Source organism: Globicephala melas, chromosome 12 (assembly GCF_963455315.2).
Source record: "Globicephala melas chromosome 12, mGloMel1.2, whole genome shotgun sequence".
Taxonomy (NCBI): Eukaryota; Metazoa; Chordata; class Mammalia; order Artiodactyla; family Delphinidae; genus Globicephala; species Globicephala melas.
The window spans coordinates 14,797,818-14,937,730 of NC_083325.1; the positions used below are offsets into that span (position 1 = coordinate 14,797,818).

The following is a 139,913-nucleotide window of genomic DNA, read 5'->3' on the forward strand; positions in this document are numbered from 1 at the left end:
AAGTGAGAATCTTGGGGCAAGCATCCCACCTCCTCCAGCTCTAAACCCAGAAGGCCTGTGGCTCAGGGAGTGGCCCAAGGAGTCCACGAGGTCACATCCAGAGCTCCCACCAGGTGGCAGGTGGAGTGAGAGCCGCCCCTTCCAGGAGGAGATTCCCTAACATCCTCAGAGCTGGGAATGGGGCTGGGGGGGTGGTGGTGGTGGTGGTGTTGCAAGCCCTCAGGCCTTAATGCTGTCCCTGTGGCAGGCCGTGGGGATGTGCATGACCCCGATCAGTCCTCTCCAGTGGGTCCACAGACCCGACTTCTGATGAGAAGTCAACGCCATGCCAGGTGAGTCCAGGCCCCCAGCTGACGGGAGTGTGGGCAGGTCCTCCTCCCATCAGGAGGGGAGCCCCTCTGTCCCCAAGCAGGAAAGGACAGCCACTGATTCTGCCTGCTCCCTCCTCCTCTTCACAGGACAAACTCGAGGCTCCTGAGGGCCCCTGGCAGCACCTTCACCAGAAGGACCTCTCTCGAACCTGCTCACCCCTCTGCCCAGAATCCCTGTGGCGCTCAGTGCCAGGCGCAGCTCCCAGCTCCCTCGCCCTGGCCCAGCCCTCAGGGGAGCTTCCGTGCCTGCCTGAGGCTTCCCCCTAACAGCTCACCCTCTGCACTCTTCAGTCTTGGATGTGTTTAGACCAAGGCCAGCCTTTCCTGAAACTCAGGGGAAATCAGACTTTGCTGCCCGAAGATGACACCCCCTCAGAGGCCAGGAACTCCGCCCTCACCTGTCTCCCCACTCCTGAGACACATCCCTCTCTCCCTCCCTGTCATTCGGTCAGAGGTCTGCACCTTAGGACGGAGGGGTGGGTCAGATGCAGCCTCTGTTGCCAGGTGCCTCCGGGCAGGGAAGTGCCCCTGAGAGCAAACCTGGTCAACTTTACAATTCTCCCCAGAGCAAGACCCCAACACAAAGGTCATTTATTCATTTCTTCACTCATTTTTAAAAAATGCAGTGAGTGCCTGTGGCCAGGCCACATTCTAGGGGCAAGGGCCAGAGCTGTGAATAAAGGAGTGAGCCCGCTGCCCTCCTGCAGCTCACACCCCGGGGCCAGCCTCTTCCATCTGCAGGTCAGGGGGAAGCCCGGCCTGCTCCCCAAATCCTCAGCCTGGTCTGTTCTATCTCTAACCACAGCCTGCAACCAGAGCCACTTCCGTCCACTCTGGGTGTGAGGCACGGCCAAGGCTGCATCTTCTGGAGAGGGTCTGCAGAGGGGGTTTCCAGGCCGGGGCCACCTTCACACACTACCTGAGCCCGCCTCACTCTCACAGGGTAGAGATGTCCCCAGGGCTGGGCCGAGGGGATCTCATTGTGGGCCCCAGCGCTTCTCCAAGTCCTGGCTGCAAGAGGACAGCAGGGGAAAAGCTGGGCCCTGCCTCACTCCGATCTCCACGTGCACAAGATCCTAGCTTTTCTAATTATTCTGCTAACACTTTCACAAAATTCAAGATTCAGAAGAATAAAAAATGGGAACATGAAGTACCAGAAAAGATAGACATGTGAAATCCTTAAACTTTCTTTAAACATCAGGAAGTCCCTGGTGTGGTCAAAGGTGAGCACAGCAGTGCTCAAGCCTGGTGGAAGGTGATTGGGCATTTTCAGTATTTGAACATTTTCCTGCTTAAGAGCTGTTGTTGCTTTTTGTAAGGTTGAACTCCCAATTTTTGTTTGAAATGCCAGGGTGACTCGATTCCTGCTGTGATTTACCTCCTCAAAGCTCACTTGGGGCTGGTCCCGCTGGGGATCAGTTCCCAGGTAATACAGCAACCATAGGGATGTTAACAAAGTGCTATCTCCTTGTCCTAAAAGAAGACACTGCCCTTTAAGATGCTGCAGAAGCTGCAGCCTTACCCTCCTTCATGATGGAGAAATACATGCCTATGTCACCCCTCCCTCCTGTAACTGTTTCCAGGCTGGCCCCACCTGTTACCCTCCCCCCTCCCAAAGAGCCCACCCACTGTGATGAAGTGAGGTTGTTAGGGTACCCCAAACCCAAAATATACAAAAAAAAAAAAAAAAACCCACCAAATTAATTAACCTTTAGCATTAAAGACCTAAATGCCTGGAAGTGTCCCTTCACTTAATAAAAGAACTTTTATTATGTTTCCTATTATAAAAGAAATACATGTTTATTGTAGAAAATTCAGAAATTGCAGACCAAAACACAGTTGAAATTACCCACAATCCTACCAATCCCAGGAGAGCTATAGTGGATGTAGACTTTGACCCTGAACTACAGACTTTTTCAATCCATTTGCCCACCCTTTGGCTCCACCCTGAATGGCTCCACCATTCGAGCACCAGGAAGAGCTTTTTTTTTCTTTTTGCGGTACGCGGGCCTCTCACTGTTGTGGCCTCTCCCGTTGCGGAGCACAGGCTCCGGATGCGCAGGCTCAGCGGCCATGAGCGGGCCCAGCCGCTCCGCGGCATGTCGGATCTTCCCGGACCGGGGCACGAACCCGTGTCCCCTGCATCGGCAGGCGGACTCTCAACCACTGCGCCACCAGGGAAGCCCAGGAAGAGCTTTTTATACAGCCTGCACTTGGGGTAGGGAAGATTGACACAAACCCTTGGCCTCTGAATTTGAACTTTTAAGTAAATCTTTTTGTAAATCTATAGCAGACTATTGTCTTGAAAGCCATTATTTCAATTACAAGACTAAGGTCCCTGAGAGAAAAGAGTGTTTTAAATTTTGCAAAAAAGCTTGGTTGGGAAGATGAAGGGTGACAGCCTGAAGGACGGGAGGCACTAACAGTGTATCCCAAAAGCAAGTGTGGGAATGAGCTCCTGATAATGGAAGAGGAGGCTTCACTCAAAAGGTCAGGAGTCAACCATCTATGGGAGGAGAGAAGTGGCTACAGCTGAGACTCAGGGTGGGGGGCCCTGAGACATTCCCAGCACCCTGCACCCCAGAGGAAGGTAAGAAGGAAAAGCCCCAAGAGGGGTTTGTGTCCCATAGCAGTAGAGGGGCTCGTTCTTCAGTTGCCAGGGTGCAGCCTGAGGAGGACACATCAGAAAGAGTGAAGAGAATGGCCTCAGGGAGGGGCCTGGGCAGACAGGCCTGGGGGCTGCCTCAGGGGGAGCCCACCCACATGATGCAAGACAGCAAGCACACCTCACAGCCCAGAGGCCATCAGGATGGGCTCTGGACAAGATGGTGGGCCCACAAGAGCCCATGGTTGGCAACAAAGCTGTGACAGTTTCATGGACCTTGAGAGGATGAGAAGTCAGACATGTGTAGCCAACACAAGACGGTGAAGATCAGATAAGATGAGTGACGCTTGGGTGGAGACCTGGAGTGCCCAGGACAGCACAGTCACCGACATCTCTCCTCACAACAGGGTAATGTGTAGATCAATCCCAGGGGTAAGGGAAGGAGGGTTCAGTGGTTAGTTGCCCAAGATGGGCTGGCTGTGCATTAAATGAGAAGGGACTGAGTTTTTTTCAAATGGAAATATTAAGTATGGGGGGCTTATGAGCCAAAATGAGTTCAGTTATAGACAAATACAATTATATTTATGTCCCGCAATTAATGACTGAAGTTTTAAATCCACTACACAATCAATATAACATTTATAACATATATAACATTATTCCAAACCTTCCTCTGCACATGTACAAAAATAGATATAACAGATTTACAAAAATGGGAACACCCTATACATGCTGCTTTGTAAACTGCTTTGTTCATTTAAAATAATCTTTCCTATAAAATAGATAAACAACAAGAACCTACTGTATAGCACAGGGAACTACACTCAATATCTTGTACTAACCTATAACGGAAAAGAAACTGAAAAAGAATACTTATATATATATATAAATAACTAAAAGAATACTTATATATGGGGAGGGTGGAAGGGAGGGAGATGCAAGAGGGAGGACATATGGGAACATATGTTTATGTATTACTGATTCACTTTGTTATAAAGCAGAAACTAACACACCATTGTAAAGCAATTATACCCCAATAAAGATGTTAAAAAAAAAAAGAATACTTATATATATATAAATAACTATTTATATATATAACTATATATATTTATATATGTAAATAACTATATATATTTATATATGTATATAACTGAATCACTTTGCTGTACACCTGAAACTAACACAACATTGTAAATCAACTATACATCAATCAATCAAGGAAAGTAAAAAATTTTTTAAAATTTTGTTTAACTTTTCCATGTCAATAAATACAGATACCTATCATCACTGCTAATTGCTGCATGCTTTTTTTCTTGATAAAAACTCTTTACTTTTTTTTTTTTAATATTGACTGATGGATTGATTGATTTTGGCTGCACTGGGTCCTAGTTGTGGCACGCGGGATCTTTGTTGCAGCATGTGGGATCTTTTAGTTGCAGCATGCAGACTCCTAGTTGCGTCATGTGAACTCTTAGGTGCAGCATGCGTGTGAGATCTAGTTCCCCGACCAGGGATCGAACCCAGGCCCCCTGCATTGGGAGCATGGAGTCTTATGCACTGACAACCAGGGAAGTCCCAAAACTCTTTACTTTTTAAAACAACTATTATCAACAATGTGGTGAAGAATAAAAATCCTGGCAGTAACATCTTTGCTTACTAGTCTGATTATTTCCTTAGAATCAATTCTAAGACATGAAATTTTGGGGACAAAAACCATGTACATCTTTACTTCTAACATAGTCTGTATTATCAAACTGGTCCTTTACCAGCCGTACCATTTCTATCTCAATAGTAAACAAGTGCCTCTTTTTCACTCTCTCCAACCCTGGATATTAGCAATCTTTCAAATCTTTGCTGAACTATAAAATGACCTCCGGTTATTCTAATTTGCATTTCTTTGGTTACTAAGTAAACTTTTTTTAACATGTTTATTGGCCATTTATATTTCATCTTTCGTGAAATGCCTATTTGGGTTTTTTGCCTGATTTTCTGCTGGGGTGTTCTTTTTATTGTCTTACCAGTAAAAATATATCAGGTATATTTATTTATTTACTGTCCTATATGGTGCAGATTTTCCTCTAGCATAAGTCTCTCAAATTTAGGATATGTTTTCCACATATCTATCTTTTCCTTTGTGACATCCAGCTGAGAAAGCATAAATTTCACTTTTTTCCCATCTGTGATTCAGACAGCCAGAGCCTGAGGTCTCCAAAGAGGAAGCATATGCTGGAATCACAGCTATAAAGGCACGTGGGCCAGGCCCCCAGCTCAGACAGCAGTGGTGGAAGCCACCCACATGTCACCCACAAAGGACCTCAAGCTACACACACAGGACATGACAGTCAGCCTGAGCAGTGGTCCCCAACCTTTCAGGCAACTGCATCTATCGTCAACACCTCGGGAGGGTGTAAGGAGACAAAATCATCTCTGCAAAAGAAGGACACAGAGAACACAGACTCGGCACTATGCCATCAATTAGACCAATGCGTGGTACTGACTGAGCAGATACGAGAGTCAGAGAGGCGAAAGAGGAGCAAGTTAAAGAAACAGAGCAGCCCAAGAAAAGGAAGTGGGTGGCAGCAAGGCCTGGGGCCTGCTGGCATATGTGAGCAACAGAATAGGAGTCTGGGAATCAGGATCAGGAGAAACATCCCGAGAGGTGAGACTAGAGACGCTAATTTCAGGCTTGATTCTAAGAGCCAATGAAGGGTCTTAAGTGGGAGATCAGGGTGTGGGGGAGAAATGATTTGGTTAGACTTGTGCCTCAAAAGATTACTCTGGCTGGGACTTCCTTGGTGGTCCAGGGGTTAAGACTATGCCCTCCCACCTCCCATCAGGAAGCTTGCACAAGCCTCTTAGATAGCCTCACCCACCAGCAAGAACTACAGTTCTGCAGCCTGTGGAAGGAAAACCACATTCACAGAAAGATAGACAAAATGAAAAGGCAGAGGACTCTGTACCAGATGAAGGAACAAGATAAAACCCCTGAAAAACAACTAAATGAAGTGGAGATAGGCAACCTTCCAGAAAAAAATTCAGAATAATGATAGTGAGGATGATCCAGGACCTCGGAAAAAGAATGCAGGCAAAGATAGAGAAGATGCAAGAAATGTTTAACTAAGACCTAGAAGAATTAAAGAACAAACAGGGATGAACAATAAAATAACTGAAATGAAAACTACACTAGAAGGAATCAATAGCAGAATAACTGAGGCAGAAGAACTGATAAGTGACCTGGAAGACAGAATGGTGGAATTCACTGCCACCAAACAGAATAAAGAAAAAAGAATGAAAAGAAATGAAGATAGCCTAAGAGACCTCTGGGACAACATCAAAAACAACAACATTTGCATTATACGGGTCTCAGAAGGAGAAGAGAGATAGGACCCGAGAAAATATTTGAAGAGATTATAGTTGAAAACTTCCCTAACATGGGAAAGGAAATAGCCACCCAAGTCCAGGAAGCACAGAGAGTCCCAGGCAGGATAAACCAAAGGAGAGACACGCCAAGACACACAGTAATCAAATTGACAAAAATTAAAGACAAAGAAAAATTATGAAAGCAGCAAGGGAAAAATGACAAATAACATACAAGGGAACTCCCATAAGGTTAACAGCTGATTTCTCAGCAGAAACTCTACAAGCCAGAAGGGAGTGGCACGATATACTTAAAGTGATGAAAGGGAAGAACCTACAACCAAGATTACTCTAGCCGGCAAGGATCTCATTCAGATTTGATGGAGAAATCAAAAGCTTTACAGACAAGCAAAAGCTAAGAGAATTCAGCACCACCAAACTAGCTCTACAACAAATGCTAAAGGAACTTCTCTAAGTGGGAAACACAAGAGAAGAAAAGGACCTACGAAAACAAACCCCAAACAATTAAGAAAATGGTAAAAGGAACATACATATGGATAATTACCTTAAACGTGAATGGATTAAATGCTCCAACCAAAAGACACAGGCTGGCTGAATGGATACTAAAACAAGACCCATATATAAGCTGTCTACAAGAAACCCACTTCAGACCTAGGGACACATACAGACTGAAAGTGAGGGGATGGAAAAAGATATCCCAAGCTAATGGAAATCAAAAGAAAGCTGGAGTAGCAATACTCATAGCAGATAAAATAGACTTTAAAATAATGTTACAAGAGACAAGGAAGGACACTACATAATGATCAAGGGATCAATCCAAGAAGAAGATATAACAATTATAAATATATATATGCACCCAACATAGGAGCACCTCAATACATAAGGCAACTGCTAACAGCTATAAAAGAGGAAATCGACAGTAACACAATAACAGTGGGGGACTTTAACACCTCACTTAACACCAATGGACAGATCATCCAGACAGAAAATTAATAAGGAAACACAAGCTTTAAATGACACAATAGACCAGATAGATTTAACTGATATTTACAGGACATTCCATCCAAAAACAGCAGATTATACTTTCTTCTCAAGTGCACATTGAACATTGCTAGGATAGGTCACATCTTGGGTCACAAATCAAGGCTCAGTAAACTTAAGAAAACTGAAATCATATCAAGCATCTTTTCCGACCACAACACTATGAGATTAGAAATCAATTACAGGGAAAAAAATGTAGAAAACACAAACACATGGAGTCTAAACAATACATTACTAAATAACCAAGAGATCTCCGAAGAAATCAAAAAATACCTAGAGACAAATTACAATGAAAACACAATGATCCAAAACCTATGGGATGCAGCAAAAGCAGGTCTAAGAGGGAAGTTTATAGCAATACAAGCCTACCTCAAGAAACAAGAAAAATCTCAAATAAACGATCTAAACTTACACCTAAATGAACTAGAGAAAGAAGAACAAAAAAAACCCAAGGTTGGTAGAAGGAAAGAAATCATAAAGACTAGAGCAGAAATAAATGAAATGGAAACAAAGAAAACAATGGCAAAGATCAATAAATACTAAAAGCTGGTTCTTTGAGAAGATAAACAAAATTGATAAACCTTTAGCCAGACTCATCAAGGAAAAGAGGGAGAGGGCTCAAATCAATAAAATTAGAAATGAAAAAGGAGAAGTTACAACAGACACAACAGAAATACAAAGCATAAGACACTACTACAAGCAACTCTATGCCAATAAAATGGACAACGTGGAAGAAATGGACAAATTCTTAGAAAGGTATAACCTTCCAAGACTGAAAGAGAAAGAAATAGAAAATATGAACAGACCAATCACAGAGTAATGAAATTGAAACTGTGATTAAAAATCTTCCAACAGGGCTTCCCTGGTGGCGCACTGGTTGCGAGTCTGCCTGCCAGTGCAGGGGACACAGGTTTGAGCCCTGGTCTGGGAAGATCCCACATGCCGTGGAGCAACTAGGCCCGTGAGCCACCACTGCTGAGCCAGCGCATCTGGAGCTTGTGCTCCGCAACAAGAGAGGCCGCGAGAGTGAGAGGCCTGCGCACCGCGATGAAGAGTGGCCCCCACTCGCCGCAACTAGAGAAAGCCCACGCACAGAAACGAAGACCCAACACAGCCATAAATAAATAAATAAATAAATAAATTTTTAAAATCACCTATAATTAAAAAAAAAAAATCTTCTAACAAACGAAAATCCAGGACCAGATGGCTTCACAGGTGAATTCTATCAAACATTTAGAGAAGCGCTAACACCTGTCCTTCTCAAACTCTTCCAAAAAACTGCAGAGGATGGAACATTCCCAAACTCATTCTATGAGGCCACCATCACCCTGGTACCCAAACCAGACAAATATACTACAAAAAAAGAAAATTACAGACCAATATCACTGATGAATATACATACAAAAATCTTCAACAAAATGCTAGCAAACAGAATCCAACAGCACATTAAAAGGATCATACACCATGATCAAGTGGGGTTTACCCCAGGGATGCAAGGATTCTTCCATATATGCAAATCAATCAATGTGATACACCATATTAACAAATAGAAGAATAAAAACCCTATGATCATCTCAATAGATGCAGAAAAAGCTTTAGACAAAATTCAACATCCATTTATGATAAAAACTCTCCAGAAAGTGGGCATACAGGGAAACTACCTCAACATAATAAAGGCCATATATGACAAACCCACAGCAAACATCATTCTCAATGGTGAAAAACTGACAGCATTTCCTCTAAGATCAGGAGCAAGACAAGGATGTCCACTCTCACCACTATTATTCAACATAGTTTTGGAAGTCCTAGCCATGGCAATCAGAGAAGAAAAAGAAATAAAAGGAACCCAAATTGGAAAAGAAGAAGTAAAACTGTCACTGTTTGCAGATGACATGATACTATACATAGAGAATCCTAAAGATGCCACCAGAAAACTACTAGAGCTAATCAATGAATTCGCTAAAGTTGCAGGATACAAAATGAATGCACAGAAATCTCTTGCATTCCTATACACTAACAACGAAAGATCAGAAAGAGAAATTAAGGAAACAATCCCATTCACCATTGCAACAAAAAGAATAAAATACCTAGGAATAAACCTACCTAGGGAGACAAAAGACCTGTATGCAGAAAACCATAAGACACTGATGAAAGAAATCAAAGATGTCACAAACAGATGGAGAGATGTACCATGTTCTTGGATTGGAAGAATCAATATTGTGAAAATGACTATACTACCCAAAGCAATCTACAGATTCAATGCAATCCCTATCAAATTACCAGTGGCATTTTTTACAGAACTAGAACAAAAAATCTTAAAATTTGTATGGAGACACAAAAGATCTCGAATAGCCAAAGCAATCTTGAGGGGGAAAAAAACAGAGCTGGAGGAATCAGACTCCCTGACTTCAGACTATACTACAAAGCTACAGTAATCAAGACAATATGGTACTGGCACAAAAACAGAAATATAGATCAATGGAACAGGATAGAAAGCCCAGAGATAAACCCACGCACCTATGGTCAACTAATCTATGACAAAGGAGGCAAGGATATATAATGGAGAAAAGACAGTCTCTTCAATAAGTGGTGCTGGGAAAACTGGACAGCTACATATAAAAGAATGAAATTAGAACACTCCCTAACACCACACACAAAAATAAACTGAAAATATATTAGAGACCTAAATGTAAGACTAGACACTATAAAACTCTTAGAGGAAAACATAGGAAGAGCCCTCTTTGACATAAATCACAGCAAGATCTTTTTTGATCCACCTCCTAGAGTAATGGAAATAAAAACAAAAATAAACAAATGGGACCTAATGAAACTTAAAGCTTTTGCAAAGCAAAGGAAACTACAAACAAGATGAAAAGACAACCCTCAGAATGGGAAAAAATATTTGCAAATGAATCAACGGACAAAGGATTAATCTCCAAAATATATAAACAGCTCATGCAGCTCAATATTAAAAAAACAAACAACCCAATCAAAAAATGGGCAGAAGTCCTAAATAGACATTTCGCTAAAGAAGACATACAGATGGCCAAGAAGCACATGAAAAGCTGCTCAACATCACTAATTATTAGAGAAATGCAAATCAAAACTACAATGAGGTATCACCTCACACCAGTTAGAATGGGCATCATCAGAAAATCTACAAACAAATGCTGGAAAGTGTGTGGAGAAAAGGGAACCCTCTTGCACTGTTGATGGGAATGTAAATTGATACAGCCACTATGGAGAACAGTATGGAGGTTCCTTAAAAAACTAAAAATCTAATTACCATATGACCCAGGAATCCCACTACTGGGCATATACCCAGAGAAAACCATAATTCAAAAAGACACATGCACCCCAATGTTCATTACAACACTATTTACAATAGCCAGGTCATGGAAGCAACCTAAATGCCCATCAACAAACGAATGGATAAAGAAGACGTGGTACATATGTACAATGGAATAGTACTCAACCATAAAAAGGAACGAAATTGGGTCAATCGTAGAGACGTGGATGGATCTAGAGACTGTCATACAGAGTGAAGGAAGTCAGAAAGAGAAAAACAAATATATATTAATGCATATACGTGGAACGTAGAAGAATGGTACAGAAGAACCGGTTTGCAGGGCAGAAATAGAGACACAGATGTAGAGAACAAACTTATGGACACCAAGGGGGGAAAGTGGCGGGGGGAGTGGTGGTGGTGTGATGAATTGGGAGATTGGGATTGACATGTATACACTGATGTGTATAAAACTGATGACTAATAAGGACCTGCTGTATAAAAAACTAAATAAAATAAAATTCAAAAAAAAGACTCTGCCCTCCCAATGCAGGGGGCCCACGTTCAATCCCTGGTCAGGGAACTAGATCCTGCATGTCGCAACTAAAAGACCCTGCACATCACAACAAAGATCTCGCACGCAGCAACGAAGATCCCACGTGCTGCAACAAAGACAGCCAAATAAATAAATATTAAAAAAAAAAAAAAAAAAAAAGGGCTTCCCTGGTGGCGCAGTGGTTGAGAGTCCACCTGCTGATGCAGGGGACACGGGTTCGTGCCCCAGTCCGGGAAGATCCCACATGCCGCGGAGCAGCTGGGCCCGTGAGCCATGGCCGCTGAGCCTGTGCGTACGGAGCCTATGCTCCGCAACGGGAGAGGCCACAACAGTGAGAGGTCCGCGTACCACAAAAAGAAAAACAAACGAGATTACTCTGGCTAAAGTGTGAATGAATTGGGGGGAGGGAACAAGGGAATGTGGGGATAAACTGTCAGTAGCAGTAGACTAGAATGACAGTGGCAGAGGGCCTGTGCAGAAGTCACATGGATCTTGGAGAGTGACTTCAGACAGTCATAAGCTTAGATGCTGACTCTGATGGAAGCTGTTGTCCCAGTCGTAGCATCTTTACTGATACAGCACAGCCTCTGGCACTTTGCATGCCTCGTTCTCCATGCCAATTTATAAACGTCACCAGAAGTCGTTTGCTTTTACCTGGCAGGGCCAACAGTATACCTTCACATTTTTGCATGAAGACAACGTCAATTCTTCCACTCTCTACTGTCACAGTCCACAGCCATCTTGATCATCTTGACATTCCACAAAACATAACAGTAGTCCTCTGTATTGATGACATTGGATGTCATCAATGTCCAATAAGCAGGAAGTACCAAGTATTTTAAATGTCTTAGTAAGACATACACAAACGAGAGGGTGGGATTTAACCCCAATACAATCCAGGGACCAGTCACCTCAGTGAAGTTTCTCGGGTCAATGGTCGAAAGTATGTCAAAACATTACCACCAAGTTGCTGTACCTCATGTCACCACACACACACACACACACACACACACACACACACACACAGGCAGTACAATGTTTAGTAGGCTTTTTTGACTTTTGAAGACAACATAGATCACATTTGAGTGTGCTATTTTTTTTTTTTGCAGTATGTGGGCCTCTCACTGCCGTGGCCTCCCCCACCGCGGAGCATAGGCTCCGGACGCGCAGGCTCAGCGGCCATGGCTCACGGGCCCAGCCGCTCCACGGCATGCGGGATCTTCCCGGACCGGGGCACGAACCCGTGTCCCCTGCATCGGCAGGCGGACTCCCCAACCACCGCGCCACCAGGGAAGCCCCGAGTGTGCTATTTTTAACCTATCTAGAGAGTCACTTACAGCTGTATAACTACTAGTTTCATGGAGACCAGAATAAGAGAAGATTCTGCAGCGAGTTTAGGTTGCACAACGGACTGTTCTACTACTTGGACCTTATGATCCGGGTGAGCCAACGATATTTCGAAGTGACCCGGGCAAACAGGAATGCTGTATGCAGCCTCCAGGAAGGACCAGTGGGAGAATCACAGTGCAGAACCCCAGGATTTGGGAGCAAGGCTATGCCCTCTTCTGCAAATACCTATTCTCCTTTTGAGAAACAGCTTCTGGCTAGCTATGGGGCCATGGCAGGGACAGAGCACCTGACAATGGGACATCAGGTGATCATGCAGCCTGATCCTCCTGTCATGAACTGGTTGTCGTCTGACACCTTGCCATGCTGGGCAGGTACAGCTGCAACCTGCCATTAAATGGAATGCCAAGCTCAGGCAGGTCCAAAAGGCACGTTTCCATGAGCAGATTCCTTTGACACAACTCCTGTTGCATTGCCTCCTGGGGTGTTCCTTCAGACCAGCTGACCAAAAAAGACAAAACTCAAGCCCAGTTTATAGATGGGTTTGTATAATATGCTGGCACAACCAGTAAGTGGACAGTTGCACTTCATCCCCACTCAGGGTGACACTGAAAGACAGAAGTAAAGGAAAATCCTCTAGTGGCCATAGCTTCAAGCAGTATATTTGGTTGTTCACCATTTGGAGTGTGAGATGGCCAGAACTACAGATCTAGACTAATTCAGGGGCAGTTGCCAATGATTGACTGGATGGTTAGGGATTCAGAAGGAACAGGATTGTAACACTGGTGAAAAAGAAGTTTGGGGAAGAGGTATATGGGTGGACAACTTGAATAAGACTATACTATGAAAATAGTTGTGCTCCGCAAGAATGCCCACCAAAAGGTATCCACCGCGTTAGAGACTCTTAACAGTCAGGGCAAATGACATGCTCTGTGGATGCAGTAAGCAGCCTCTTCCTCCAGCCTCCCCCAGCACTTGCTCAATGAGCTCATGAGCCGTGGTGGCAGGGATGGAGGTTATGCGTGGGCTCAACAACAGACTTCCCCTGACCTGAGTAGTACTTCTGCTGAGTTATCTAATTTGCCAACGCAGGGATTTACATTGAGTCCCCAGTATGGACACGATTACTTGTGGGGATTGGCCAGCCACCTAGTGCCAGGCTGATTACTTTCTTCTATTATGGAAGGAGCGCAGATCCAACCTCAGAGGACTAGAAACGTGTTCTGGATATGGATTTGCCTTCCCTGCCCACAATGTTTCTACCAGCACCACCATCCGTGGACTCTCAGAATGCCTTATCAATCATCACAACATTCCACACAGCGTTGCATCTGATCAAGGAATTCTTCACAGCAAAGCAAGGGCAGCAGTGGGCTCATGCCCATAGGATTAACTGGACTTACCACGTACACACACCATCATCTGGAAGTGGGTAGCCTAACGGAAAGGTGGAATGGCTTACTGAAAACACAGTTACAGGGAAGTCCCTGGCAGTCCAGTGGTTAGGACTCGGCGCTTTCACTGCCGAGGGCCTGGGTTCAATCCCTGGTCAGGGACCTAAGATCCCGCAAGCCGTGCAGCACAGCCAATTATAAATAAATAAGCACATATGTCTTAAAACAAACAAACAGTTGCCATACCATTTGGTGCTCTTGTTTTACAGGATGTAGTACATGCTTTGAATCAGAGACCACTGTATGGTGCTCTCTTCAAAATATATGGGTCTAGAAAACAGGTGGATGGCAGAGTGACTACCCTATTACTAACAGATTTCTCGCAGAATTTTTGCTTCCCGTCCCAGCAATTTTAAGCCCTGCTGGTTTGGAGATTTTAGTTCCCAAAGAAGGAATGCTTCCACCAAAAGACACAACAATGGTTCCGCTAAATTGTAAGATGAGACGTGGCCACCTGGACATTTGGGGCTCCTTATGCTAGTGAACCAGCAGGTGTGGAGGAGGGCAGTATGGCGGAGGGGTGTCATCTATTATACTTGCCTGAGTGACTGACCCTGATTACCAAAGGCCAATTGGGTTGCTTCTACACAACGGAGGCAAGTGTGTCCAACAGCAAAGGTTAATGAAAAACCACAGCAGCCAAAAAAGTGGGGGGTGGGGGCAGGATGATTAAGGAGCCAGGGTCTTAGATACTGAAGATTTGGGTCACTGTACCCGGTGAAGAACCCCGAATGGCTGTGGTTTGAGCTGAGGGCAGAGAACACAGGGAGGGGTAGGGAAATGGAAGAAAGAAGCACAGGTTATCAATCACAGTATGGTGGCCAGTTACAGAAACGAGGACTCTAAGTAGCTCTGCTCATGTTTTCTACTGGCTTGTTACATGTACGTGATAACTTGCCTATGCTAACCATTTTTTCTTCTTCCCATTTTTAGGTTAACTTGTGGGCAGTTAACCTTGCAACCCAGTCTTTTTAGGTAACAGAATATTCAGTGTGTCTATGACTGGATTTGAGGAGTAATACATATAACTATCAGTGGATACGTGACTCTTGGGACTGCATCTCATTTTGAGAAAGGATGAAAACTTGTTCTCTCATAGGAAGGGCAGCTGTTTCCGTTAGGCGTAAGGAGCTGTCTTCTTCGTTGTGGTGGCTGCTGGATGGGAGTCTGTGTGTGTGAAAGAGCACATAGGGCATGGGATTTCCCTGGCAGGCCAGCGGTTAAGACTCCACCTTCCAATGCAGGGGGTGAGGGTCCCATCCCTGGTCGGCGGAGCTAAGATCCCACATGCCTCTTGGCCAAAAAACCAAAACATAAAACAAAAGCAATATTGTAACAAATTCAAAAGACTTTGGAAAAAAAAAAAAAGAGCACACAGGGCAGCTGAGTCATCAAAGGGGTGGACTGGGCAGGTTATCAATTTAGTGCCCCTCAGCTCCAAATTCACCCCTTCTGCCTGTTCTCTGAATGGATTGGAACCCTTTAGATTTTTCCTGCCAGCTGCCACTGAGGCTTGGCAGAAGAGGGTGCTGGAGACACACCACAGGGAGAAAGGGCTTTGCTTCCCGGTTCCCGTGGGCTCCCTCGAAGGCAACGTGTGCAGCTTTCTCAGCATCAGGCTCTTGCCGCGCCCGAAGATTCTGCAGTGCACAGCCTCCAGCAGCAGCCAGCAGCTTCACCAGGCACCTCCCTCCTCCCCACACAGTTTGGTAGCAGAGTGAGAAGCCTTCCTGTAAACAGCTTTCCTTAGTGCACTAGAGAGCAGATTTCTGACGGGTTCCAGCGGGACAGATTTTCAGCAAGGTCTAGACTTCAGCCTTGGACACTCTATGTCACCCCAAGGAGCAGTGGCTGTTCCTTCTATCTGCTATTCTTACCTTCTCTTATTACTAGCCATTTCCTCGTTGCTCCAGCCCCATTATAGCTATTAATTCCTGAAGTTAAACTTTCCCCGATCATATTTTTGTATGGTTTCTCTCTCCTGATTGGACCTGGATTAAGCTGGCACTAGCGTAGACTAGACAGTGGCAGAGAACAAAAGGAAGTGGGGAGATTCAAAAGACACAAAGTAAAAGACAGGACTTGGTATTAGATTAGACAAGGGAAGTAGGGGTGAGGGGAAGATGACACCTGGAAAACTACCCACCCTATATAACTAGATGAATAAGGGAACCCTTCACCTACACAGAAACTTCCAGAAAGGGGTGACGATTGAGGAGAAAACTCACAAGCTCAGTTTTGAACAATGTTGAGCTTGAGTTGACTTTAAGACACCCAAAACATATCGAGTGGGCAGCTGGCTCTAAAGTTCAAGAATTTAGAGGAGTCTGGGATTAAGACTGGAGTCATCTCCCTTAAACTGGTAAGTAAAGCCATAGGCATAGTTGAAATGGCCTAGGGAAAAAGTAAACAGTGGGAAGAAAGTGCCTGGCAGAGTCTTGAGGGATCCCAACTCTTAATGGCTCGATAGAGGAAGATGAGCCCACAAAGGAATGCTGAAGCTGTAAGAGAGGCAGAGGAAAATAAGGACAGTACGGTCGGCCCTCCACATCTGCAGGTTTTGTAGCCACAGATTCAACCAACCTCAGATTGAAAATATTCTGGAAAAAAAATTCCAGAAAATTCCAAAAAGCAAAACTTGAATTTGCCACATGCCTGGCGACTACTTACATAGCGTTTACATTGTATTAGGCATCGTAAGTAATCTAGAGATGATTTAAAGTATACGCGAGGATGTGTGTAGGTTACATGCAAACACTGTGCCATTTTATATAAGGGACTTGAGCCTCCTCAGAATTTGGTGTCCACGGGGGTCCTGGAACCAATCCCCTGAGGATACCGAGGGGTGACTCTATTGTGTCCCAGAAGCAAAGGGTGGCAGCCAGAGGTGCATGGCTCCTACCTCCCATTAAGAGAACTTGCTTCAGCTGACTGACGGCCACCAACGGCTGTATCTTCAGATCTCCCACATCTTCAGGTCTGCCACAGTGTCCAGGCCAAGGCCACCCTTCCTCCAGGCAGCTCCTAATCAATGAGCTTGCCGAAAACCACTTCTGCTCGATTCTTCCGTGCTCCAGGCTTCCCACCGGCCTGGCTGAGAGGTTCAGAATTGCACTACAGTCAGATGCTCTTCCTACCTCCTTCCCTCCCTCTTTCCTCACACAGCCCTGCACTGCACGTTGAAACCACCCACCTCCAGACTTCTAGTTAAGCCCAATAATAATTTATCTCTTTCAGTCAGATATTTTGTTACTTAGAGATAAATGCATCCTAAACTGACACACCACCCACAGGCTGACAGGAAGAGACAAGCATGATGTCCACCAGATAACAGACTACAGGGTAGACAGTTTGTGAGGATTTTTTTTTTTTTAAATCCTCCCCTTAGGTAGCAGTCTAAGGGAAGGATATGAAACAAGAGGCTGGTTTAAAAACAGGAAAATATTTAATCCATTCCAAAACACAAAGAAATGAAGAGAACTACAGGAAAACTATCTACCTATGATGGAAGAAGGGTGTTACTGGTTTCAAGCTCTAATTCCTAAAATCTTGAGGCTTTGATGCATAGAAGAAAACTATCTTGTCCTTCAGCTACTCCCAGCTATTCAGAAATAAATTACATACATCTGTAAAAGAGTCCTGGCCTGCTAGAAGGGAGACAGACAGGAAGGAGAAAGGAGGATCCATCTACAATCAATTGATCAAAGACCAGCTGAGTGACAGCACAGAGCCATCCTAGGCAGAAGGACCGGGGATGCTCTGGTGTGAACGAGGACACATAAAACCTGGGCTGGCTCAGGGGCTGGGCCATCAGCCTGTGCTCAGTATTCGTATTTCCATCTTCAGCCAAAGCCCCCTGGGAGCAAAGCTCTAGATGCCTCCTTCAAGCCCCCTGCTGGTTGGTTTCATCGTTATCTCGCCTCTTCCAAATCTGTAAGAAATGAATACAATAGATATTTAGGAGCTGGCATTCAATCCACAAATATTTATCAAGTACCTAAATCTGCGCTAGGCAATGGACAATATCACCCCACTTGTGTATTTGTTAAGTCCCCTGAAACTAACTCATAATCTTTCAGAAAATTCCTTCATTCAACTATCACTTTTCTACCCATCCTTCTCTTCCCATTCCAAACTCCTTTTCTAAAAAGTGACTCATAGTCAGACCTGCCACTTTAGACAAAGTCACCAAGGAAAGAGTTATCTCTGGAATGAGCAGCGTCTCCCTCCTTTTTTACAAAGCTATAGCATCTTCTTAGCCTCAGTCTTCCTTCTCTGCATGTACTAGGACAGTTAGAAAAAGAAGACAGAGATACTCTACTCCATGACCTCCCGACCCAGTGGAGAGGACAGTTACACTAGTCCAGCTGGTGCTCCACGAAGACAGGACGGTGCGGTGGGGTCATGAAGAGTGCTGAATTTGCCCGGGGGACTGGGGAAGCTTCAGAGACAACTCCTAGCTGGCAGCCCGGATGGTTCTGGGCTCTTCCTCCTTGAAACCAGACCACACACTCGCAAAACTAACCTGGCTCACCGTAAGCAGAACCTCCTTGCTCACTCATCACTCTTACCTGCTTCTCCACCCTTCTCTTCCCTGAAGGTCACTCCTGGGCTTCAAGGGCCATATAATCTGGTCCCACCACACTCCCCGGTGCATGTCAAAAGGCACCCAACCTAACTCAATCCCATTCCATGCCTTCACCTACATCACTGCTCTCACTGGACCCACGCTCCATCTCCTCGGTGCTCGTTGGAGTCTGCGGCCAACCCACCTGAATGTAAGCCTCCGACAGAGTGATCATCTGGGGAAGGATGTCAGTCACCTGGAGGTCTTGTAATTCATACCATTTGCCTGTCCCCTGCAGAGAGTACGAAGGGCTGGGTTAGTCTGCTCTCTGAAACTGAAAGGGTATGAGAGGGAAGGGATCACAGCTGAAAGCTAGAAAAATCAGAATAGTCACTAGACCATCACCCAGCAAGAGCTGTACGTAAAAGGGTGCACGGCCTCTGCCTGGCATCATTCAATTTTAAGACTTTTTAGGGTGTTCATCTTGGCAAACTCAATTCCTGCTGAGGACTCCTTGAAGTACAATGGAGTCTCAAACACTGTACGCCTTTTAAGGACAATAAAGAGAAAGAAGAGGAAGCCCTCTACTCCTCACCTAAGATGTCTCCCTGCTGCTCAGAAGTGACGGAATAGACACACTGACTTAGGAGGTGCAGTGTTAACCCAAAGTGGACATTCCCACCCCCGTCCCAGAGGACACAGCAAGTTGGTCAAGAAAAAGTGTCCTTGGTGGACACTGTCCACCGTACTAACCTGTTTCCTTTGGCCTAAAAAAACAGTGCTGCAAATACAGCAAAATCTACTTTCCTTCATGCTTCCATAAACAAGGGGGAAAAGAGGGTTCTGGATTATGGCAGAGGCACCTCTGGAAGCTCACCAGCCCCACCCATCCCAACTTCTAAGAAACGCCAAAGACAGATACACTCCAGGAATTCTGGGTATTCCAGTAGTTCAGAACAGGAGACACAACAAAAGCTCAGGATCACATAATCAAGTCCCTATTCCCGGTAAAACCAAATATCTAGGTTCAAATCCCAATTCTACTGACTTCAGATAAATTATTCAAACTCTGAGCCTAGGTTCCTCACTTGTAAAAAGACGGCATTAACACCTATCTTGAAAGTGTGTTTTAAGGATATAAACGAGATGAACATACATGAGCACGTGGCATACTGTCTAGCACACAGCAAAGCGCTTGATGGACAGAGCTAGTTATTATTAAACCCACGGCCCCAGAAGACTAATCAAATTAGAACAATCTGTGCTAGTAATCTGTGTGATACCAAATATATCTTGAGCGCGTTTCAGCCATTTTCAGCAAATTCACAAAATTTTTTTAGCTGAAAGGGAACCTACACACCAGTGCTTTGTAAACTTTAATTTCATACCAATCAGAGGGTCTTGTTAACATGTAGACTGTGATTCAGGAGGTGTGGGAGGGGTCTGAGACTCTGCGATTTGTAACGAGTTCTTATATGATGTCAGTGCTGCTGGTAAGGATTCCACTCTAGGTGGTAAGGCTCTAGTCTAGGACAGTGCTTGTCAATCTTGGCTGCACACTGGAAATCTCCTGGGAACTTTAAAACATCATGATGCCTGGTTCCCACCTCCAGATAATCTAACGCAGTCTTAACTCTGACACTTTGGGCCAGAAAATTCTTTGCTGCGCAGGCAGCCTGTGCACTGTAAGATTATTTAGCAGCATCCCTGGCCTCTGCCCAGTTGAAAACCAACAGGCACAAATTATGTTGTTCTCGCGTAACTGGCCTGGGGTGGCCCAGGTGTCAGGAGTCTAAAATCTGCCCACAGGGGAGTCCCATGTGCAGCCAAAATTGAGAACCGTTGCCTTAAACTGACCACTGTCACCTCTATTACTTGCAGAATCCCAAGGTCAAGGATAAGAAAGAGCAAACTGAAAGGAGCGCCCTCTGAAGTGCCAAAGGAACACCACCTGCTCCTGCCACGGCCACCATGAGAAGTCAGCCCCACTCACATGATGAAGCACATGAATCCGGTAGGAGCCCTCAGAGGGCTTGCCGTCGTGTACAATGTTGGCGATGAGGTCGTAGGTGGTATTCTTGTGCACCGCCTGTACTTCTTCAGACAAGTACTCTCTCAGATCCACATTTCTGATGATGATGAAAATAAAGTGAAGATCAGACAAAGCCTACTAGGTTAGCCCTGTAGAGGTTAACTGTCTTACCCAAATGGACCATGAAGCTCTGGAACCCTATTTCAGGACCCTGTATCTAGGTGGGCTTGAAGAGCCATGGGAGCCCAGGTTTGTGGAAATTCATATAATCTGCCATAAAAATGAGTCAAACTGGGAAGACTGGCTCTATGGGAAAAGCACACTTTAAAAGCATGCTTAGGACAGGGAGATCAGCTCAGTGCTTTGTGACCACCTAGAAGGGTGGGATAGGGAGGGTGGGAGGGAGATGCAAAAGGGAGGAGATATGCGGATATATGTATGCGTATAGCTGATTCACTTTGTTGTAAGGCAGAAACTAACACACCATTGTAAAGCAATTATACTCCGACAAAGATGTTAAAAAAATAAATAAATAAAAAGTAAAAAATAAAAGCATGCTTAGGAACTTCTCTGGTGGTCCAATGGGTAAGACTCCACGCTCCCAATGCAGGGGGTCCAGGTTCGATCCCTGGTTGGGGAGCTAGATCCTACATGCGTGCTGCAACTAAGAGTCCACGTGCCGCAACAAAGATCCCATGTGCCGCAATTAAGACCCGGTGCAGCCAAAATAAATAAATAAACCAATCAATAAATAATAAATTTTTTTTAAAATCTAAAAAAAAAAGCCTAGCAGTCAAAAGTGCAGGGCCTGGAGTCATTCAGATCCGATCTGGAATCGGGGCTCTGCCACCTCAGAGCTGTGTTTGAGTTTAAGCAGGTGACGTAACCTAGGGCTCCTCTGTGAGAATGAGTGCCACCTTCTCCTCTGAGATGAGAACACGTGTAACCGCCCCACCCTCTGCCCTATCTGGGAATCAGCTGCAGCTGCAGTGTCAAGGGGACACCTGGTCTCTGGCCTTAGGCTATGAAAGGCTGATCATGTGGGTTGTCACTGTATATAATCACTGTAACAATTTCAATATGGCAAACCAGGCAGATCAATCCGACTTATTTTTTTCTTTGATCTTCTGGAACCTTATTTGTTTTTCTTTTAGTTAAATAAGCAAAAGGTTACAAGTAACAAAAATCCACCCTAGGTAGTTTAAGCACAAAAGGGGTATTTATTCAAGGGTTTCAGACTAGGAAATGCAGCTGAAACCAAGCACTGGAGAGGCAGCAAGATCCGAGAGGCACCTGCCCTCTTTTCTGCTTTGAGATCAGCTTTACTCTTTTCCCACCCAGCTTTCTTTCCTTTATGGAACCCACACTGGCTACCCCACAGCTTCCAAATTTCTCAGTTCTGGTTGCCAAAAGAGACTACTGACTAGGTTCCTTCAACTGGGACTTAGAAATATAAAATTTATTTTTGATACCTGAACATTCATTTTTTAAAATATAGAGAAGCATTCTTGATGTACTTAGAATAAAACCTGCTTTTGTGTTTTATTTGTTGAATTCTGTCAGCTGAAGTATATACATGTACACCGGTTATTACGAAGTCAAGAGCTATAATAAATGCTTACTGTGAAGACTCCGATGACAATTACTAAGATCTCTCGAATAGCTAAATAGGGAAGTAGATTGACCGTTAACATGAATATTAAGAGAATGCTAACTACACTATTTTCAGGAAAAATATAACCTTCTGTAGCCTACAAATATTTATAAAAATTTAAATACAATGTAGAATAAGAGAGATTATATCCTATTTCTAATCGCTGTAGAACTGGCTGATGTGCTACCACTCAAAACACAAAACACAGTAATGTCATCTCTGGAAGGATTTACAATAAATGCTAATAGCAGTCACATCCAGTGGTCACTTCCAGATATGTATCTCCTTTTGAACTTTAGACTATGAATATATTATCTCTCCAAAAATACAAAAAGTTTTCAATGCAAACCATGTATTAATAAACATCTTTGTCCTAACTATACTATGTACCTTTCTATGTGTTCATGATAGCTATTTATTTCTACAGACTGACAGTGTCCCATATAGATCAAAGAGTCGTTGCTGCTTTTTGTTGGGTGTTTTGTTTTGTTTTGGCCCCTCAGCTTGCGGGATGCTGGTTCCCCCACCAAGGGTCAAACCCGGGCCCCGGCAGTGAGAGCGCTGAGTCCTAACCACTGGACTACCACGGAATTCCCTAAACAATCACTGGTAAAATAAAATTTAGATATGAGTCTGAGGAAACCCATGTGAGCTCTAGAAATGCCTCCCGGCTGCCAAAAACTGACTTCTTGTATGGTTTTCTCAGCTTTAACAACAGCTGTTCAGACTTCTCTGAATGAGTCCTAGAGAAATCTTCAGAAGTATTTATACTCAAGTTTCCATGACTGAAACGAAATTGTTTAAGTGACAAAAGGGAATAAATACATGTTAAATCATTTGTTTTAGAAAACAGTCAACAGAGCAAACCATACTCATCCGCCAATCAGAACTGTCCAATTTTGAGACCACCTAAGTAGCTGGAAGTGAAACTTGAAACCTGTGCTCCAGAAACCCTACCTCCAAATGAGCAGAGGGTCCTAATCCCTGCAAGTCTGAATCAATCTCTGGTAAAAAGAAGATGTGTTATGAGTAAAACACAGGAGAAGAATTAGGTCTGATAAGGGTCCTCTTCAAGAAGCGGGGACCTTGGCTAACCTAGAACCATATTAGTCTAAAAGTAATGACAGTGCACAAAGTAATTACAGTACAGGTTTCCAGAATCAATCACACAGTTTGATGTTCTCTAAAAGGCTGACTGGTTGAGAAGTAACCTTTTTCTCAACTTCTCCAAAGCTTTCTGAAAGACAAACTACTGAAGTCAGTTACCAAAAATCCAAATGCAACTGGTGGCAAAATAAACATACTACAGGTCCAATATAAAAGAACTGCCGGAGTAAGGAAATTTCTGTGGTGACTGAGCAGGAACTACCACCAACACATAGTCCTTCCTCTGGGGCTGCCCTGGAGTCAAGAGCGCTCCTTCCTTCCAGGAACAAACTGGTGACTGTGGCAATTCACAGAAGCCCAGTTCTGAACTAAAACCCTGATACACAGACTTTCAAGGAAAGCCCCTCTGTGGTCCTACGCAAGTTGGCAGAGAGCTGACCTTCATGTGCCCCAATTTCATTCTACTTGTCACATAAACACAATACTAGAGAAGAACAGGATGAAAAGTGTGTGAAAAGAGAAAAAGAAGTTCTCCTGTAATCCTAACTACAAAGGTTTTCTCTCCTCAACCCCCACTGTTAAGAGTCCTGGTGATGATGGAACCAGAAACAATAAAATGTTACACCTGGGGCTTCCCTGGTGGCGCAGTGGTTGAGAGTCCGCCTGCCGATGCAGGGGACACGGGTTCGTGCCCTGGTCTGGGAAGATTCCACATGCCGCGGAGCGTCTGGGCCTGTGAGCCATGGCCGCTGAGCCTGCGGAGCCTGTGCTCCGCAACGGGAGAGGCCACAACAGTGAGAAGCCCGCGTACCACACACACACACACACACACACAAAATGTTACACTTGGAAGGACCCCTAGGGCTCATCTAGTCCAAGCTTCTCATTTAATCCAGGAGAGAATATGCAAATGACCTGCCCAAGGCCACATGGCTAGGATGGCACAGAACTCTGACTTCTTTAATATTAGTTACTACCCTCTTAAACACTACACAGAATTAAGAACCAGTACTGGGACTTCGCTGGTGGAGCAATGGTTAAGAATCCACCTGCCAATACAGGGGACACGGGTTCGATCCCTGGTCCGGGAAGATGCCACATGCCGCGGAGCAACTAAGCCCAAGCACCACAACTACTGAAACCTGCGCGCCTAGAGCCCGTGCTCCACAACAAGAGAAGCCACCGCAATGAGAAGCCCGCGACCGCAAAGAAGAGTAGCCCCCGCTCGCTGCAACTGGAGAAAGCCTGCGTGCAGCAACGAAGACCTAACGCAGCCAAAAATAAATAAATAAAATAAATAAATTTATTTAAAAAAAAAAACCGGTACTATTTTCAAAGGAGAACACTGGCAGTCCTGGAGCAGTCTGGACATCTGGAAAATGGAAGCAATGGAGGTAGAAGGACAAGAGAAGAAGATGAACATTTGCCCCTTACAGCTCCCAACTACTTTCTAAGGTTTAAAAACACCACACTTCTGAGCTATTACAGCACGGTAATCCTATCATCCATCCATCCAAATCGTTCTCAGTAAGAAACCACCTTAGGGCTCCGCTCTTACCTTATCTAAAAGCCCACACACAGACCCACATTTCTTCCTGCCAGCCCCGCCACCAGGCTTCTCCATGTTCTCAGAGAGATCATCTTCAGAGTGGGAAAAACCATGTCTCTTGAGAACTGGAAACCAACTGTCTACCTCCAAAAGGGTCTTGCAGGAGCCTTCTGCGACTCCTCCAAATGTCCCATTAGAACACTCATAAATGTCTGCAAAAAGACAACTACATGGTCAATTAAAAATAAGACTATACATCAAAATGTATAACATCCTCATCAATAGGGAGAAACTGAACACATTTCAGACTTTATCCTCTAGGGAAGAAATAAGGTAGTAGGGCCCCAAGAAAGCAAGACAAATCTAGAGTCATCCCCACTGTCCATCCTTAACTATAGCATACGAGATGCAATGACCAGAAAACAGATGGACAGACTAACTGCTCAGGATTATCTTCAAAGCCAGGAGAATCCTACCTGTCCTACCCTACTTTTACCAACTGTTTTTCCCTTTACTGAAAGACTACAATTCCCAGCAAGCAACAGGAGAGAAGAAAAAGGAGGAACTGCCTGCAGGGAAATATCCATCTTTGAGGCCCCTAAAATATCTCTATCCTTCCAATAAAAACCCTTAACTTATGTAGTGTAGGTAGGTGCCTTGCAATCTCCAACTAAGACAGTCCAAAACTAAGAGTGGCACAAAGATATAAAAAGAAATTCAAGCTCATGCCCCCTAAGAGGAAGTGAAGGAGGGGAACACTCACGTAATAGGGAAGTTGACAATAGTCGGATTCTTCTCCACAAAGAAATTGTTCTTAGTGAATCTCTTAATACAAAAGATTAAATATGGAGGCAGCTTGGTGAGCTGGAAGCGCTTTAGAAAGTTCTCCTTGTATGTCTTATATTCCTAGAGAGAGAAAAAAAATTATCAAATTAGAGCAGGGACATGAGTTTTGTTCTGGCTTGTTTGAGTTTTTTTTGTTGTTGTTGTTGTTTTTTAATTTATTTTTTGTGATACGCGGGCCTCTCACTGTTGTGGCCTCTCCCGTTGTGGAGCACAGGCTCCGGCCACGCAGGCTCAGCGGCCATGGCTCACGGGCGCAGCTCCTCCACGGCATGTGCGATCTTCCCGGTCCGGGGCATGAACCCGCGTCCCCTGCATCAGCAGGCGGACTCTCAACCACTGCGCCACCAGGGAAGCCCTTGTTTGGGGTTTTTTAATATAATTTTGCCTTACATGTAGAATTCAGAAGACACCTGATCCCAGAAACCACCTACAAGGCTGAGGAGTAGCTGTTTAGCTACGGCTAAAATACCTCAACTGTGGGCTGCATTTCAGCCAGCACACAATCATACTGTTGAACTCCAACCACAGTATGGATATTCCTTTCTATAAGGAAAACAAAAATGTCAAGTGAAAAAGAGGATTTGTTAAAAGCTCAGCATTTAAAAACCATGAGAGTCTCACTTAATTCAAAATAAAGAAGAGCTTCCTGACCACTAGACACATGCACGGTGCAACAGGCACTTAGGAGGCAGCGAGGAGCCCCTCATCACTGAGGGTTTTCCAGCAGAGCTGTCAACTGACATCCCACGTTCCTTCCTCCTCAAAGGCCCCGAGACTGGTGGGTCAAGTGCAATCTGTTGGGCAACACTCACTGAGGCCTCACTCAGCACGTTTGAGGGGATGGAGTGGTGGGGGCCCAGGACATTCTCCTCAGCCCAAGAGGCTTAAAAACTAGTGAACATATATTTACTTTTCCTTAACACAAACACAATGTAGTACAGTAAAAACTAAGAGATAGGAATGAAAAACTAATCATAATCAGAGAGGAAATACCAATGAGACCATCACTCTCTAGAGAGTCACATCACAAGAAAAGACAACTACAGATCAATATTTCTATGAACATGGACGCCAAAATCCTCAACAAAATACTAGCAAACCAATTCCAACATAAACAACAACAAAGACTTATACACCAATTATACATGACCAAGTATGACTTATCCAGGAATACAAAGGTAGCTTAACATCCAAAAATCAATTAATGTAATGTACCATTTCATATTAATAAAATAATAAGGCAATAAATAGGAATAACCGAAAACCATACAATCATCCCATTAGACACAAAAAAGCATTTGACAAAATCCAACACCTTATCATGAGAAAAACACTCAATAAACTACAGATAGGAAGAACTTCCTCAACCTGATAAAGGGTATCTATGAAAAATCCACAGCTAACATACTTACTGGTGAAAGCCTGGATGCGCTCCCTTAAGATCAGGTACGACATAAGGATGTCTGCATTTACCACTTCTATTCAACACTGTACTAGAGGTTCCAGCCACAGCAATTAGGCAATAAAACGTGAATAAGTAAATAAGAAGCATCCAGATTGGAAAGGAAGAAATAAAACTATCTCTGTTTGCAGATGACATGATCTTGTATGTGGAAAATCCTAAGAAATCCACTTTAAAAGTCTGGCAAGGTTGCAGGATACAAAATCAATATACAAAAATCAACTGTATTTCTACACACATGCAATTAACAAGCCAAAACTGAACTTAAGAAAGCAACTCCATTTATAATGGCATCAAAAAGAATAAAATATTTAGGAATAAACTCAAAAGAAGTTCAAAACATACTCTGAAAACTATAAAACATTGTTGAAAGAAATTAAAGAAGATAAATAAATAGAAAAACACCCCATGTTTATGAATCAGAAGACTTCTATTATTAAGACGGCAATAATTGTCAAACTAATCTACAGATTCAACACAATCCCTGTCAGAATGCCAGCTAGCTTCTTTGTAGAAATCCACAAGCTGAGCCTCAAATCTGAATGTGCAAGGAATTGTAAGGAACCCAAAACAGCCAGAACTATCTTGAAAAAGAACAAAGTCAGAGGATTCACAGTTTCTGATTTCAAAACTAACTACAAAGCAGTAATAACCAAGACTCTGGTCCTGACATATACGTCAACGGAATAAAATTGAGAGTCCGGAAATAAACCCATGTGTCTATGGTCAAATGATTTTTCAACAAGGGTGCCAAGACCATTCAATGCGAAAAGAATAGTCTTTTCAACAAATAGTACTAGGACAACTAGACAGTCAGTCATATGCAAAAGAATAAAGTTGGACCTTGTACTTTATACCATATACTAAACTTTAAAATGAATTAAAGCCCTGAAATGTTAAGAGCTAAACTACAAAAGTCTTAGATGAAAACACAAGAGTAAATCTTCATGACCTGGGATTTAACAATGGATTCTTACATATGACAACAAAAGCACACACTATAAAAGAAAAACTAGACGGTATTTCAACAAAATTAAAACTGTTATGCCTCAAATGATACTATCAAGAGGGTGAAAATGCAAGCCACAGAATGGGAGAAAATATTTGCAAATCATACATTTGATAAGGGACTGGTATCTAGATCATATACAGAATTCTTACAACTCAATAATAAAAAATAGATAAATAACCTAATTTTTAAAATGCACAAAGGATCTAAATAAACATTTCCCCAAAGATGATATGCAAATGTCCAATGAGCACATGAAAAAATGGTTAACATCATTAGTCATCAGGGAAATACAAATCAAAACCATAATGAGATACCACTTCACACCTACTAGGATGCCTATAATCTAGAAGATGAACAATAACAAACATTGGTGAAGATGTAGAGAAACCGGAACACTCACACACTGGTGGTAGGAACATAACATAGTGCAGCCACTTTGGAAGACAGTCTGGCAGTTCTTCAAATGGCTAACCATAAAAGTTACCATATGACTCAGCAATTCCACTCCCCAATACCCACCCAACAGAAATGAAAACATGTCCACACAAAAACCTGTAGACTGGTATTTATAGTAGCATTATTCATAACAGCAGAAAGGTGAAAACAACTCCAGATGTCCATCAGCTGATGAATGAATAAACAAAATGTGGTGTATTCATACAATGGGATGTTATTTGGCTGCAAAAAGGAATGAAGTACTGATAGATGCTACAACATGAATGAACCCTGAAAACGCTGTATACTAGGTGAAAGAAGCAAATCACAAAAGACCACATATTATATGAAATCTCTAGAAGAGGCAAATCTACAGAGGTAGAAAGTAGATTAGTAGTTGTCTAGGGCTGGGGGAGACAAGGGGGTTGGAATGATAACTAAAGGGCGATAAAAAACAGCAATGATGAAAATGTTCTAAAGCTGACTCTGGTGGTGGTTGCAAAGATCTGTGAATGTAGGAAAAAACCACTGAACTGTAAACTTTAAATCACTTAATTATATGGTGCTGTAAATTGTATCTCCATAGAACTGCTACTTTTTAAAAAACTAAGTTCCCTTGCCACATGATGAGTAACCTGACAGCGCTGGAGAAATAAAAACTTTCCCGCTCTAGCACACATACCACAGCCACACCTTCTTTTAAGTAAATTTCTGATCATCTAAGGGTATAAGCACTACTGGAAAAAACGTCTTTTTGGTGATATGAAGTAACTCATCTCTGCGTGACTGAAATAAAATACTGTACTAAAAGCAAAGAAAAATTTTTAATCAAGTAAATGCCAAGAGATTTCACTGCCCACATCTGTGTCTATGAACAAGCTGACATCAAGAAGCCCTAGTTTTAATTATCTCAGAGTAGTGAAGGATAGACAGATTTAACACCTAAATGATGTCATAGCCTAACTTGAAAAGGTTTCTCTGGAATTTATGAGAAAATACGGGGGGGAAGGATTTCACCCTGGACATCAGTACCACATTCACACAGCAAGGTGTTAGCTAAACTCACATTACAAGAGCACTATTAACCAATTTTATTGGGTTCAAAGTTTTGTTTGTGTAAGTTTGTTATAATTTAATACGTGCTTAAAAGCTGTAGGTATAAAAGGCTTATACCAACATTGATGTTTATACTATTTTAAGTAATATTATAATAACAATAAATTTAAATCAATCCTGAGGGTCCACGGGAATCTTAATATTACTTAAGTTTGAACAAACAGTAATAACAGGGACCATGTGGCACAGTTGAAAAAGTCAGATGAAAATATCCCCAGCTCTGTCATTTAAAACCAATATATAGGGGTGAAACAGGAATAAAGACACAGACTTACTAGAGAATGGACTTGAGGCTATGGGGAGGGGGAAGGGTAAACGGTGACAAAGCAATAAAGAGGCATGGACATGTATACACTACCAAACGTAAGGTAGATAGCTAGTGGGAAGCAGCCGCATAGCACAGGGAGATCAGCTCGGTGCTGTGTGACCGCCTGGAGGGGTGGGATAGGGAGGGTGGGAGGGAGGGTGATGCAAGCGGGAAGAGATATGGGAACATATGTATATATATAACTGATTCACTTTGTTGTGAAGCTGAAACTAACATACCATTGTAAAGCAATTATGCTCCAATAAAGATGTTTAAAAAAAATAAAAATAAAAAAAAAATAAAACCAATATAAACTAAAACCAAATAAAATAAACTGAACTAGATGAGCCCCAAGGTCTTTTGCCTCCCCAAAATGAAATGAGCCTAAGAAACAGGCTAGATACTTTAGGTTACCTATCTCTATGCGTGTGTGTGTGCGTGTGTGAGAGAGAGCAAGAGAAGGGGATGGGGGTGGTGGGGAGAAATGGGCATTTACTATCTGAAAACCAATGAACCTTAGCTAAAAAAGAGAGCAGAAAGGGTTTGGAATGAGGCATCAAGTTAAAAAAAAAGAACCAAAGTTAAAAAGTTTAAAAGAATCAAAAAGGATTAAATTTGTCTAGGATGAAGAAGGGAATTAAACCGAGAAACGGTTAACTCAGCAGATAAAAAGAAACCTTTAATTTGATGCAGAGCAATGGTAGAACAAGAATAAATTTTTTCATTGTATTTTAGTTTTGTTTTTTTTTCCACTTTAATACTGATGTCATGTTTTTTAAAAGACGGGAGCCTTTCGTACTTTTGTGAGTTCCTACTATCCTAAATACCCCCTTCCTTTCTCCATACTACCCAGAGGCACTGTAACTCAAGTTAAGAGTTGGGGGTGAAACATCAGGAAGTCTGGGAGGCTCAATAAACACAATATACTTTAATAAACGCATTACATAGACATGTGGCAATTTCCAAGTATAAAAAGAAAAATGTCAAGAGAGAGAACGGGGTATCAGCAGGGCAGGTGTGCTAATGGGCTACCTTCTCAGTGATGCCGTTGAACTTGGCCAAGATGTTGAAGAGCGGCACCTGGGGGATAATGAGCTGCTCCTTCTCGTCCTTGTAGAGGGGGGCAGTAGGAAGGTCCAGCGTCAGGTACATAAACGTGGACTCCACCATCGTCTCTTGGTACTCATCATTGTGGAGCAGCTGCTCTTTTTCTTCTGCTGGCTAGCAGTGAGGGAGAAGCAAAAGGAGGGAAGGAGTGTGAGCAGAGTGGAGAACACCACAGATGGAAAGAAACGATGTTTCTGTTACATTTACTTCATTTAATATTGAAGTGAACCAAGAGGGGTGCCCAAGAGACTGGGCAGTTTCACGTGCAGTTGTACCTGTTTAGATTAATGCAAAAACCGGGCTTCCATCTTCAGAGAGATTTTATTTAAATACCAGACTCTTTTAAAAGTTTTTAGATGATCTAGAAAGCTTATCTGAGCTTTCTGGAAAAAACACGCCAGCACCACCCAGTGGCCAGAACACTGAAATCAGTCATCCCTCGGTATCTATGGTTGGTTCCAGGAGCTGCCTTGGATACCAAAATCCACAGATGCTCAAATCCTATAGTTGGCCCTCCATATCCACAGATTCCGCATCCTCGGATTCAACCAACTGCTAAACGTAAACGTAGTAGTTTTATGTATTAAAAAAAAATCCATGTATAAGTGAACCAGTGCAGTTCAAACCTGTGTTGTTCAAAGGTCAACTGTTATATCCAACCACTACCTCCCAAACTAAAGCACACTGGTGCAACAGGAACCTAGAGGAAGTGCCACTTGGCAGGTGTACTGTAGAACCTCTTCCTGGAGCAAAAGGCTGTACCGGGGCTTCCCTGGTGGCGCAGTGGTTGGGAGTCCATCTGCCGATGCGGGGGACACGGGTTCGTGCCCTGGTCTGGGAGGATCCCACGTGCCGCGGAGCGGCTGGGCTTGTGAGCCATGGCCGCTGGGCCTGCACGTCCGGAGCCTGTGCTCCGCGGCGGGAGAGGCCACAGCGGTGAGAGGCCCGCGTACCACAAAAAAAAAAAAAAAAAGGCTGTACCAGTTATCTAAGCATCTCTCTGTCAACCCTAAATCCCCTCAGGCGATATAAATCGGTCCAAAACTCGGTTCAAACCACTCACCAAATCAGGATGAGGAAGCTTTTTAGTGAAGATCCTCATGGACCCCTGGAAAACATCAGTCACAATAGCTGTACAAACAGAAATCAAAATGCAAATTCTGTCAGCTTGGAAAGCATTTCCAAAATACAGTCCTAACTCCTAAATTTCTGAAATAAACCAGCATCTTCCAGCAGAAGACCCAAAGCTCTCACTAAGCAGAGAAGAACCTTTGTAACATATACAACTAAATTATACCTTTATAAGTATTTGTGTAAATAATTATTTTATGTCTATCTTCTTCCCAAGAGAGATGGGGCACACAGGCTGAAGATACCTGAAGAGGTGGCAGGGCTATGTGACAGAAAAAGAATGAGGCCACAATCCCACATGAAGAAACCAACACCATCAGAACACAGAAAGAAGAAAACTGCATTAGGTCTCCAAAATTATTCACCTGGTTCAGCGGTCTCTAAGCTAAGAGTTATTTTTGGCATTCATGAAAAATGTCTAGCTACTGCTAAGCCAACCTGGATGCTAAGAAACACAGGGACTCAAGGTCTGAGAATGAAAAGAGCGGCCAGCCTCATCTCCCCAAGTACATGCTCAGGGAGAGGCACGAGCTTTTAGTTTGTTCCACCAAATTACAAGCCAGGCAACCCGCCCACCAAGCCCTCACTCTGGCACCACTAGCATGTCTACAGCATGCTGCCCAGCCCCCCAGCTTGAAAATGGGTCAGGACTTCTAGAGCACAATTATATACCCATTTCCACTTATTAAAAATGCCATTAGATATAACCATATTCTAATAAAGAAAAATGGAGAGGAAACCATTCAGGAACAAGATTTAGCCCATATATACAGAGACACTACCCTAACACAAAAAGATAAACAGGTAAGAAGAAAAGGATGGGAAGCTGCAGAGCGTTTTTTAAAAGAAGCAACAAAACAAAAAAGGTCTCCCTTTCACAAAATAACATGACTTACTTTTTTTTTTCTTCTTTGTGCCCCCCAGAGCTGAGTGTAGAGCATTCAAAAACCAGGAGAGAAAGTCGACTCCATCCCCTGGAAAAGAAAGAAAGATGGTATGTCGAAGCTGGGAGACAGTACGATATTCCAAACCCCCTGCGGGTTGGCATTTCTCAGTGTTTCTCCTTCCTCTCCGGCCACGCCATCCCGTCCCCTGGGCATCCTCCTCTACCTGGCCACTACACGCTGGCACTCCTGAAGGACAAACTCTCAAGTCTTCTGATCTTTACTCTCTCCCTTGGCTCTCTGGTTCAACCAAAATCTTCGATTATCTCCTCTATTCCAAACCTGAGTCTCATCACCCATCAAGAGCCGTTACTGGGAGTTCCCCGGTAGTCTAGTGCAGGGGTCCCCAACCCCTGGGCCGAGGACCGCTGTTCGAAACCGGGCCGCACCGCAGGAGGTGAGCGGCAGGCTAGCGAGGGAAGCTTCATCTGCTGCTCCCCATCGCTCCCATTACCGCCTGAACCCTCCCACACCACCCTCCCGCCCCCCCACCCCCAGTCCGGGGAAAAACTGTCTTCCACGAAACCATTCCCTGGTGCCAAAAAGGTTGGGGACTGCTGGTCTAGTGGTTAGGACTTGATGCTTTCACTGCTGTGGCCCAGGTTCAATCCCTGGTCGGGTAACTGAGATCCCGCAAGCCATGCGGCATGGCCAAATATTTAAAAACAAAAAAATTAAATTAAATTAAAATAAAAATTTAAAAAGCCATTACTGGTTTTCCCTGGTGGCACAGTGGTTGAGAGTCCGCCTGCCGATGCAGGGGATATGGGTTCGTGCCCTGGTCCGGGAGGATCCCACGTGCCGCGGAGCGGCTGGGCCCGTGAGCCATGGCCGCTGAGCCTGCGCGTCCGGAGCCTGTGCTCCGCAACGGGAGAGGCCACAACAGGGAGAGGCCCACGTACCGTTAAAAAAAAAAAAAAAAAAGGCCATTACTGAACTTCCCTTCTAAGTCACTCCTCAGCCAGAATGTTTTCAAAACAAAGATGTGAAGGCACATCTTTACTTAAAAGCATTCGTTCACTGACTCCCCACCGTTATCAGGATGTAATCCAGCCTCCTTAGAGTGGCATATAAACCCAACACCTGGTCCACCTCGGCTCTCATCGTTGGATCCAAGGGTCCAGCCACATGCAGTCTTCTCTCTGCACCAGGCAGCTCCATGCTCCTGTCCGGTGTCCTATCTACCTGGAATGCCCAACCCCACCCTGTCTCCCCGCTACCTAAAACTTAGGTGTCTCTTCCTTCACTCTGACCCCCAGCCCACCTCCCATGTGCTCGACAGGCGTCCTTACTCTGTGCTCCCTCCCATAGCATGTTGTGCTTCCTCTATCACAGCACTTAACACCCTGTAATCATCTTTCTACATAACTATCTTCCCCACTAGAATAGGAGCCCCTGGAAGAAAAAACTGTGTTTCTTATCCTGGTAGCATTAAAACCTACTAGCACCATGAGTGAATGGTGAATCAACTGACCTGGATGCTAGAGAATATCATATCAGATACAGGTACTAAGAGCTACTCATGTGGCAATAACTAATTGAGTTTGGAGAGATAAAAATAGTCAAAATAAAATATTCTAGTCTGCAACATGGCAAAATGAGAACCAAAAGTGGCAGGCGCTTAATAAGGGATGGTGCCTTTCCCAGCCTCCTGGTTTTCCTGAGTCGTAGAGTTTAGTTCACCAAAGCAGACAGACTTTCTATCCAGCTAAAATCGCTTGGGACCCTGGGCAGGGCAGGCTGAGGAAGGAAGAGTGAGGAACCTAACCACAGTATGCACTGGACACTCGCTCCGGCTACTGTAAGGTTCACAGCAAAGTGGAAGTAAATGTGCTCATCAAACTAGTTGTGTTGCCCTAAAGTCAGAAAACATGAATTACTCCTTCCTTACCTTGCTTGGTGATCTGAAAAGTCTTCTTGCTGCAAAGGACGACAGCTTGAAGCATCTCATGGGGAGACACATGTGCCTTGAAATTTCGAGGGTTCCAGAGCTTTCTCATCAGCTCTCCAAAACGCTGGACCAACAGGAACATGATATCCCCAGGAGGACGCTTGATGTTCTTATAATTGTCTTCTTCCAGGAAGTAGTTTCGGAGAGGAGGAACGTTAGACAGAGCCTGGAAATCAAACAAACACTCCAATTAATCCACAGCCTTTCTTCAGGACCCCTGGGAGCCAAGCTTGTCCACCTAAAGTTCTTCTAATAGAACTGTGCCTATGATGCCTTAAAGAATCAGAAGCAACTGCACTCCCAGAGAATCCCCCCCAGAGTTCACTAGAGAAACATCCTTTATAGCAAGTTTCACAGAAAGTTCAGTTCTGCAGACACTCTGCTAACGTGGGTATAACAAAGGAGTTTTAAAATAAAGGTGTTCGGGCTTCCCTGGTGGCGCAGTGGTTTAGAGTCCGCCTGCCGATGCAGGGCATGTGGGTTCGTGCCCCGGCCCAGGAAGATCCCACATGCCACGGAGCAGCTGGGGCCATGAGCCATGGCCGCTGAGCCTGCGCGTCCGGAGCCTGTGCTCCGCAACGGGAGAGGCCACAACAGTGAGAGGCCTGCGTACCGCAAAAAAAAAAAAAAAAAGGTATTCAAATCCCTATCTGCTGACCAACTTAATTAAAAATTTCCTTTGTTTACTCTAATTAGACCTGTGACTATGTTTGGATTCACAGGAACTGAAGGCTAGAAACCCAGATATTCTTTCTTCACCATGTATTTGGCTGGGGCAGAGAGAACTATCTGGAGACCACAGTTCCCCCATCTCTCAACTGTATATTAAAACAATATGAAAAACATCTTAGTAAAACCTGGTGTCTTCCCCAAATGTGGTATTGAGAGGGTGGTAATAAAATGATACAGGGACTTCCCTGGTGGTCCAGTGGTTAAGACTCAGCACTTCCACTGTAGGGGGCACAGGTTTGATCCCTGGTTGGGAAACTAAGATCCCACATGTTGTGTGGCATGGCCAAAACCAAAACCAAACCAAACCAAACCAAACGATACAACTGTATATAAAAATGAATGTACTCTGTTATGATGGAAAATAGTTAAAAGGTTTAAGAGAACAAAAATTAATTTTATCTCATTAAGCAAAAAGATAAAGACCAGCCATGTTAGTTCAAGAAGAAACACATGCTTATTAGTGTGAGTTATGAAACTGGGAAGGAGACCACGGTACAGACCCTAAATAAATGCATAGTCTCCCCACAGGTCCCTCCTGATGGGTTCATGAATCCTCGTCAGTGCTATGCTTACCATGAGCACAACTTTCTTTGACAAGGTAATTCTTTCAGCAAGGATAGAAGGATGCTGTTAAACACAATTAAACCCAGGTGTCTCTGGGGAAGACAACTCAGGATACAACTCAGGGTAACGATAGAGGTGATCAGGAAAGCCCCTACAAGCTTAGCTCAGCTGAAGAAACAAGGATTTCCTGCTTAGAGTTACTCTCAAAAAAGGAGAAGCATATGGATAGTTTATACTAATTCTTGCTTATCCATGCTGTGGAGAGAGGTTGCTCCCTGGTTTCAGCAACAATACAAGCAGTAGGTGTCCTCGGAGAGAAATTATTCAGCCTCCAGGTGGAGTACTTGGTCCATTCAATCCCATTTTAGTGGAAACATCACAAAGGATTTGTTCATCTCCTTGTTTGTATAAATAGAAGTCCAATGCACTATTCATCGCGCTACAGAGCCAGGTGATCTACTTATTTGTATAAATAAAGAGAACTTCCTGTGGGGACTGAAACCCATCACAAAGCCAAAACTAACTGCCCTGCCCATATCCAAATCCTATCTGTCCATCCTGTAACAGTCTTCACAAAGCCACGAGAGGCTGTAAGAGGAACAGTCCACAAAGTCTCTCTCCACCTAAGAATCTGACCTCTCCAGGGACCAGGCATGACACCAATGGCAGACACCAAAATTCACAGATATACTTTTACAATTTTTTACCAAATTCTTCATGCAAAAATATCACGAACAAAGTTTAAAGGCCAAAAAAGAACTAGAACGAAATATGTGCAACATATGCAAAAAAAAAGGCCAATATATATATGTCTACTTTTTTTTTTAAGTTTGAACATCTGATTTTTTTTAACACCTTTATTGGAGTATAATTGCTTTACAATGGTGTGTTAGTTTCTGCTTTGTAACAAAGTGAGTCAGTTATACATATACACATGTTCCCATATCTCTTCCCTCTTGCGTCTCCCTCCCTCCCACCCTCCCTATCCCACCCCTCTAGGTGGTCACAAATCACTGAGCTGATCTCCCTGTGCTATGCGGCTGCTTCCCACTAGCTATCTATTTTACGTTTGGTAGTGTATATATGTCCATGCCACTCTCTCACTTTGTCACAGCTTACCTTTCCCCCTCCCCATATCCTCAAGTCCATTCTCTAGTAGGTCTGTGTCTTTATTCCCATCTTACCCCTAGGTTCTTCATGACCTTTTTTTTCCTTAGATTCCATACATATGTGTTAGCATACGGTGTTTTTCTTTTTCTGACTTACTTCACTCTGTATGACAGACTCTAGGTCTATCCACCTCACTACAAATATCTCAATTTCATTTCTTTTTATGTCTGAGTAATATTCCATTGTATATATGTGCCACATCTTCTTTATCTATTCATCCGATGATGGACACTTAGGTTGCTTCCATGTCCTGGCTATTATAAATAGAGCTGCAATGAACATTTTGGTACATGACTCTTTGAATTATGGTTTTCTCAGGGTATATGCCCAGTATTGGGATTGCTGGGTCGTATGGTAATTCTATTTTTAGTTTTTTAAGGAAACTCCATACTATTCTCCATAGTGGCTGTAACAATTTACATTCCCACCAACAGTGCAAGAGTGTTCCCTTTTCTCCACACCCTCTCCAGCATACTTTTAATCCTCAATAAAATGGACCACTAATAGAAAAATGAGCACATAAGGCCCAACAACTCATGAAAAAATATAATAACTTTAGAAGTGAATTCTTAAAAAGTAAATTAAAATGGAGATACCTATCAAAATGGAAAAAGTTGGGCTTCCCTGCTGGTGCAGTGGTTAAGAAACTGCCTGCCAATGCAGGGGACATGGGTTCAAGCCCTGGTCCGGGAGGATCCCACATGCCGCAGAGCAACTAAGCCCGCGCGCCACAACTACTGAGCCTGTGCTCTAGAGCCCACGAGCCACAACTACTGAGCCCGCGTGCCACAACTACTGAAACCCACGCGCCTAGAGCCCATGCTCCGCAACAAGAGAAGCCACCACAATGAGAAGCCCACGCACCACAACGAAGAGTAGCTCCCACTCGCCGCAACTAGAGAAAGTCCGCACACAGCAACCAAGACCCAATACAGCCAAAAATCAATAAATGAAATACGTTAAAAAAAAATGGAAAAAGTTGTTTTCAATGCTAACAGTGACAATGCAAGATGAAGAACACCCTTTTGGGAACCCTCCTACACTGTTGGTAGGAATGTAAATTGGTGCAGTCACTATGGAGAACAGTATGGCGGTTCCTTAAAAAGCTAAAAACAGAGCTACAGTATGATCCAGCAATCCCACTCCTAAGCATATATCCGGAGATAACTATAATTCGAAAAAACACATGCACCCCAATATTCATAGAAGCACTATTTACAACAGCCAAGACACGGAAACAAGCTAAATGTCCATCAACAGATGAATGGATAAAGAAGATGTGATACACACACACACACACACACACACACACTGGAATGTTACTCAGCCACAAAAAGAATGAAATAATGCCTTTTACAGAAACATGGATGGACCTAAAGATTATCATACTAAGTGAAGCCAGAAAGAGAAAGACAAATACCGTATGATATCACTTACATGTGGAATCTAAAACACGACACAAATGAACTTATCCATGAAACACAAACAGACTCACTGACATAGAAAACTTACGGTTACCAAAGGGAAAAGGGTGGGGGAGGGGATAAATTAGGAGTTTGGGATTAGCAGATACAAACCACTACATATAAAATAGATAAATAAGGTCCTACTGTATAGCACAGGGAACTATATTCAATATCCTGTAATAAACCATGATGTAAAAGAGTATGAAAAAGAATATATATATATATGTATGCATAACCGAATCACCTTGCTGTACACCAGAAACTAACACAACACTGTAAATCAGCTATACTTCAATTAAAAAAAAAAGAAAAAGAAAAACACCCTTTTGTGTTGCTGGTGGGTTTGTAAATTGCTACAAACCCCCTACAGCCTAGAATCTAGGCCCAAGGTGCATTAATACAAGAAGAAAAGAAGGTTAAATAAATTAAATTCAACAAAATGGACTGACATGTAAACATTAAGGATGCTGCACAAGAATATTTACTGATTTCATAATATGCTTTTAGCTTAAAATACATACAAAGATACATACTACATTACTTTATAGATAAAAAATACAAATATTTTTCAAGTCTAGAAAAGAAATATAACAAAATGTAACAGTGTCACAAGAAGAACAAGACTATATATATATAGAAGAAAACTCACTGCAACACTGGTAACAGAAATAAAAATGTGAGACAAGTGAAATTTTATGTATCAATTGGGAAATAACAAAATAAACCATAATATTGCCACATGACAGGATATAATGCATTTGTGTACCTGCGTTTAGAATAAAGTTCTGGAGGTCTCTATACTGCTAACTACCCCAGGACAGAGTACTAGGGAAAGAAAGGAATGAAGCTTTTGTTTTATACTTTCTACATCTTCCCCCTACACAAGTACTTGTTTATAGTTTTTTTTAACCAGTTTTTTTTTTGAGTGAAGTAGGATGATTATTTTCTTATGCTTACCAACGTTTTCTAATTTTTCTACAATATGCGCACATTACTTGTGTAATTTTTTTTAAAAAGCAAAACAATTGCAACAGGACAACTTTGGCTTTCTGCCTTTCTCACTGCAGGACTTCAGCACAGGGGCAGGACAGAGACATAACAGAGCCAACACAATGAACATCTACACCATGAAAAGAAAAAGCATCATCTAGCTCACGTGTCTCTTACTTGGTACTGCAGGCCCCGCGCAGCTCCATCCCCCATTCCCTGGAAGCTCCAGAGGCTGGAACTGGTCCACCATTTGGCGGCAGCCCCTCAGGCAGACGGGAATGTTCTGCTTGGGGCAGAACAAACACCCAAGAAGAGTCCTTGGCAAGGTTCGGGGTCTGAGGACCACCGGACTGCACTCCACCAGAAGGCAGCTGTTTCTTAGCCAAGCTTCACAGTGTTCCCGGGTTGCCCCCTCCCTCATGGTTCCCGCCTCCAACCTACCTGAAGGACGGCATTGGCGTAGTCGTTGGCCTTTATGTTATTCAGGCCCACGATACCGGGCAGGTAAGTGGTACCATCATATGCCCGGGACAACTTGGCTTGCTTGTCCAAGTTAGCGATCTGCTGCTTTGTGAAAGTGGGCTTCAACACATACTGAAAAGCAAAAGAAAATCCTAGGCTGTTTTAGGGCAGTCTACAGAGTTCACAAGACATATCCGCAACAGCAATTTCTGCCAAAAGAAAAGATACTTTGGTCGTGAACGTCTCACCACTCACCCAAAGGGCTCCCAACAGTAGGTCTAAGGACTGAGGTAACATGCAATGGGCCCCGCCCCACGTTGCTCATCTAGAAGGTGATCTCTGTGTTTAACCCAAAGTCACTGAATCCCAGGCCTGTCCTCAGACCGCAGGTTCAGCCAAACCCGTGACAAACAACAGGGAGAAGCTGCAGGACACTCAAGTCTGCAGGAGGCAGGAGTCTGAGTCCCAGGTGGGACCTCACACAGAGCCAGCACACAGGCCCGGTGCAGGAACAGGAGTGTCACCTCCTATCTGTGCAGGACTGAGATCTCAGGACTCCCTGTGGCTGGAGGGGCAGGATCAGAACCTTCCCTGTCCTAGACCTATGAGGGTCATCATGTCACACACTGGTCAGAGGTTGCCACTAACTCACTTTGAAAGCTTGAATTCCTTTCAGTTTCTCCATCTATAAATACTGTCCTTAACCACTTTAACTTCAACGTTAATAGACTGTTATAAAACATATGGAAGTGGAGTAAGTAGTGTTTCAAACACTCTGAAAACCAAGCTTTCCTTAATAAATAGAGCATTCAACTCTATTGAACATGCAGCCGCTGCTGAAAAGGAAAGCAATAACCAACAGTTCCAACAGTAATCAAAGCCCAACAGGACTTTCCACACTCCTCACTCAAGTGCAGTGACTCTTGGCACAGGGCACAAACCAGAGCCCACAGATGGACATGTTGGCCATTCTGGCTGCATCATGTCAAAAGTAGCCGGAAGCTGGTATACCTCTTGGCATCCACTGTCCTACAGCAGGCCCAATTCACATCCCTACTCCAAAATATGGAAGGATAATTTATTTCACAAAAATGCTTTCACCCTAATTGAAAAGTAGCAATATTCCTTCAGTCCTAACCCTCAACATTAAAAGCAGAAATCAGAGCTAGGCTGTAGACCATGGGCCAAAATTACGGACTGTGACCTCCTTACTCTGTTTCTCTGGTTCCTGCCAAGGCGAAAGGAGCCTCTCGAAGCCCAAGGGACTGAGACTCTTCCCTGACCTTGGGTGGGGCAGATCCTCAGGAGCCCTGGGGTGGCTCCCAGGATAACTGGTTCCAAACCAACCCTCTTGGACACGCACCGTGATATCCTCCAGCGAGGAATCGATGATCTCATAGTTGTCTGGGAGGCAGTAAAACTTGAGGGTGTGGAGGTTGAGGAAGACATGGTGACTAAACTGGACACTGTGAATGTAGGCATGAGACTTCAAACCCCGGCCTGTAGGGAAGAGTGAAAGGCTATGAGAGAAGGGCAGACTCCATAAGCACACAGATGAGGGGTAATTTTCCTTTCATTATTTTGTACCAGAACATGTTAGTATCAGCAAAAACAAAGTACTACACCATCCACGAAAGGAATCTCCCACATGAACTCTTCTCATCACAAAAATTAGCAAGAAAGAAGAGCGCATTAGCTTTATTCCCTAGATGGCACAAGACATAAGGGAACTAATTTCATATACATGAACAGAGAAAATATGTGTGGGTGTATTTGTGCGTGTGTGTGTACATGTATGTGTGTGTGTGCATATATGTATGTGTTTATGTATATGAGCTAGTTTCATGTATTAGAAACTAGGAATATCCATATATATATCACATACACGTACGTACATGCATACACTGATTTGCACACACACACGTACATATCTGTGACAGCCCATCATCACTTAGTCCTGAGTTTTCAACTGTCCACATTCACGACAATCCTGTACCCACATACTTTTGTTCACGTTGCCACTCCTTTCTAGAGCATCTCACCCTTAACCTATTCAAACTCTATGTCCTGCATAGAGTACAAGTTCCACCTCCTCCATGAACTCTACACAAACACTCCAGCTAACAATGATCTTTGCATATTTCAACTTTGCATATTTCAATTCCTATCATCCTTTGCATATTTTTGCATATTTCAACTCCTATCATCCTTATTTATACTCAGCGCCACACAGTCCAGCAGTAATCTTTATGGTCTTAAGAGAGTCTGCTGATTGTTTTACGTGTTAACCTTGACAGTTTATAAGATCCTTATTAGAGCAAAGAATGCAGTTTATAATTCTTTTGAATCCTCCACTATACTGTGTACAAAGCATTTGCTTGCTCTGAATGAACTGAAATAATAAATTTCCAGAAAAGAACAGAATGAAAAAGTCCTTAGAGTAAAAGGATTCTCAGAAAAAGACATAAGTATAGAAAACATCAGAGATTCAAAAACCCAGAGTCTCTGATACTTCCTACGTAGTCTCTCATATGGCTAGTTCTTTCTTCCTTTCACATGTATTCAGGTTCTGACCAATCAGAGAACCTCCTGTGGATTTTCTAAGAGTATTCCACCTTCCTGGGAACAAAGATAGGGCTTACTAGACATGATTCCTAACAGCAGCTTACTTACTTAAAAAAAAAAAATCCCTGAATAGAGCTGTGGCTAGTGCTGAAAATGTGATGCAAAACATTTATTTACCCTGAAAGTACTTGCCACACACCAGACAGGCATACGCATTGATATGCGAGAGGGAGATGGAACACAGTTTCTCAAAGTCAAAGTCCAGCACACTCCTAAGAGAACCAAAACAAAACAGAAACAATTAATAGGGATGGTTGCCTAGGTGAGCACCTGAGCAAAGCAGTGTCCCTGGCTTCCTGTCCTGCAGTCACACAGCTGCCTTCAGAGAACAGTTCAACAATCACATACAAACCGTGGGGAACATTAACTCTTCCTTACCTAGGCATTTAATATAGCACCGCCACCCACCAAGCCCCAAAGCAGTGCAAAGGTATCTCTACCAACGACCCTCTTTCTTTTGAGTGTTCACAACCAGTTGAGAATCTTCCATTACTTTCTCTGGAGGAAAAGCCACAAGTAGGACTGAAGTAACAGGGCCCCAACAGCATTCCAAATTAAAAGACATTAAAGGAAGGACATAAAAAGAGTGAATAAACCCTTTCATAAAAGAAAATTTTATTTTTGTCCATAAAAATAAATGGGAAGCCTGAAGAACTTTAGGGGAATACCTACAAACAGATCTATCTATTCAAGTGCAAAGTAATGGTATATGAGTACTGGGCGGGTTAAGTGATAAAAGAAAATTTACCTCCACTGAATTCACAGGTGGCAAGAGGGTTCATTCTCAAGCATTAACTCTGATTAATTGGTAATGGTCCCAGGAAAGCTGCACTGTCAGTTAAAGGGGCCACTAGCCACACACAGCTACTGGTGTTTAAAAGTAAAATAATTAAAATTAAATAAAATTTAAAATTCAGTTCCTCAAGCCACATTTCAAGTGCTCAATATCCACAAGTAGCCCGTGCCTACCACAATGCACAGCCCTTAAAGAGCAATTCCATTGTTGCAGAAAAGTCTATTAGACAGTGCCACCCTACGGCATAAATGAAAAACCATCCTAAAATGCATCTGGGATCAAAGAATACCAAGATGGGGTAAACACCTCTGCTTTAGGATATATTTTTGTCTGATTTTCCTCTGCTGAATCCCAGGCACCTAGAGTAGTACCTAGCACACAGTCAGTGCTCAATAGTATTTAAATTTGCTATTGTCATCGACACCACATATCCCTTTATTTCCTCATACAAATTCAAAATGAGCTAAAAGCTCTTTCTGCATATGCCCACCCTAAAACAACATGCTCTCTGACACTTTAAATTGAAGGGCAAAGGTTAAAAAACAAGGCAAGAGGCACAGTTTTCTGGGCAGAAAGCTTTAAAAGAGCTAAAGTTTTGGAACGTATTTTTAACGTACAGTCCAAAGAACTTTCTGCAGAGACTCCATTGTTCTTTTGCTGCCCTAGGCATTCCTGTGCTACCGACCTGTTAATGGTGTCCAGGTAGGGGCAGTGGCGGCTCCTCCGATCCTCAGAATCCATGCGGCCATTTTTTGCTGAAAGGAAAAGCATCAAAAGCTCTGAAAATGGGAAACCCACACTCAGGGTCAACTACCAGTACAAACAAACACAAAAATGGGAAAAATTAATCAGGATGAGCTCCTGTACAGGCAGCCTGACAACACCAAAGAAGCCCACTTAACGGAACAGGCCACAAACTGAGAGGATATTCTTGAAACATATAACCAACAAAGGAATTGCTTGCAATTACATAAAGAAATCTGGTGGAGATTAAAAAAAAAAAAAAAAGACAACCCAAAAGGAAATGAGGAAGACAGCCCTCAAACTTATGAAAAAATGCTGGGAATTCCCTGGCTGTCCAATGGTTAGGACTCTTGTGCTTCCACTGCAGGGGGCTGGGGTTCGTCCCTAGTTGGGGAACTAAGATCCTGCAAGCTTCACAGCATGGCCAAAAAGAAAAAGAAAGAAAGAAAAGATGCTCAACCTCACCAGTAATCAAGAACATGCAAATTTCCTTGCACAATGATATACCACTTCACACCTACCAGAGAGGAAAAAATAAAATCAGGCAATTCCGAGTGTTGGCAAATATGAAGAACAGTGAGAATGCTCATGTAACTGCTGGTGGGAGTATAAACTGTTACAACCTCTTAGAAAATAGTACAGCAAGATCAAAGCTGAAAATACACAGACCTTTTGGCCCAGCAATCTCTCTTCTACTTATATACCCTAGAGAACTTTTGCACATGTGCCATCAGGAATGCTTTACTAAAGAATATTTATAGCAGCAATATTTGAAAGAGACCAAACTGGAAACAACCCAAATGTCTACAACATATAAAAATGGGAGGAATACGTTTTGGTATATCATCAATAGAACACTGTGTTGCCATGAACATCTACCCGGATAAACCTCAACAATATGGCTAGCGGAAAAAAAAAAAGAGGCAAAACAGAAGACAACATATAGTATGATTCCATTTATAACAAATACAAAATAAAATACAGCTCTACTCAGGGACGTATATGTGAGGTAAAACTGTAAATAATAAAATAATAAAAGTAGAAATGATTAGAAAAAATTCAGTGATTACCCAAGCAAGCAAGGAAGGCAGATGCAACTGGGAAGGGGCCTATGGGAGCTTCTAAGGTACTGGTTAAGTACCACTTCTTAAGCTGAACAGCATCCGGAGGCAACTCTCCGTGGGTCTCTCGAACTTCTGCACATATTGTGACCAGAGGCACTGACTGCCTCCAGACTATCTTGTCAAAGTTGTTTGTATAGTGAAGTTTGTTTCTATAGATTTGGAAGTAGGAGACAGTGTGTCCCTACAGAGCAAAGGGGAGGCAAGCTCACAGCCCATTATAGAAGATTTGGGCTCTCTAAGCTCAGAGTTCTTGTCCTGTGAGGCCACCCACTGCGTGTATGGGTTCTCATCGTGTTGCGCTGTGGGAACTGACTCAGGGAAGTGACAATGCTATATTCTGGCTACTGTTATTGCTGCAATAAGCTGTCTCAAGCCCAATAGCTCCATGTCTTCCATCAGCATCCATGAAACCACGGCAGGCTAACTTGGTAGTGTACAAAAAGGGTAAAATCTCAGACCCTTCACAATTCTCGACAAGTGGTAGATTTAAGGATACATATCCACACTCTTCTTTAAACTATACATGTGCTTGACATTTAGCTCATCTTAGTACCTATAATCTATTTCATGAAAAAAATAAAAGGGAAAAAAGAAAACAGCAGTAACCTCAACTGGGATCCTAGTGTGTCCCAGAGAAAACAATCTCCTTACCGTAAGTATACAAAATATCTAAGAAACAATTTCTCTTCCAAAGAAAGGGAAACATGAGGCTGACAGAATATTTAAGTAAAGGAAATCAAAGAATACCCTGAAATTATTAACTAGATTATTCAAAGAACATTTATCAAGCACTTTCCACGAGCAAGGTGCTAATCTGGACCCTGAGGGTAATATAAAAATATGTCAAACACAGGACTCTGAGCTAGAAATTTAAGAGTTAACATAAGAGTATAATTTTTTATAGATAACCAGGTGCAGAGACAGAATTATAAAATCCTGGAGAATGAAGACCACCCCCCCCATGAACACTGCCCCTAACATGTAGCCTTGTGATATGTTCACCTGCTAACTCACCAGAAAACAAGTACATAGGAACATGTTCAATGCAGAAGTTCCAAGTTCAGAGAAGGAAAAGATGTAATTGAGGTAAAAGGAAAAGCTTCAGAAATGATAGAAACCTACTTAATGATTGGTAAGATATCAACAAGTTGGAAAAGAGTGTACACACTACAGAGTACCATGGCTTGGCCAAGAAGTCTCCAGAAATTACTAAGAGAAGCAGAACGAGTCCAGCAGGAAAAGGCAGAGGGTACAGTCATAGATGGGAACTGACAGACTCACTGGCTTATTAGGGCTCCCAAAGGTCATGGGTTCCAGGACTCCTTCCGTTAACCTAGAGAGGGACAGACACGTGAAAATCACTTTCCCAAACCACCGTGACTCAGTCTCAGACGCAGGACTAGAATCCATATCTCCTGGCTGCTACAGCCCTGGATAACAGGGCAGTGTGGTCCAAGTGCACAGCGTTCAGGCTCTCCGCTCAGAAATTACAGCAAGACTCACTCCTCAGGTATTTTGTAAAAAACTAAAAAGAAGGGACACCTGTAAAACAATTAGCACAGCGCCTGGCCCGCATTAGACATCCGATAAAGGAAAGCTACCTGTTCTTATTACTGTTAGAAACGCTATAGCTACGATCCTGATCAAGACTAGTACTATCCTCATTAAAACGAAGTCGGGTCGCGAGTGGAGTGTGACTTCCCCGTGGGGAGAGAAGGCTGGAAAAAGAAAAAGATGAACGCGACAGTGGAACCCGCGCCCGGCCCCGCGCACCTCGCACCTCCCGCTCAGGCTCCGAGTCCTCGTCGGCCTCGCGCTCCCGCTTCACCCGCACCGCCGGGATCACGGGCGCCAGGGCCTCGCGCGCGCTCGCCGGCTCGACCTCCCGCTTCACGCGCACCGGACTGCCCCGGGAGCTCGGAGCCTCTGTCTCCCGCTCCCGCTCTCGCTCCCGTCTGACACGAGCCGAGCTGCTCCGCGACTCGGACTCGCGCTTCCCGCGGGTGGATCCACGGGACTCCCGCTTAGACCGGCCGGACATCGCCACTACCGGCCGAGTCGCCCGGCGCAGACTCCAAGGAAGACCAAGCACGCGGCAAGCGGCCAATCAGGAGCGGCGCTGTTATCAAGCCCAAGGTTTTCTACGAGTCGCCGATGGGGACAAATCAAGCCGCAGAGAACTTCTGGGAAGTACTACGCCTCTGGGGGGGGGGGGGCGGGTCTTTGCGGGTGCGCGCGCACCTGAGGCCGATAGGCGGGCCTACTGCCACTTTACTCAGTATTACCCGTTTAAAGAGGCAGGAACCTTTCACTGGCTGCGGAAATTCTGGATTAAAAAAAGTTGTCATTGGGCCCCAGGTGTCTTCAAGATACTCTGTGTCCCCAAACCAGAATTGGCAGGTCGTCTCCAGTCTCCGAGCCTCGGAGACCGACGGCCCTGCACAGAACTAGGCGACATCCCCAAGTCATCGCCTTCGTGGAGCAATCCGACGGCTCTAATTCCACATTTAGAGGATTGTTCTTGGTATCACAGAAAAATGCAAACGACGAGCAGAAGACTAGTGACGCTACTGAAGCTCAAGCTTCAGGGTCTGTGACTTTCACGACCCCTTCCACAGCCCTGAACTATTCAATACTTTGTACAGTTCTACTGAGGTGTGATTGACATACAATAAAATTCACGTTTAGGGCTTCCCTGGTGGCGCAGTGGTTGAGAGTCCGCCTGCCGATGCAGGGGACACGGGTTCGTGCCCCGGTCCGGGAGGATCCCGCGTGCCACGGAGCGGCTGGGCCCGTGAGCCATGGCCGCCGAGCCTGCGCGTCCGGAGCCTGTGCTCCGCAACGGGAGAGGCCGCAACGGTGAGAGGCCTGCGTACCGAAAAAAAAAAAAAAAAAAATTCACGTTTAAAGTGTGCAATTTGCTGAATACTGATAGAGGTATGTATACACTCTGAAACCACCACCACGATCAAGATAATGAACCTAACCACCATCCACCAAGTGTTCCCCTGCCCCGACCATTGATCTGCTTTCTGTCGCTAGAGATCAGTGTCACTTGTTAGAGTCTTATATAAATAGAAGCACCCAGAGAGTCCTCTTTTTATCCCCGGCTTCTTTCACTCGGCGTGTTTGTTTTGAGATTCATCCAAGTTGTTGAGTGCTCGTTCCTTTTGATTGCTCAGCGGCATCCCACTGTGCGGATGTACCAGTCTGTCCCTGTTCTAATCACGGATTCCTACTTTTATCTCTTTTTAAAGAGGATTCAAAAATGGCACAGTCTCAGACGCCTGAAAGGCCCTGGGTCCTCCCACGCCGAGAGTTAAGACATCGGTCCGGTGGGCGCCGAGACGAGCTGGGTAGCGGGAAAGTCCGCAGAGCTCTGGTGCTGCGCTGGCTGGAAGGAGCGTCCCCGCCGGCGGCGGCGCGGAGCCCCGGGCGGGCGCGGGCTGGGCTGGGCGGCCGGGGCGCCGCTGTGTGCCCTGCCCTGGCACTCGCCTCCTCACGACGTCTTTGGAGGTAGGTGATATCAGTGACCTCATTTACAAATGAGTAAACTGAGACACAGCGGGGTGCAACAGTCAGCCAAGGTCACGCAGCTGGTGATGGAGTTTCACAGCATCCAAGCACAGGAAAAAGGATGGGAAGGCTCCACACCGAACGCTGAGTGGTGTGATGGGTGCTTTGTGTTTTTCTGGATTTTCTGATGTAGCAGCACTAAACCTAAATCCTGGTTTCCTACTGATAAGGTCACAACGAAAGAAAAGCCCCGCCCCGGAGTGGAAGTTGCGCATGCCCCATTGCCCCCCGCCCCGCCCGCTCCAGGAACTCCGCGCGCTGGGACATTCGGCCCGGCTGGCCAGTTCCCGGCCGACGTCAGGGCGCAGGGTCGAAAGTCGAGTGGAGAGGGGCGCGGAGCTCTCGGGGGCAGGAGGGTGGCAGTTGGGGCCGTTGAGGAGGCGGCGGCGGCGGCGGTGGCGGCGGCTCCGCGCACAGGGTCTCCAGATGGAAGCGGCGCCGGGGCCCGGACCCGGGCTCTGCTGCAAGCCTGGCGGGCGGCTGGACATGAGCCACGGCTTCGTGCACCACATCCGACGGAACCAGCTCGCCCGGTACCGCCCCGCCCCGCGCCACGGCTGCCAGTCCCAGCCTGGCCTGGCTCGGCCGTCCCTGACTCCCGCTCGGCTCCCCGCAGGGACGACTACGACAAGAAGGTGAAGCAGGCGGCCAAGGAGAAAGCGAGGAGGCGGCACACGCCCGCGCCCACTCGGCCCCGAAAGCCCGACCTGCAGGTGTACCTGCCGCGACATCGAGGTGAGGCCGCTCGCCCCGCGCGCTCTTCTGCCCCCGGGCCCTCTGCCTCCACGCGCTCTTCTTTTGTGTCTGGGAAAAAACTATGTCCTACCTCCCAAGGCTCATTTCATCTCCAACGTCTATCTCGACGCTCCCCAATCGCCGCTCAGTGATTCTGCCCGCAGCACAGGGAGGGCTCAAGGCCCGCAGTTAAGCATCACTATTACCGGACGTCCCTGAGAGTCGGCAAGTTGTCCGCCGCTTTGCCCCCAGCGTACTATATTTTCGCACTCCCACCAGCTAACAGGAAAAAAGTTTGGCACAGGTCTAGGCGACGAGGACATAATTGTGGAATGAAGCCCAGACCCAGTTAATGGGTTTTTTTCTCCAGCTTACTTGTGATCTAGAGATTACAGTAGTTAATGTGCGATGCTAAATTTTTTGAGCTTCTCTTATGAGTGTTTTTAGAGGTTATGTGCAGTCATTCATTTAGCTTTCAGAGGACCCGGTAAGATGGGAACTATTATCATTTCTGATTCACAGTCAGGGAAACAGGCAGAGAAAGGTTTCGTAACTTGTTGGAGATATCAGAGAAGTAAATGGCAGAGCCTGAATTTGAACCCAGGCAGAGCCCTATTCATCTCTCCACTACCTTACAACCGTGTAGACGGATGTGCACTGTATACCGACTGCGTGGTAGGACTGTGCTGGTCCTGGGGCAGGGATACAAAGGTGAATAAAATTCCTGATAGGCAGCTGATTTCACACACACACACACACACACACACACACACACAGGTACATTCTGGGTCCATGAGAAGATTGGGGCTTTACAATATGTTTTCCTGTATCATCTTTGGGCAGGGGTTCCAGCAGCCTTCCTCCCTTCCCTCTCACTCTGGTTCATCCTTCCAGATGGCTCTACCCACCCAAGCAACCCAGGCTGTGAGGAGTCTGGTGAAAGCAGCAGTAGTGGCAGCTCTGAGCCAGAGCTCCCTGGCCATCAGCTCTTCTGCTTAGAATATGAGGCGGACAGCGGAGACGTCACTTCAGTTATCGTGTATCAGGTACGCCCGATGGAAACAGCTGCAGCCTGAAGGTCCTGGGCCGTGATGGAAATCACTGCCGGACCTGGAGCCACTGTTTTCCTCAGGGCCAGTGGGAAGTGTTTGTTCCACATGAGAGCACAGACTGCTGGGCGATGCTTTTGAGCACAAGTCACTCCCGTCACACAGTGATTCTCAGCGGGCAACAGGGAGGGCTCATGGCCCCCAGTTGAGAGTCACTATTACAGGGACACCTGGGAAATGACAGGCATTGGCAAGAAGTTGTGAGTCAAACAGAGTTCTCTGAGAGTGTTGTCTAGGGACAGGGCAGGTCGCCTTTTCAGAAGAGGCCAGGCCCTGAGCTTCCCGACCCTTCCTCCACGTAGGATGATGATCCAGGAAGGGTGAGCGAGGAGGTGTCAGCACACACGCCTCTGGAGCCACCCATGCGAGAGGCCCTCAAGTTGCGCATCCAGGAGGAGATTGCAAAGCGCCAGAACCGACACTGACCAGACTGGAGTCGCTGTCCAGGGAGCCGCCCCTAGTTTGGGGGTGCCAGGACCAGTCTGAGCCGATCTTGAGGACCAGCCCCCCCCCCCACCCCAGAGCTGCCACATCCACAGGAAAAGGGTGTCACAGGGACTACGCCTGGCCACCTCCCTTGTAGCCATTCTTCCTCGTATATTGGCTCATTTGACCAGCCTAATGTTCTGGACGTTTTCGAGAATTTTGTTTGGTTAGCTTGGTGTTCTGGAAGCAAAGATTCCGGGGAGAGATGAGGCTTATGAGACCTTCTGCCAACGTGCTGCTTTCTCACCAAGGTCACATGCGCCAGGGCATCTGACCACGCTGCTCCATAAGCCCCGTTTGTTATTTTATGGTTCCTTTCTTCTGTGTTTCTGTTCACTTCCATCCGTGCTTTCCTAGATCATCTTTTCAGCTCTGTTTCTTTGTTCTTTTCTTTCCTTCATCTTTTTTGTCTCCCAATCCATCAGTTCCACCCCGCCCCCCACCTCCCAGTGTGACTGCTCAGCTACGGATGCTCAGGACTTTGGAGATGGGGTACTGGGGTCTACCTTCCTGACAGGCTCTCCCAGTAATTCTGATACCAGTCGAGGGAGATGATCTTCTTTGACGCCTACTTGTGAGGATGTCTTCCTCCCCTTCCGTGGTCTTTGCAGGTTTCTCCCATGCTCCACCGCTTCACACAGTCTAGGTAAGGAGATCTAGAAAGATGATGCCAGGATTAAACTGTGAGGATTTCTTGCAGCAAAACCTGCCAGGGTTCGGACTACAGAATTCCAGCTTCCAGCCTCATCCCTAGCTGTGAACAGACCATCCTCTGTTCAGGCTAAAAGGGAATTATCAAAACAAGCCTGAAACCGTGTTTCCAAATGTGATTTAACAGCCTTGAATGTACATACAAAGGGAAATTCAACATTAGCAATAATTGTCTGTTTCAAGCCCTAGTTGGGAAAAAGAAAAAAAAAAAAAAGCCTGAAGAGAGCCCTAGAGGGAGCGAAACAAACCTCCTTCATCTGCCCTTCCCCTGCTCTGTGCTTTCTCCTTTCCTACCTCCCAGGAGTATAGAGTATATAAAACTCCCAGTAGATCCTGAGAATAAAGATCCCAGGAATATCACTGCTTTCACCTAAGTGAACATTTTTCCTAATGCAGGGTTGGGCTACAGTCTGAGAAATCCACAAGCGATCCCACGCACTGCAGTTCCAAGCCACTTCAGTTTTCCAGCAAATGGGCCTAACCTCAGTGACTTGAAGTATGGGGTTTAAGTGAGCCCGTGAGCACTGAGACTTCTTCAAACCAAAGCCCCCTGCCCCACAGGTCTTTCCTCATCAGGGTCTCAAGATCAGTCTGGCTGGTCCCTCTCAGCAGCTTTTCTCTTAAAGGACACCTGAGAGCACTTCTGGTTCATGCCCTATACACCCCTGCAAATCTACCCCCTCTGAAATGGGGCAAGGCAGCTACTTCGACTCCATCGTTAAAATGCAGCAAGTCGCAGCTCGCGGGGAAGGTGAGTGAGGTGGGTAAATTAGAAGGACCTGGTTGTGAAGGCAGCCAGGGACCAGCACACTCTCGACACCCAGGGCTGGCCCAAGGTTAAATGCCTTAAACTTGCCAGTCCTGGGCTCAGTTCTGCTTTCGAAGGAGAAAGTCTGTCCTCATTCAGCCAGGCTGCAAGTGCCTTTTGACTTTTAACGTTAACTACCCTCCAGAGCCTCCCGGGTCGAGGAGACTATGCCATGTTCTATCCCCAATCTTCCTGCAGCTCAGCGCCAGTCATTTTAGTCTTCCAGCTCTTCAGCTGATCTTCTGACTTGGACATAGGATTTCACTGGAACTTTTAGGCTTCCTAGTCTGGAAATATTTTGAGGTTCGTCTTCTCACGGCTGGATGGCCCGTTTCCTGGATTTATTATAGAATTTAGAAACAAGTCCAGAAGAGGAGGTTGGGGGCATGGCACCTGAAATTTTAGCCTCCATTCCTGTGAGAATTGTGTACCTATCCTGTCCTTCTGTGTGTTTATCGTGTAATCCTAACACTCTCAGGTAAGAGAATGATGGTAATATCTTGCTTGCAAGCGTTTTCTTGAGGCCCTTTGCTTTATATCAAGTGCATATCAAATATTTTCCACTCAAGAAAACATTCTAATTTGTAGCTAATTTGTGCCACGAGACTATATAAAGCGCTAAGCCTGGTACTTAAATGAGGCATTGTCCTTCAGAGCAGGCCTGTTGGTGGTGATGGTGTCCTCACTGCAGGTGTGCCTGAGATGCTTCTTTGGTGATGGCCCTCAGCCCACTGACAGCCTTACAGCTTCGCTCGTTGCTTCTGCCACACCTCATCCCAGTCCAAGGTAGTACTATCCAGTATGGTTACCGGACTTGCCTCTCGATGTCTTCCAGCTGTTTTCAAATATCAGTGCTTTGCCATCAAGGAGCATGTTCCAGAGCATTTCCCAGAGGCTCTAGAGATGTCCCAAAGAGGACTGTCCTGTGCTGTTTGGTGCGGTGGCAACAGCATTAGACTAGCTGGGGCTTTCCGGCAGACTGCTTCAGAATCAACACTCATTTAACTAGATATATTCTCAGCCGCCTTAAAAAACACAGTCTTGTAGCCTGACAAGCATATCTGACGTTCATCCAAAATGAAGTGATCTTCACTTACTAAGGCTAAGCCTTGGATTTTAAGGCTTTGTGTTTCCTGGGCCACAGTGGGTGATTACTAATAGAAGGAAGCTGGGGCCTGCAGGGGCTTTGGGCTGTGCGAGAGTAAACACTAAAGCTTGAGTTCCAGCCAGCTGGCAAGTGTGGAAGTCTTTGAAGAAGGTAACGCAAGAAGGGAAAAGGAGAATGCAAAGCTTTTTGTACTGAGTGAGAGTAGGAGCCCGGCCAGCCGGTAGGACCAACGTGGGCAATAAGAAATGCTTGTTCCTGGACTTCGCTGGCAGTCCAGTGGTTAAGACTCTGCGCTTCCAATGCAGGGGATGCAGGTTCGATTGCTGGTCGGGGAACTAAGATCCCACATGCCTCACGACGTGGCCAAAAAAAATGCTTCTCCCTGTGGATGAGCGTCTGAAAGGGACATTCCGTCTCCATTGTTCCACTCTGAGGGGCACTGCCATCTAGAGATTAGCCCACGAAACTGGAAGAAACCCTTTGGGGTGGGGGGTATCCAGTTTGCTGTGCATCTGACAGGATCTGTGGATGGTAAGGTAGGGATCCCCCAGCTGGTCACAAATATAAATGGGGCATATAGAAAGAAAACTAAGGACAGATTACTTTCCTACCTCTGAGCCTTCTTTGGGAAGAAGAACCATGGAATGGTGACAATTATCTGAAACGTTTTAAGCTCCCTCCTTGAACTCCTGTCCCTGAGGAATCAAATGACCAAGCCACCCCAGATTTCCCCAGGAGGTGGAGTGATGCCAGAAGGGAAGAGAGTGAATGGCCCCTCTGCCTTCCCAGAGCCACCAGAATGAGACTGGTTGCACTGGCTGTGTCGTGTTAAGTGTGTAAAAAGCTATACATTCTTCTCTTTTCTCATTTCGTTTCTGCGTTTGGATGAATAAAGTGACATGGAAATTATTTGAAAATCCTGGAAGGAAGGTACTTTTCAAATACAGTATTTTTTTCAGCCAATAAACTTACTATTTTTATAGCACTGTTTTTGCCAAGAGTTGTGAAATCACTTGTGTACATAAGGAAATGAAGATTACATGCTGCCCTAAAGTCATTCAGCAGCGCAGAATCAGCACTTGAAATCTCATCTCTTGTTCTGCCTATTTTAAGAACTGTCCTGGTTGGAGCATAACAAGTAGACTCACGTGGCATTAGAGCTGGAAAGGCCTTTTAAAGACATCTGGTCCTACTTTTTACCTGATACGCAACTCCTCCCTACCGACTACCCATGAAGAGCCCTTCTGTCTTGGGCTAATTCTCTGTTTTAGGGATGACTCTGATTGTCACGTTAAACCCAAATCTGCCTCCTTGTCAAGGTTCTGGGGTGCTTGCCTTACCCCTACTTTAGGATAGAACGGCCAGTTTAGAACCTGAGTAGCCTTCTCAGGCCTTCCCCATGATCGTGGTGGGAGAGGAACTGAAACCCAGCTCAACAGGTGATAGTAAATGTTGATTAAGAATTGCAAAGCTTCCAGGGGCCTTCTCTGGTGGTCCAGTGGTTAAGACTTCGCCTTCCAATGCAGGGGGTGCAGGTTCCATTCCTGGTCAGGGATCTAAGATCCCACATGCTTCCCCGCCAAAAAACCAAAGCATAAAAAACAGAAGCAATATTGTAACAAATTCAATAAAGACTTTACAAATGGGCCACATCAAAAAAAGAAAATATATATTTTTTTTAAATTGCAAAGCTTCCAAAGCAGTAGGAAATGCTGAGCGTTCAGGGCACCATTGGGCAGATGAGAAAAAGGTGTCTGCTCCAAGGACAACACTCCTGGGCAGGAAGTTGGTGCTTCTTGGTAAATTAGAAAGAGGCACTCCCTTGTCCTGGGGCACAGCATGGCCAGCAGACGGACTGGATTTTCCACCCCCCGGTCCTTCAGCCAGGTTTCTTGTACGGTGATCGCTGTGCACTGCCATACTTTTTGACCCTGATTTAACTGCTTGTGCTGATGCAATTTGGAAGAGGGCCCTCCAACAGGTTTCCTGTTTGCGTTTTTACCTTCCACTAGGTCCAGAAAGGTTTCTCCTTCCTCAAGCTGTCGTCCAGTTAGTTTATCTTCTCCATTTCCCCCATGGTACAGGGCCCTGTTTCTGCCTATTACATTTGCTTCACCAGTGCTGCCGAACTTAAGCTCCCTGGTTCCCAGCAGCCTGGGCCCATGCTCCCTTCAAGTAAACGTCTGTCAGCCCCAGTGTTGTCTCACAAGGGCTCCAACAGATATGCTGGGCTGCCGTTTAGAGTGCCAGTTACACTTCCAGTGTGTGAAAGGAAGACCTCCTGCTCTTTTAATCATGAAAAGAATGTCTAGGAGGGCACCCTTGGCCTGTTAAGTGTGGACGAAGAATGTCTCCTGCCATGTCAGGAAAAAAGATGTGACCATCAAGCCTGCGGCCATCCCCTGCTGTGCACCCTGAGGGGATTCAGGGTGGAGAAAAGCAGGATACTGGCATAGATAGTTAAGGTGCGTATCAAAGGAATGATTTCAATGAGCCCAGACTCTTGTATCTTCCCATACATAGAAAAGCGCTAATTCTTTAACTTGAGGTGTCTGTTTACTGGTCTTTAATTAACAGTAAGCTTTTGATATTACAAATACCTGGGTTTTGCAAAAACTCCCATCCTGGCTTCTCCCCTGCTTCTTTGGAGCAGTCCCTCAGGTATCCGAGAGGCTTCCTCCAGGGCTTGAGTCCTCAGAAAGTCTACCGAATAAAACAATTCTCAACTTTTAGGTTGTGCATTTTTTTCATTCAACATAAATTTTGGTGAAGCTGTTGGGTAATTTATCCTCACAGTTGTTTGCTTTTTCCCAGATTGCTCTGGGTCTCCTGCCTTCCTCTCCTCTCCTTTGCCTCCCAACACCTGGCCAAGTGTGTCTACTTTGGATATTGTTTCAAGTGAGTGTTCAGCAGTCAGGAAACACATTTTGGACACTGACTTCTGGACAGTACACTGTGTACTAGTACCCCGGAAAATAAAATGTATCTGATGAAAGTAGCCCTCCTCCAGAGTTTGCTGAGCCGAGGGAAGCAAAAGCCAAATCCAGAGCGCTGGTTTCCTAAGGAACAGCCAAGGCTTTGTGCTTGCTTCTCTGCAGACCCACCTCGCCTTGGACAGCGGCAGGCACGGGGTGCCACATGGAGGGAGGCTGCCCGAAGTCACTGTCGGCCAGTCCAGGCTGCAAAATGTGCGCGGCGGCTGAGGGAGGATTCCTCCAGCCACGTGCGCGGTGACAATCACGTGCAGCGGGAAGGCAGTGCACACCCGGAGCTCCCCGCCTCCCGAAGCTTCCCCCGCCGGTGCAGGTAGACGGGACTATCCTTTTCGCATCGGTGTCAGAGCCTCCGCTGGGGTCCCAGGCCACCGCCCTCGGCGTCCAGGTCCCCAGAAGTCGGGGTACCGCCCACCCTTCCAGCGTGACGCGGGCGCGGGGGCTCGGGAGTTGTAGTTCCCGGCTGGGCGCGAGCGCCAGGGCTGGGGCGGCGCGGACTCCACGTCCCGGCGGGCGGCGCGGCTCGGTCCGGGGCGCCGGGGGAGGGGCTGCTCGACCCTTTAAACCATTCAGGGCAGCTCCGAGGGCCGCAGCCGGGGACGGCGCCACGCGGGGGCCGAGCAGACACGGTGGCGGCGGCGGCGGGGCGCTCCGGGGAGGTGCGTACTGGGCCCCTTCGTCCCCCGGACCTGCGGAGGCGCGGGTCCCCGGATCCCGGGGCCTAGCGGACCGTGGGCTCCGGGCGCCCACGCGGGCGGGAGCGGGCCGGGCTGAGCTTCCCGCGTGAACCCGCCCTTTCCCCGCGGCGCTGGTGGTCAGGTGGCTGCCTGCCCCCGGCCGCCTCTCCACCCAGCCCCGGATCCCCTCCCAGGCTTTCCTTGGCTTGGCCCCCTGGACTGTCCTGACTCCAGCCCCTCTCCCAGCCCGGGACCCTCAGGCCAGGGAGAGTGGCCCCCTTTCCAGATGTTAGGGCCCCGCGGCGTTTCTGAACATCTGGGTGGAACGCGGAGGCCCCCGGTGGCTGCCGGAGGGTGTCCACGTTGCGGCGGGGGCTCAGCCCGAAGTGTGGGCGCTCAGAGCCGCAGCGGGAGCCCTGCATCTGGTGTTGACCACCTTCCTCTCCCCCGCACCGGCTTTGGCCAGTCACTAGACCCTGGACTTTGACCTGTCTCTCTCCACCAGGCCCGGGCAGCTGATGGTTTTGGCGAAGTACCTTAAGGTAGCTGGGTCCACACCCTCTTCCCCACCTACCTCTTGTCCTCCCCCCACACCACCACCACCCTGGCTCCCCTCCCTCATGACCGCCTGGATCCTCCTTCCTGTCAGCCTGTCAGCATTCTCCATCACTGGCCTATGGACTGTGTGAGTAAAGAGGGGGATGGGGGGAGGCAACTAGGGGACAAAATGGACCCCGGCTGAGGAGGGACAGGACCCAACAGGAGCCTGATGGCACACACAAAGTCCCTTGTCCTGTTGCAGTCTCCAGGGTGGTACCCAGGGCCACTCTGGCTGTCTGCAAAGCCTGGCCTGGTGCCTGGGCACACAGCCCCTTGGGACAAGCTGGCACCACTGCTGTCCAGCAGGGTGGCCCTGACAGACACACTTCTAGCCAGGGCAACTTCCAGAGGTCCTCTAGTTTGGGACTAGGCTGTGGGTTCTAGAGTAGCATCAAGCCCCAGGGCCACCCCAAGTTGAGTCCCCGGAAAGGACGATAAGGCTGAATGGGGGCAGAATCAAAGGAAAAGAGTCAGTGGGAGAAGGCTGGGTGCATCATGGGGCAGGGTGACAGTTGTGCTCCCGCAGGTATGCCATGGCCGTGATGAACCACCACGTGTGCCCCGTGGAGAACTGGTATGGCGCACTCTGCAGACAGCCTCACTCTAAAGCTCCCTTCATCTCTGTTCCCTCTGGGGCCGGGGCTGCCTCGAGCCAGATGGAGACACTGGGCCTCACTGCTCTTCTCTGACATTGGCAGCGCCTGCCCCTCCCCAGGCATGGCTTCGTGCCCACCTACCTGCTTCCCACCGTCATTCGCCCCTTTGGCTTCTGTCTCAGGGGGGCCCTGGGAAGTGGGCTCTTCTGCCCCTGCCAAGGGAGGTCTGGGAGGGTGGTCTCTGAGAGGCCTGAGGCTACAGGCCGAGGGCCTGGGGGAACCCCTTTCCCCCAGGCTACTCTCTGTCCTGCCTGCTAGGTCCTACAACGAATCCTGCTCTCCTGACCCCACTGAGCAAGGGGGCCCCAAGACCTGCTGCACCCTGGACGATGTCCCCCTCATCAGGTAAGGCCTAGAAACCACGCAGGTCACAGAGACCCAAGGCCCTGCTAGACTCCCGACTAAGCCCCCCCAGCAAAGGCCTGTCCTTGGGTCTCAGGAATAATAATTCCATTAAGAGCACTTAATTACAATATTACTTACCAATTACTATGTACCGGACCCTGTGCTGAATGCTTTACATGCGTAGCGGCATTTAATTCTCCTAGCACTAAGGCAGCTGTTGTTTTCACCATTTTATAGGCAAGGAAAGTGAGACAGAGCTATGTCATCCATCCAGGTCCCTCAGCTAGTAAGTGGAGGCACCTGGATTTAAGTTCAAGTTCTCCGTTTGCCCAGCCCAAGTTCTGGCTTAAGGGAAGCCAGACCCCCTGCAGGCCTTGACGGTCTCAGGGAGTCCAAGAGCCTCGGGGTCTGCCGAGCAATCCTGGGCACTGCCTACCCCAGCACGCACACCAGCTCTGCCTTGGGGGGAGGTGCGGCCAGCCTAGGGCCAAATGTTTGTGAGGGACCCTGGCCCTTCTCATCAGTCGGGCTTGCCTGCCAAGGAACAGGCACAGATAAGGCAAGGGAGAGCAGGCGGGCCAGAACGGGGCCTTCCGGTGCTCCTGCCCCCACCTCACTCTGTCCTCGCCCCCTCCTCTCAGCAAGTGCGGCACATACCCCCCAGAGAGCTGCCTCTTCAGCCTCATTGGCAACGTGGGTGCTTTCATGGGTGAGTTGTGCCCTCGGCCCGACCACCAACCCGCTCAGTCCTGCCCGCCCTCACACCTGCTCCCCAAAGAGGCCCAGGAAGCCCTGGCCTCGCGCCGCCTACCCCGCCACGAGCTAAGGCCAGCGGGGCCACTTCTCTTCCGTTCCTTGAAGGCCCAAGGCTAACTTGCACACGGCCACGCTGGTAGGGCACACCACCCGCCTGTCCGTTCCCTTCCTGCCCTCAGAGTATCTGGGGAAAGCTGGTGGGCTCGCTGGACTGGGCCAGGGCCAGAGCCGGCCCCACCTGTGCTCTCCTCCCCCAGTGGCCCTGATCTGCCTCCTGCGCTACGGGCAGCTCCTGGAGCAGAGCCGTCGTTCCTGGGTCAACACCACGACGCTCATCACAGGCTGCACCAACGCTGCGGGCCTGGTGGTGGTGGGCAACTTCCAGGTGCGCCCGCCCGCCCACCTCTTGCACTTCCCGAAGGGAGCCAGGCTTTCGGCAGGGGCCCTCAGTTTCCCGAGGGTTGCCCCTCAGGGTTGGGGGTGGGAAGAACAGGGCCCGGGAGGGGAAAAGCCCGGGAGGGAGGGACGGAGCGGGGTGGAGGGAGCTGCTTCACGGGTCGGCCCCTCTCTCCGGGCCCAGGTGGATCACGCTAAGTCTCTGCACTACGTCGGAACCGGCGTGGCCTTCACTGCCGGGCTGCTCTTTGTCTGCCTGCACTGTGCCCTCTCCTACCACGGGGCCACTGCCCCCCACGACCTGGCTGTGGCCTACCTGCGGATCGTGCTGGCAGCCATCGCCTTTGTCTCTCTGATCCTCAGTATCCTTCCAGGACAGGGCGGCCAGGAGCTCCTCCTGTAGCCCAGGCCCTCTCCCACCCAAGATGGGGATCCGCCCCCACCCAGGGTGGTCTTCTGCCCCCCTCTCCCGGGAGGTGAGGCCTGGTCCTCGGCCCCAGCCTAGCCGCATATCCGGGAAGGCAGAAAGGGTGTCGCCAGGCTGCCGCCCATCCCACTGAACATTTCCTTAGCCCCATCCCAGGCGGGGTCTTCTTCATCCACGAGAGCTCTCAGCTGCAGCACGGGGCAGCCCTATGCGAGTGGGTGTTTGTCATCGACATCCTCATCTTCTACGGCACCTTCAGCTATGAGTTCGGGGCAGTCTCCTCGGAGACACTGGTGGCCACACTGCAGCCCGCCCCCGGCCGGGCCTGCAAGTCGTCCGGAAGCAGCAGCACCTCCACACACCTCAACTGTGCCCCTGAGAGCGTCGCCATGATCTGAGGTCTGGGGAGGGTGGCTGGCCCGGCCTCCGCAGCTCCCCACCCCGTTATCTCCTTCGCATTTATTTTGTACCAAAAAACGATTTTGAGAAAGTATTCTGTTGGGACAGAGGCTTCCTCGCTCCTGGAGGAGTGGCCATCCCACACCCACCTGTGCCATACAGGAGCGGGCCCTGGCGGCTGCCCAAGCTGCGCACAGCCTGCTCCCCACACCGCAGTGTTATTTTTATGTTTTAAAGGTCACGTATCCTCATTCACCCAGCCAGCCCTTCAGGTGCCTTCTACTCCCCCAGTGCCACTGGGGTTTCCTGCTGCAGGAATTGGGGGCTGGGAACAGCAAGAGGGACAGCAGTCTGGGGGCGGGGGTGAGCACTCCTTAGTCTGTGGGAAGGCCCACTTCTGGGCCCACTGAGCTGCACTGGGATTCTTCACTCTGTCCCTTTCTTTAGGGCAAATAACACAGCAGAACCACGTGGGTATTTTAGTACTTTTTTTTATATATATATCTATTAAAAGAATTCTAATTTGCATGTCTGTAGTCTGTTCTGGAGAGTCGGAGAGGGCCTGATCCTGGCTTTCCCTAGGCAAAGGATGGGAGAAAGCCTCTGCCTCCAGGGAGGGTCCCGAGTGCCCGCTGCTCTTTGAGAAAAACGAGGGATGCCAAGTGCTATCCAAATACCCGGCAAGGGCTTGAAGCCCTTTCTGGGCCTTTAAACAGTCTAAAGAGCCGACTCCATCCTTTCACCCTTCCTGTCCTGCTCAGAGTCTGGTTTGAAGCTTGATTCCACACTAAGGGATAGGAGGAAGGGAGGATACAGAGAATAACTTGGAAATGTTTGTTAGAAGCAGTCTTTGCAGTGACGCTAAAGAAAGCCCCTGGGATTCTAAGGTTGACTAAAGATTGCAGGGGGAGGGAGAGAGATGGGCTAGTTTTTCTTTACCGTTTTTAAGTAATTACTGGCTGCCAGACCCTGACACATTTTGCTTTCCAACTGCAGACACAGAGGCCGAAGCCCTGGCTGGTCTGGTCGGTGGCCAAGTGCTTGACCTGGGCCCTACTGCCCTGAGGCCAGCAGGCTTGGCAGCCTGGTACCTTCTACGGTTCAGGACCACCTTCCCCCATAGCAGTAGAGACCCACTGGAGAGTACAGAGTCCCTGCCCAGGCCTGTGAGCAATGGAGCGGCAGGATGGGTAAAGAAACTTTTAATGAGAATCCGAGGCAGACGAGGAAGGTGTTGTGGAGGACTGGTGTGCCGTCCCAGCCACCTCATGTGTACATGGCTCCATGGAGGTTCTCGAGTCGGTGCTTCTGCTGCTGCTTGCGAGCCTGAAGGAAAGAGGGTGCACTGGGCAGGGGCCGTACCCCGAGGCCTGTGGGTGAAGGGACAGGGCAGCCACCGTGGGACTGGCTCACTGTTCTCAGGCCCTGGGCACCTGCGATGCCAAGGCTCTTGCCCCTCACTAAAATCACTGGAAAGGCCGCCAGAGTCAGGGACCATGAGGCCTACTCAGGCTTGCTGAGGTGGGGAACGAGAGCATCAAGGACGGACTCAGGGAGCCCCGTCACCACCCACTCCACTTACCCAGCCCCCTACCTTATCTCGTCTATACTCCTCATAAGTGTCATCATCAGTGGGCAGCTCGTGGCGGCACAGGGGACAGGAATTTGTCTGGGAAAAGCAGTGCAGTGTACGAGCCCAGGTCTGGTCTTGATAAGCTAAAAACCGTCTCCAGCTCCCAAATCCCACCCCTATCCCTCTCCCGTCTCTGATCCCCCCAGTAGTCCACAAACAGAAAGCGGCTTGAGAACTGGGCCCAGGGCAGGGTGAGGGCTGGGAAAAAGGAAGCAGTACCTTGCTCAGCCAGGGCAGAATGCAGTTGGAGTGGAAGAGGTGATGGCAAGGCATCTCAATGGCAGTCTCCTCCTCCTCAAATTCCAAAAGACACACGGGGCACTTGAGCTCTTGAGGAGGGAGTGCTAATCAGGAGAGCTGCTATAGGCCCTACCTCCCAGCTCCCATTCCTGAAGGACACTTCTTGCCCCAACCTGGCCTGGAAAACTAAAGGGCCAGACCATAGTCTGGCTTCCAGAGGGGGTGGGTCTGGCAGACCTGACCCAAATAGTGGAAAGAATTAGTGTTCTCACCAGCCTGAGAGCCCCTGATGACTGTCCTGGGGAGGTTCTCAACTGCAGTCTTGGCAGCAGGTGGAGGCAGGTGGTGATCCCAATCTACTACCAACCCCAAGTCTTCGAAGTCCATCCTATTGAAAAGGGACCTGGGAAGAAGAATCCAAAGTCAGAACCAAAGAAAAATCATACTTTTGGGGCTTCCCTGGTGGTCCAGTGGTTAAGGATCCACCTGCCAATGCAGGGGACACGGGTTTGATCCCTGGTCCAGGAAGATCCCACATGCTGAAGGGGAACTAAGCCCGTGCACCACAACTACTGAGCCCGCGCTCTAGAGCCCACGAGCTGCAACTACTGAGCCTGTGTGCCACAACTACTGAAGCCTGTGCGCTCTAGAGCCCGCGTGCTGCAACTAGTAAGCGCACGTGCCGCAACTACTGAGCCCGCGTGCTGCAACTACTGAAGCCCTTGCGCCTAGAGCCCATGCTCTGCAACAAGAGACGCCACCGCAATGAGAAGCCCGCGCACCGCAACGAAGAGTAGCCCACGCTCGCTACAACTAGAGAAAGCCCGTGTGAAGCAACGAAGACCCAGCATAGCCAAAACACAAAAAACAAAAAAACCCATACTTTCTCATTGCCCCCGCAGTCCACTAAGCATTAACAGATAAGTACTCTGCCCAGCTACTAGTACTAATAGCTACGCCTCAGTAGTGCTCACTACGTAAAAAGCACAGCGGGAAATGGCTTACAGCTGCCATCAGACAACCCCAAGCACGCAGGCTGTTTATTCCCATTTTACACATGAGACAACAGCTCAGAGAAGTTACCCAGGCCACGCAGGAATGACCTGGTAAAGCCAGATTCCAAGTGGCAGTGTGGCTTCCATGCTTGGAGTTCCTAACGAATATGCCCACTCACAGCCACACAGCCCCTACCCCGCCCCCATGACCCGCCTATTCCAGAATCTCCTAGAGCCCCACTGCCCTGCGGCCCCGACTCCCCCGACTCGCCAGCTCGTCTTTTCCAGAACCCCCTTGCCCGGGCCCCTCCAAGGACGATCCAAATGATCGACTTCCCCCGAATCTCACTGTGGAACTAACTCTCCAGATTATTTATCCGTCCTCCTCTGAATCTACTGCCCCAGATAATCCGCCTTCTCCAGCTAGCTTCAGCCCAGTAACCTGCTGCGTGAGCCCTACCTCCCAGCCCCGCGCACCCACCTGGCGAGCTCCAGCAGCATGTTGGTCCGGGCATCCTGCTCGGAGTGCAACGGCTCGCAGTCGTGTTCATCGAAATAAGACGCCATGGCAGCGGGCCTGACACTGCCCTCAGACCCCGCTGCACCTCAGCCTCGCGGTGCTGGCCAATAAACTGGCGAGTTGAGGGAGGGTGACCAATCATAGCATCTGAAAGGCGGGCACAGTGGCTCTTTCGCCTCAGGGAAAGCGGAAGTATTAATTTTCTCACCTTTCATTGGCTCAATTAAGTCAGGTGGCCAAAGGCTGAAACCAATGGCAGGGGCCGGGGCTGGTCAGAAAATTTTCGTCTTGCAGTCCCAGCCTAGAGTAGGTTCGTGGGAGGGACGTGTGGCTCGCGTCCTTAGAGCCCTGAAAAACCAAGGCTCTGGGCTGTAGGGGTCCTTCATCCGCTCTGCGGCTCAGAGAGTCTCAGCAGGACAGATGTCAGAGGTCTCTCAGAGACGGAGGGAGGCCCTGGCCCAGGGATCATGGTTCTGCGAGCCTAGGGAGGCCTGGTGTCAGGGTGCTTCCCGCTGCTCTGTCGCGGCCTCGCCGGGCACTTCTGCATCTAATTTGTTCAGGACTTGGCGCTTCACTCCTCCACGACTCCCGCAAAACAAACAAAAATTCCCTGCTCATTTCTTCTGTGTTAGGCACAATAATAAAGGGTGGGGCAGCCTCCCCAACCGAGAGGAGGACGATCCCTGCAGGGGAATCTAGGGCCTTACCAGCTCATGGAACTGTGTGACCTTTAGCCCATTGCTCAACTTCTCCCCCAGCTTCTGTAAAACCAGTGGCTTGAACTGAACAAGTGGTTTGCATCCCTGGCTACCCATGAATCTCCTGGAGAGAGAAGAGGCGGGGTTGCAGCTTTAGGGAAAAAAACAAAAAAAACCGTGTCTGATACTTAGCCTCAAAGATTCTGATTTAACTGATCTAGGCCTGGGAGTGGTATTTTTTTAATAAGCTCTACCGGTGATTCTGATGTGAGGCAAGGTTGAGAATGACTGCACTAAATGATTTGGACAATAGTTAGCATTTAGTTGGCATCTAGAACCATTACATTGAGAGATACTGTACATAGGGTATAAATACTCCTCAGGGTCATTATCCCTTGTTACATATGTAAAACCCAAGTCCACATTCACAGGGCCTCTTAGTAGTGTTGCACACCTAAGTGCAGCACCGGGTGCTTGCCTCCATCTTCCCGGGGAAAGGCAGATGGTGGTGAGCCTAGCGAAAGTAACACGCTCTGTGCGGGTACAGCTCCACACAACTCGATGGTTTGTTCATGTTTCTCCGTCAGTAGCCCTCACTCCACCTAACAAGGAACTGTTTCTGTTGCACACTTGACCCTGAATTCCCCTTCCCACCCGCTCTTGAGTTTGACATGCAGTTAAGGAGTTCAGGCAGTGGCTGCCCTGTTTCCCAGGTCTTGGTAGGGCCTTTCCTTCTTCCCCGGCCTTTACCCAACGATCCTACTTGGTGCCCTGAAGGCACTGCCTCCCTGGCCCTTTGAAAAGCCCCAAGTCTTTCCCACAGGGCAAACTTTGTGACTCTGCATTACAGCACCATAGAAGGAAGCCCTTTCCCTTTCCTGCCACCTACCCCACCTGTGATCTGCTGTAAAGCTTGAGGGAGAAATTGGAGCAGAGGTGCTCAAGGGGAAAAGTCTCTCTGAAGGTGAGAGCCTTGTGATATAAAGATCTGGAAGTGCTTTCCTCTTTGTCATCCTATCTGGAGTCCCATGGGTCCTCTGAACATCCCAAGACTCAGAAAAATAACAGATTTCATTCTCAGGGAAACAGACTTGGAGGGCACTGGTTGAAGGGTCTGGTTTGGGGGCTGTTGTGTCTTTACACATGCACCCCAGAAGGATCTGTCTGTAGGGTTGGATCAAGCTGAGAAGGGAGAAGGGCCATCTCCCAAGGCTGGAGTCCTTTGGGACTTTCTGTTTTCCAAGCAGCCCCAGGGGTGGAGGCAGGGCAGGATGAACCAATCTGAAGACCTTCAAACACACACATACACACATACACCAGTTTGTAACCAAACAGCAGCTTTTAACCCAACAGCAGCTTTTACTAAGCTCCAGGTGGGGCTGCCCTGGCATGGCCAGCGCATCAGGTTGCCCTCAAGGGCCAGTCTCTGGTGTAATAGGAAGTAACAAAGGTGCACAAATTGCTGCTGCCCTTCCACGCTCACTGGGGTGGCTCAGAAGGGAGCAAACTCCAGGGTTCTCTGAAGACCAGAACAGACCAGTGTGGCTATTCGGCCTCTTTTCCAGGCCCAGCTGTGTCATTCCCCAGGCCCTGAGGCAGCACCTGCATCCTGGGCCTGTGGGGCACTGCTGCCCTTGCTGCTTTGTGGGAGAAACATGGCCAACAACACAATCAGGAGGATGAGCACACCAGCGCCTACTACCAGCCCCAAGTAGATCCGGCAACGGACATTCTCCCAGCGCTTCTTCTGGGCCAGAGTCTTGGTTGTCTTGCTGAAGGCGGAGCTCTGTGGACACCCCCAGACACAGGGTAGGAGTTAGTGGTTTCCCCAGAGCCCTGGACCAGCTCCTTCCAACCCAACCCCGACAAGGCCTAGTCTCCTCCCGCAGCCTCCCCAACCTGTCAGCTCCCTTTCTCTACGCAGCCTGCCCTGGGACCCTCCCAGCCTGACTCCTGGTCTCCCACACTGGTGTAGCCCTTGACTCACAGGCCTACAGGCTCCCCCCAGTTAACAATGCCAGTCTTCAACCTTTAGGAAGATCCACAGCTTCAAACCAAGGCCTTCGTACTTCATGAGAGCTCCCCACCCACTGCACAGCTAGGCTAGGGATGCCTCAAGAAACCCACAGTCCCCACACCGGCCCTTGGGTGAGCCTCAGGCCCTACCAACAGCCAGCCGGGAGACCCTGAGCACAGCCTGAGAGCTCCCTCTGAGGGCCCCTCCTAGCCTCTCCCTCCCCCTCCCTGCTTCTCCAGGCCTCACACCATGTCCAGGAGTTGGTCTGAACGCTGTTCCAGCTCCGCCAGCTTCCCGTCGCGCTCCAGGACCTTGTCGAAGTTGTTGAGCATGATTTCTGTCACCTCATCCGCCTGCCGCTGGCACCGCTCCAACTCTTTCCCTGCCTGGACACCAAGCCCAAAGTCAGGGCTACATGAGGCCCCTGCCTGGCCCTCATCTGGTCCTGAGACCTAGTGGCCTCCTTGCCCCACTGGGCAAGCACGCGCGCGCGTGCTTGCGCAGTGTATGAGTAAGGGGAACAGCGCCTTTCATGTAAAGGTCTGATATGTGCAGAGGGAAGGGCTGGCCTCTTGGGTGTGTACGGCTCACATTTGGCTCCTCCCCTTGCCCATCAAGGCAGGTCCTAGGTCTGCCTTGACTTCCAGCATCTTCGCTTCCTCTAAGTTGCCTGAGGATGGGACCTTCCCAGGACCCACCCTCCCAAAAAGCAGACACTTGGCTCACCTGCTCTAGGACGGCCTCAACCTACTGCGCACCTGCCCTGTGGCTTCCCACTGGCCTAAGGAGGCAGCAAAGAACACAGAACCAAGCTACTTGGCCAGAGCCAGACAGGGAGGAGATCCAGCCCACTGAGCTAGACAGATAATTTTGGATCACCACACGTTATAGCCTCTGCCTAACCCCACAGACACACACACACACACACACACACACACACACAAACTGAGATCAGATTTCGCTCCCCTCCCTCCTCCAGCCTCTGACTGGTCAAGCCAGTTCTGCCTCCTGGCCTGACCCTGCTCCCACATCAATGCTCAAAGTCGATTCATTCACTGTCTGCCTGGGAGCCTCGGCCTTCCTGGCCTCTGGCCTCCAGCTTTCCAGCTAGCCAGGATCTTCACTGGGATCCAACTCACACAGGAGAGACCAGCTCTTGGATTTCCCAGCCTGGGCAGCAGCCTCACCTGACAAAAGAACCCAGCTCATTTCAGAGGACTGGGAAGGGAGATGCAGGGTCCAAGCTGGGGGAGAGGCCAGGAAGAGGAAGAACACATGGATCACAAGCAAGAAAGAAGCTGGGCTTTGGATACATGCAACTGGGAGAGACCCAGGGCACGAGGCCCTGGTGAGAGCTGGAGGTCCAGGGACACGTCGGGAGATGAATCCCAGGGGACTAACAAACCACAGGAACTCCCTCCTCCAGCCCTGTCCCCCAGAGCCCAACCCTGTTCTCATCTCCTCCCCACAGAGCATGGGCCAGGCTCCCTTTCCTGCCAGACTATATTGCCCATTGTCTGCGGCAAGACATTTTGGCACTTGACTGAATTCCACTTAAAACCAGAGAAAGGGAAGGGATCTGGTGGTCACAGAGGGCCACCTCCTACTCAGTGAAGAATCCCCGTTCAGGATCCCTGCAGCTGCCTTGCATGTAACCTCCAAGCATTCCCAGTATATGAATCCTATCTCCCCAACTGGACCACAAGCTCCCAGGGGGAGGGCAGGGGCCAGTGCCCTGCCTTTGTCTGCCACCAGCCTGGAGGCCCAGGAGGCCAGCACAATGCTGACCATCTACAAGGACTCAATGAGTGAGCCAATTGCATTATAACTTATCCAAATGCAACTGTCATTCTCAAGTTTGTTATCCCAGTGTGTTTATCTAGCCCAGCAGGAGTTTCGAGGGGCAGGCATCTGAAACCCAAGTAGGTCAATATTTACTCATGAGCTAGAAAAGCAACCCATTTTGAGAGGGGGCCGGCAAACCACGACAGAGCGGTACACTCATGGGCTGGGGGAAGCAGTAGCTGGGGAACAAGGAAGCATTATGAAGAAAGCAGGGAAGTTGTACTCATCTCTTGAGTTTTCCTGAGTCAACCACCATCACCACTATTATTATGACTAAATTACTCAACAAGTCTCCATTACTTGGAGTCTCTCACATTCAAATAGTCCAAGGCAAAAACCTGGGAATGGACCAAGATTCAAAAATGAGAATCAGGGCTTCCCTGGTGGTGCAGTGGTTCAGAGTCCGCCTGCCAATGTGGGGGACACGGGTTCGTGCCCCGGTCCGGCAAGATCCCACATGCCGCGGAGCGGCTGGGCCCGTGAGCCATGGCCGCTGAGCCTGCGCGTCCGGAGCCTGTGCTCCACAACGGGAGAGGCCACGACAGTGAGAGGCCCGCGTACCGCAAAAAAAAAAAAAAAAAAAAAAAAATGAGAATCACTGCTAGAGACTGGTGGGATGTTACATATCATTTTTTTCTAATCTAAATGCTACAGCTGTTGTCATCTTATTCTCCAACATGGGGTGATGTTGGGTCACATTCTTCAGGAGAGCTGGCTGTGCTCCCACTGCAAGCTGTAGCCTCCTTCCGCCACTGAGAAGCCAGGCCTGTCCGGAGCCCAGATGGGCCCAGGCCTAAAGGAACACATTCGCTCCAGGGAACACAGAGGCCTGAGGCTCAAGTCTCTAGCCCTCCTCGGCCCCCCTCAACCAGAGGAAAAAGGACACTGTATGCACGGGTCTCTGCTGGCACGGTGATTCAAATAAAGAGCTGCGGGGTGTGGAAGGAGGTAAGAGACCGGAGGACGGCCACGCTGCATCCTGCCACATAGAACTCAGCATAGCGCCTGGCACACCGTGGATGCGTGGAAAATATTTTCAGAATGAGTTGGGCCGGTTCTTGAAAAGATCGCTATAGGCTGGGGGAAAGAAGTGTGTATGATACAGTTAGAGAAGAGTAATGAGTTTACCCCATGAGATACAAATAGCGAGTGTGGAGCCGCCCACAGACAGGTGATTCCTGAGAACAAGAGGGACCGGGGATGGGGGCGGGGGGCACGTGGTAGAGACTACTGCCACAGGCAAACAGAGACACACTCTGGACAGCGGCGGATCTGGCAGAGGGTAAAAGTCAAGATGAGGAAGCTTCCATGGAGGGAGGGATGGATCAAGAGCTTATGTAGGTTTCTGAGCCTGGAGGGGCGTCAGGAGACTTTCTCTGTTGGTGGTAGACTGGCATGAACGAAAGTGAGATAACTCAGGCCAGAGGCCACCAGAAGGCATGTAGAAATGCTACCTGCAAGGGTATGTGGAGAGGTCCCCAGGCTGGGGGGCCGGGAGGAACGGAGGGCAAGAGAGGAAGGGTGGGTGAGAGAGGAAGGGAGGGTGAGAGGCACTTCCAAGCTTGGGTAGGGGCAGCATTGTTGGCAGACGGAGGATGGTAGTTACACAGGAAATCGACAGACTGTTACCCGGTGTGCAGAATATCCCTCCTTCAGTTCTCAAATCTCTCCTCGGGTTTTTCCAGGCCAAATACAGCTGGTTTCTCTGAAAAGAAAGCTCTTAAAAACCTCCCTGTCCAAACTCTCCTGTCTCCCCTTTTTCCTGATTAGTGCCTACGAAACCCTACCCCAGCTGTCACTGTTGTCATCTTCAGAGGGACCCGGGCAGCGACCTGGTGTATCACCTCCTTCCTGGGTCAGCGCTCGCCTGAGCTCAGAGCCTAAGAGCCGGGCTCTGCATTACAGCCCTGGGTTCCTTCAAATCCTGCCTCTGCCACTCACCAGCTGAGTGACTAAAGACTGGGGATATGACCTTTCTGACCCCTCTGCTTCCTCATCTATAAAGTGGTGACAATAATATCTCCCATAACATTAGCTAAGGCATGTGGCATGTTATAAATAAAGTGCTTAGCACAAGTCCTGACACATACTAAATGCTCAATAAATAATAGCTATTATTGCGGTAGCCCAAGTTTCCTTAGGTTTTTTTTTTAGCTGTCAGATCCCAGGAACCACACCTGTGGTCAATAAAACCTCTTAAATATTTTTACAAAATACACAGCCAAGCAAGCTCTTCCCTGTTGCCACCTTGTGCACTTAATCGTTTCTAACCTAAATATAAAACTTGACATGGGCCTTTGATAACCTATATCTATTTTATTTCCATCAGGCGCTACAGGCTGTTGAGAAGGTTTTACCTCTTGACAGTAATAACAGCTCCCACTCGATGAGCACGTATTCTGAGCTGAGAACTGTGCTGCTAGCTCTTTGTTCACTTTATCTCATTTAAGCCTCACAACAATCCACTGAGGAAAGTACTCTCACCCCAGTTTTATACGAAACTGAGGCTCGGAGGGGTTAAATCACCCATCCAAGGTCACGGAGCCAGTGAGTAGAAGATCTGCGAGTTGAATACACTTAGTCTCCAAGGATCACATTCTTAACCCCTGTGTTAAACTGGATGCGGGTAAAGGGAGGTCAAATGCTTTAGCTGGCTGGCTAAAGACTCATCAAGTTTGATGCTGCCAACTCAACTTGTGTGCAAATGAGGGAGGCCTGTGGCTCAAAACCCAAATGCTTGGCACAGAGCATGAGTGAGGACCATCTACAGGATGAATGAATTCATTACCCATTCAGTTTCTATTTTTCCCATCACTATTTTGTTCCTACTCTATCCCCTATACCAGTCCCCATGACTGCCACAAAGGAAATGCCCAAGAAACACTTGTTAACTGAATGAATCAGAAAAGAGGAGAAAAGAAGGGAAAGCAAGAAGGACCAGGTAGGGAAGGCGGATGGGAAGAAGGAAGGGAGAGTGCTGGGGGTGGACAAAGGGGCAGGAATAAGAGAAAAAACAGAGGAAAGGGGCTAGGAGATGGTTGGGAGAGAGAGATCAGTCCCCAGGCTCAGATCCACTATTTGCCTCAGATGAACCTGTGAGAGTCCCAGAGTTTCCCAGTAACCCCCAGTAAATTATCACAGCCTCAGCCTTCATTTCAAGAGTTTCCTCTTCTCAACAAGTGCTAAGGCCCAGCCGCAAGCCCATCCTAACCCTGCCTGATTCCTTGCTCTGCACGCTGGGAAGTGGGCTCTGGGCTCCGTCCCATTCCCTGGGCCTCCCTCAGTTTCCTGGCCTGGCCTTAGAGCTCAGTGCTACCTTCCTGCCCCGCTTCCTCTTCCTGCCTCCAGTTCCCTGGAGATGAGGCCATCCAGGCATCTCGACCCCCAGCCAGGCCACATCCACATCCATCACACCTCTGCTGCCTTCTCCATGTCGGAATCTTTTTTTTTTTTATGGCAGTATCTTTTTTTTTTTTTTTTTCTTTTTGGCCGTGCCATGTGGGATCTTAGTTCCCTGACCAAGGATCGAACCTGCGCCCCCTGCATTGGGAGGGCAGAGTTTTAACCACTGGATCCCCAGGAAAGTCCCTCCATGGCAGAATCTTAAAGCACCAAGCCTGCTTCCTGCCGGGCACAACTTCCCCAGGAATTCCAGGGGAGGGGAGAAGTGACTGGCACCAACTGCTCCTGACACCTTTGCCTGGAAATGACAAGTGGGGACAGAGGCCAGAGTCTACAGCAGGAGCGGGGGATGACTCAACTCAGAATGTGTCCCTAGGTACGGCTTAGAAGGGAGTCAGGCTATGCCACACTCTGATAACTTCAGTGGAACTTTTATAGTAAACATCTTACTTACTCTGTCCCCAGGGGAAGGAGTTTGCCCTCCAACACCCTGCCACAGGACTGGCTTCAACCACCCCATCGGCTCAGGTTTCCAACCCCTGGGCCAGACTTGTGTCCTCACAGCACCAGGAAGGGCTGAAGAGGTCACCATATTACCCACCACTTCTCAGGAGCAGGTTCTGAGGGCCAGGCAGGTCTCTGCCATTGCACCTCCTCTAACCCACTAAGGACCCAGCAAGGCGGGTATCGCTGACCCCACTTCACGATGCGGAAAAAGAGGCTCAGGGAAGCTAAGTGACTTGCCCGGGGTCACAGAGCGGGTAAGTGGCCACCACCAGGATCTCAGCCCGGAGTCTGACTCCGAAGCTGGTGCTCGTAACCGCTTGGCCCCGGCAAGTGGGAAGCCGGAGTCCAGCTCGCTCGGCGCTGGGCAGTCGGGACCCTCGCACGCCGCCCTTTCCCTCCCGCGATGCGCGCGACGAGCTGAGGGTCCGGCCCCGGTCCTGCTTCCGGGCGCCGTCCCGAAGGACGCCCCCACCCCTTGGACTTCGGACTCATGCCTCGCACCCCTCCACGCTCGCCCTCTGCCCCGGCCCCGGGCCCTCACCATCGCCGCCGCCGCTGCCTCGCCGCTCCGGCTCCTCTGCCCGAGCGGCCGCAGTGCCAGGGATCTGGGAGGAAGCGGAGGGCGGGGCGGGGCCTGCCTGGCGGGGGCGGGGGGCGAGCCTTCTGGGAGCGGCGACCGAAACCAAGTCAAATCAGTCAAATCGGAAGCGGCCGGCGATGGCTCCCGGGGTCCCGGTTCGGCACCTCTCCCCGAGCCGCCGGCGCCCGGCTCGGGATGACTCCCCAGCCTGGTGAAGTGGGGCCTCCGCCCAATCAGCGTGGTGCCTGGTCTACAGCTCGGGACCCCAGTCTATGAAATGGTCCCAGTGGAGTGGGTTCTGGAACGGGCTCAGGGAATCCTCTCTGGAACTGCATCCCAGCTCAGGTAGACCGGGTTGATCTGGGGAGGAGTCATTTATTCATTCAACAAGCACCTGTAGGAGCGCCATTGTCCTGCACTGTGCTAGGCGCAGGAAACGCAGTGAACAGCTGGACAGGGTCTTTGCCACCTTGGTGAGTGCAACTCACCCATAACCAGAAACCGACCACGCCAAAGTTTTGAAACTAAATAAAGTTTATTCACAATAAATATCATGAGTGCACTACCTGCCACTGGAGGGTACATTTTAAAACGGTCAATTGTATGTTTTGCGAATTTCACCTCAATTAAAAGAGAAAACAGGGCTTCCCTGGTGGCACAGTGGTTGAGAATCTGCCTGCCAATGCAGGGGACACAGGTTCGTGCCCCGGTCCGGGAAGATCCCACATGCTGTGGAGCGGCTAGGCCCGTGCCGTGGCCACTGAGCCTGCGCGTCCGGAGCCTGTGCTCCGCAACGGGAGAGGCCACAACAGTGAGAGGCCCGCGTACCTCCCCCCAAAAAGAGAAAACAGACCCCCATGGAGAAGATGCTAGCTCTAGCTTTTTCTTTCTTTCCCCTTCACCACGTGGGCAAGTGCAGCCCTGTCCTGATATGACCCCCTTCCTCAGCTGGAGGATGAGGGAGGCTGGTGTGTCTAACCTGTCCAGAGCCTTCCTGAGCTGAGTCTATCCATCCTCAGCCTGCCCTTTCACTGCTGCAGAGAAGCCGCCAGCCACCTGTTCTCTATCCCAGCACATACCATCCCAACATCTCAAAGGTGGCCCCTCTTGAGGAAGGGGGTTGGGGGCTTCCCTCTCCCACGTTGAGCCCCATGTGAGCACAGACCCCACCCCCGGCCTGGACAGACTAGGTCCCAATCACCCCAGTTGCTTGGACCTCGAGTCCAGGAGTGGACTGAGAAGAGAGAGGATGGACAGGGTCCTGACAAAGTCTGCCCCCAGGGTCTCTTCTGTGCTTTCCTGCCTTCCTAGTTTTCGGGGCATGATTCTATTTTTTTTTTTTTTTTTTTTTGGCTGCACTGTGTGGCATGTGGGATCCTAATTCCCCAACCAGGGATCAAACCCACGCCCCCTGCACTGGAAGTGTGGAGTCTTAACCACTGGACCGCCAGGGAAGTCCCCGGAGCATGATTCTAGAACCTGACTTGCCAGTACTAGTCCCCAGTCCTGTTTCCCCACCCCGCCCCTTCCAGATTCCCTCCCCAAATCAGGTTCTTTTCAATTCTGGAAAGCCTATGGGGGAAATAGGGACAGAGATGACATAAACCCTTCCCCCAAACCAAGGCGCACTGGGCACTGGAAAGAGTGACAATGATGGTGGAACCTGGTGGAGAGGAGGGAGGCCCAAAGACAGAGAGGTCCATTGTCCATGGAGGGGAAGGAAGGCCATAGGCCCTGTCCTGTGACACTGACTGTGCCCAGCCACGAGACACGGGTGAGAGATGCTCACCCCCTCAGGACAGCTGAGACCCAGAGGCCCTGCTAAGTTCCAGAAGGACAGGGGCAGACAAAAGACAAATAGAACTCGCAGAACCACAAGAGAAGGAAAAGCAGTTCAGTTCCTCTAACCCCCTCACTCTAAGACTACAACAGGGCCACCAAAGAGAAATGGCAATGATGGGAGGGGTGGGAGGCCCTTAACCAGATTCCTAAATGCTCTGCCCAGGTAGGCTTCATGTCTCGGCTAACACTTCCAGCAGAAAACTAATAAAGGAAATGGCAAGTCCCAGAGGGGACACTTAAAAGTCTTACATACTACCCTAAAATGCTGGGAAGGTTTTGAATTTTCCATGCACCAAGACCTCCAGAAAATTCCTGTTCTTGAGACCAGTGACAATGATGGAACAAGGGGAGATAAAGAAAGACAGAGAGTTTCCATCTTTCTTCTCCAAACATATGCTCTCCACTCCTCCAACAGCTTGGGCCTCCAATGGGAGGATCTCTGCCAGAGGGCGTCCTTGGGGAGAAAAGAAATGGAAGGGCCAAAGGCAAAATGGAAAGGGAGAAAGTACCTCACATGCATAGGGATACTGAAAGGTCTTTATTGCCCACTGGCCACCCTCAGTTCCATCAGTTTCCCAGCCATGTGCTGGCCCTTCTGGGTCTCTCCAACCAACTCTGAGGACCCCTAAAACACAGCCACAGTCCAGCTCTCTCCTTCTGGGGACCAAGGTGCTCCCTGGGTCAGACAGTGTGGTAGAGGGGCCCCAGAATGAGGGGCGGGAGGATGGAGCATCATTCCCTGTGGAGAAGGACAGGCGAGAGGGCGCCTCTTGGCACCCACTATGGAAGGCTGCCCCCCAAGAAGAGGGCAGGGTGGGAGGGGTTCCCTAAGTTACTTAAGGGATGGCACCCGTGGCAAAGAGCACGATGAAGAGGACGATGATAAAAACAATCACGCAGATGAGGACGATCATCTTCACATTCTTCCACCAGAACTTCCGAGCCACCTTCTGCGATGTGGTCTTGAAGTGCTCGGACTGTTGGGAATAAGGCAGAATCACCCAGTGCCTCCCGCCGCTGGGATGAGCACACCGAGACCCACACGCCATACATCTAAACACTTAAGTGCTACGTTGAGGCAACAGACTGCTAAATAAAATAGTTAGTTCTGTCCTCCTACCTTGACAAATGTACCTTCACAACCATCTGGTGAACCAATTCAAATTCAGAATCCTTGGGCTCCCTCTGGTCCCCTGCCTGCCCCCTTCTCTTCTTACCCCCGCACTGCCATGCACACTGAGGGGCCTCTGATGCATGCTCACACCCAGGGTTGTGACACTGGCAGCACAACCCACCCTTGGGAGGGCAGACACTGGGGCTGAGGGGTGCAGGCTCCAGGTGGACACATCTCCCTGGTTCCATAACTTCTGGCCACATGAGGACCGCTGAAGCTGGAGGAGGGACCAGGGCAGTCCAGGGGGTGGAACTGAGGGAAAATGCTCTTCCTCTCCCAACTTGAATTGCAGAAATTGTTTCCCTGGGCCATGCTTCCCAGCCTGGGCTGTGGAAAGAAAACACTAAGTCCCAGGGAGTCAAATGAGCTATGCTCAAGATTACACACAGGACTCAGAAAGCCATGGCCAGTCTCTCTCCGTGGACACGGAATCTTAAGTCTCCAGCCCTCTGTTGAACTTTAGAGTTACTCCCTCCCTGAGCAGCTGGCTTCAGCCTCTGGCTGGAGGGAGAGAAGAATGAGATCTAGCAAGATGTGTGGGAGATATTATTCCAGCCTTCAGCCAGCAGAGGATCCTGGGATCAAAGACTTTTACTCCTCTTCCCAGCTTCTTTTTAAAGCTGGCTCAGCAAAACTCTAACAGTTTTCCACCCCCTGCCTAATAACTCCTGGGGAAGGCCAAAGGCCCTGAGAGGATTTTCTGGAGCCAATATTTTTGTCCTGGGGAGGCCAGGTCCAAATGATTGTCAAGGGCAGCCTTCAAAGTGAAAGTCGATTTCATAGGAGAGAAGCCTAAGACAGCACAGGCTGACTGAGCCATCCATCAGTCTCACAAAATGTCTCCATGGGTCCACCCCCGCATCCCCAGCCCCAGTCCTTGAACCCATTCCCTGGATCCCAGTACCAATCAGTGGAGTAGAGCAGAATCAGAAGTGGGGATTCAGCTCACATCAATTCCCAACACAGGTAAAAAGGCAGACTTCCCTCCTGATCATTCTGTCACCAAGACCACCAAGCCTCAAGCCCCCAATAATCCTCCTCCCCCCTCTTCCCCTGGCCCCCACTGGGCTCCCCATCATCTCACTGTGGCTTCCAGATCCTCTGTCTTGTTACGGAGATGATCCAAGTTTTCTCCCCGGGCCAGGATCCGCTCCACATTCTGGGTCATAATATTCTTGACTCCCTCCACTTCGCTCTGCAGGTTTCGCACACGGTCATCTCCTCCACCACCGCTGGCCTCCTCCTGGGCAGCCACACAGGGGTTAATTAGGCCGAGTGCCGGAGGGACTGAGACTCAGCCTCAGAGGCCGGAGGAGACGGAGGTCTAAGGTGGACTTAGCTTTTTGTAATGCTTGAACTGTTTGCAGAGAGAATGTTTTCCTTATAGTACTTGTGTAATCAAAAACAAATGCATTTTTAAGCCCCAGATGGTGAGAGCCATGCTAGGAGACAGACTGGATCCAACTTCTTTGTGGGTTTTCAGGGCATGTGAGACGACAAGAAGCACACCCCCAAAGCCCTCTCCACTGCTTCCTTGTTCCTCGGAGAGGGTCAGAGGAGACCGCTGAGCCAGCAGCTCACAAGGCACAGCCCCACCATTACCTGTGAATTCCCAGATCCCACCGGTCCTCATTAAAAATGCCTGTGCCCCTCCCCCCACAGACCACCCTCCCCTAGCCTAACCCGCCCTCTCTTCAAGACAGCAGCTGGAGAGCTGCTCCGGCCTCCTGGGCAGCCTGAGCCACGGCAACCAGGCTCCAAGTCCCTCACAAGGCCCCGCGAGAGACAGCCGTTGGGCCACAAACTTCTGCTTTCCCCACCACTAAGGTCCTCGCGTAGGCACCATGCCATTGCCTACTTAAGCAAGTATGAAACATACAGACAGCAACCTGGGTGTTGGGGGAAATGGAGGGCAAGTCCTCCCTGGCTGATGCCTCATCCTCAGGCTTTCTGATAAGGTTTTTGAACAGGGAGGGAAAAACACTACTAAGCTCCTCCCTCCCTGACCCACTAGACTTCCAGACACAAGCCAGGGGCGTGGGTCCAAACTAGATTATTACAGAGAACCAACTTCTGTCTTTTTTTTTTTTTTTTTTTACAAACCATCAGCTCTCTTCCTCATGTTTATGGAGAGGGGGCAGTTTCCTTGGACTCGACGGAGAGACAAATTCTTTGGGTTTCTGTACAGGGATAAAGTGAGGGGCAGAGCGGGATTCCTGCCGCTGGGCTGGAATCTGCGCTGGGAACAGCAGAGGCACTGCCCAGGAATGTCACAACACCCGAAGGCCAAAGGCCGGAGGGCTGGAGGAGGAGATGAATTAGGAGCTCACACTCCCACCGAAGCTCCACTCCGGGCCAGCTCAGGGCTCAGGGGAGGGAGGGGGCAGAGAAGAGCAGGAACACCCGCCCAGGCAGCTCAGACCTATTTGCAGCCCAGCTGTCAAAGAAGAGAGGTCACAGTCAGCGCTGGCCCAGCCCTCAGATTTTGCCACCAGCTTTCCTTTGCTGCTCCCCAGCCCCCAGCCCCCTCTGGCTGCTCGTGAAATCAGCCCCTTCTTAGTTTCCCGCTCTCTCACCATGTTTCCGAGCGGCTCGGGCCTGTCGGCAGCAGGACTCTCGCCTAGCTTGTTTCCTCTCGGGCAGCCGTCGGTTCACTTCCTGGTTGTCCAACTTTCAGCCTGCCCCCGCCCACCTCGCCTCCAGAGCCTCTCCGGCCACACCTCGCTCAGGTTCCCCAGGTAGGCGGGCACTCCACTGCCCTCCCAAGTCTCCTGGGAAACCAGGGCTTAGGCTTAAAGCGACAGGGCTCCCCCGCACCACATTTCTAACTTGTCAGGAACAAGTAAAGAAAGATCAAGCAGTCCTCCTAGGTTTCCTGGTATAGAAAGGGCAGCCGTCTCCTTTTTTTATTTTTATTATTTTTTGGCTGCACCACGCGGCATGCCGGGGATCTTAGTTCCCTGACCAGAGATGGAACCCGTGGCCCCTGCAGTGGAAGAGCGGAGACTTAACCACTGGACCGCCAGGGAAGTCCCCCATCTCCTTTTTTTATGTGCTGAGTATCTCACCCCCAATCCTTAGAGACTGAAATCAACCCTAAGCACCCTGCCAGACCTTGTTCGCATGGAAACAGAACACAGATATGAACATTTCTTGCTGGACAACCCTTGTTCCCATGTCCGTCTTATTGCAGAAAGCATTGAAACCCCCAGAGTCTGGAACGCTGTAATCCTGGGCTCTGGTGTCGGAAAGCTGCACACTCAGTGAACCTTTTCACCTGCCTGGGTTTTGCAAGTGCTGATGCTTAACCTCATAGGGTGGTGGTGAGGAGTAAAAGGATAGCACATGCCATGTGCCTAGTACAGTGCCTGGAACAAAGGGCTGCCCACTGCTCAAATCAGGGAATGATGGCTCACCAACCCTCCTTTCCTTCCAGAGTTCAACAGTCCTGCACGTCCCTTCCGAGGCCACCACGTCGGTTGGTGAGCCCCATCAGAAAGGGTCATGCGACTGCCCTATGGACAAGAGAGAGGGCCCAGGGCAAAGGATTTTTCCACCAACCTGGCTCCAGGCCAGAGAAAATCCACTTTTCCTGGACAGTGTTTATGGAGATAAAAGAACAATAACAGGGACCTGCAGAAAGGAACAAACATTCCTGTCCCATCCCAGAAGAAGTACCAGTTCCAAGAGGGAAATGTCAGCTTCTCTGACAAATGCTTTTTTAAAGAGTCTAATAAATTTTGGACCTCTGTAGCATTTGGAGACCCTTTATTCTCATTTATAATGAAATCTTACTCCCAATTAGATCAGATTATTATCTTTTTCAGACCTGAATTTTGGGGGACAGGATCAGTCTGCTTTCACAGAGAACGTGGCTGCCCCACTCCTCACCATCCTTAGAAAGGCGACAATGAAGCCAAGCGGAGGTGGCTCAGAACCCTTGATCTATACTTTCATTGTTCAATACAGTAGCCACTGACCACAAATGGCTGTTGAACATGTGATATGTGGCTAGTCTAAACTGAGATGAGATGTAAGAGTAAAACACACAGCAGATTTCAAAGACTTACTATGAGAGAAAGACTATAAATATCTCTTTGGTAATTTTATATATTGATGACATGTTGGAATAATGTTTTGGATCTTTTTTTTCCCTTTTAAAAAAAATCTGTAACGTGCTTCATTTTATTTATTTATTTTTTTGGCCACACGGCATGCGGGATCTTAGTTCCCCCACCAGGGATCGAATCCGTGCCCCCTGCAGTGGAAGCGCGGAGCCCTAATCACTGGACTGCCAGGGAATTCCCAAGTGCCTTATTTTTTTATTGAGTTATAGTTGATGTACAATATTATATAAGTTACAGGTGTACACTATAGTGATTCACAATTTTTAAAGGTTATACTCCATTTATAGCTATTATAAAGGCTCTATTATAAAAAAGCTACTATAAAATATAGCTATTATAAAATATAGCTATTATATTATAAAAAATAGCTATTTATAAAATATTATAAAATGTATTATAAAATACATTTATAGCTATTATAAAATACATAGTAGCTTGCACCTCTTAATCCCCTACCCCTAAATTGCCACTCCCCCTCGCTCTCCCCACTGGTAACCACTAGTCTGTCCTCTATATCTGTGAGTCTGCTTCTTTTTTGTTATATTCAGTAGTTTGTTGTATTTTTTAGATTCCACATGTAAGTGATATCATACAGCAGGGGTCCCCAGCCTTTTTGGCACCAGGGATGGGTTTCGTGGAAGACAATTTTTCCACGGAAGGGGTGTGGAGGGGTGGGAGGGATGGTTCAGGCAGTAATGCAAGCGATGGGGAGCGATGGGGAGCAGTGGGAGCAATGGGGAGCGATGGGGAGCGGTGGGGAGCAATGGGGAGCGGTGGGGAGCTATGGGGAGTGGTGGGGAGCGATGGGGAGCGGTGGGGGGCAGTGGGGAGCGATGGGGAGTGGTGGGAGTGGTGGGGAGCGATGGGAGCGGTGGGGAGCGGTGGGAGTGGTAGGGAGCAGCAGATGAAGCTTCACTCACTTGTCTGCCGCTTACCTCCTGCTGTGCAGCCCGGTTCCTAACAGGATGTGGACTGGTACCAGTCCAAGGACCGGGGGTTGGGGACCCCTGTCAGACAGTATTTGTCTTCCTCTGTCTGACTTATTTCGCTAGGCATAATACCCTTGAGGTCCGCTCATGTTGTTGCAAAAGGCAAAATTTCACTCTATTTTATGGCTGAGTAGTATTCCATTGTATATATATACCACATCTTCTTTATCCATTGGTCTGTTGATAGACACTTAGGATATATTGTTAAATAAAAAAATATTGATAAAATTAATTTCACCTGTTTCTTTTCTCTTTTAATTTGGCTAATAGAAAATTCTAATTACCAATGTGGCTCAAATTACATTTCTATTAGATATGCTGATCTGTACCTTAATATTTATGTGACGTTGGACAGATTTATGTAACATCTCTAAGCCTCAGTTACCTCCATTGTCTATGCCTGGTACTTTAAAAACCCTCAGTAAATGGTGGCTTTTGTGATTACTATTACTAAGAATTCCAGATGCTAAGTGAATTGGTGGTTAAGAGAACATGAGGGGTGCCAAGAAACAAAGGGTCAGAGTAGGAAGTTTGTGGGGAGCAGGAGGAAATGACAGAGGATTCCCAGGGAGGGAAGGAGAGTTCCAACAGCTGAGGAGTTACTGGGGTCTGTTATGCCACTGCAAGCCTTGGACATACACGGGTGTCCCTGAGGGAGATGACCCTTGGCCTAGACCCAGCAACCATCAGGGAGATTCCGAAGTGCCCACAGTTGGGCCTGTGACCTGTCTGTCCTCATCTTCACCATAGAGAATTGCCACAGGCTTGGCCTCACCTGTACAAACATTACAATGTTACCCTTTGTCAGAAGACCATCTGGGAAGTTCCCTGTTGGCCTAGTGGTTAGGATTCTGGGCTTTCACTACTGTGGCCCAGGTTCAAACCCTGGTTAGGGAACAGAGATCCCACAAGCCGCAAGCCATGGCCAAAAAAAAGAAGAAAATGAAGAAGGAAAAAAGACCATCTGGCTAACACCCTCACAAGGTGAGACATTCAGTAAGGCACCAAACAATACTCTATGAGCAGAAATGGTGCTGTGGTCAGGGAACAAGAGAACAAAAGTCACTGATTCCTTTACAGTCAAGGAAGGCTCTGTCCCAGGAGAAGGGGAGTGTCAGTCACTTTGTAAGGAAAAGATGCTACATGGTAGGAGTTGCAACCAAAGAAGCAATTGGGGTGTGATGAAGAGTGTTTTCAGTCCCTGCGTGATCAGAAGATTTGGGCATCAGCTCTATGGCTCCCTGGTTGTGCTGTCTTAGGCAAGGTTCCCTCTGGGAGTTTTGGTTTCCTCATCTGCAAAATGGGAATAAGAATGAAAGCTATTTTGCGGGGTTATTATCAGGATTAAATGGTATGGGTATATATTTCTGCTAAAGCACATTACAAATGAAAAAGGAGACTAATAGAACAAATGGAATGAGAAAATAGGGGAAAAGGAATATGAACATCCTGCAAAGCAACCAGGCAAACTTTGTGGTACACTGGCATATATCCCAGTCTCATTTATGGCCCAAGGGGGCAGTTGACTCCTGTACCTCTCAGGGAAAAGGCTAGCGAACAAGAAGAAAGCACGTTCGGGAGGCTCAGTTGGAATTGCTCCCTGAAAGATCATAAAGCTCTCCCCACTGCCTAGGCCTCTTTTGTCTCCAAAACCCTCTTTATAGACTGTTACACCACTGGCCACCCCATCTGTGACACAGTCACCCCCATCTTTCCCAGTGTGCTCTTCCTTTCTTACCGTGACCTTAGAACCCAAAGGTTCTGCCCTTGGCCATCTTTTGACTCCGCACTCTCTCCTAGAGCAATCGGTTCTCTGTGGGGTTGATTTTGCCCTCCAGGGGATATTTGACAATGTCTGGAGATATTTTTGTTTGACACAACTGGTGGCGGAGGTGTGCTACTGGCATCTAGTGGGTAGAGGCCAAAGATGCTAAACTTCCTACAATGCCAAGAACAGCCCCTCCCCCCACCTCACCCATCCCCCCAACGACAAAGAATATGCAGACCAAATGTCAATACTGCCAAGGTTGAGAAACCCCGCTCTCCCTCTGGAAGTGCAATCAATGCCTTTACGGTTTCAACAGCCATTTATGGATGATCCCCAAATCTGTACATCTCTGTCAATTGCCACGGCTTCCTCTCCAATACCCTGGTCAGTCCACAGACACATCCGACAGCCAACCCAAACCCTTTATTTTCTCCCCATGTTCCTCCTCCTGGATAGTACTCCCATTCTATCAGTGTCCCAAGTTAGGAACCGCTAAGCCATCCTACACACACAACGGGACATCACTAAGTCTTGGTCATGTCTCTCAAATCCACCCCCTCCTTTCCATATCAGCTTGTGCTTCCTAGGTAATGCCGGGCATTATCTCTTCTCTGAACAATTCCAGCCACCTCCAAACTGACCTTTCTTTTCCCATCCATTCCTCCTGGGGTTACTTGTTATCTTCCCAAAACACTGACTCGAGTATGCTGCACCTCCAGAGTAGAGCCCAAACTCCTTAGCATTCCAAGATTGCTGTCAACCTGCTTTTTGAAGCTTATCTCTCATGAGACTCACCTCCCAGCCCCCCAGTCATACTAAATTACCTGCCCTTCCCGTAACACATCATTCCCTTTTATACCTTTGCTCGAGTGGACTTGTCTCATGATGAGTGACTATCCTCCTTCATTCATCACTGCCTATGGCAAGTCTATTCATATTTGAGACATTGCTTCCATGAAGTCTTCCAGATTTCCCCACTGAAGTTAAAGTCTTCCTCTTCTGATCGCCATCACACTGTATCTTTTACAGAGCCTATAATATGCTTTGCCATTAACTACGTACACATTTGACTCCTCTGAGACTCTAAGCTCTGTGAAGGAAGGGGCTGTGTTTTTACTTTGGTACCCCTCGTAGAAAATAACATATATCCTGCACGTAGTAGGCAGTCACTAAATGTTTAGGGTATTGAATTGAGAGATCTGAAAGAGGGCTTCTTTCTCCACAGTGCAGACAGAAAGAGAATTTTTATTAGAAAAGAACCATGAAGAAATTCCTTTTGTAAATTTTGGACTATTTTATGGATAAATGAATGTCTGATGCCATGAGTCTCTGTATGTTGGTCCTGAAAGGATAAACTGGAAATCAACGCCTTGAACAAAAACAAGTTAAAATCATGGGATGGAAAGGTGAAGAGTTAGCACAGCTCATTTACTAGCTGTAGTTCTCTTACACAGAATGCTCTCAGTTCACCCAAGACTATTGAGAACTTTTGATTTCCCTCTCTCCTCTCAAAATTTTACTCATCCTTTAAGGCCCAAGTTTTCAAAAAAACTTTCCTGATTTCTCCAGTCATAATTCATTTCTTCCTCAGTGCTCCCGTAGCACTTTGAACCTCACTTAATACTTATGACTTCCTACATTCTATTATTATTTTATTATTTCTATATATTTTTATTATTATACTTCTATAGGACAGAGGCCACAACTTAATCATTTCTGTTTCCTCCTCTGTAACTGGTCCAGTTCTTGGCACGTAACAGACCATCAACACTGAACTTAATGGAACCATCTAATTTTGAGTGATCCTGGAAGATCTAGCCCAAACTTCCCAACCCACACTGTATTCATTTGGACTGGGATCTGACAGTGGATTAAGAGATCCATCCCCTAAATAGATCTATGGCTTCCAAAGTGACTTGGTCCCCCTTGCCTATTAGGATGACCTAGAAGTGGGCCAGACCCTCAACAGCAGGAACACTTGTTAGCCCAGTAATTCCACCTGCCAAACACAACTGTGCCCAATAACCTCTACTTTTACATCTACCCCTGCCGCCTTTTCCCTTTAGGATAGTGGTTGTCAGCACATGGTCCATGAACCCCTGGAGTCCTTAGGGACAAAACTACTATAATAATACTGAGATGTTATTTGCCTTTTTAACTGTGTTGACATTTGCACTGATGATGCAAAAAGCAATGGTGGCAAAACGGCTGGCAACTTAGCGGGAGTGAGACGGTGGCACCAAATTGCAGGAGTAGTCATTGCATTCCTTCCTGCCATGCGTTTGCAATTTTAAAAAAATGCCAGTGTGCAGCCTAAAAAGAAAGTAAAAATAGAAAATAAAATGCCAGTGTCAATTAAGAACATCCTTAATGAAGAAGTACAAATTAATAATTTTATAAACTCTTGACACTGGAATACAGATCTTTTTACTATTTTGTGTGAAGAAATGGGAAATATGCATACAATGCTTCTGCATATACCCAAATACGACGCTTCATAGTTTCTAAGAAAAAGCACTTGTGCAATTAAACTGTGAGCTCAAATCACCTTTGTTTGTTTTCAAATTAATAGACTTTATTTTTTTGAGTAGTACGGACAGTTCCCATACATCCCTCATGCTCTCCCTGTTTCTCCTATTACTAACATCTTGTATTAGTGCAGTATATTTGTTACAACTGATAAGCTAATAGTGATATTATAACTATCAACTATATAGTTATATTAATAACCATATATTATAACTATAATCATGGTTCACATTAGGGTTCATTCTTTATATTATACATTCTATGGGTTTTGACAAATATATAATGACATGAACTCACCACGACACCATTAGAGTATCATACAGAACAGTTTCACCCTTCTAAAAATCCTCTGCGCTACATTCTTCTCTCCCTTCCTCCCCCCCAATGCCTGGCAACCACCAATCTTTTTGCTACTTCCATAGTTTTGCCTTTTCCAGGTTATCACACAGTATGTAGCCATTTCAGATTGGTTTCTTTCAGTTAGCAATATGCACTTAAACTTCCTTCATGTCTTTTTGTGGCTTAATAGCTCATTTCATTTTATCACTGAATATTCCATCATATGGATGTGCTAGTTTATTTTACCCATTCACCTATTGAAGGACATTTTGGTTGCTTTCAAGTTTGGGCAATTATAAATAATGCTGCTGTACATTCACGTGCAGGTTTTGTGTGGGCATCAGTTTTCAACTCATTTGGGTAAATAACCAAGGAGCACAATTGCTGGATCATATGGTAAGAGTGTGTGGAGTCTTGTAAGAAAATGCCAAAACTGTCTTCCAATGTGGCTGTACCATTTTGCAGTCCCACGAGTAATGGAAGCAGAGTTCCTGTTGCTCCACGTTAAGAGGCTCTGCATTTAAAAGAGCTGTGTAACTCAGTGAAGCAATGTTTTCCAAATGACCATGCATATTTTACAAAATCATGCGTGAGTAAAAGGTCCATTCAAAGCGCAAGATATACCAATGATTTTAATGTAATAGAGCATAAAGTTCATTATATGATTTTCAATTTCACATCTGACTAACCTTTAAAAAACGACTACTTGTAAGTTTGGGTGTGGTACAAAAGAATATCCAGTTATCTAAACAGGCTATTAAAACGCTTCTCTTGGGCTTCCCTGGTGGCGCAGTGGTTGAGAGTCCGCCTGCTGATGCAGAGGACGCGGGTTCGTGCCCCGGTCCGGGAAGATCCCACATGCCGTGGAGCGGCCGGGCCCGTGAGCCATGGCTGCTGAGCCTGCGCGTCCGGAGCCTGTGCTCCGCGACGGGAGAGGCCACAACAGTGAGAGGCCCGCGTACCGCAAAAATTAATAATAATAATAATAAAATGCTTCTCTTTTCTCCAACTAAGTATCGGTAAGGCCAGGTTTCCTTCACATACTTCAATCAACACCATTTCACAACAGATGGAATGCAGAAGCAGATACGAGAATCCAGCTTTCTTCAATGAAGCCAAACATCAAAGAGATTTGCATGTAAAAGAATACTATTCTCATGTATTTTCTTGGTATGGAAAATATACTTTTTCTTAAAAAGGTTATTTATATAAACATGTAATGGGTTTATTACTTTTTTCTTTTAGTGAATCAATACATATTTTAAACATTTCTCAGTGTAAATTTCCAATACGGTAAATATGGGAAAATATAACCCATTATAAACGAAAGCTCTTTAGGGTTCTCCATAACGTGTGTATCAGTGTAGAGGGGTTCTGAGACTAAAAAATGTGAGAACCCCTGGTGTAAGATGCCTTCCTCTGATCCTGCTGGTCAATCCCAGTGCAGAGAATTAGATGTTACAACGCTGTTCAAGACTCACCTCTCTTAAGACTTTCCTTGATCGACCACTCTATTCATTGCCCCTACTCTGCATACCCTCTGCAGCTATGTTGTTCCGGTTTCCCCTGCTGCTTTCAAACCTCTGGTTCATGGCAGGTACTGGAAGAGAGAATAAAGAAACTTGCACACAGTCTCTAGACCGGGGCAGCCCTTCCAGGTGCGTCCTAATTCGGCGGGAACCTCTCTGGGAAGAGTCTGACATTTGCGCCCTCGCTGCTCACGTCTGGAGAGGCCTAATGGGTGCGGGGAGTGACCCAGGGAAGCTGCGGGATCTCGGAGTCTTCTTAGGTTGAAAGCGCGGAGAGGGATCGGGAGGCCTCAGGGAAGAGACTGGTCATTCGGTGGAAGAGAAGCAGGCCCGGTGACATCTTCCCTCCTCCTGGGTCACCGGGGAGGCCGGGGCCTGACCACGCCCCTTCGCGGCCGCTTCGCCCCGCCCCAAGGCTCCTCGCTCCGCCCTCTGCCGCCAAGCAGGGAGCCCGGCGCGGCCGACTAGGGCTCTTCACGACAGTCCCGGCACTTTCCGGCCGGCCTCGCGGGTGCTGTTGTGTCGGGGAGGCGGGACTTAGGGGAGTTTTCCCTCGCGACGCACCTACTCGGATGGTGTCTCTTGGCCGACCTACCTCCCCGAGGCCATGGCGGTGTCTGCTCGCTCTGCGCTGTCCCCGCCCGACTCAGGTAGGGTCAGAGCCCCGCCTTGTGGCGGATAGAGAGGGGCGCGGGTTTCAGAAGGGTGGGGGCCGGAGGGCTTCCCTGTGGGACCTGGGGAAGGGAGCCTCCGATGGGAAGGAGCCGTAGAAAGAGATTGCAGTCTTCGGCTTCGGGGTAGTGATGACATTCAGGACGCTTTGCGGCTAGAGGGCTGCTGTCTGAGAAAGGTTCTGGGGCATTGGGGGATCCTGGAGGAGGGGCTGCACTGCAGGGATGTTTCGGGTAGTCAGAGATCAGTGGAAGAATCCAGGTAGGCAGAAGACCTGGGCCTGTGATTTCTGTGATTTGAGGAGGAGCCTATGTTAAAGCATCTCCATTCCCATACGCGCACCCACAACTTTCTCCATTTATCGGTTGCAGATAAAGTACAGAAGGATAAGGCTGGACAGACCTCAGGGCGCCGTCAGGGCAGCCGAATGGGGAAGCTCTTGGGTTTTGAGTGGACAGATGTGTCCAGCTGGGGGAAGCTGGTGACCCTGCTGAATAGACCAACAGATCCTGCAAGCCTGGCAGTCTTCCGTTTTCTCTTTGGTAAGTCCAGTTTCTGGGAGGGGCCAGCATGGTTGGGGATGGGAAAATGACAGTCGTCCCTTGTCCATTTCTTGGATACTTACTTGCTTAGTGGACTTACCTTCCTTTTCCTAAGAGCTGAAGTTACTGATATCCTGGAAGAGGTCGTTGTGACCCAGTTTTGTCTCCGATTAGGGTTTGGAGACCAGAAATGCTTTGGTCTGAGGCTATAGGAAATATAGAGGTAGAGGAACAGGAACCCATTTTATTTGTGGCATGAAGTTGCCCAGTAAGTATGCTAAGGACTAGACTTTAGAGAAATGGCAGAGGTGACAGGGCAGACATTTAGGCCGTGACTCCCTAATCCAGATCTTTCTAACTCATAGGCCACAGCGTGTATGTTTGGAATGGGTTACAGATATGCTGAGATATTACTCCCTGTGCTTCTCAACGGGGAGTGAGTTTGCTCTCCAGGGGACATTTGGCAATGTCTGTAGACATTTGTATTTGTCACATCTTGGGGGTGGGAGGGAAGGGGAATAGGTGGTTACTGGCACCTACACAGAAGCCAGGGATGCTGCTGCATGACCTATGAACCACACAGTAGCCCTCCCAGCAAATAATTAACCAGGCCAAACTGAATAGTCCTGGGGTTGAGAAATCTTGCCTTAACTGGAGATGCCTTCCTGGCCTGAGTACCCCTTCTCTTTGCCCCAGTGTGCTGGCCAGACACTGCTCTGCCAGGTGTGCCAGAAAGTAAAAGAGGTTGAGGAGCACCACCCCAGAGCACTTTCTCTAGCCAGCAGGGCAGACCTTTACAAATATTACTATCAAATCTGAACAGCTTTGATCGCATTTTGTACACTTCTTTCATTTAATCTTCTCTGAAACCCTGCAAAATATTATGAGCCCCCTTTCACAAATGGGGAATTGGCTCGGTGAGGTGCAGTGGCTGTCTGAGATCACACAACTGGCATAATGCCTAGCACAGAGTAGGCGCTCTGTGGTTATTGTTGAATGAATTCTTTCCGGGGTTTGGAAAGAAGTCTGACCCTGGAGCTGGGCGTGCTCGACTGTATTCCAGCATGTTCCACGGCTCGCTTTGCTAAGGCCTAGCGGCCCCCTTCCCCTCTGCCTTCTCAGGGCTGATGATGGTGCTGGACATTCCCCAGGAGCGGGGGCTCAGCTCCCTGGACCGAAGATACCTGGATGGGCTGGAGGTGTGCCGCTTCCCGTTGCTGGACGCCCTGCAGCCACTGCCACTTGACTGGATGTATCTGGTCTACACCATCATGTTTCTGGGTGAGGGAAACTGAGGAGAGATGGGAGTATTGACTGGCCTACCCCAAACCCTGAAATACAAAGCATGCTGGTGAATGACCAAGGTCTTGGGTTTCTTATTTCACTTCCTCCGTGACTTATAATTTCATCCTGCTGACCTGTGTGTCATCTGAGCTGTGACCCCGTAACTCTGTTTAAAATGTTGAAATAACATTTAATTGAAATTTATTTTCACTTGGTTATAAAATGTCTGATGACCTTTCCTAATCCTACCCACAGCCTGTCCCAGGGGAGCTGGGCCTGTAGTACCCCTCTGACCTCTTAATCCTCTCCCCCACAAATCCCAGGGGCACTGGGCATGATGCTGGGCCTGCGCTACCGGATAAGCTGTGTGTTATTCCTGCTGCCATACTGGTATGTGTTTCTTCTGGACAAGACATCGTGGAACAACCACTCCTATCTGTATGGTTTGTTGGCCTTTCAGCTGACGTTCATGGATGCAAACCGCTACTGGTATGAGTCTGGGGAAAAGAGGCAGGGGTTGGCTGCGTCAGGATGGTTACCAGAGATAGGGGCCCGGGGAGGTCCTAGAATTTGTCCCAGCAAACGTATTTTCAGCCATGCGTTGCAGAGTGTGGTTACAGGGTGACACTTTGATTTGGATGGATTTGGGAGAGGGAAGGGTTCGTGAGGTTGGGGCTCTTGGGGTGACAAAAAAGTAAAATGGCTCCATTCCCACCCCTTCACTCTTTCCCTATCTCCCCAGGTGCCTTGATCTATATCCACTTCCTGTAATCCTCTTAGAGAGAAGAAGAGAAGACTAAAGCCAGACATAGCTGTTTTCAGATACTACAAGGGTGGTCATGTGGAAGAGGGAGCAGACTTTCTCTGTGTGAGCCCAGAGGGGCAGAGTTAGAGCCAAGAGTAGAAGTTGCTGTGGGGCAGAGTCATGTCAGAAGGAGAGGGCCCACCAGGGCTGCTGAGCAGTGCTGTCCCGGGAGGAGGTAACCCTCCTCAACCTCTGGCTCAGGTGACCATCTCTCAGGGGAGATGGAGAAGGGATTTGGAGGCAGGGTGGCAGGGCAGATGACCTTTACGGGTTCTCCCATTATTAAGTGAAAAGCGAGTATGAGCTGTCAGTAACATGAGTATAGGGGGAAAAAAATCTCAGACATTGGATTTGTTGGTGATTTATCAGTCATTAATTAAACTTCTTTCATCAACACACACATGCAGATGCTCCTTTTGTAAACCTTTACATTCATTCAGAGTGGCCAGCTGTCATCACAAAGACGCACTTTTGACAGAATACCCCTGAAAAGTCTCATTTTTATGACTTTTACACAGTTTGAAAAAATATCCATCACTTACTGAAGGCTTTCCACGTGCCAGGCACTATGCTAAACGCTTTTAATTTTTCCACATTATAACCCCATGAGGTCCATAGTGCTGTTCCCATTTTATAGATGAAGAAACTAAGGCTTAGAGAAGTAAAGGACTTGCCTAGGGTCACATAGCATGTAAGAGGCGTAAGTGAGACTCCAGGTCTCCTTAACTACAGGCTCCCATGCTCTTGACCACAAGTGTAAGCTGCCCCTTTCCTGGCTTCTCTGCTCATTCTGTGTCTTCTTGAAAACGTACTTTGCTTCTGCCTCCCCAGAATACATCTAATCTTAGGAGCCTGGTTTTATCAGTTCTTAGCCTAGGTAAGCTGTTAGCAGGTACCCTCTGGCACTAGATCCTAGCATCCAGGTCTATGAAGTGTCAGTTTGTCTTAGAAATTGAAACTTGTTTTTAAATGCACTATATATATTTTCATACACCTTTAGCTTTTCAAACGTTGCCTCAAATTCGTTCTTTTTCATATTCAGCCATATTCTAGCATTTTAGTCTTGTTCCCAATCTATTTCTTTAGGAGAAACTAATTTGCTAACTAAACGAATGGTAAACACTGAACTTTCCGTTGTTATAACTCACTAGTAATATTTCTGTTGTGACTTAAAGCAGTCGTTGTTGCAGTATGCTCATATAATTCTAAAGGACCTCAGAATAGCCCAGAGGACCAGAGAAGGTGTGGGAGACATCCTGGGATAGAGAGAGCATTACACTTAAAAAGCATTTCTACCAGTCCCAAGGTAGAAATGGGACTGGACTAAGAAGCTGTCCTCTATCCTTCTCCCCCTCGCTGCAGGTCTGTGGACGGCCTGCTGAATGCCCGGAAGCGGAACGCCCACGTGCCCCTTTGGAACTATGCTGTGCTGCGTGGCCAGGTACAGGATTTCAGGAGAGGGGGAGGTGTTCTCAGCAGCCATTGTCAGCACGGCTGTTCCACTGCCAGACTAGGCTCTGCTCTGCCTCCCTGGATCTTCTCTTTTCCCCCTCTTGCTGGAAAGCTGGGCTGGCCTTCCCCTTGTTTCCAACCCCCTAATCTCTGGGGTCTCTCACCTTGTCATAGAAAGAGTCGAGCTTTGTTCCCACTGGATTAGAATCCTCATGAGGAAAGAGTAACATTATGACTTTCCTTGGTGCCTAGTACTGTGCCTGGCATCTGTAGGATGTCGGGTGAGTGAATATATGAGATGAGTGAATAGAAGAATGGATCTAGTCTCCCTTGGGCCGTGAACTGGCATCAGAACTGATTTGTGACTGTCTGTAGGGGACAAGGTTCTGACTTTGTTTGAACATTCGTTTTGTGTTTGCAGATCTTCATTGTGTACTTCATTGCGGGCGTGAAAAAGCTGGACGCAGACTGGGTGGAAGGCTACTCCATGGAATACCTGTCCCGGCACTGGCTCTTCAGTCCCTTCAAGTGAGCGGCAGGGCAAGAGGCCTCATGTGGCCCAGGTGCAGAGTGGGGGGCTTGACTCCCGCAGGTCTGCAGTCACGGCTGCTCTTCCCACTTTGCCTGAATTTGCACGTGTTTCCCTCTGTCCACTCATCTCCCTGTTCAGCAGAAGGCAGAGTTGATGGTATCAAAAGATCTAGGCCTAGCTGCCCCTGGGAGACTTACAGTGTGGGCGGAAACAAAGGGAAAAGCAGTAAAGGAAAGGAAAGCGCCAGGGCTAGGTGGCTTGGTAAGTGAGGCAGTGGCCCCAGCAGTTGCTGTGGTGGTGCCTCTGTCCTCGGGTGGCCACCCCAGCCTCTCACCGGGACTCCTTGGTCGGCGTGCGGAGCAGATGGGCAGTCGGCGCCCCTTACCCCGACAATACCATTGTTGCCAACTCTTTCCAAAACAGAGCTGCTCCTCTCTGACATTACTCTTCCTCCCATTTCTTCTTTCCTCTTGTTTTACTTTGTTCTTTTGCCTCTTTCCTGTCATCCCCCAGTTCCTAAAGTTTGACACCATGATGATGTTAGCCAAGCGTTCCCCTATTACAGTTTCTTCTCAATGTATAACCTCCACGAAGAACCTGCCCGCCACAACACACACTGCTCAATCAAATTGTGCCCTCGGAGATGCACTCTTGCTTATTACATAGGGTATGTTGAAAAAAGATGGCCACCTAAAGTATGTGGAAATGAAGAGGGGTTGGAAAACCCTACCAGAGGATGTCTTTGTGCAGAGTTCTTCCACCCACCTGCTGGGGTGGATCCTGCAGCAAGGACAGCGTAGCAGAGGTACATCTGCTGTGAGTGCGCTGTGAGTGCTGGTGCCTGACCTTTGACCCTGGTGTCCGCAGATTTGTATTGTCTGAGGAGATGACTAGTCTGCTGGTGGTGCACTGGTGCGGACTGCTGCTCGACCTCTCTGCCGGTTTCCTGCTCTTCTTTGATGCCTCAAGATCCATTGGCCTCCTCTTCGTGTCCTACTTCCACTGCATGAATTCCCAGCTCTTCAGCATTGGTCAGTTCCTGTACTCTGGTGGGAAATAGGAAACCACAGGTGTGAAGGGGAGGGATGAGCCAGCGGCACGTGTGGCAGTGGGAGGTGGTGACAGGGACGGGCGCCAAGCTGAGCCGGATACGGTCTCTGTGAGATGGAAACAAACAGGGAGGCGGCTGGTGGCTTCCGGGCTCAGCAAGTATGTTGTGTAGTAAGTTTCTCCAGGGAGAAATAGACTGGAGTTGAGAACTTCTTTCATCATCAGTGGAGTACCTGGGAAAGGCTGCCTAGGGGAAGGGGGTTGAGGCGATTACCCACGTTTTCCTCCGGCCAAACTCCTGACGTGCTGGTTTTCTCCCTGCTTTTCTAGGTATGTTCCCCTACGTCATGCTGGCCAGCAGCCCTCTCTTCTGCTCTCCCGAGTGGCCTCGGAAGCTGGTGGCTCACTGCCCGAAAAGGCTGCAAGAACTGCTGCCCCTCAGGACTGCCCCCCAGCCCAGTGCTTCCTGCGTGTATAAGAGGAGCCGGGCCAAAGGTGGTCAGAAGCCAGGGCTGCGCCATCGGCTGGGCGCCGCCTTCACCCTGCTCTACCTACTGGAGCAGCTCTTCCTGCCCTATTCCCATTTCCTCACCCAGGTACGTGTGGGCTGGGGGTTAACCTTGGGCAGCGGTGGAGGCGACGGCAACCGGGAGAGAACAGGGCTGGTCTTGCAGACCTCTCTTGGTGGAGGATGGTGTCAGCGTGAGGACCGTCGAGCTGATTGCCGCTGCCCTGCCTCCTCAGGGCTATAACAACTGGACAAACGGGCTGTACGGCTATTCCTGGGACATGATGGTGCACTCCCGCTCCCACCAGCACGTGAAGATCACCTACCGTGATGGCCGCACCGGCGAGCTGGGCTACCTCAACCCTGGGGTGAGATGTCTGATGCTGATGATTTACTGGCCTTCAGAGGCCCCCTTGAGCTTTGGGGTCTGGTTTGGTCGTAAACACAATTATGAAATAAAACACATTTGGGCCCACTCTGCCCTTTCTCTGGAGCCCTGTGGAGCGCTTCTTTGGTGGGGGTTGAAATAGGGTGATGTCGTTCACTTCCCTGAACTGAGATGAGATTTAGGAAAGGTGAGTACCGCTAGCCCAGCAATGAGAAATTCTTCCAGCGAGTTTTGTGTGGTTTTGTTGTTGTTGCTGTTTCTCTGTCAGAACTGGCAGCAGGCAGGGGTCTCTCTGTGCCGTTGGCATTGCATGACCTATCCAGAGGCTCCATAACAATGAGGTGGGACTAACGTGGGGGTTTGGGGCAGGTATTCACACAGAGCCGGCGTTGGAAGGATCATGCGGACATGCTGAAGCAATATGCCACTTGCCTGAGCCGCCTGCTTCCCAAGTACAATGTCACTGAGCCCCAGATCTACTTTGATATTTGGGTCTCCATCAATGACCGCTTCCAGCAGAGGTGGGCAAGGGGAGCAAAGAAGGGGGAGAAATGAAGTCCAGCTCTTTCTGCCAAGATGAATAGCCCATGCTCCCCAGTGTTGTCTTGCTTGAAAGGCTGTCCTCGGGTGCATGTCCCTGTTGACCTGGTTGTGGGCATAGCTGATTGCTTCCAGCAGGGGGCACCATCATCCTGAAGAAAAGGTAATGCACTTATTCTTTTCGAAGCTGTTATCACAGCTCTTGTCAGGTGGCCACTAACTCCCACTCTTCCCAGTGCTGCAGAATCTCTTTCCCCTCCTTTCTCTGTCCCAAACTGGCAATAACATGCTGACGTAGACCATTTCTTCTTTCTGAAAAACCTGTTTCTTCTATCTGGGAACAGTGATGAAAAGAACAGAACCGGAAATGCCAGTGCATAGGTGGCTGTGGCCTCCTTAGAACATGGTTTTCTTTCCTAAGGATTTTTGACCCTCGTGTGGACATCGTGCAGGCTACCTGGTCCCCCTTCCAGCGTACACCTTGGCTGCAGCCGCTACTGATGGACCTGTCTCCCTGGAGAACCAAACTACAGGAAATCAAGAGCAGCCTGGACAGCCACACCGAGGTGGTCTTCATCGCGGATTTCCCTGGTACGGAGGAGAGCAAGGAGGCTTTGCTGTCTCCCTCTTGGCTTTGTTGGCCAGGGATATGGCGTGTGATGGAGTGGGGAGGGGCCTCTCCTGGTGGGAGGAAGGTTTTTGAAACCCGAGGTGGGGGGTGTTGGTGAAGGTGTGATTTCTCTGTTCCGGCTGGGGCTGAGTTCACTCCACCATGGGGTGGGTTGGGGAACTCTTGCCCAACAGGGCTGCACCTGGAGAACTTTGTGAGCGAAGACCTGGGCAACACTAGCATCCAGCTGCTGCAGGGAGAGGTAACTGTGGAGCTGGTGGCAGAACAGAAGAACCAGACTCTTCAGGAGGGAGAAAAAATGCAGGTATTTTGCTTGAATTAACAATGGTAGAGGGACCACCACTTCCCTGGTGGTCCAGTGGTTAAGAACCCACCTTCCAATGCAGGGGACGTGGGTACATCCCTGGTTGGGGAACTAAGATCCCACATGCTGTTGGGGCAACTAAGCCCGCCCGCGCCACAACTACTGAGCCCACGCCACAACTAGAGAGCCCGCGTGCCGCAACTACTGAGCCCATGCGCCCTGGAGCCCGTGCGCCACAACTAGAGAGAAGCCTGCGTGCCACAATGAAGGTCCCGCTTGCTGCAACTAAGACCCGATGCAGCCAAATAAATAAATAAATATTAGAAAAACAAAACAAAAACGACAGAATAAAACAATGGTAGAAAAGTTTAGACTAGTAGAGTTTTTTTATTACAGACTCAAAATACTTTAACATAACAATAATGCAGTGGGAGCTCAAAAAGCAAGGGCCCCAGGGGGGCTGTGAATAGCCTCATTCAGGGTTCTAGAGGTCAGTTCCTTTGGACTCTAACACACAAGAAAAAAGATGTCTGCGACGGTGTACAGTGTAGGGAGGCCATAGGCTGGCTAGGGAAAGACTAGAGGGTGAAAGAGATCTGTTTCTTCCCTCTTTTCAGTTGCCTGCTGGTGAGTACCATAAGGTGTATACAATGTCGCCCAGTCCTTCCTGCTACATGTACATCTATGTCAACACTACAGAGCTTGCACTGGAACAAGACCTGGCATACCTGCAAGAATTGAAGGAGAAGGTGGAGAATGGAAGTGGTGAGTATATGAAGATTTGGGCTGAGATAGCCCGCTTTACAAGAAGTCAGTGTTGTGAGTGAGGATCTAGCCATTAAAGAATGAACTTGAAGCGTCTAGCTGGGGAAAGGGGAGTTCTAGGAGAGAGAATGCTCTCTCTCTCTCAGTGATTCGTCTTTTTGCCCTCTTTCGGGCAGAAACAGAGCCTCTGCCTCCAGAGCTGCAACCTCTGCTGGAAGGGGAAGTCAAAGGGGGCCCTGAGCCAACACCGCTGGTTCAGACCTTTCTTAGACGCCAGCAAAGGCTCCAGGAGATCGAACGCCGGCGAAATGCCCCTTTCCACGAGCGACTCCTCCGCTTCTTGCTGCGAAAGCTCTATGTCTTTCGCCGCAGGTAAGTTTTACCCACAGCAGTACGTGTCTTTGCCATTAGATGTTTGCAGGCTGAGTAACTTTTCTCTGGTGAGGGTAACAGTAGGGACTGTTTCCCAGGAAAGGACAATCCAGTGCTAAATTCCTCCCTTTTGTCCTCTCCATTCTCCTCTCCCTGATTGAATGGGAGAGTAAGTGGTGTCTGATGGCCACCTCTTGTTCTGCCTCAAGTTTTCTCCAGCCTCCCTGTGGGTTATTCCTACCCCACCCTGGAGTCCTCTACCAGACTGTATAAGGAGTGGGGTGCCTTTCCAACTGGGATGTTGGGGTGCTTGAGGGGAGAGTCTCATTTATGCCTGGGTGAGGGGGTAGGACCAGGTGTCCCCTAAGGGCTTTGGCCAGAATGCCTATGTTGAAACAGGAGTTTGAATTGCTGGCTTTTTCCCTCTTTTTCAGCTTTCTGATGACTTGTATCTCACTTCGAAATCTGGTATTAGGCCGCCCTTCCCTGGAGCAGCTGGCCCAAGAGGTGACTTATGCGAACTTGCGACCCTTTGAGCCAGTTGGGGAGCCGAGTCCTTCAAACACAGATTCTTCAAATCCTAATCCTTCTGAGCCAAATGCTGACACTGTCCACTCAGAGTTCTGAGGGAGGCCAGATGTTGGGTACAGATATAGGAGCAGCGTTACAAGACCATTACCTATGCAGTGGACATCTGAAAAATTCAGATTTTTTTTACATTTTTCTTCCTTATCCATAGCTCTGATAAATTCAGAGATGATAGATTAGAGGAACCAAAGAAGTAAAGCAAGGATAAGATTTATCAATCCAAGGTTGAGGGGCCTGGGGAGTTAAAAAACAACGTGAAAATGTCTTTCTAGGATGAAAGGGTAAGGATCAGGTTTAAAGTGACTGGCTCCTTGGTGAAAGAGATTTAATGTTCCATGATGAAAATAATAGCTGGCTGTTCTCAAGTGCTTGCCATATGCTAGGCACTGTGTGAAGCACTGTTCCAGCATTATTACATTTAGTCCTTAACGGCCATAAGCCCTATTTTATGGTTGGGGAAACTGAGGCTGAGAGGTAATATAATTTGCTCATAAGACATATACCTAATAAGGGGTGGACTGATGGTTTGAACCTCAAGTCTGTTTGACTTAAAGGTCCTGCACCCTGCTGCTTGTAGTTTTCAGAATCCTTGACAATAATGTAGCTTAAAACTTGTCCAATTATAAAGTATGATTAGGATGGTGATCAGGTTTTAAATGCACAGAGAATAATTTTCTCTTCACTGCGATTTTGGTTCCTTCTTTGCTCCTATTATTTATACAGCCAGTTTTTCAGTAGCAGTCATGAGCATAGTTAGAATAGCAAGAGTTAAATAACGAAATTTAGGTGATTAGTAGTGGTATTTATCTACAAATAAGCTTAGTATTTAGCATTATTCTAGCCTTTAATGAGCAGGAGGTGATGTAAAGTAAGATTTAACCGAACAGTGGTGAGGGATTAGGGAATGTTGACAGTCGCTTTGTAGACTCTGGATGTAGAAAGTTTGGATGTGATTTAGGAGGATCCTCAATGCTGTGAAAATTCAAAGGCCTGGCCCTGGGCTAGGAAGTTAGAATGCGTAGAGTAATTAAAAAGAAAAAGACAAACAAACTAAAAAACAGGCCCTGCTTGGGAGCTCATGGTCTTCCGGGCAGAGACGTCAGTAGACTGGCAGTCCCAGTAACTTTGATAAAGGATCGCATCTGTTTTCAGGCTTCTCTTCGCGTGCTCCACTCCACCCAGTCTCAGGGTTCTTTCCTAGGCAGCTGCCTTTTCACTGTACACACTTGGGATGATTATGTCTACTCCATGGTTTTCAGTGATGCTGCTGCTTAGGTTTCTTTCCTGTGCCCTAGACCTGTATATCTAGCTAGCTCCAGCTGGATATCCTACAGAGCTTTCAAACTCTGTCATAAACAGAACTTGCATTCATCCCCAACTCAGACTTGCGTCTCCTTTATTAGTGAATGGCAACTGTTTTTTTTTTTTTAACCAAGCCATCTGTGAGTCATCAGCCTTGACTCTTCTTTTCCTCACATTTCTTGAGATTTCAAGTCCCATTAATTCTGCCTCCTACTTCTTGGACCTATTGAATTCATCTCTCCCACCTCTGTTCTTTCAGCCTTTATACTGGAATCCAGTTAGGGATAGACCAGAGCAGGGCTGCCATGTAGTTGTGCAGGTTGGGGCTGAATAAGGGCACCCAGCTGAGGCCAAGTGGGGCCTGGCAGTAAGTCCCTCTGATTCATACAAGGCATTTTGTGGGTCAGTGATGGCTGTGCCACAGGGCATCTTGCACCGATGTGGCGGAAACACTGGTTTTCAGTCCTTTTGCAGATCTCAGCGACACGATACACCTTGGCACCATGTCCTTTCCCGCAACTGCTGCCCACACCCTCCTTTTTACTTGGTTAAAAAAAACAACTCTTCACTTCAGAAGGAAACTCCTGCAAAAAGTATCTTTCTTAATACAGGCAAGGATGCTGCTTTCCTGCAACCTGTCTCGTTTTCCAAATGAAAATGTTGGGGTGGGATGAAGAAAGGTGCTAGTCTAATACTGGTTAAGAAAAGCTGTTCACTGGTGAAAATCTGGGTTATTCAGATTTCAGTATTCAGGCCCTGGTAATTAATGTCCTTTTCGCCAGAAGGCTTTGCATCCTACCCCGAGCATTTAGATCTTCTATCCCTGACCAGTGTCATCCCCCTTGAAACTCTGTAGAAAAGTATGATTTTCAACTTAAACATGAAATACGACATTTTCTTCTATTAACACTTCATGCTTTTGATTCTCAGCTGTAATCACTTCACCCCTTGCTGTTTCATGCCTTTGCTTCTGCTCTCCTCCCTCAGCTGGTTAATCCCCACCTCCACCCCGCGGCTAGGTAGAGGACAAGCCACCTTGAAGGTCACTCTCTTTAGTCTGCAAACTCCTTGAAAGCAGGGGTCATCCTAGTAAATAAATATTGAACCGAACCTCAAAGCAGTTCTCTCTCTGGTATCACTTCACCAGCCTACAGGCATGTACTCATCCTCATCCCATTTGGTCAAGATGGTTAACTTATCTTCAGATAGCAATGCAGTGATCTAAAGGCTTCTTAAACTTTTTCTGGAGTTTTTCAATGTCATGCAAAGTTGAACTTCTCAAGTTTCAGAGCAGGTCAGAAGATTTAACCTTGCCTTCCCTCCCAAATGTTTCTAAACTTCTAAGCCTCCAGGCAACCAGGTATAAGCATTCCTTGGGCCTCACGTCTGCAACAGCAGAGCACAGTGAAGTGTTTGAACCACTTGATCTCATACGTGCTGGTATGAACATGTGCCAAGTGGCTGCTAGGCTTAAGGAAGGATGGTCCAAGCTCTGGCTGATGAACCTTCTACAATTTTAGAATAAGCTTTTCTCTCACCACTGTTTAAAAACCCTTTTCAAACTGTAGTATGTACTGAACATGTAACTTGCAGCCTTTAACACCTGTTTATATAGACAGGAAACTTAAGGCATTAAATAAACTTTCTACATTTTCAAAAAGATGAAAATTGGCTTAAATTTTCTGAAGTGAACACTATCACTCCTCCCACATTACACTCACGTTAATGGTTTTTATGCCCCTAACCTTAGATAATTTAAAACACTGCTGATGGTGTAGAACTGGCTGCTGTAATAAGGAGCTGTGAATTTTGCCCAGTGTATTGGCCAAAAAAGGCAGTGCTAGACAAACTGAGACCAAACCTTGAACTTCCTTAGTGCAAGGGATATGATTTACAAACTGCTTGCAGTCAGGATTGAAGTGATTTCCCTAAACCATGGGTGGGATTACGATTACTCAGGGTTAAAAAGTATGTTCAATTCATATTCATACCAAAACACTTTAAAAGAATAATGGACACAGGTTAAGGTAGAACCTAGCATTTTATTTAGATCTTCATTAAACTGTTGGAATTGAGAACCAGACATACGTAATAAACCTCCAAAAATAGATGCTGAAAGGCACTTTCTGCTTAGGGCAAGCAGTCATGGAATAAGCATGTAAACAAGCTGGCTTCTCTGTACCACACCAGCCAAGTCAGCTTTCTCCATGGCCAGCTGCACCAGCTCTGCCCTCCCTTCTGTTAACACCAGCCAGAACCCCTGTAGGTCTAACCCAAGGTTTTTCTGTAGGACACCTTGGCCTACCTGGGAATGCTGGAAACATGTTAAAGGAATCATGGTGTTGAGGAAAAAAAAAAAAAAAAAAAAAAATTTAAAAGCTGCCATCTGAGGTGATGGCTTCTCTGTACTTACGCCATACCCCAGAATACAATAAATAAGCAATTAGAAAATGTTCAAGTATGAAGGGATTTCCTCCTCCCCGCCAAAAGCACTGCTCTCTGAAGGAAGCTGGTTTCTCTGTAGCTACACCAGCTGTTCAGAAAGCTCATTGGACCTGGTTTTGAAAACAAAACAAAGTTAAAACCCTGGGAGGACTTATTGTGCAGTGTGGAGTGCTCAGTCTTTCTTATAAAGAAAAAAAAAGTTATCTGGTACCAAAGTGTGCAACCTACAGACCCTCAGGTACAGCCCTGTGACTTCTTTGTATGACATCACAAGGGTGCCAAGTGCCTGTTTTTCTAGAGCTAGGAGTTGGTGGTTTGGCTAGTGCTGAAACCATGCATAGGATTGATTTACTAAATAAAAACCTTATTACGTACGTCCTCCAAAAGACAGCTGAAAAGTGGAGAGATTTTGATTTGGTGCTGTTTAAGAGATGGCAATTAAGAGCATAAGCACCAGGGAGATGGTTTAATGGTAACTGCCTTTTTTTTTTTTTCCTTTCTCATGTCAGGCTAGAGCTCCAACTGGAACTTGCGTTACATGCAAGAATGATTGGATAGAGAACACTCCCTGACAAAGAGCTACATAATTAGAAATGGATCAAGTTAAAGGGAGGATAAGGGAAGGCTTCACATTCATAATAGAGCTCAAGACATTACAAATTCATGCTGACAGGGCTGTGGCATTGCCAGACAGAGGCTATAATGGAACTACAAGTACTTTACGTGCACGTTACAAGGACATTTTCAGCATTTGGTGGGAAAGTCAATGCAATTAGGATTTTAGAAGGTTGGGTGATAGGGCACAAAGGTTCAATTTCAAAGCATTGTTTACTACAGTGCTGTTGGTTTGTTTCTAGGCAGTTACATGGATCACCTATGCTCACTAAATTCATTATAATGGTGAACAAAACACCTAGGGACAGAATAGCAAGCCCAACTTACAGTCCCCCACACAAGCTAAAATTCATGTCATTGACTAGAGTGACTGCAACTGATCAGGAGCTGAAAGAGGACAGGAAAATTTAGGAAGAAGGGCCCTTTCCCTCAGAGCTTGAAGGCTTCTCTGTAGCCTACGCCAACAAGTCTGGGGAAAAAAGGCTAACACTTTCAATATTTAAGCTTTTTGGGCACTTCCCATGGGAAGCTGTCCCTACCAAAGTGGCCATAGGCTGCAGTCCTCTGATAAATTGGCTTCTTCAGATCCAGATCCCTGGAATATACAAGTCCGTAACTTAATATGTAGCATTCAATTAAATTAAAGCAAAACAATCAGCAAGACTCATTTTCAAGACTTCTGGCAAATGAGTTCAGTTCTCTGGGGTATGCTAGGAAAGAAGTTTGTGGCAAAAGTGTTTGTTACTTCCCTGGTGTCCAAACTCCTTGCACAGTCCTTATTAGTAACTATAGTTCTTGTTTTTCCGTCCCTGGCTCAACAAATATGAAAACTTGTCATTATTCTGAGACATTGCAAGTGTCAAAAGCTCATCTAAAATCATGGAATACTTACCGAGGTCCCATGCCCACACCCTACCATGGTTATTTTCTTTGTAACAGCCATGCCCATTCATCTGTACTAAAATTTCTTTTAAGTAAACATCCCTTAGGTAACAGGAGCACAAAGCCTATATCAAATGTGGAGGACTTTCTAGGGTGGTTAGTCTAAGCCATGCAGCACTGTAATTTTAGAGTTTTCCTAATAATTTAAGCCTTTACTGACGGCAATTTAAAAATGACATCAACACATTCTAGGAATTACCACGTTTCCCCACTCCAGTCTTCCTTCACACCTTCACTTTCTCAGATTTGAATATATCAAGTATATATACATACACACCCACACCCTCAATGTTTTTCACTAGCAATAGTCTTTACCATCTTTACCTGACAATGACCCCAGGGCGGAGGTCAAAATTCTTCTTCACAATCTCTAATAGCTCTCTCTCACTCTTCTGAGAGGTGCCATAATGGAAAATGGAGATAGACAATGGATGAGATACTCCAATAGCATAAGAGACCTAAAAGAATTTAAATGTCGTAAGAGTCAGTGATCAAAAGACCCACATACTTGTGTAATACACTGGTATCAAAAAAAGACAAGTAGATAACTGCTAAATGCCCTCCCGCTTACATGCCTTTTAGTCAACCCAGTTATATAGAAGTATATACCTGAACAAGAACCCTTCTGCACAGACCTCCTTTAACAAGGGATTTTGCCACCCAACGAGCAGCATAAGCAGCTGAACGGTCCACCTTGGTATAATCCTTTCCTGAAAAGGCACCTCCTCCATGAGCTCCCCAACCACCGTAAGTGTCCACAATGATTTTCCGGCCAGTCAAACCAGCATCACCCTGAAATTATAGGATTTAAGTTACTTTATGCCTAATCCTTTCCAGTGGTTCTAGATCAGGCTTGTTAAATGGTTATTCAATATCACTTGGCAAATATCCTCGGAAGAGGCACAGGTAGGCTTCAAAAACCCTAGGAAAAAGGTGGAAGTAGCCAAATTTTAGCAAGTAACAGAAGACCCAAAAAAGCAACTGAATTGACATTGTAAGACCTTACCTGAGGCCCACCAATAACAAATCTGCCACTTGGCTGTAGATGATAGATTGTATCCTCATCAAGATACTTTGCAGGTACAACGGCTTTGATGACTTTCTCCTTTAGGGCATCCCTCATCTCATCTAGACAAACTTCTTCATCATGCTGAACAGATATAACAATTGTGTGGACTCTGATGGGAAGCACAGCACCTCGGTCCTGCATATACTGCACAGTCACCTTGAAAGTGAAACAGATCATCAGAACATCAATCTATTAAACAATAGCTTTGTTCCTGATTCTCTACCCTACATTACAATACAGAGAACAAACCATATTCTTCTCTTAGCTTTAATCAAAACACCTTACTGAAGTCCTGTGCCAATGTAATGTGTGTAGTTTTGACACTCGTCACTTACTTGAGTTTTAGAATCTGGGCGTAACCAAGGCAAAGTGCCATTCCGGCGTAGTTCAGCCAGTTTGGCATTGAGCTTGTGTGCTAAGACAATGGTTAATGGCATACATTCCTCTGTTTCATCAGTGGCATAACCAAACATCAAACCCTAAAAAAGGAAAAGTTACCAATGCAATCAATCCAAGCTTTAGAATTTAATGTTAGAAGAGATGCAAACAGATGTCTACCAAGATACCTGGTCTCCTGCACCAATGTCTTCCTCATTCCGATCAAGATGAACACCTTGAGCAATATCTGGTGACTGTTGCTCCAAGGCCACTAGCACGTTACAAGTCTTGTAGTCAAACCCTATAAACAAAACGATGTTTTTTTGGTTTGTTTTTAAAGGGCCATAGCAATACTTTGTATTTACGACAAAGTAAATTTGTCATTTTAAAATTATCTGGAATTCTAAATGCTGCTAGAGAAATCAAATATACCTAAAACTTAGTACTTTTAAAGAATAGGGCTGGAACAAAAACACTAAAAATATACAAGTAGAATTAAATATTCCCAGGAACACTCTAGAAGATATAGCTAGAGAGGACTGAAAAAAAATACCTGGAAAAATGAGGTTAGAAAGCCCACTCATTAAAACACACCTTTGGAAGAATCATCATATCCAATGTGTTTAATGGTTTCACGAACCACTTTCTGGTAGTCAACAGCAGCTCTGGACGTAATTTCCCCAGCAAGAAGGATCATTCCAGTTTTAGCAACAGTTTCTAGTAAAAGAGAGGTTCACAGTCAAACATCACTTTTATGAAGTAATTTTCATGCTACCTTTTCATCAGGTGATAAAGCAGTGTTCTGAACCTACCACAAGCCACTTTGGCATCGGGGTCCTGCTGAAGGTGGGCATCAAGAACAGCATCACTAATCTGGTCACAAATCTTATCTGGGGAAGAAAAAAATTCCTGGCTTAATTTCTTTAATTCACTGATAATGTCATGTATGTCATGCCCCCTTCCCCTATAACTACAGCTGGGAAGATCTCTGTGTTTTCTTTTAAAAAAACTGTGGCAGGAATTCCCTGGCAGTCCAGTGGTTAGGACTTCGTGCTTCCACTGCAGGGGGCATGGGTTCAATCCTTGGTCAGGGAACTAAGATCCTGAAGGCCGCTTGGCAGGGCACCCTCCCCCCACCAAAATTGTGGCAAAACCTATACAGCATAAAATTTACCAATTTAACCATTTTCAAGTGTACATTTTCAGCGACATTCCAAGTATGGAGATCTTAACTGCTATACTGCTTTCGCAGAAACCATTTCCCTGAAGAATAAATGCTGGATATAGTGCTACATGTTTCCTAACTTGACACCTTGTTCTTCATATAGCTGTACCACAGATCACCAATTCAGATAAGCCAGCAGAACACCCAGCATGTTTAATACATTTAAGCTCATTGCAGTATATGCACTTTACACCTTTACAAGGACTTCAGTCCCATCTTTAAAGTATATCAGACATTTTGAAAAATTAAGTTCCTAGGCAAAAACAATTTCTATTGTTAAACAGGATAGCCACATAATGGAGATTGATTAAATGGAAGTAAGTAGAAAGTGTTTTATCTTCCATTCAAAAGCAAAGCAAGGAACATTTACCTTCACAGCATTAATTTTCAAAGACAATGGTACTTACATCTTATCCCCCGAATTTAAATTTTTCATTATAAATCTAACCAACCAGAAAGGTGAACCGTTTATCAATCTCTCCCTGATTCTAAGGAACGCCAATTAGGGCAGTGAGAAATAAAGTCAGAGTTAAATGAGGAAAGCAACGACACTTCATGAACAAAGGGAATAAAACGGCATTTGATTGTGTTAAGAGTAATCCAGGAACAAGAGCCGAATAGACTGGAAAATCCCCAAATGTATTCTGAATCCTTGCTGATCTTCCCCTCACTGTACTGCCCTCTATTAAAAATCAGGAGAACAGAAAAAAACCCCGAATATCACTTTCCTAAATTTTCTATAACCATCTAAAAAAAACTTAAGCAAAATGTGTACCGCAGTCCAGTCAGAGGCCCAGGACAATCTAAACATTTACAAATGCCTGCAGCTTTAAGTTAATAAAAGGCGGTTCAAATACACAGTGCAGTTCTCAGCGCTGGGGGAAAACAAACAAAACCACCCACACCACACCTGACCTTCACTCATCAGGATCTCGGGGTTTGTCCTCTCCTCTACCACTAGGTTGCTCGTGGGATTTCATCATAGGCACAGTAAGCTTGCTAGAGGGAAATGGATCCTTAAACCAACAGACGAGGCATCTGTCATTGTGGTCATCCCAAGAAAGGGCTGGACCCGTCTATTAGAATAACGATCTTCACTAGGTGAGGTTTTCAGGCTGGGATCGAAAGTTCCTTGAAATAGCTTCATTCGTTCACGTGTAAATTGATCGCCATAATGGCGGACCGGTGGACAAAGCCCGGAGGATGATATATGGAGTAAAAACCTTGCCTAACAGTCAGCCCCAACGCAATGGCGCCATACACTTAATTCATGCTTCCTATCCTTTTCACGCACGATCCAAATAAGGAATGCCTCCTCCGACAAGCACTATATTTAGTTGGAGGCTGTCACCTTGACGCGAGGCCATATACCGGCTAAGGACATGTCGTATTCTTCAGTGTAGCCAAAGAATTAACGGGAAGAGCGGAGGCCCGGTGGTCCGGGCCACGCTCTGCAAACCAGCCGGCTCCCTCGCCCAGAAGCCACATGCGGCAAACACGTGGTTGAGGCTGCAATGCGGGGCGCGCGCTCTCGCGGGCCGGACGCGAGCACGCGAGGCGGGCCGCCCACTCGAGGTGGCTCGGACCGCAGGGCGGGGAGAAGGAACTAGTGCCCTCCCCGGCTAGAACACGAGCGGCCACGGCCCCCGCCCTTCTCGTTTTCTGGAATCTTCCGCATGCCGGGGCGCGCGGCCGGATGGGAGGGGAGGAGAGAGGAAGGGGGGGCGGCGGCCACGCGCTCGGCAGCGGCAGCGCCACGAGGAAGGCGCGCGGCCGCCGCTCTTTCCACCAGCAGCCGGGAGAGGGCCACCGGCTTGGGCACCGCGGCCGGCGGATTCTGCCGGCCAGTCCCGACCCCGCGCCCCGCCCCTCGCTTCGCTCCAGGCCCCGTCACCTCACCTGGGTGGCCTTCCCCCACAGACTCGGAGGTGAAGAGGAACGTGCCCTCCTCGATGAACGCGTCGTGGAAGCCGTTGAGCTGCCCGTTCATGGTGGTGGCGGTGAGTGAAAGTGGCGTTGAGGAGAAAAAGCGGCGAGCCGACAAGTGCGAAACGCGCTAGCAAAAGACCGCGTTCTTGTCAGCTCGAGCGGGCGGCGCGGAGCAAACGAGGCGGCGGGCAGCGCGGCCTACTATTTATACACGGCGCCCGCGCGCGCCCGGCTCGGGCCCCGCCCCTCGGCGCCGCGCGCCAATGCGCCACTCGCGCGGGGACGGGGGAGGGGAAGGGGCGGTGCACCGAGGGGAGTTCGACCGAACCATTCTGCCAGGCAGGGGGAAGGGAGCGGAGGTAACGCGCCCCTCTCGCGAATATTCGCCATTTTAAGCACTAATAAGGAGTGAGGGGAAAGGCAATATACTGGGTCGTTGTATGCTTCCGTGTTCGACGTGGGAGGAAGAGAGACAAGGGCTTTATGGGCCTGCTCCCCTGTGCTGTGACAATGGCACCTCCCTTCCGACCGTTGGCCGGGCTACCTGGCCGCTAGGTCGCGTCCCCCAGCGGGGGCAGCGGGAATCGTCGGGGGTTTTGTCCTCTGGCTCTCCCCGAGGGTCTTTCCGGCTGCCCTGCCTGGGGATGCCCGGGTGACAGGGAGCCAGTGGCCCACAGCCACGTGAAAGTGGCCATCTTGGCTGGTCAGCGTACGATCCTTCGCACGGCCTTGTGCATCCTCGCCCTGAGCGCAGCCGGCGGCTGGCAGCCCTGCGGGGGGCCGTCTAGTTGCTGGCAATTTCTTGGTTAATGGTTCTGTGGTGAAAATGGCCGAAAAGCGGAATAAAGAGAGTTCTGTCATCGATTTCAACGATTGCCGTCCCCCTTCCGCCCCCAGCGCTACAGTTTCTGAGAGAGGCCCTCACTCTTTGTGGACCCTACGGTGGAGGCCGCGCTCGGCCCCTTGGCTCCAGCCTTTTCCCCAAGAAAGGAGGCAGCTCACAAGGCTCACCTTGCATTTGCTGACTTTACTCTCTTGGAGGAGGAAAAAAAGTCGATGTTTAGAGTATGATTTCAGTCTTCTGTTCAAGAGACTGTTGAATATTGGGGTGGGGGAGCCCCGTTTACGCCCTTGTATGTGATTCAGCAGATCTCTTGACAAGGTGATGGTCTGTTTCCTGAAGCTTTCACTTTAAAATGTCCACCTGCGTTTGTGCCAGGTTTGCCCATTTAAAGGAATTATAGGGAGAGAAGGGAAAAGAACAAAACCAAACTTGAGCCAACGAGGAGCCGGGAGTCGGGGACCGATTTCATGGCTCTCCGTTTGGAAGGAGCCCACAAGTGGCGGGTGGGCCGGTGTCACTTCCGTCCCGCACAGGGGCTTCGGACTTGGTGCAGGGCCGGGGCCGGGGGGCTGCTGCTGTCGCGGTGGCCCCGAGCGCATGAACTTCGGGTTTAATGATGTTATTAGGAGACCGCCTGCTCCTAGGATAGGATGCACGTTACCCTGGGGAGATGAATAAGACCCCTCGCAGCAGCCTCCAGCTGCTTACCGCTCAGAGAACTAGGTGAATTCGGAAGAACAATCCTCTCTGCGGCTTGCGGGAGGAAAGGTGGGTTTGCTGATTGGGAAACAATGGAAGCACTTGGGCTGTGCTTGGGGCTTTCACAAAGAACGTTATAAAAGGGCCCATCTCTAGACTTTATGACCACATCCATGGTCCTTCAAAGCAGGGAACAAGAAAAGGCTAAATCACAAAAGAGACGATATAGATGTTTATATTTGTTTCTGTTTTTCAAACTAACTTATGGAAAAATAACTGTGTAAGACGTTAATCATTTCTTGTTTGTTCTAGAGTAGTTCACTTTTTTTTTTTAAGCAGAATGCCAATTTGTTAACTTACAATGTGGAATAAAATTACCAACTGAAACAAATTGCATGTGTAGGCTGCTCAGTGCATTATCTTCCAGCAGAAAAATCTATAGGGGAAGCTAGAATGTAAAGTTATTTGATTAATATGGAGTCAGAGCAAGGAGATTAAATTCAATGATTAGGTCATTAAACCCTGATACCCCTATGCTAACAACTCCACATGGGGTTGTTCCTGCCAAGGAGATTAGAATCAGCTGTTCATACTTGCTTACCTACTCATTCTTGTTCTTAGCATACGTAATTTAATGGTTAAGGGTAGGGGTTTTGGAGTCAAGCCTCTGCCACTTATTAACAGTGTTGAGCAAACAACTAACCCTCTCTACTCCTCAGGGTCCTCAGTCTGTAAAATTGGGGTAATAATCATACTCTCATAGGATTGCATCAAGAATTAAACAAAATCATGCAAGCAAAGTCTTTCGCACAGTATCTAGCACATAATAGTTAGCTGTAAAAAATAACCCTTCGGTGGCTTCCAATTGCTGTTAGAATAAAGACCAAAATCCCTACATACCCTTAAAGGCCTCAGTGTGATTTGGCTGCTACTTCTTTAACCTCATCTTGTGCCACTCTCTCCTTTTCGTCTTCTACTTTGCATTCTTTTAACTATTAACAGTTAAATTTCTTAATTGATTATGCTCAAAACAAAGCACGTTTTCATTGATTTATATGTTTCGCATTGTCCCTTCCTCCCACAAATATTTACAAGCGTTTCTGTCAAGCAGACCCAGTATTGGTGCCATGACAGACTTGGTCTCTGCCCAACCATAGCTCTAAATGAGGGGAGATGCCTGGCTAATTCCTCCCCATCCTTCCCACCCAGCTCAGCTGCCACTTCCTGGATGTAGCCTTCAGCTGCCTCTTTCTGGATGAAATCTTCACCTACACAGATTTCTCACAGGGTCCTGTGTTTTTCTACATGGCACTCAGTGCTCTTTGAAATACAGATTTGGTGATTATTTGATGAATGTCTCAACTCCCAATTAGATTTGTAAGCTCCATGACAATAAGAAGGTGGTCCGTTTTGCTCAGGCTTTGTTGCTGAGAGCCTGACACACAGAAGGTGCTTAAGAATGTTTGTTGGAGGAGAGGGAGAGAGAAGAGAGGGAGAAAGGGAAAGAGACACAAGGAAAGGATGAGTAAATATAAGGGATGGCACAAAGAAGTGGAGAAATGAGAAACCCTGGGGATCATGTAAAATCAATGAAAAGAGCCACCGCGTTGTTTTAGTCACCAGCGTTATAATTTATAACCCTGAGAGCTCTTTCCTAACAGGGAAGCTCATCGTCATCCTGTTCTGAGAGGAATGAGGTATCCGATTCCATACATTAGTGCCCTAAGGCTGAAATAAACTAGGAGGGGTTATTGGTTTATTTCATATTTAACATGAATGAGATTTGTTGAATGTGAAATGTTGCAAAACACATAGAAAAAATCGAATCGCCTAAAACCTCCGCATCTCAAACCAAAGAACGTTAATGTGGCAGTAGTTCCATGAAAGAGGCAAGGTTGGTATTGGATGAACTGGTGTGTGGGACTCAGCAAATATGATGACTCCAGGTCTTATCCATCTGCCAGTTAAGGAGAGAGTACCAGTAAGTAAGAGAAAGCATGTGCAGTGCAAGAAGCTGTTGATTTGACAGGAAAACAGAGGGAGATGACACTAGGTATATCAAAAAGCAATAGTAAAGTGTGGAGCTGTTGAGAAGAGAGCTCCTAAGCTTTCCAGACTGCCTTCTATGTGATGACAGGACAAGAAGAAAGAAATCTAGGCCAGACGTCTCCAAAATTGTGCCAGTTCTTTAGGGCCAAAGCTCAGACATGGCCTCAGAAGCAAACTAGCTCTAGTGGGTTCTGAAACAAGTACTATGTGAATCCCCTCAGTGTTAGGCTTCTTGTAATCTGTTTTTGTTTCTCTGTTTTTCTCTCCTGATAATCAGATCTTTTAACAATCCCAGTAGGTAGACAGGGATGGAAGAATGCATAGGGTACAATGAAGAAGACACTGAAGGAGACAATAATATGATGATGATATCTATAATTTATCGTGACAGGCACTTTTCTAATATCTGTGCCTCACAACAATTCCAGTGAGGCATATATTATTTCTCTTCCTATTTTATACATGAAGGAACTAACATGTAATTCTCCCAGGTCACACACCAAATCAGTAGTGGACTTGAAATTGGATCTGAGCTCTAAATTCATGTTCCTTGCTACAAGTCATAGGATAGATACTTCACACTCCCTGAGGTAATTAACCATAAAATTTGGTTTGTATCCTCCCATACCTTTTTCTATAAACATGCACGCGCACGCACACACACACACATTTACCTGAAACATGGATTTTTCTCTTAACAATTTTCATGGCCATTTCTCCAGGACACTATATAGAGATAGAAATCATTCTATTTTTTTTTCTCTTTTAAAAAAATTCTGATAAAATGAACATAACATTTACCATTTTAAAGTTCTGTGACATTAAGAACATTCACATTGTTCTGCAAAATCATTCTTTTTAATAACAGTAAAACATACTATATTGTGACTCCATACAGTTCATTCAACTGTTGCCTTAATGGTTGGTATTCAAGTTGTTTCTCATTTTTGCCATACACACAATGCTGATGAAGGTAACATCTTTGTACATATACTTTTGTGAAGCAGTGTTTTTATTTTTGTGGATGAGATGTCTCAAAGTGGGATCGCTGAGACAAAGGATATGTACATTTTTACGTTAGTAGTTACAGTCAGATTACTTTCCAAATGGCTGTCAAAACTTCCCGTGAGAAGTATGAGAAGGGTAGGAGAATATCTAGAAACCACAAAGGAAAAAAAAGACTGATAGACTTAACTACATAAAAATGAAAAATTACTGTGCAAGTAAAAGACAAACAATAGTAGAAAACATTTGCAATACATATGACAGACAAAGGCTTAGTACCAATTGATGGGAAAATGACAAACAGCCCATGAAAACTAGGAAAAAGAGTATAAGTGAGTAATTCACCCAGGAGGAAATGCAAACGTACGAAATGATACTTAACCTCATTGATAGGGAAATGAATTAATTCATTTGTACAGTGAGTTTGGGAAAAACAAGACGTGTGGAGGAGGGGAGGGTAGAAGCAGGAATCTAAAGAACAGGAAGCTCCGTCTCTAGCTCCCCCATTAGTTTGGCCTTTAGTGGAGCTTTCGTTTTTCTGATGATTGATCCTTATGTGGCTTTTGATTGTTTGTTGTTTTGGGGCATTTAACTCAGAAAGAGTTAAAGACATTTAGTAAAATTGTTCTAACAAAGTCCCTTCCCTAACTATTTACTTATTTATATAAACAAGGTTGCTCAGTGCTTATACCTATAAAAATGAAAAATAGATCAGTAACGAACCCTGTCTCTTTCTAGCAATAAGTAATATTCTTTCATGGATTTTAAACTAGTATACATACACACACGTGTGTTTATATGTTTTTCCTTTTTTGATTGATAATTATAAAAAGTTAGAATATATTTATTTTGATCAGTCCTTTACTGATTATTAGTAAGTCAAGCCAAAGGAAATTTTGCTAACTCTTAGAGACTTATAGTTATAATAAACATTTTCTGATATATGTATTTCAATTTATATGCATATTTTGGTCCAGAATAGGTGATAGGGTGATCAATAAAAGACTTGCAAGATAAAATATAAAATATATTACACTAGTATAAAATTCTGCTGGGGAAGTAGATTGGAGTTCACAGAGAAAAAGAAATAATACAAATTTTTGCACTATTAAAGAAGAATTTTTCATGTACTTTGTTTTTTTTTAAATGAATTTATTTTATTTATTTTTGTCTGTGTTGGGTTTTCATTGCTGTGTGCAGGCTTTCTCTCTAGTTGAGGCAAGCGGGGGCCACTCTTTGTTGCGGTGCGCGGGCTTCTCATTGCGGTGGCTTCTCTTGTTGCAGAGCACGAGCTCTAGGCATGCAGTCTTCAGTAATTGCAGCACGTGAGCTCAGTAGTTGTGGCTTGTGGGCTCTAGAGTGCAGGCTCAGTAGTTGTGGCGCACGGGCTTAGTTGCTCCAAGTCATGTGGGATCTTCCCGCGGACCAGGGCTCGAACCTGTGTCCCCTGCATTGGCAGGCGGATTCTTAACCACTGCGCCACCAGGGAAGCCCATAATCAGATATTTTGCAGCGTTTCTCCAACCTTGGTGGCAGTGACATTTTGTGCTGGATAATTTTTCGTTGTAGGGCACTATTCTGTGCACTATAGCATGTGTAGCAGTATCCCTGGCCTCTACCCACTAGATGCCAGTAGCAACCCACCCCCACAGGTTATGACAACTGAAAATGGGCTCCCCAGTTGAGAACCACTAAGCTATTGGAAACATTGCAAAGTTATAGTTAACGCTGCAGTTCAAAAGTCAGGGTCCAAGTTGTGCCCTGTCTGGAAGGCAGCCCTGCTTTCAGTCTCTGAGGATTGGGATGAACTTGTAAGTCCCTAAAAGTCTTCCCTGATGAAGCCCACAGCCCTGCAGCGTGTAAGGCCCTTGTGTGTGGACTACTATAGACGTGAGTCTCTGGGAATAGCCTGACAGGGAATAAATAGTCCCACTTGGCTGGGCTTTTGGACCCTGGATGTGGGAGCAACACAGGCGAGGAGGGGTGGTGAAGCAGATTGGAGGCTGGCCACTGCCCTCACTTCCTAGAGATGAAGCCATAGTATGGAGAGGGCCTCCCAACCTGAGATCCAAGAACACCAGCTGACCAGACATATCTCATCCAATTGAGCCTAAGCACCGTCCAGGAACACAGGACTGTGTGTCTGTGGCGCTTCACCTTTACCCTAGGGGCAGGACATTTTGGTGGATGCCACTATTTGCTCTCCTTGCAGGTGACACTGGACCTGGACAGGAAGTGGCCCTTGCTGGACAAGTTCCTCCTCAGTTAAATTGCTCAAAACCTGCAAATTCAGTGCTTGTGGTCCAGAGCCACAGGGAAATGCCAGCTCCCTGCAGCACAATGGTTCATAACCCTTTTTGTAGGTCTGCAGAAAGCTGGGGATCTCTCCCTAGAAATACGCAGCACATATACTCACACACATAATTGAATATGTAATTTCTGAAGCTCAACCATATACTACAAGTTAAGAATCCTTTATAGTATCTCATGAATTTAAATTTACATTCCCTAGTAACCTGCAGTCCCACCTCTAGCAACCTATTCTTTTTATTTTTTTGAGTTTTTGTTTATTTTATTTTTTTAACATCTTTATTGGAGTATAATTGCTTTACAGTGGTGTGTTATTTTCTGCTTTATAACAAAGTGAATCAGCTATACATATACATATATCCCCATATCCCCTCCCTCTTGCGTCTCCCTCCCATCCTCCCTATCCCACCCCTCTAGGTGGACACAAAGCACCGAGCTGATCTCCCTGTGCTATGCAGCTGCTTCCCATTAGCTATCTATTTTACATTTGGTAGTGTGTATATGTCCATGCCATTCTCTCACTTCGTCCCAGCTTACCCTTCCCCCTCCCTGTGTCTTCAAGTCCATTCTCTACATCTGCGTCTTTATTCCTGTCCTGCCCCTAGGTTCTTCAGAACCTTTTTTTTTAGATTCCATATATATATGTTAGCGTATGGTATTTGTTTTTCTCTTTCTGACTTACTTCACTCTGTATGACAGACTCTAGGTCCATCCACCTCACTACAAATAACTCAATTTCGTTTCTTTTTATGGCTGAGTAACATTGCATTGTATATATGTGCCACATCTTCTTTATCCATTCATATGCCAATGGACATTTAGATTGCTTCCATGTCCTGGCTATTGTACATAGAGCTGCAATGAACATTTTGGTACATGACTCTTTCTGAATTATGGTTTTCTCAGGGTATATGCCCAGTACTGGGATTGCTGGGTCGTATGGTAGTTCTATTTTTAGTTTTTTAAGGAACCTCCATACTGTTCTCCATAGTGGCTGTATCAATTTACATTCCCACCAACAGTGCAAGAGGGTTCACTTTTCTCCACACCCTCTCCAGCATTAATTGTTTGTAGATTTTTTGATGATGGCCATTCTGACTGGTGTGAGGTGATACCTCATTGTAGTTTTGATTTGCATTTCTCTGATGATTAGTGATGTTGAGCACCCTTTCATGTGTTTGTTAGCAATCTGTATATCTTCTTTGGAGAAATGTCTGTTTAGGTCTTCTGCCCATTTTTGGACTGGGTTGTTTGTTTTTTTGATATTGAGCTGCATGAGATGCTTGTGAATTTTGGAGATTAATCCTTTGTCAGTTGCTTCATTTGAAAATATTTTCTCCCATTCTGAGGGTTGTCTTTTTGTCTTGTTTATGTTTTCTTTTGCTGTGCAAAAGCTTTTAAGCTTCATTAGGTCCCATTTGTTTATTTTTGTTTTTATTATCAACCTATTCTAAAGAAATATTAGCATTTGATGTGTAAATATGTTGTGTGTGTTTATATCAACATTTTTTGTAATAGCAAAAATATGGAAAGAGCCTAAATGGATACTAGCAGAGAAATTGAAAAATTGTTCATTCATTCATTCACAATGGAATACTATGCAGCTATTAAAAAGAATGAGGAGCTTCCCTGGTGGCACAGTGGTTAAGAATCCAGCTACCAAGGCAGGGGACACGGGTTCAAGCCCTGGTCTGGGAAGATCCCACATGCCGCGGAGCAACTAAGCCCATGCACCACAACTACAGAGCCTGCGCGCCTAGAGCCCGTGCTCCGCAACGTGAGAAGCCACTGCAGTGAGAAGCCTGCGCGCTGCAATGAAGAGTGGCCCCCGCTCGCCGCAACTAGAGAAAGCCCACTCACAGCAACGAAGATCCAACGCAGCCAAAAATAAAAATAAGTAAAAAATAAATAAATAAATAATAAATAAAATTTAAAAATAAAAAGAATGAGGTACAATTATATGTATGGATTGAAAATAGGTCTGTGATATTCTTCTGTATAAAAAAAATTGAAACAATTTTCATCTTTGTAAAAATTATTGCATATGTGTAAGTACAAATGTGTGTGTGTGTGTGTGTGTGTGTGTGTGTGTATATACACACATTTATATAGATATATAAAATATGTTTGGGTTCATAGAATAAATACTAGGAGTCTAAGCACCAAGCTTTATAGCAGCTACTTCTGTGGGGTGAGGTTTATGCTTTTCCTGTATTCACTCCTGTGTTATTTAAAACTGTAAAAATTTGCAACACTTATTTCTGTAAGTTAAAAATAATATTAACAGCAACAACAAAAGTGAGTTATCTCTAGGGTGTGGAGTATGGTGGAGGAACCTGCTTCAGTCCAGTCAGCCTAGCCTCCCCAGGTAGAGTAGGCATTTTCTATGGCACAGGTCTCATAAGAAGGTCCCAAATACCAGACAACCTGCTTCTGAGGTGTCAGCACTACTGCAGAGCCCTCTTGGAAAAGGACAGCTCCCCACCATGCTCCATTAATTGGTCCTTTGAAGTCATTTGTCCCTAGGGAGACCACTGAATTTTAATTTTTTTAAATATACAAACTTTACAAAATAGACTGCTCTCTCTCATTCTCTCTCCCTCTCTCCCCCTCGATCCCTCCCCCCTAACCCCGCCCCCCCCCCACACCCTGGATACTGCCCACAGTCCCAGCCTAAGTTACAGTGTTCTGATATATCCTATTCCACAGTATCTATTCCAGAGATATTGCCCTAGGCATTCCTTTGGATTGAGAATTGGAGATTGGACTAAATTTATGGTTTCTGGACTCTGGCTGGGCCTTGAGAACCATCTCTCACAAACCACGCCTTGTAGATGTGGCCTGGTGTGTACAGACTCTGCCCTCTTTTTGGACTCTGGCCCATTGCTGCCACCAATGACACTGCCAGGCTCTGACCCTCTCCCCTTGGCCTCCTGCCATGCTTCCCTCCTGACGTTCCCTCAGACACACTTGGGAGCACATAAACTGGAGGGAGTCGGTGTTGAAGACTTGTATAACTCTCAGCTTTTGCTCTTGTTCTAAGCAACCAAATCACAAAAGACAGTGTCTAATAGTAAGTGGACCCCATGTAGGTTTTCCTCTTGGGAGCCGAGCATGAATACAGCTATCCCTTCCTCTTTACAGTTATTTTTTAGGCTTATTTTTTTTTTAAATATGTATAAAAAATATATATATGTATAAAAGTAACAAAGCACATTAAGGAAAGTTTGGAGGTATAGGAATGAGAGTCCAGAAATAAACCCCATACATCTATGGTCAGTTGACGTTCTTTTTTTAAAAATATTTATTTATCTATTTGGTTGCATGGGGTCTTAGTAGCGGCCGGCAGTCTCCTTAGTTGTGGCTTGCGGGCTCCTTAGTTGCAGCTCACCAGCTCCTTAGTTGCAGCATGTGAGCTCTTAGTTGTGGCGTGCATGTGGGATCTAGTTCCTTGACCAGGGATCAAATGCGGGCCCGCTGTATTGGGAGCGTGGAGTCTTATCTACTGGGCCACCATGGAAGTCCCCATATGGTCAATTGATTTTCAAAAAGGTGCCAAGATCATTCAAGGGGGAAAGAATAGTCTTTTCAACAAATGGTGCTGGGACAACTGGATAGCCATGTGCAAATGAATGAAACTGGGCCCCTACCTCACACCCTATAGAAAAATTAACCCAAAATGGATCAAAGATATATATGTAAGAGTTAAATCTACACAACTCCTAAAAGAAAACATAGGAGTAAATCTACATTGTCTTGGATTAGACAATGGTTTCTTTTTTTTTTTTTAATTTATTTATTTATTTGTTTATTTTTGGCTGTGTTGGGTCTTCGTTGCTGCACCGGGGCTTTTTCTAGTTGCAGCGAGTGGGGGCTCTCTTTGTTCTGGTGCATGGGCTTCTCATTGTGGTGGCTTCTCTTGTTGTGGAGCACGGGCTCTAGGCACGTGGGCTTCAGTAATTGTGGCACATGGGCTCAGTAGTTGTGGCTCACAGGTCTAGAGCACAGGCTCAGTAGTTGTGGCACACGGGCCTAGTTGCTCCGTGGCATGTGGGATCTTCCCGGACCAGGGCTTGAACCCGTGTCCCTTGCATTGGCAGGTGGGTTCTTAACCACTGCACCACCAGGGAAGTCCCTAGGCGATGGTTTCTTATATATGACACCAAAAACACAAGCAACCAAAGTAAAAATAGATAAGTTAGACTTCATCAAAATTGAAAACCTTTCTGCATTAAAGGAAACTGTCAACAAAGTGAAAATACAACCCACAGAGTGGGAGAAAATATTTACAAATCATATATCTGACAAGGGTCTAGTATCCGGGATATACAAAGAACTCTTACACTTCAACAATAAAAAAACAAGAAATCTAACTTTTAAATAGGAGAAGGATTTGAATAAACATTTCTCCAAAGAAGATCACAAATGTCCAATATGCACATGAAAATATGGTCTAAATCATTAGTCATTAGAGAAATGCAAATCAAAACAGTGAGTTACCACTTCATGCCCACTAGCATGGCTATAATAAAAGAGACATAATAACAAGTGTTGAGAATGATGTGGAGAAATTGGAACACTCATATATTGCTGGTGAAAATGTAAAATGGTGCAGATACTATGGAAAACAGGTTGGTAGTTTCGTCAAAAAGTTAAACATAGGATGATCGTATGACCCAGCAATTCCACTCCTAGATATATACCCAAGAGAGCTGAAACATATTTCACACAAAAACTAGTACATGAATGTTCATAGCAGTTTTTCCATAATAGCTAAAAGTTGGAAACAAACCAAATGTCTATCAATAATAAACAGAATGTGGTATATCCATACAATAGAATATTATTTGGCCATAAAAAAGAATGAAATACTGATACATACTTCAGTGTGGACAAACCTTGAAAACATTATGCTAAGTGAAAGAAGCCAGTCACAAAGGATCACATATTATGATTTTATTTATATGAAATGTTCGGAATAGGAAAAGTAGATTAATGGTGTCCAGGACCTGAGAGGAAAAGGGAATGGAAATGATTTGCTAATAGATATGCGGCTTCTTTTTGGGGTGATGCTTGCATAAGAAGTAAGGTGTGGTCAGCTGACTGGGCCAAGCATCACTGGACAGAAAACTCCAGGAGTAGATCCTTACTTTAGCTTTCAGGGACCACTCAATCTTCGATTGTTTGAGGCTCCTATTTGGGCAAAGTTGAAATTCATGGAGTTCTATCAATCTATTAACTTCCCTGGGAGAGACAACAGTTCACACACCCAGACTCAAACTAACCACCAAATAGGCAGAGGATGTGAACAATCTACAAGAAACACAAATAGCGAATAGACATGTAATAGACATGTATTCAACCTCACTGGTAGTTAAAAGAAATGCATCGCAAAACAATGAGATTCCATTTGTCATCCATCAGATTGGTAAACAAAAGTTTGGTAATGCCCAGTGTTCACAAGATTATGGGGAAATAGGCACCTTCATACACTATTCCTGGGAGCGTAAACAGATTCAGCTCTCCTGGAGGGCAATTCAGCAATGTCTGTCTACATTTTGGATGCCTATTCCCAGTGACTTAGAAATTCTACTGCTAGAAATTTGCCCTAGGAATATACTGGCAAAATTATGCCAAAATTATGTACAAGGATGTTCACTGCAACATTGTCGGGAATAACAAAAAAACTGGAAAGCACCTAGACATCCATCAGCAGGGGATAAGTTAAATACACCCACGTAATGGAAAAGTATGCAATAATTAAAACATGAGGTAGACCTGTATATACTGGCATGGAAAGATCTTCTAGATGTGTTTTGTTTAAAAAAATAAACCAGTGTGCACAGCAATACGATCTTATTTGTGTTAAATTAAAAAATAGATATATGCAGACTTTTTCTTTCAGGAAGGGTACATAAGAAGTGGTGGTAACTTTTGGAGAATGGTTCTGGGGGTTGGCAGGAGGAAAAGATAACTTCTGCCTTTTATTTGATGCTTTTCTATACTATTTGATTTTTTTTAATACTATGTGAATACAAGACTTTTAAAATAATAAATATTTTAGAAACGGACAAGGAACGTGGAGGGATAAAGAAGAAGGAGAAGAGGGATCCCTTAGTTGGGAGATTATGGTTTGTCCTGACACAGGACTGTCTTGTTTTAGCTGCATTAATGAAAGCATTGTGACCAATCGTTTGGGTTTTAGGAAGGTCACCAGGGCAGCGGGCTGGAGGATGGAGAGGAGATATGAGACTAGAGTCAGGGGCACTGGTCAAAGGCTTTTGCAACAGAGCAGGGCCCAAACTGAGAAAGTGATGGCGGGGGTGGAGACACTGCCTCAGACAGGAGAGTTATTAAAAAGGGAGACTGATGGTCTTTTTTAAAAAAATATTTATTTATTTTGGCTGCACTGGGTCTTAGTTGCAGCACTAAGGGCTTTAGTTGCAGCATGCGGGTTTCTTAGTCGCGGCATGTGGACTCTTAGTTGCGGCATGCAAATTTTTTCGTTGTGGCATGCACGCGGGATCTAGTTCTCTGGCCAGGGATTGAACCTAGGCCCCTGCATTGGGAGTGTGGAGTTTTACCCACTGGGCCACCAGGGAAGTCCTGGAGACTGATGGTCTTGATGCCTGATTGGATAAGGAGGATGAGGGGGCCGAGGCATCTGCTTTGGGCAAGTGAGTGGATGGTGATGCTGTCCAAGGAAACACTCAGAAGGAAGGAGAGGGATAGAGATGGAAGAGGGTGGGAAAGAAAACAATGAGTTCAGTTGTGAACGTGCTGAGTTGATGAACATGTTGAATTGGATCATGTTGAGTAGGCATATAGGGATGGAGCTCAGAGAATTCTGAGTTGGAGATGGAACACATCAGATCGACAACCAGTAGTAGTTGAAACTTAGGATTTGGGTAGACCAAAAAAAAGGCCAGGTTCAAAGTTGGACTCTATAGATCCCTGTCCTTAAGTGTTGGGTAGAGGAAGAGGAACCCTCAGTGAGGCTGAGGAACGATCAGAGCTGTGAGAGGAAAACAGGAGGGAGTGGGGTCACACACAACTGATGTTCTCTGTTCCTGGCCAGACACAACGGCTGAATTTTTAAGCTACCCTGGACTTTCTGTTTATGCTCTTGAAAAGGCCAGCCACCAGTGAGAAGGGCCCCACTCCAAGTTCACGGTCTGTAGCTCTGCTGGGCTCTCCCTGTACCACCCATCAAATTATTTCTACTTATCCTTGGTTGGCTCTGGCTCTCATTCCCCAGTTATTCTAAACGGTCACCGTGTTCATTTCTCACATTTCACTTCCACTCTCATCTTTGTGGCCTATCTTGCCTTTCTACTTCAGGGAACAAACGAGGCCCTCAGGGGTGAGTGCCTTTAACATCTCAGCCCTCTCTCTATAAGTGTATCTAAAACAAGATTTACTTTCTTTCCTAGTATTCAGTCTCAGAGAATGGTGTTCAGCTCCTGTTTAGTTCTAGAGTCCCTCCAGGAGATCTCACCGACCCTATTCCATCCCTGAGCCTCAGCTGCTTGCTCCTTCCTCTGTCTGTATGGCTGTAACACACGTTGTATATTTCTCTATCACCACATTTACCTTGTGGAACCAAAGTTATCTCACTCTCTGTCTCCTCCAGTTAACTTGATCCTATGCATGAGATTTCCCCCCATTAACCTCTTATTAATATGTAACAGTCAAGCAGAAAAAATGCACATATTGTAAATGTATAGCTCGCAGAGTTGTTACAGCTCACAACTGCTGAAGAAGTCCCCTGGTTGCTTTTAAAGACAGCACTGGGCCAGTGGCTACATATTTGGGAAAGGCAGCTTTCTGCTCAATAATAATCATGATATCGGCTTGTATTTAGAGAGCAGTTACCATATATCAGGGCCTGACACGTGCTGAGGGTTTGCTATCCATTAGTTCTATACAAGAATGGCTTTTTAGGGCTTCCCTGTGGCGCAGTGGTTAAGAATCCACCTGCCAATTCAGGGGACATGGGTTCGAGCCCTGGTCCGGGAAGATCCCACACGCTGTGGAGCAACTAATCCTGTGCGCCACAACTACTGAGCCCATGTGCCACAACTGCTGAAGCCCACATGCCTAGAGCCCGTGCTCCTCAACAAGAGAAGCCACCACAATGAGAAGCCTATGCACTGCAACGAAGAGTAGCCCCCGCTCACTGCAACTAGAGAAAGCGCACGCGCAGCAATGAAGACCTAATGCAGCCAAAAATAAATTAATTAATTTTTTTTTAAAGTTATCCAAAAGATAAACTTTAAAAAAAAAACGGCTTTTTAAAGGATGAGACTTGAGCATGAGCTGCCTGGTGAAACTGTGATCACTTCATGGCTGCAGACACTAGCAATTGCTGAACCCTGGGAAGTTATATTTATAGGCTCGTGGTTTATCTGAAAAGCCCTCCTCTGACTTGGCTCCCTGCCTTATTCCCTTCCTTCTTCCTAGAACTGTCCTTCCTGAGAGCAGCCTCCTGCAGCACCACCCTGGGTCCCATCACAGCAAACAAATTATTAGGTGTTTCTGTCTGGAGCTTCCTTCCACTCCAGGCCCACCTCGCCTGGCTGGGACCGTCTCCTTTCCACCCCAGGATATGTCTCCTTCCAATGACTCAAAACTTTCACCTGGGGGCTTCCCTGGTGGCACAGTGGTTAAGAATCCGCCTGCCAATGTAGGAGACACAGGTTCGAGCCCTGGTCCGGGAAGATCCCACATGCTGTGGAGCAACTGGGCCCGTGCACCACAACTGCTAAGCCTGCACTCTAGAGCCCACAAGCCATAGCTACTGAGCCCGCATGCCACAACTGCTGAAGCCTGAGCACCTAGAGCCCATGCTCCGCAACAAGGGAAGCCACCACAATGAGAAGCCCACTCACTGCAATGAAGAATAGCCCCCGCTCGCCGCAACTAAAGCCCGCACACAGCAATGAAGACCCAGTGCAGCCAAAAGTAAATAAATTAAATAAATTAATTTTAAAAAAACAAAAAACTTTTCACCTGCTTGGATGATGACTCTGGCCAGGGCTGTGGCCACAACAGGCCTGACCCTTCAGGCAGCCAAGGGTCATTTTGGGTTATCCTAAAGTTTGTTTGTTTATTTGTTTGAGACAAAAAGAGTGAGGTAGGAGCAATGAAATTTAGAAAGTACCTGGGGGGAAAAAAAAGCTGCGGAAATCCTTTTTCTAGATGTATCCATCCAGTTTAGGCCTCAGAAAGAAGAAAAGCGCAGACAAGTAAATCTGATTGGCTGAATGCAAAAGGTGTTTGTCAGGGGAGGCAAAATGCTGTCATCCTCGCAGGATAAGCTATGCGGCTGGCCCTGGGACAAGATGCTTTATCTCACCAGTGGCGCCTGAGGCCGAGGCTAGGCAACTGCAGAATCACCAAAAAGACAGTGGCCTGAGTTAGACAAGCAGGCCTTGTGAAGTGCTGGCGAGCTGAGTCCCCACCCCTCTCTGCCCTCCATCTCGCTTTCTCTGCTCTGTTCCCTGCCCGGGCACCCTCCTCTCTCCTCACTCCTATTTCTTCCGAATGCTTGATTTTTTTTTTTTTCTTGGAAAGGGGCTAGCAAGGGTCCAAGATTTAGGAAGCTGAACAACATTCGGGCAGATCCCCGAAGGCTCGCTCTCCCCCACGTCCACAGCCATAACTCATATCTTCTATTTCTTCTCTTCTACCAGACAAAGCCAAACACACACTAACAGTGTTAACACGATAAATATCAGCAGTCCTGACCTTTCTCTCTGGGTCCTGGAGTCGCCCTGGCTCCCAAGCTCCGACTTGCCTGTGCTTAAAGTGGATTCGCACTTACCCTAGGCCGCAGGGCCCTGCACTTGGGTTTGATGGGAATCAAAATAGAGATTACCTTATTTGACTTAAAAAAATTTCCACTTGAAAGATAGAATCCCCCAGAGAAATACACTGGGGCTTACACATACACAATTTTAAATTGGATTTTAAAAATAGTTTGCCAGCTGTTTGCTAGGTCGTGCCTTAGGTCTCATCCTTGATTGATGTTGGGTCCATCTGGGAAATAAGGCCAAGAGGGGACAGAGAGACTGGCAAGGCGGCAGGATCCTGGATGCCTGGGGACGTTCCCAGGAGCCCTGGCAGTTGTTGCCATGGGCCTTTGGAAACCCTTGGAGCCCTGGCACCAAGGGCTGTGTCTCACCCAGGGAAACTGACGGAGCGCAGACCACCTCCCCTGGACCTCATCTCATTCCGGCACTGCTTCTTCTAGGCCAAGTCCCGAAAAAAAAGAGATGAAAGAGGACTGCTCTCAGCTGGAAGGGTCTTTCACACTTTTTGTGGCTAAATACTTATTTTAGCTCCTTGTATCACCTTCAAGTGATACATACACGGGCCCTGCCCAGAATTCTCACCACCCCCTCCTCTGTTTCTGCCAGACTGCTTTTCCTCTCTCCGGCCTCAGCCAGAATGTCACTTTCTCAGGGAAGCATGAGGGGCAGCAGAGGGCGGTGGTTAAGAACACCAGTGTGCAGGGGGGGTTAAACCCTGGCTCAGCACTTGCTAGCTGTGTGACCTTGGGCTGGTCACTTAACCCTTCTGCGACTCAGTTTCCTCATCTGCAAAAAAACGGGGCTAATGATAGCACCTACCTCACTAGGGTTGTTGTGAGGACTCAGCGAGTTCGTCTATGGTGTATAGAATATGTAAAGCGCCTAGAACGTGGCCTAGTATGAAATAGCATCTGCTTTTATTACCCTCCAAAGCACATCTCCCCAGGCTCAGCTGCCTGCCGCTGCCCTGTCTCCCCCCGCTCCTGTACTTCCGTGCAGCACTCGTTTACCGCTATTGCTTAATTATCTGTCTTCTCCACGAGGGCAGGAAGCATGTCTTGCCACTGGCCAGTCCTCATAACCTAAACCCTGCCTAACTTATGACATACTCAAGAAATGTGTTGGGTTTTTTTTTTTTTGTTATTCTATAACTCATTTTTTCTTTACGATTTCACAATTTCAACACTGAATCCTTTTTTTTTTTTTCAGTATGCGGGCCTCTCACTGTTGTGGCCTCTCCCGTTGCGGAGCACGGGCTCCGGACACACAGGCCCAGCGGCCATGGCTCACGGGCCCAGCCGCTCCGTGGCATGTGGGATCTTCCCGGACCGGGGCACGAACCCGTGTCCCCTGCATCGGCAGGCGGACTCTCAACCACTGTGCCACCAGGGAAGCCCCTGAATCCTTTTTATTTATTTGTATTTTGACAATAACAATTTCATCCATAAATAAAGCTGCTTTCCACTGTTCATCATACTGTCTACCTCTTATCAAACTGGCTAGTTTAAACTCTCATGCAAAATATATCTTCTTACCATAGACTTTACTATCTGCATTATTATTTTTTTCTTTAAAAAATTTTAAAAAAATTCAATACAGTTTTTAACGGTTACTTTCCATTTACAGTTATTACAAAATATTGGCTATACTCCCCGTGTTGTACAATACATCCTTGAGCCTGTCTTACACCCAGTAGTTTGTGCCTCCCACTACAATAAGAAATGAAAAATAAAAAAGAAGAAATGCTAAAACACAAATATGATCCAGAAGACAGAGAAACTTGGGGCTCTTGGGTCATTTTTCTCCATCTACATTTGCTACATATACGTACTTGGCCTCTTCATTTTGTTTGTCTGACTGTTAAACAAAGATAGAGTTGATGAGTTTTGAGTTCCGGGAATATGAGGATAAGGCTTTGTAATCACGTCTTTTGAAGGAGACTTCTGCCCCATCTTGTTTTTCAAAATCCAATTCAATATTAAATGCATATAATAGATCATATGAGAAACTGTAAAAAATGAACACCCAACTACCTACAACCCAGTTTAAGATATGTTACAACCCACACCATTGAAGCCCCCCTTGTGTACTTCTTCCCATCCCAGCCCCCTCCTAAATTTTTGTTGCTTATCCTCTTGCATTTCTTTGTAATTTTACCCTAAAATACTCATCCTTGAACCATCTGCTGGTTTTTCACACTTTTGAACTTTATATAAACGAAATTATACAGTACGTGTTCTTTGATTTGCTTTTCTCACCACTCCACATGATATTTGTGACATTCCTGTATGCCGTGGCCTATAGCTGTATCATACTCTGCTATGTGAACGCTCTGCCATTTTTTTCTCCATTTGCCTCTCAATGGATGTTTGGATTGTTTGCAACTTCTTTGCTGTTGCTGGCAGTGCTGCTGCGAACATTCTTGCATGTGACTCCTGGGGCCCACCATCAAGAGTTTCTCTGGGGTTATTTCTGGGACTTAAGGTTTATACATTTTCGACTTGTCTAGATAATGCTGAATTGATTTTCCAGAGGGATTCCAGCTTCCCATCCGGTCCCAAGCCTCAGTCCCTGCTCTGTTCATCCTCAGGTTCTAGCAGACCTGTTGGAAAGGGGCTTTGAGACAGGGCCAGAGAGAAGCCTGTCAGCTTGCACTGCAGTGACCCCTACTTCCGGGCACAGGAGGTGACAACCTTGCCTGAACAACCTGGAAAATCTCCCCCTGTGGCTTGGGTGGGGTCTGGCTCACAAGCACCACTCAGAGCTGCACCGACAGGAGCAAACTCTGTTGACCCAAAGACAAAAAGTCCAGTGAAAACCAAACAAATGTCTGGAAACAATATTCTGGCTAATCCATTCTTTTCAAGATAACAAAAGTGTTAATATTTCTTTGATTAAGTGAAAGTGGTATTAAAAAACATTAATTTCCTTGTTACAGCTTACCTTTGAATTAATTGTTTTAAAATTCCAAAGTGTCTTGAGTGTAGTGGGTTTTCAACAAATATGGACTTTTATTTGGGGCATTCGCTGCCTTGGTCAGCAGGATTATTCCGGCATCTAGCTGCCAAAGCCAAAAATGGAAATGCTCTCTCCTGTTTTCTGCAACTCTCTTCAATGATTTTATGTTGCCTGTTTAATAATAAGTTAAAAGAAAGATGTAACAAGGAAACCTGATGAATTCCTAAGGCCTGTTGTGACTTTCTCCTGGAAACTTACGTGTTTGGCCACTGTCAGCTCAACAGGGTGCCCCGGCCCAACTTCTCTGTCTACAAAGGAGCTCCAAGTTTGTTGGTCACTCACACCCCCTTTTGAGAAGGCATGTTGATCCTTCAAGAAAATGATCCTTGGGGCAGTTTGTAAGCAAAATCTGTTGTTAAAAGCAAGAAGCTATAGAAATAAGCCAGTATTGCATATAAACCTGGTTATACCTAGCTTGGGCTGACTGGTCACTTTGATTCACTAATACATTCTTTTTCTCCCGTCACATGTGGTCACAAACTCTTGCCAATTTGTCTTTTATAATGTTTCTCCTGCCCCTCCCATCATCGTGTTTGGTCCTTTTTCACCTCATGCCTGAACCATAAGAGACTGAAATCATCTCCCTACTTGAGTTCCTCCTCATCTAACCCACCACCTCTGGATTAATCTTTAAAAAATAAAAACCAAGCGACAGCAACAAAACCCATACACAACAACTGTTTTCCCCATGATACCTTGCATTTTGGCCTCCAAACTCATTGGCTTCCATGGAGTAAAATCCAGACCCTTCAGCCAAGGCATGCAAAGCTCTCCCCAAACTCCTTGGGCCTCCGTGGCCATCGCTGCTGAAGCCTGCACAAACATACCCCCAAAGCAGCACAGCTTCAGGGCTCAGGACCCCTGAAGACAGCCACAGACCGGGGGTTCTGAGCCCCTGCTCCATGACGGCCCTACCTTCAGAGTTGTCGTTCCCTCTGCCCCACCCGCTTCTCCAGTGCACCCCGCACACCAAGTTTATCAGACACAGCCAGCCTGTGTCAGCCTCTGCAGCCTCTCCTGGGGCTTCTCCCTGCCCAGAACCCATCCCTCAGCTTGGGTCTCCCAGGTCCAAAGCCTTTGGGGCCCCACCTCCTCCAAATCTTCCCTGACTCCCTTCATTTGACCACCGCCCCCTCCTCTAGACTTCTGTCCTGACCCAGAACCTATAGCTGATTCCATACAGACCACCCAACTGGATTGGAAGCTCCCAGTGGGCAGGAGTTATGACATTTATGTACACCAGTGCCTTTCGTGTGTTCTGTGCCAATATATGTTGCATTTCAACATAGATGGTGAAGATGACAATGCAGGGGAAAAATAAAAACCAAATAAAAGGCTAATTCCCTCTTTCTCTATTTCAAATTAGACCCTCCCTCCCCCTCCTTCAAAATCTGCTAAAAAAACACTCAGCATAACTTCTTTATCATGTCATGTATTTAAAAAAAGGAAGCAACATTCTAGGGAATAGAGAAGTTGTAAAAGCAAATACATTTCTTTCAATGACTCAAATAGCCTAGGAAAGATAAATAAACAACTTGGACCCGAGACAAAATGTTGTTGGCTACTGAGGGAGCTAATCCAGGTGCTTCTGGGTCTAAGCTGAGCCAAAGCCTGGGTGGGATAGTGAATAAGCCTTCACTGCTGAGCTGGGTCTGCAGGGTGAGTTGACAATAAGGGAACGCAGCTCACAAAAACCAAAAAGAGGGCCAAATTGAACCTCACTGTTCATCTCTGAAATACCAAAGGGTTAATATTGTGTGGGAAGAGTTTTTTGTTGTCGTTTTTTTTTAAACGCCCACATACTCTGGTAACTAGAGTGTGCCAAGCACGAGAAGTGTGGTTGTAAATCCACAGGGTCTTGAGTGGAGACCCACCATCTGATTTGGGACTTTCAGAGCTGTGACAGTCACCTCACAGTAGTGTAAGCGTCTTGTTTTGAAGGGTAAATAAACTTCATTTAAAGGGAAAACAGATATTCTGGGAGGGGCCTGTCTTTGTTAGGAGGTAGAACCACTTATCCTAAGTCACGAGTTATACTGCAAATATTTAGGTTTCTTTAAAGGAGTGGGAAAAAAATCTTTTTTCTGCAGTCTTTCCATCACTTCATCCTGCCCATCTCTGCCAAACCCATCTTTCTCAAAAATCCACTTTCACCTTGAGACTCTTTGCTCACAACTGTGTGGTGGCTTTCTGTTTCCTAATGCATGAATGTAATTATTATCATGCCTGGCCCTGAGGCCCCGGCAGTCTGTCCCCTTCCTAAAGCTGTTTCCCCCTCCCCACAGCCAGCCTCCTCCCTGCTGGGTGCCCATGCTTCACCCCTGCGCCTGGGTTCCACCGGAGGCCCAGCTCCGCCTTGCAGCCTAATGGAGGTGTTCCAGTGCTCAGTGAGCTTGGAGCTTCCTGTGAAGCACACAGGAAAGATTTTCTGTGGGTTACACTTAGTTCCCTAGTTAAAGGGTAAAGTCCTCGAGGGCAAGGACCAGTCTTTTCCGCCGCTAAGCCCAACTTCTATGTCTGGACTACAGCCAGCCCAGGGTGGCTCTTCCGTGCTAGTTAGTCTTGTCCCCTCACTTCCTTCCCCCAAGACCTACACCATCCCCCTCTGAGTCTCAAATCAGGGCAGCCCTAGTGCCCCCACTTATCTTAATCAGATGAGAATAATCAGAGATGACGTATTTAAAGAAGCCTTGGGCGAGCAATTACCAATAGCTCAATTTCATTTACAAGGGACTTTCACTGTTATCTCATACAGAAGTAGAGGAGACAACTGTAACCCCCATTTACAGATCTGATGAAAACAGAGGGATTAAATGCTCTGTTTGAGGTCACACATATGGGATGTGTCAGAAGTGGCATTTAAAGTCAGGACATGTTTTACAAAACAGAAACGGGCTCACAGACTTCGAAAACAAACTTATAGTTACCAAAGGGGAAAGGTGGCAGAGAGGGATAAATTAGGAGTTTGGGATTAACATACACACGCTACTATATTTAAAATAGATAACCAACAAGGACCTACTGTATAGCACAGGGAACTCTACTCAATATTCTGTAATAACCTGTATGGGAAAAGAATCTGAAAAAGAATGGATATATGTATAAGTAAATCACTTTGCTGTACACCTGAAACTAACACAACATTGTAAATAAATTAAACTCCAATATAAAATAAAAATTAAGTTACAGTTTTTAAAAATAAAAAAAATAAATTCGGGACATGTCTTTTAAGTCTGTCAATGTCCTTTTTCCTATACCAGGTTGACTCTTGGTAGCTAATGGTGATAATAAAGCTATTTTTATTTATGAAAAAGGAAAGATATGTCAATATGTATGTTTAGATATTTTTCCTAGTTATTACTACCTTGAAGGGTAAATTCTAATTATTACTACCTTGAAGGGTACAAAATATGGAAAGTGTTTTTGTCTTATCTGTCTTCCTGAATTTGGGATTTTAGGATTATTATTGGCCATCTAATGTGTTTATGTTTATCACAGTGAAAACCAGTTAACCTTTTGGGTATTTAATAAAAACCCATGTGTATTTTAGAAAAACTACCCAACGTGTCATATATTGGTAGCAGTATATTGACATATGAAAGATAACATGTTATTTTTAGGCATTCCTGGAATTGTGAAACTTAGATAGCATATTTATTTTTAAAACGTGTTTATTTAGTACTTTATATGCATTATAAACCTAATGAAAACTCTGGAATGAGTGTGTAAGAACTGGCATTTTAATCTCCATTTTATTTTATTTTTATTTTTTAAAATAAATTTATTTATTTATTTATTTATATTTTGGCTGCGTTGGGTTTTCGTTGCTGCGCACGGGCTTTCTCTAGTTGCAGCGAGTGGGGGCTTCTCTTCATGGCGGAGCATGGGCTCTGGCCGCACGGGCTTCAGTAGTTGTGGCTCGTGGGCTCTAGAGTGCAGGCTCAGTAGCTGTGGTGCACGGACTTAGTTGCTCCGCGACATGTGGGATCTTCCCGGACCTGGGCTCAAACCCGTGTCCCCTGAATTGGCAGGCAGATTCTTAACCCCTGCGCCACCAGGGAAATCCTATCTCCATTTTAAAGATGATGAAACCAAGACCTAAGTTGATGTGACCAGGGCCACCCAGCTCATTCATGACCACATCAGTCAGGGTCCCGGCAGGAGGAAGAGGACACACTTAAACTGGATCTTTTCAGCAGAATTCAATAAAGGAACTCTTTACAAAAGCGGGAGAAATGCAAGGGACATTGTGGAGTTTTGGGGAGCTACCTAGGCCTGTGAAAGAGAGAGGAGGGCGCAATCACCAGAACCTGGAGAGAGACACCTTCAGGGGGAAGAGACGGCAGCCTGCGGCGACCTAGGAAGGAGTCGGGGTAACTAACAACCAACCTCTCTCTCCTCCTAGAGATCCCCGTTGGCCTTACTTAGGCCAGAAGACAACGGAGCCTGTTGATGTCTATACAGGTCAGTCTCCTGGGGCACAGGGCAGGGCAGAGTCCAGTAGGGCGTGGCTCTAGGGTGGGTTAAGCAAGCAGATGGTAACCAGCACAGAGCTGAATCATGGTTAAGCCTCAGACTTCCTGTCTCCTATTTCTTCCTATGCTCTTTCCATAACACCGTGGCTTAGACACACTGGGTCTTAGCAGAGAATTCCAGAGACGATCCCTTAGGGCCACAGCATCCCTCAGCGTTCAACTTTAAGCTAGCTTCCTAAAAACTTTACTGTGAGGACAAACAATCCAATGGGACCTGCAAATCAGACAGAGTCAGGAAGCTGGTGTGCAGGCCAGACCAAGATGGCGGCAGGGCTGGCAGGTGGAGAAAGCCTACGCTGAAGTCATCACTGGTTCTTGGCCATCACGTCTTGGCAGAGGTGCCCCAGAGCCTTTAATGCAGCTACAGTGGGCATTAGCTACAAGGCTGGCAAAGTCTCAACAAGAAGAGAGTCTACTATCTTTGGCATCTGGCAACTAAAATATCTTGAAAGAAAGATTTCATCTCACAGCCTTGTCTATAACAATATAATTTGTGCTTGGTTACTCTGGCTTTATTTTTATGTAATGCCCCTGGCATGAAACTCCAGGTTTTATGAAGAGAAATTATCTTGGGGTGTTGGAACATTCTGCTTTGGATGAGTTCTTTATTCACCTTTATCCTTGGTTTGATGGGGGCGAAAGTCATAAAAGAATTTAATGACAGTGACCTCTTCAAAACCCAGGAGCTATGAGAGCAGTGTAATGAGAAATGCAAAACCCAGTGTTCTCATAGAACACACACTCACCCACAAGTCATGGAGAAAGAATTCTCAGTTCCTGTTTCCAGAGAAATGAAGTTATGGTTCCATGCAGCTCTATGGTCTGAGTGATCATACACTTCCCCAAAGAAGTGTAACTGCTAGAGCCTATAGTGACTTTGCTCTGAGTTCAATAAAGCCAATTCACTCCTCCCACCTCTCACCCAAATAAGAACCTATGCTCTTGCATTGTCCCCCAGGACTGAGGAATATTTTTCCCAGTTCCACTATTAAGCAGTTTCCCTAGTACCATTGGAATCAACCAAAGAGGCACCAAGGTAAACCCATGGATTCTCATGGCAATGGCTTTGGCACAATGGTCCCCTGGCCGTTTCTGCCTCAGGGCTTTTGCACTTGCTGATCCCTCTTTCTGGACTACTCTTACCCCAGATTTCTTCATGGGGTGAGAATATACACAGAAGTGGAATTGCTGGATCAAATGATAATTCTATGTTTAATTTTTTGAGAAGTTGCCCTACTGTTTTCCACAGTGGCTGCACAATTTTACATTTTCACCAGCCCACCTAACCTACTTTTACTTATATATCTTGTGTAGTGTCCCTACTCTTTTTTTTTTTTTAATATTTATTTACTTTTATTTAGGCTGTGCTGGGTCTTTGTTGCGGCATGCAGGATCTTTAGTTGCAACATCCGTACTTCTTAGTTGTGGCACGCGCACTCTTAGTTGCGGCATGCGGGGTCTAGTTCCCCAACCAGGGATGGAACCCGGGCCCTTACCCACTGGACCACCAGGCAAGTCCCTTCTCTTACTTGAATGTAAATTTCACAGGGGGAGAGATTTGCTTCCCAAGTGCCTAGAACCTTGCTTGGCACCTGGTAGTGGGTGATCAGCCAGTATTTGTTTAATGAATGCAACTGTTTCGGTGCCTCTGACCTCATTTGCATCATCCTGAACCCCTTAATGCCAGCTTCATGCCGTTGGAGCCGTTCTCAGCGCACCTCCTCAGAGGCTCCCCGCCTCCTCCGCGCGTGCCCCTTGCAACGCTTCTTCCTTTCTGCTTTGTATTCTGGTTATCGGTGAACTTGCCCCATTTCTCCCTCTGAATCCTAAGCTCCTTAATGTTAGGGAGCACGCTTTGTTTATTGTCGTTCTTCTGCCATCTCTCTGGCCCAGGGAATCTATGCTCAACCCACGCTCGTTAGAGGGATGTTCTGAATACCTGAGCGACACTGGGGGCTGGGCTTGGGCACTCCAGAGCCCCCCCCAAGAATCCCAGGCTATGTGGCCTCTGCACACGCCTCTGAGCCTGGCCCTCCTGGGTCTGATGAGGGCGTTGGACCGATGACTTCTTGGGTTCCTCTTAGATATTAGGTGTGCCCTGGAGCCACGTCTTTGACAGAAAGAGCATGGTCCTCATCTTTGAGAGCCCCCAGTCTGATATGAATAAAATAAATATGTCAGAAGAGGTTAAGGACTCAAAGGAAGCCTGTGCCCAGAGCTGTCCGTGCCCGGATGGACAGTGTACCCAGCCTCTCCCTCTCCCAGTCATACTCCCCACTCGCTGGGGCTTCAGAGCACAAAACACCAGGAAACTCAAGGGGAATGCACACACTTCCCATTCTGGTGGAGAGAAAAAAAATCTTTACAGCTCACGTGATTTCATTGGTTATTTTAAGCTGTTTATTTTTTTCTGTCCCATCCTCAGGGAATAAACATTTGCAGGCAAAACTTGGACTTTGGCGTCTTCCCCCCTTTGCTTAGCTATTTGTGTATAAATACGACTTGAGTAAAATCTCGAAAGGACTGCCAGTCCTGCCTACCCCGCTCCCACTCCCTCTTATTTCGTAAGAAAGACTTAATGAGTTTGTACCCAAGAGCGGAATGCTTCGATGACACTTAAAGCCCTCCACGTATTTAAAAAAAACTCTTTTCAAATGCATAAACAATGCACTAACAATAGTTACAGATTATTAAACAAGTCACTCATAGTCCAACAACCCTGACAAAATGCTTTTTATTTTTACCGATTACCTTGTTTACCCTTATGAGTACATAGTTTACACCGTGGTCATCAGACCGTATAATACCGCCTTGCATGCTACATTTTCCTTTTAACATCTGTAAACAAATGTATTATTCTTAAATATTACCATTTGGTAAATCCAGGTCAGATCTGTCACTGATTGATTGCCGAGTGAGTGGGTACTGGGCTGTATAGGATACAGAAAGATAGAAATTGTCCCTGCCCTCAAGGAGTTTACAGTCTCACGGAGAGATAAGACATGCATACAGGAAACAATCTCGGACAGTCGGTAGTTACATGGAAAGGTGTGTGCGCAGTACAGATGACAATGCACTCATGGTAAGCAGGTGTTCTGTGTGGTGGAGAGTTTCTCAAGGGTTGGGGAACTGAGAGAAGCCTGCCTCCCCTTGAAGGTGAGAGGGTGATGTGATGAGCAGTTCTGAAGAGGCAGAGGGAAGGGAGGGGAGGGTTCAGATAAGGATGAACGCTCGAAGGGGCTGAATACAGGGGACATACAGTTCAGATAATACAGCTCGAAGGGGCTGAATACGGGGGACATACGGTTCAGATAATACAGCTCGAAGGGGCTGAATACAGGGGACATACAGTTCAGATAATACAGCTCGAAGGGGCTGAATACAGGGGACATACGGTTCAGATAATACAGCTTGAAGGGGCTAAATACAGGGGACATACAGTTCAGATAATACAGCTCGAAGGGACTGAATACGGGGGACATACAGTTCAGATAAGGATGAATGTTCGAAGGGGCTGAATACGGGGACATACAGTTCAGATAATACAGCTTGAAGGGGCTAAATACAGGGGACATACGGTTCAGATAATACAGCTCGAAGGGGCTGAATACGGGGGACATACAGTTCAGATAATACAGCTCGAAGGGGCTGAATATGGGGACATACGGTTCAGATAATACAGCTCGAAGGGGCTGAATACAGGGGACATACAGTTCAGATAAGGATGAATGTTCGAAGGGGCTGAATACGGGGACATACAGTTAGTTTGGGAACCACTGGAGCAATTAACCCCACAGGTACAGAAGGTGACTTTGTTGGGGAATGGTAGGACCAAAGACACGAAGATGCTGAGAATGAGAAAGAGAGCTGGAGCTTCCCGAAAGGGGGACAGAACACAAAGTCGATGTGACTGGGATGACGGAGAGGGATACGGGGGACTCAGTGTTCTTGTCTCAGTGGTCTAGCGGGAGCGCAGGTTCTTGCTGCTGCTGTCGTTTTGGTTTTGAGATACATGGCATCTATCTATCTAGATGCAGCCAGTAGATCTGGGGAGATTTAAAATACTGGGGAGCAGGAGGTGGAAGGAAAGCAGGCCCTGGGCCTTGGGGAGGGATGGCACGCCAGGACTCACAAGTAAACACACAGGTCAAAGCAGGACCTCTCTCCTCTGGTTTATTGCTCTCTTCCTGCCTAGAGCAGTGCCTGGCACTGAGGGAGTCCTTATAAGTACAGTATTTGTTGAATGAGAGCTGAATCAAGTCTAGTTTTGCAAAATTTCTGTACAAAGTCCAGCACATCTCAATTCCTCCTCCAGGCCTCAGTGTCAGCTCGCTGTGATGGAGTTATTTTTCCAAGTGCGCCTCATGGCCCTTTTGGGCCGGGTCAGGCCGGGAAGCCACATGAGTCTCACTAATCCTGAGCCTTGCTGAGCTGTAACGATTGGCACTGGGGGACAATGACTTAAGATCCCAGTTAGTCATCCTGGCAGCTGCTTCCTGCCTCCCTTCCCTCGTTGCCTTCTGTTCGGGCCTTTCTTGGGTGGGAAGAGGATATTACCCAGACTCACCAATGATTACCACTGGAAGGCAGCTTACCCAGCGGCACATGCGCCCCTGTCATCAGACAGATGAACTGAGTCAGGCCCAGAAGGGAGTGGGGCTGATTCAAACCCAGGGCTGTCTGGAATCAGCTCACAGGCCAGCCTCATCCACGCAAAAATCTAACAAATGTCACTGAGCATGTGCTACGTGTCAGGCGCTGCTTCGGTGCTGGAGAAACAGCAGTGAGCAAACAGACAAAACTGCGGAGGTGGGGAGAACAATCATCAACCAGATAACTAAGGTGGACGGTGAGAGGAGACAGGGCAAAAGCAAGGGGGTGGGGGATGGGGCTTGCAATTGTAGGGAGGTGGTCAAGGAAGGCCTCGGCAAGAAAATGACATCAGAGCAAAGCACTGAACAGGAAGCAGGAGGGAGCGTGGGGCCGTCTGGGTGAAGAGTAGTGCAAAGGCCCTGTGGTAGCAGTGGGCCTGGCATGTTCCAGGAACAGTGAAGAGGGATGTGAGGGGAGAGTAAGAGGAAATGAGGCCTGAGGGGTAACGGGGGCGGGGTGCATGCGGTCTCAGAGTCCCCATGTGAGGCCTTTGGCTTTTATTCTTCCCACTCACTGCCCATTGTCTAATTCATGACCCGACCTTTTCCTGTTGACGCTCAGGGGCGCTGGGATGTCTGTGGGCAGAGGGGAGAATGGGGCAGCCAACAGGGCTCTTGAAAGCACATGGCAGTGGCGTGGGCAGCTGCCTGGGCCACCTGTGCTGAGCCCGCCTCCGCGTTCCTGCTCCAGAAGTCTTTCCAGCCGACAGGACAGAGTGACATCCCATTTCAGGATAGGGAGAAAGAGCACAGATGCAAAGCAAAGCCAAATCAATTGAGTACGTAGAATCTTTAAAATATCGGAGAAGGGTGGGACTTCCCTGGCGGTCCAGTGGTTAAGACTCTGAGCTCCCAAGGCAGGGGGCCCAGGTTCGATCCCTGGTCAGGGAACTAGATTCCTCATGCTGCAACTAAGAGCCCACGTGCTGCAACTAAAGATCCCGCATGCAGCAACTAAGACCCAGGGCAGCCAAATAAATAAATAAAGATTAAAAATAAATAAATAAAATGTCGGAGGGGAATGAGTTCATAGCTGAAGCCAGTGCAGAGGGCTGAGTCAGACCCCAGCAGCGCCCATGCCTTGGCGGAGTGAAGAATAGAACAAGTATTGATGTAGACGTGCCTGGCAAACACTGGTGCCCAATGGCAACCATTTTATTAGCTCGGGCTTCTCATCTCTAGTGTCCCATGGTTCCTGTCAGTGCTCCGTGCCCACATGAATGAGGCTCCTGCTTCAACGGGTTTGCCAAGGACCAGTGTGGGTGCCAGGCCCCGGGTGGGCAGCTGAGGCAGTTGGTTGATTAGCACAGTAGGTTTAGAGCAAACTCCTGCCTGCCAAGGATCCCACCGCCCAGAAGAAGCTGTTACACACCCCAGGGCAGAGCCAGGTGGGCACATCTGTCTCCCTGAGCATCTCACTCCCTCCTGGTGACCAGGTCCTCTGCTCTGTGATGACCTGAGAAAGGTCTGGGTAGAGCTGGAATCCAGGGTCAGAGCACTGTAGAGTTCAGTCAAGCTGGTCTTGAACCCTGGCTCTGGCTATAATTCTCATCTGTGTTCCCCACCCCTCCCCCAGGAGGGTCCTGTTCAAGAGTCAAGGCCAACTCAATTCCACAATGTTTTTTCTTTTCCAGCTGCCAGGCATTTTATGTGGGGCAGGGAATATTAAGATCGATAAGGCATGAACCTTCCCTTCAGAGATTTGAATCTACTGTGTATATGTGGAGTACACACATGTGTGTATATGCACATTAACTCACACATGCGTGTGGGAGGCTGCCTGAGATATTAGTAGGAAGAATCCTGAACTTGAGTGAGATGGCTTTGTCCCAAGTCCCCGGGGGCCTTGGGTGTACCACTCGTCTTCTTGAAGTCTTGGATTCCATTGCTGTTCAGCAGGGATAATAATGAAGCTTGCCCTGTCTGCGTTAGCGGGCTTGCTGGGAGGACCAGAGGGGCAATGCTCATAAGTGGGAAAGTACTCAACACACACACAGGATTGTGTACTCATGAACGTTCATAGTGTGTACGTGAACACAGAAATGCACAGTTATCTGCATGAGCCAAAAAGAATAGGCTAAAATCAAAGAAGGGGCACCAACGGTAGCAGGAGAAGAAACCTGAGAGAGATGCAGGATGTCATTCCAAATCCATCTCCGTATGTGGGCATATTGGTTGATGTAAGGCTGTGTGTTGCCCAA

At 46.9% G+C, this 139,913-nt stretch overlaps 9 protein-coding genes and 1 long non-coding RNA gene across 24 annotated transcripts in view; 5 read left to right on the top strand and 5 right to left on the bottom strand.

Moving 5' to 3' along the window:
• The window catches only part of SFTPB (surfactant protein B), a 10,531-nt gene extending 8,002 nt beyond the window's left edge, over positions 1-2,529 (top strand). For all 3 annotated transcript variants that reach the window (XM_070046848.1, XM_030837487.2, XM_070046849.1), the window contains exons 10-11: positions 248-332; positions 459-2,529. In XM_070046848.1, the coding sequence (XP_069902949.1) occupies positions 248-310 (63 nt within the window). In that variant the 3' untranslated portion in view covers positions 311-332; positions 459-2,529. The remainder of the gene's footprint in view (positions 1-247; positions 333-458) is intronic.
• Positions 2,530-17,464: 14,935 nt separating this feature from the next.
• Positions 17,465-48,016, bottom strand: USP39 (ubiquitin specific peptidase 39). Of its 7 annotated transcripts, none has more exons than XM_030837489.3 (15): positions 47,705-47,844; positions 47,213-47,264; positions 45,273-45,324; positions 44,749-44,818; positions 43,385-43,479; positions 42,006-42,142; positions 40,622-40,774; positions 35,199-35,424; positions 33,260-33,337; positions 32,296-32,363; positions 31,158-31,346; positions 25,711-25,853; positions 20,599-20,734; positions 18,811-18,897; positions 17,465-17,969 (listed from the first exon to the last, which is right to left on the bottom strand). In XM_030837489.3, the coding sequence occupies exons 3-15, from the start codon at positions 45,286-45,288 to the stop codon at positions 17,922-17,924; spliced, it is 1,446 nt and encodes a 481-aa protein (XP_030693349.1). In that variant the 5' UTR covers positions 45,289-45,324; positions 47,213-47,264; positions 47,705-47,844; the 3' UTR covers positions 17,465-17,921. The 7 variants fall into 7 exon arrangements, with proteins under 7 accessions (XP_030693349.1, XP_030693350.1, XP_030693353.1 ...); XM_030837490.3 differs by having other exon boundaries at positions 47,712-47,838; XM_030837493.3 differs by lacking the exon at positions 45,273-45,324.
• A 1,494-nt stretch (positions 48,017-49,510) lies between these two features.
• C12H2orf68 (chromosome 12 C2orf68 homolog) lies at positions 49,511-51,787 on the top strand. Its single transcript, XM_030837500.2, has 4 exons — positions 49,511-50,040; positions 50,124-50,242; positions 51,137-51,288; positions 51,654-51,787. Exons 1-4 carry the CDS (start codon positions 49,604-49,606, stop codon positions 51,774-51,776), a joined length of 831 nt encoding a protein of 276 aa, XP_030693360.2. The 5' UTR covers positions 49,511-49,603; the 3' UTR covers positions 51,777-51,787.
• A 1,392-nt stretch (positions 51,788-53,179) lies between these two features.
• Positions 53,180-62,241, top strand: TMEM150A (transmembrane protein 150A). 5 transcript variants are annotated; one of them, XM_060309191.1, is made up of 10 exons: positions 53,209-53,299; positions 57,279-57,362; positions 57,563-57,770; positions 58,640-58,819; positions 59,261-59,308; positions 59,649-59,735; positions 60,377-60,444; positions 60,749-60,876; positions 61,072-61,249; positions 61,471-62,241. In XM_060309191.1, the coding sequence occupies exons 1-10, from the start codon at positions 53,236-53,238 to the stop codon at positions 61,710-61,712; spliced, it is 1,287 nt and encodes a 428-aa protein (XP_060165174.1). In that variant the 5' UTR covers positions 53,209-53,235; the 3' UTR covers positions 61,713-62,241. The 5 variants fall into 5 exon arrangements, with proteins under 5 accessions (XP_030693356.2, XP_060165174.1, XP_060165175.1 ...); XM_030837496.2 differs by lacking the exon at positions 57,279-57,362 and having other exon boundaries at positions 53,180-53,299; XM_060309192.1 differs by lacking the exons at positions 53,209-53,299; positions 57,279-57,362 and adding an exon at positions 54,015-54,142.
• RNF181 (ring finger protein 181) lies at positions 62,188-65,218 on the bottom strand. Of its 2 annotated transcripts, XM_030837502.3 has the most exons (5): positions 65,063-65,218; positions 63,859-63,989; positions 63,566-63,675; positions 63,308-63,382; positions 62,188-63,039 (listed from the first exon to the last, which is right to left on the bottom strand). In XM_030837502.3, the coding sequence occupies exons 1-5, from the start codon at positions 65,146-65,148 to the stop codon at positions 62,980-62,982; spliced, it is 462 nt and encodes a 153-aa protein (XP_030693362.1). In that variant the 5' UTR covers positions 65,149-65,218; the 3' UTR covers positions 62,188-62,979. The 2 variants fall into 2 exon arrangements, with proteins under 2 accessions (XP_030693362.1, XP_030693363.1); XM_030837503.3 differs by lacking the exon at positions 63,308-63,382.
• A 1,904-nt stretch (positions 65,219-67,122) lies between these two features.
• Positions 67,123-74,173, bottom strand: VAMP5 (vesicle associated membrane protein 5). The gene is made up of 3 exons (XM_030837505.3): positions 74,112-74,173; positions 68,065-68,202; positions 67,123-67,585 (listed from the first exon to the last, which is right to left on the bottom strand). Exons 1-3 carry the CDS (start codon positions 74,112-74,114, stop codon positions 67,376-67,378), a joined length of 351 nt encoding a protein of 116 aa, XP_030693365.1. The 5' UTR covers positions 74,115-74,173; the 3' UTR covers positions 67,123-67,375.
• A 2,338-nt stretch (positions 74,174-76,511) lies between these two features.
• Positions 76,512-79,873, bottom strand: VAMP8 (vesicle associated membrane protein 8). Its single transcript, XM_030837506.3, has 3 exons — positions 79,743-79,873; positions 78,251-78,409; positions 76,512-76,969 (listed from the first exon to the last, which is right to left on the bottom strand). The coding sequence occupies exons 1-3, from the start codon at positions 79,743-79,745 to the stop codon at positions 76,829-76,831; spliced, it is 303 nt and encodes a 100-aa protein (XP_030693366.1). The 5' UTR covers positions 79,746-79,873; the 3' UTR covers positions 76,512-76,828.
• Positions 79,874-88,958: 9,085 nt separating this feature from the next.
• GGCX (gamma-glutamyl carboxylase) lies at positions 88,959-101,861 on the top strand. 2 transcript variants are annotated; one of them, XM_030837507.2, is made up of 15 exons: positions 88,959-89,097; positions 89,491-89,661; positions 90,784-90,942; positions 91,269-91,434; positions 93,113-93,191; positions 93,624-93,730; positions 94,602-94,765; positions 95,115-95,380; positions 95,529-95,660; positions 96,050-96,201; positions 96,642-96,811; positions 97,025-97,155; positions 97,773-97,920; positions 98,097-98,292; positions 98,727-101,861. In XM_030837507.2, the coding sequence occupies exons 1-15, from the start codon at positions 89,055-89,057 to the stop codon at positions 98,917-98,919; spliced, it is 2,277 nt and encodes a 758-aa protein (XP_030693367.1). In that variant the 5' UTR covers positions 88,959-89,054; the 3' UTR covers positions 98,920-101,861. The 2 variants fall into 2 exon arrangements, with proteins under 2 accessions (XP_030693367.1, XP_030693368.1); XM_030837508.2 differs by lacking the exons at positions 96,050-96,201; positions 97,025-97,155; positions 97,773-97,920; positions 98,097-98,292; positions 98,727-101,861 and having other exon boundaries at positions 96,642-96,779.
• A 669-nt stretch (positions 101,862-102,530) lies between these two features.
• Positions 102,531-108,976, bottom strand: MAT2A (methionine adenosyltransferase 2A). The gene is made up of 9 exons (XM_030837509.2): positions 108,756-108,976; positions 106,444-106,521; positions 106,226-106,348; positions 105,820-105,932; positions 105,589-105,732; positions 105,191-105,409; positions 104,794-104,976; positions 104,509-104,642; positions 102,531-103,837 (listed from the first exon to the last, which is right to left on the bottom strand). Exons 1-9 carry the CDS (start codon positions 108,844-108,846, stop codon positions 103,735-103,737), a joined length of 1,188 nt encoding a protein of 395 aa, XP_030693369.1. The 5' UTR covers positions 108,847-108,976; the 3' UTR covers positions 102,531-103,734.
• The window catches only part of LOC138842925 (uncharacterized), a 68,839-nt gene continuing 37,286 nt past the window's right edge, over positions 108,361-139,913 (top strand). Inside the window, exon 1 of the long non-coding RNA XR_011377923.1 lies at positions 108,361-108,856. This is a non-coding gene — a long non-coding RNA (uncharacterized lncRNA). The remainder of the gene's footprint in view (positions 108,857-139,913) is intronic.

Bases quoted from the DNA above. Each gene is read 5' to 3' on its own strand.
- GGCX (XM_030837507.2), top strand. From the start codon at position 89,055: ATGGCGGTGTCTGCTCGCTCTGCGCTGTCCCCGCCCGACTCAG. The intron at 97,156-97,772 runs GTATTTTGCTTG...CCCTCTTTTCAG, and splicing joins AGGAGGGAGAAAAAATGCAG to TTGCCTGCTGGTGAGTACCA. The intron at 98,293-98,726 runs GTAAGTTTTACC...CCTCTTTTTCAG, and splicing joins CTCTATGTCTTTCGCCGCAG to CTTTCTGATGACTTGTATCT.
- VAMP8 (XM_030837506.3), bottom strand. The intron at 76,970-78,250 runs GTGAGATGATGG...TATTCCCAACAG, and splicing joins CAGAGGATCTGGAAGCCACA to TCCGAGCACTTCAAGACCAC.
- C12H2orf68 (XM_030837500.2), top strand. From the start codon at position 49,604: ATGGGTGCTTTGTGTTTTTCTGGATTTTCTGATGTAGCAGCACTAAAC. The intron at 50,041-50,123 runs GTACCGCCCCGC...GGCTCCCCGCAG, and splicing joins CGACGGAACCAGCTCGCCCG to GGACGACTACGACAAGAAGG. The intron at 50,243-51,136 runs GTGAGGCCGCTC...TCATCCTTCCAG, and splicing joins GTACCTGCCGCGACATCGAG to ATGGCTCTACCCACCCAAGC.
- RNF181 (XM_030837502.3), bottom strand. From the start codon at position 65,148: ATGGCGTCTTATTTCGATGAACACGACTGCGAGCCGTTGCACTCCGAG. The intron at 63,990-65,062 runs GTGGGTGCGCGG...TCTTCTTCCCAG, and splicing joins ATGCTGCTGGAGCTCGCCAG to GTCCCTTTTCAATAGGATGG. The intron at 63,383-63,565 runs GTACTGCTTCCT...TGCTTTTCCCAG, and splicing joins TTCTGCCCTGGCTGAGCAAG to ACAAATTCCTGTCCCCTGTG.
- MAT2A (XM_030837509.2), bottom strand. From the start codon at position 108,846: ATGAACGGGCAGCTCAACGGCTTCCACGACGCGTTCATCGAGGAGGGC. The intron at 105,933-106,225 runs GTGTGTTTTAAT...TTTTGTTTATAG, and splicing joins ATATGATGATTCTTCCAAAG to GGTTTGACTACAAGACTTGT. The intron at 104,643-104,793 runs GTATATACTTCT...AAATTCTTTTAG, and splicing joins GCAGAAGGGTTCTTGTTCAG to GTCTCTTATGCTATTGGAGT.
- USP39 (XM_030837488.3), bottom strand. From the start codon at position 47,972: ATGTCCGGCCGGTCTAAGCGGGAGTCCCGTGGATCCACCCGCGGGAAG. The intron at 44,819-47,704 runs GTGCGCGGGGCC...TTTTCCTTTCAG, and splicing joins GCCTGAGCGGGAGGTGCGAG to CAAAAAATGGCCGCATGGAT. The intron at 20,735-25,710 runs GTGAGTGTTCCC...CATCATCATCAG, and splicing joins ATTGTCAACTTCCCTATTAC to AAATGTGGATCTGAGAGAGT.
- TMEM150A (XM_060309191.1), top strand. From the start codon at position 53,236: ATGGGGCAAGGCAGCTACTTCGACTCCATCGTTAAAATGCAGCAAGTC. The intron at 60,445-60,748 runs GTGAGTTGTGCC...CTCCTCCCCCAG, and splicing joins CAACGTGGGTGCTTTCATGG to TGGCCCTGATCTGCCTCCTG. The intron at 61,250-61,470 runs GTATCCTTCCAG...GCCCCATCCCAG, and splicing joins CTTTGTCTCTCTGATCCTCA to GCGGGGTCTTCTTCATCCAC.
- VAMP5 (XM_030837505.3), bottom strand. The intron at 67,586-68,064 runs GTGTGAGGCCTG...GGGTGTCCACAG, and splicing joins CAGACCAACTCCTGGACATG to AGCTCCGCCTTCAGCAAGAC.